At 44.1% G+C, this 144,179-nt stretch overlaps 2 protein-coding genes across 3 annotated transcripts in view; both read right to left on the reverse strand.

The window, feature by feature from the left end:
- Positions 1-3,965: 3,965 nt before the first annotated feature.
- Positions 3,966-75,753, reverse strand: LOC111151869 (acylglycerol kinase). Of its 2 annotated transcripts, none has more exons than XM_022510100.1 (16): positions 75,694-75,753; positions 72,906-73,023; positions 52,760-52,799; positions 49,846-49,925; positions 44,737-44,812; positions 39,700-39,792; positions 37,725-37,757; positions 36,316-36,410; positions 28,503-28,572; positions 21,853-21,932; positions 18,845-18,902; positions 14,810-14,957; positions 14,294-14,391; positions 7,777-7,847; positions 5,856-5,940; positions 3,966-4,968 (listed from the first exon to the last, which is right to left on the reverse strand). In XM_022510100.1, exons 2-16 carry the CDS (start codon positions 73,004-73,006, stop codon positions 4,831-4,833), a joined length of 1,266 nt encoding a protein of 421 aa, XP_022365808.1. In that variant the 5' UTR covers positions 73,007-73,023; positions 75,694-75,753; the 3' UTR covers positions 3,966-4,830. The 2 variants fall into 2 exon arrangements, with proteins under 2 accessions (XP_022365808.1, XP_022365809.1); XM_022510101.1 differs by lacking the exon at positions 75,694-75,753 and adding an exon at positions 73,720-75,451.
- Positions 75,754-140,221: 64,468 nt separating this feature from the next.
- Positions 140,222-144,179, reverse strand: part of LOC111151846 (transmembrane protein 178B) — a 332,186-nt gene continuing 328,228 nt past the window's right edge. The window contains exon 4 of the mRNA XM_022510060.1: positions 140,222-140,472. Coding sequence (XP_022365768.1) covers positions 140,222-140,472 — 251 coding nt within the window. The remainder of the gene's footprint in view (positions 140,473-144,179) is intronic.

Consider the following 144,179-nt stretch of genomic DNA (forward strand, 5'->3'; position numbering starts at 1 on the left):
CGTGAATTAAATTCTTAATGGTAGGACAGCAGCCGGCTCTCTGGGAAGAGGCAGGGACCTCAGGGACCTTTTTTTTTTTTCTTTTTCTTTTTCTTTTTTACTAAAACTGTATAACCCAAGCAATGGATTAAGATACTTTCTCCAAGTCCCTGGACAGATCAGACTTGTAGAAGTAAGGGCGCAGTAAGGTGCTGAATAAATGACAAGGCAATGGTCAGCCAGACTGTGAACTTGGCTTCGTTAGGATGTCCATTCTGAAATAGGCAAGAAAGTGAACATGGGGACCAACGTATCACGCGGGGGCTTTCACCGCCTTGTCCAGTTCCTTGCTAGCAGGCTCAGAATCCGTGAGGGCCAGCCCAAGGTCTTCCTACCGCACCTCTCGGTCCTACTTCCTGCCCTGCAGCAAGGCTCCCTGACCTGTCCCTTCTCATTTCAGGAAAACCGTTTTCTGATTCAGGTAGGGGAAGAGGAGGAGTCAAGGGCTCCTTATTCCTGAGTCGTGGATTTTTGGGATTCCATTGTAAGACTCATATACCTCTCTGTTCCCAGGAGCTGCTAGGGCACCGACTGTTGGGAGAAAGGCTAACTGTGAATTAAGTTCATGTTTTTCTTATAAGAAATGGGAGTTTATTTTTCTATCGCTATTACTATGTGATGAATGGAGCGTGCAGATGTTGAAGTGGAAGGAGATTTCCAAACTATAAGCCTTGAAAAAATGTGAAGTTTTGTAATTTGGAAGCAACTGAGACCCCATAAACATTTTAGTATTTGTTTTCGAGAGTGAGTAAGGAGATGGTACTGTGAAGTCTGAACCGCACTCTCTAGGAGATGAATGTGATGGTCTGGGGGAGCATGACACGGTCTCCGACCTTAGGGAAAATTCTTGTACAGTGTGTAAACGTGATAATGCTGATTAGGGAGCCTCTTACTAGAGTGGTGTGGTTTTATAACCTGGCACTTTAATTCTTTTCTGGAGCCGGAATACAGGGGCAGTTGGATGAAACTGCACATTTAGAAAGGAAGTGAAAATTTCCTAGTGCTTATAAATGAAGATGGGGAAATAAAGCCCTTTAGAGTTATTCTAGAAGCCCAGCAAAACATGGGCTTTTAGCGGTAACATAACCTCAGTTCAGAAAATTTATTTGCTTACCACGGGAGAAGGATAGGTGTGAATTACTTACGTTGGTTTTAGAATGCAGGTTTAGACTAACGATACATTTACTCTGCTTTTTTGAGGACAGGTAGGGAACACAGGGGTAGGTTAGGGCCTTAGAAATTAGCCAGGGATTATCCACAAAATAAAAAATCCACACAGTGGTCACTGAGTTGGCTGGTTGCAAATATACTTCGTTGCTGTTGGAGTGAAAACTTCCTTAGGCCAAATTGAGCGAAGAGAAAAGTAGACAAAAATTCTGAAGGTGGCATCAGGAAGAGTTTGTAGAGGATGCCCGCAAAGACCATCATTAGGAAGAGTATAGAGTCTGTGCTTTCGAACAGACTGGGCAGGAGACTTTAGAGGTATAGAGTAGAGGAAAGCAAAATTAACCGCCTATCTACCCGAGCTTATTGGCTAAAATTTTTTATTTGTTGTAGGTCTGGGATATAAACCTTTTCTGAAAAAGGAATACTTGTAGCCTTGGAAAAATGGTTTCCCTCTTTCTCCCCAGTTAGGATCAGCCTCCCTGTCGCCTTAAGTGTCAAACCCCTACTTGGATTAATACCCCAGCGTAAGACTTAGAGCAATAGGAGACACTGAATCTATTTTTGTTTAAATTCTTTACCTCATAGTATGAAATTAGTAAGACAGTTGATCATTTTACCCTGAATACTAGTGCATAGAAGTATGTTGTTCTGTTTCGAATGGTAAGAATTTTAAGGGCCTGAAGCTAGGAGTAAATGTTTAACTGATTTTGTTCTGTGGTACCAGTGACATCTGCGTGTACCCCATCTGTAGATATCTGAACCAGGCTGCGTGCAGAGAGGCTGATAGAACTATATTTACAGAATACAGTTTTTACAATTAAAATTCAGATTTTAACATGAACGTGTCTGCTGCAGTCCTTCTCCGGCCTGAGAGAGGGGTTTGTGGTAGGCAGGAGGGGTGGCCCGCTGGAGGAGCAGGACCCGAACGCGATGGCCCGGTGACGACAGCGCCCGCTGGCGAGTCTGGGGCCCTTTCTCCGAGAGGCCACGGTCCGTGTAAACCACCTCCAGGTAATGGGAACCAGAGCTGGGCCTGACCGCACCATACAGGAGGGAGCCCTGCACACACACACAGCCACACGCTCAAGGTTTATTTCATTTTTAACCTTTTGGGGGTTCTTTTAAGGCAATACAGGGTGGATTCCTAATGTCATTGGCGCTTGTGTTCAAAGCCAGGTTCCTCCTTTCCAAGGTCTGTGATCCCCCATCTGACGTCCCCTACTTGCTAGGGCTGGGGTGAGAACTGAGGGAAGTCCTTGCGTGTGTAAAGAAGGCACCGGCACGTTGTCACTATGGCTGTGTGTGCGGACCAGCCATGGGGCTCAGCCAGCGGCTTGTGTCCTGGAAGACATCTGCTGGGGTTTTAGCGGAAATCATCCTAGCTTCTGAGTAAAGCCTTAGCCAATGGTTTCTGCATACAGGAGGCGGTCAGGGCTCTCCTCCACGCCTGCCTTCAGGGCCGGGCTGCCAAGGCTCTCTCTGAGCTGTACTGCGCGTGTCCTTCCCATGGACGCCGTGCGCCACGACCAGGGCAAGAACAAGGCCGTAAGCGAGAAGGAAGAATGTTCTCACAGGAAATAGCCTGAAGCAAGACAGCAAAATTCCCACCAGGGATCACGGATTTCAAAAGGAATAAGAATATTAATCTCTTAAATATCCTTCCCTGATCTTATGTCCCGCGGTTTCACTGGACGGATCAGAACCACTAAGGACACACACGTGCTGGCCGCCTGCTGATCAAGGAAGAAGCCAGCCAGCTTGGGCGCCGGTCCTTTACGATCTGTCAGGAAACCGAGATGGTTCGGGACTCGCCTGGCTCCCGGACAAACTGTCCCCACAACCCTCTGTGGGCACCAGGGAGTGGGGGCTCCTTTTGCAGGTTGGGACCCGCCTGTTTTTGGGCAGCAAAGCACAGCTTTTAACACTTCTGAAGAACAGAGCTGAACAGATGAGCCTTGTTTTTAGTGATCTTTCTTCATATGCTCTTTGTAGCTGCTTTATAATCCTTTTAAGCATTGGTCTTCATTCTCCAGGGGGTTCATATGGTCCGAAAACTGATCTGTCTGGGGAATGAGCTTGTGGCCAAGGCCTGTGAGTTCTGCTTCCCCTTTCCCCCCTTCACTCCATGCTCCCTCTTTAGAAAAAGAAAGGCTCACAGCTCATTCTTTCCGGGCACTGCTCTCTGGAGTACGGAAACCTCAGGGGCAACCAAACAAAGGAAAATTCCTGATGGTGGTATTAAAAATGAATGATAAAGGGACTCACAAATCCTTACCAAATCAGGTACTTTCTAGTTCTCGTTCAACAAACAAAAGGAAGATCTAATCAAGCTATTAAGTTGAAAGGGCTGTATGACATGAGAATTCTTTCTCTCGTCTAACTTAGGTGCTTTGATCTATAAAAAATGAAACAAGGAATATAAATGATGTTGAGTCCTGTTTTAATCTTAGCTATAAATAATGTTCTTGGACTCATTAAGGTAAAGAGCATTCTAAAAGTGTTAGTTTTTAATTATCAAAAATTTGCAGTATTGTTTTCATCAGTACAGTTAATCCTGTACCAAGTTAACGCTAAACAATTATTTCCACTTATATTTTTGTTGGCAAGAAAATAGGATAAGTGATAAAATTTCAGGCCTGAAAATAGATTACATTATGATAGCATTCTTTGCTGAACACAGAATGGAAATACCAAAGAGCCTATTGGTTTATTTTTGTTAAAAGTATCAAATTGCTCTACATTTAAATTGCACCAAATATGTTTAAAAGAGTGATATGAGTTTTATTTTAAAATAATATTTACATGACAGCAGGAAACACAAACTTTGCCAACTCTTAAGTTGATATCTAGAAGGGGGTACATGATCTTTCAAAATGCTCTTGGGGGTGCATAAGCATAATAGTGGGGGGTTATGCTTTACAACGGTGAACAGGTGAGGTCGGGGGACCTCTTGGAGTAGAAGCATCTGGGGGAGGGTGCCTGCTTTTTACAAATGCAGATTCCTGGGCTCCACTCCCAGACTGAGTGACCAGGTTTGGGGTGAGCCCCAAGCCTGTCCGTTTTTAACATGCATCCCAGGTGGTTCTCATGCAAACCCATAGTTAAGCACTACTTTAAAAAATAATACAAACTGGCCTTTTACAGTTTCTAGTGAAGGCTGAAGACAAAACCCCTCCCAGGCCGCTGGGTTGAGTGTAGACCTGAAACAAGCTTAATTCGAATCTGAGCTCAGGAAGTAGCAGCACCCGTGGAGAAGCCTAGAAAAAGGACGGCAGTGGAGAGGGCAGGCACCCGCACCCCTCAAGTCCCAGGAGCGAGACCAGGGAGGCCTGGACTGTGGCTGCACGCATGGGGCCCAAGGAGGTTTAGCCCTGTCCCAGCCTGCGCAGGTGGGCCTCTCCGGACCCCCTGGGCCAAACCACGGGAGGAGGGAGCAGGGGCGCAGCGAAGGCTGAGCATGCGCTAGCGGGAAGCTCGGAGTAGGGGAAGCACTGCGAGGGCAGGGTACTTGCCATGGAGGTGCCCTGGGATCCTGGGACAACACTGCGGGGACAGGGGAGGCTTCTGGTCCCATCGGAGGCCTAAAGTGCAGCGTGGGGGCGGCCGGCTCCCCACCTTGGTGGCTCATGGGGCCGCGCTGGGCAGCATCTGTTCCCGCTTCCTGGGATCGCAGAAGAACCGCAGCTTCCTGGGGAGCAGCTTCACCTCCACAGGCATCGCCTCGTACTCCTCGCTGTCGATGCTGAAAGAGCCCCCCGTTCCCTGTGGAGAGGAGGAGACAGGGGTCGGCTTCTATCGCCTCCCAGAGTATTTGGGGACTTGAGAAACAAGGCCATGAGTTAAAAATATTTACTAAAATACAGGGGTCCTGCCGCACCTTCCAGGAATTCCTAAAATACAATGTTCTAGGACCTTCTCAGCCCTCAGCTTAGGAAAGCCGTGATGTCCGCTTGTTATTTTCATGGTTCTTTAGGACTTACTAGGCTTTATCCCTCAAGTACAGCAACATTAATGTTACAGATTCTGTAAAACCTTCCCTAATTCATGCATTTAGTTCAACAGTGGCTATGTTGAAACGACAGTGCCACCCACTGTGGGGAACAGCGTCTGTTTTACCTACAATCCATTCTGAATACCGTGGGATGACGGGCCCCGAGTGTGCAGACGCCATCTGTGGGAACTTCCTCCTGAGCTAGGACTTCTAGGATGACTACACAATTTAGACTACATTCCTAACATTTTCCCCACTTATATAAGGTATTCCAAGCTCGGCATTTTCTAATACAGGAGACCTCAGTGCCAACCCAAAAACTGTTTCCAGGTCCTTTATTTAAAAAAAAAAAAGTTAAGGTAGGCTCTGCTATGAGTATCTGCCAACTAGAGAATTCTGTGTGTCTTAAAGCACAGTAACTCCTGCATAATGGACATGCAGGAAAATAAAAGCCATGGGGTGTAAAGATCACCTTACAGAACTGTGCTGACCCATGCTGGAAGTCTTCCAGGAGTCCCCAGCTCAGCCCTGGACTCCAAAGGGCGTCCTCTCAAGTATCCCCTAACGTCACCCAGAGCCTGGCCAAGTGCTCAGCCCATACTAGGCAACCAGACATGAGGGTCTGTTTCTAGAAAGGAAGATGGGTGGCCCCGCTCACCTCGGGAAGCAGCAGAGTGCACTGGCTGGCCTGGAGACACTCGGTGCCGGCCACACGCAGCCCGGGGTCCCGCACCTTTCTGCTTCTGTCGATACAGGAGAAAGCATGTTCAGACACCAGGCTGGCGACCGCACGCGACCCCAAAAACGTAGCGAGCTCCTTTGTTGAGCTTAAACAGACGGACTCATGCTATGCTGAACCATGGGATTTTGTGAATAACTTTCCCACGATGATTCTTAGCTTAGGATAGGTATTCCCGAGTAAGGAGCTTAACCTGCTGTAGAGAATGCGTGTGAAGTTAAGACTAAGTGATTCTGTACCTAATTCTTGGGTCATTAAAAATCCTGAATTTAGAAATTAGACTGAAATGAAATTTTTTTTAGGTAAAGTACTAAACTTGTCTTAGCTAGTACTTGTGAGTTTATCATTACTTGAAGGAGGAAACATTTTTTAAAGTAGACATTTCATATATATGATTCTCTATAGTCATATTAACAGTCTGCTTAGCATACTACTATCTCTGCCTTATAGGAAACCTATCAGACCACACACACACACACACACCCTCTCTCTCTCTCCTCATGCACACATATCCTTGGGAGCCAGTCGTGGTCAACAGGAAGAGGAAAAGCTAATCCAAGTAAGCCAGTCCATTCTTTATCATTAAATGATAATAATTCTTTAGTATATGAAGCTTCAGAGTTTTCTAGAGTAACCTCACAATGTTCTAGTCCCATACCCAGAGGAAACAGTACTCAATCCCACTTCCTGTAGAGACCAAAGGAAGCCGTGTTCCTGCTGCCGAAGACGAGGACAGCGGTGGTGCAGAACATCTGACTTCACCTGCATTGAGCAATAGAATCGGTTTTCTATTTTGGGATGTCAGTTTTATGGAGGAGATTTGAGTACAGCAGGCCCTGTGGGCCAGACTCTCAATTAAGTCAGTGTGTGGCTTCTAGACACTCTCTAGGAGAAGAGAAAGGTTTCCCTTTCTTCCTTCTACTACAGATACAGTGAGGAAATCAAAGGCTGCAGAATCAGCTCTTCAGCATCTGAAGAATTCGTACCAAAGGCAAGAACACGACAAAGACATTCTGCCGCGGGTGCTGGTGCGGACAATGGAGTAGCCGTGGAGACCGGGCTAGGGCGGCAGCGATGTCTGCTCCTTCCGTGGGCACAAGAGGGAGCTCGGAGACAAAGCAGGACGCCGCCATCGCTGCGCAGATGCCCAAGGTGCCATGGCAACCTGTGGGCTCAGAAGCTGTGCTGAAGCAGCCGGCTGGGGGTTAGACTATTCTTAACCAATAACCTCCGCAGAGGTCGGGCTTCACAAATCAGACAGGACTGGAGGATATTTTTTTAGTGGAAAAGGGGAAAAGCTGGGAGATTGTGCAAAGTGCTCCATACCTCTGCAGGTTTTCTATTACTGCCCTGGAAGGAGGACAAGGTTAGGTGAGGTGCTTCCCTGGGAGAAAGACTTTCCCACACATCCTCTCATTTGAGACTCCGAAACAAGCCTGAGGTAGTTAGAGGTGATCACAGTATTCTGTTCCACAGAGGAAAGGAGCCAGAGAATTTACCGAACTGTCCCAGTCATGAGGCCAGGATGTTGCAGGATCGAGATTTGTAGCCAGCAACTCTGACCCTGAGCCAAGGTTTTGGACACTGGGCCGTGCTCCCGGGAATCTTTCATCTCCCTGGAAAGACAGCCTGCCCCTACACTCTTTTCCCAAAACAGGGAAGGCTGAAGTAGGAGAGGTATGTCCTACATGTCAACCCAAACACTTGAAGGAAAGAGGCTACACAGTCCCCAACCCACACAAGTCCTCCGATGGGTCTGCGACTTCATGGGGATCTGCATAGTAGGTGCCAGAATACGAACTACTCAGCGCACATTTCCTACAAACCACAGCCCACTTACCCTATGGTTATGAAGTCTCCTTTGCTGACCGTGTCGGGCTCAATGCAGATGTTCATGAAGTCTTCTTGGCTCTGCAAGGTCAAGGAGACGGACATTAACACTCCCCATTTTGGCTAATGCAGCCTGTTGTCCTCCTTCAGCCTCTGAGGTTCATATCTCAAAGCTATTTATATAGAGTACATACCATAAAACTCATCCCTACCCAGATAAGCTAAACAAAAACTCAGGTTTGTAAGAACTCAGAGTAGGAGGTTTGGGAAGTTCCAACACTAACCATCACAGCTGTTGTGGTCTCTGGGGTCCCCTCCCCGTGGGTCAAGTTCCAGCCCATCTACCCCAGCCGGCCTCCCTCTTCACTGTGCGTCAGCATCGCATCACACCCGCGGGATCAGCTTCTTGCTATGCAGAGTCCAAGTATGTGCGGGTTTTTTGTTTTTTAAAAGATCTATTTATTTGAAAAGAGAGTGTGTGCAAGTGAGGGGAGGGGCAGAGGGAAAGAATCTTCAAGCCGACTCCCCATTGAGCGCAGAGCCTGACGTGAGGCTAGATCCCGTGACCCAAGAGATCAAAACCTGAGCCGAAACCAAGAGTAAGATGCTTCAAGGAGTCACCCTGGTGCCCCCCAAGTGTGTGTTTTCAAATGTGCTATGTGCAGTTTTGATATGCAACCAGAGGCGAAGAGCAGCAGTCCCTTTCTGCCATGGTGATAGTTTAAAGACTTCTCATTACCACCCAGCAAAAGGTCTGGAAGAACTGAGCTCCAAGGCAGTGGCTATAAATCCAGACCTGGTTCTTGGGCCACTCCCCCTAGTTCTCTCCCAGTCAGTGGCTAGCAGTTCGAACCGGGCTCTAAATCAGAACCCACACTTCTGTGCCTGCTTCGAACACAGGTATTGTTTCTTCTTGGACAGGTTCAAAATCTGTTGCCCCAGGATAATCCATGAGCTGCTGGGAGCAGACAGCCTCTGCCTAAGATTAAAGAGCACCACCGAAGCACAGCTTTCTCTCTTGCCCGGGAATTACAGAACACCGAGGCGATGACTCGGCTCTCAGCTCACCTTTTGTGCAACAACTTAGTGTCGACTACCATAAATTCTTCTAGGTGCTTGGGTTACTCCAATGAACTGAAAAACCAAGTATTTCTGCTTACCAAGAATTTGTCTTCTACTGGGGAGTGGAGGGAATAAACCAAAAAATAAAATCTAACCATAAAGTAACGAGTTACAGGATATATTAGAAGCATGTTAGAAGCACAAAAACAGTAAATTATAAAGAGAAACAATTGGTAAATTATAAAGTATATTAGAACATAAGTGTATTAGAAGTATATGAGCATTTATTAGAAAAATGACAGGAAAAAAAACCACAAGAAACACCAGATGGTGTGGTGGTAGGAATGACATTTTTAAAGACAGTCTGGGTGAGCCTCATCGAGAAACAGCTCTGAGCAGACGTGAAGGAGGTGAGAGAATGAGCAAGGTGGGTACCCAGGACTGTGGTTCTCCAACGTGAGCAAGTATCACCTGGAGGGCCTGTTAAAACTCAGACCCCGGCCCCTGCTCAGAGTTGATGGTTCAGTAGATCTCGGGTGAGTGAGGCCCAAGAATGTCCATTTCTAACAGGTTCCCAAGGACTAAAACCACTGGCCCGGGGACGGGCAATCCACACAGAGGGAACTGCCAGGGCAGGGCTGTGCGGAGGAAGCGCGCCTGACACAGGAATGAACAGCAAGGAAGCCAGGGAGGCCAGAGCAGAGTGAGAGGAGGCGACGTTGGGAGACGAAGTCAGAGCAGAGGGGAGGCCCGAGCCCGAGGGTCTGTAGACCATTACAAGGCTGTGAGGCTGAGTGAAATGAGATGCCGGGAGAAGACTCCAAGCAGAGAAAATATGATCTGGCTCCATTTCAACAGGACCTTTCTGGCTGCTGTAGTTCGAGAACGGGGGCGGGGGCGCATTCAGGAATCCATGCCGTCACCCAGCTAAAAGACATCGGTGGCTTGGAACAGTTAGCAGGGGCGTTGTGTTAAGCTTGGGCAGTATTTAGAAGCCAAGATTAGACGTGAGGTGGGACAGGGCAGCTCCAAGAGGTCTGGCCTGAACAAATAAATGCATGCACAGAATCACAGCCACCAGCCAAGGGGCAGCCTGGATGGAGCTCGGCTGCCGACGGGTGGAAGGGAAGGCGGGCCGTTCAGGCTGGGGCACTCGGAGACTGAAAGGTGTATTAGCCACTGAGAGGAGAAGGTGAGCAGACAATTGTACACAGAAGTCTAGTGAATAGTCCAAGCGCAGAAATCAACATATACTGACCGATTTACATGACATGACTATCTCAAAAGATGCTAGAAAGAAACTTGATAAAATTAAATATCCATTCGTGATAAAACTCTTCATAGATTAGGAACAGAAGGAAACTTCCTTATTCTTATAAATGGTATCTGTAAAAAAATCCCACTAAACTCAAGACCATAGCAATGAAACCACACATATATATATACATATACATATATATTACATATATATAACATACATACATATATATTACATATATAACATACATACACATATACATTACATATATATATAACATACATATATATATATATGGTTTTATTTATTTGTCAGAGAGAGAGAGAGAGCAAGCGAGCACAAGCAGGGGGAGCAGCAGGCAGTGGGAGAAGCCGGCTCCCCGCTGAGCAAGGAGCCCAATGCGGGATCATGACCTGAGTCAAAGGCAGATGCTTAGCCCACTGAGCCACCTGGGGGCCCCACACTGAAACCAGCAGGAGTCCGTCAACAATGCTGCTATCGCTACTCCTACTGAACACTGGACTGAGGTCCTGGCCAAGGCAGTAAGGTGAGAGAAAAGATTAGAAGGCTAAGTATTTGAAAGGAAAAACAAAACTTGCACTATTTGCAGCTGATATGACTGAATCTATACAAAATCCAAAGGAATCCATAAATTAGTAAGAATTTAGTTATAAGGTTGTTGATTCAGTATCAGTATTAAAATCAATTATATGTCCATCTAAATCAAATATTTAAAAACAAAATTTTAAGGGATACCATCTATAATCCTATCAAAAATTAAAACAACCAGGAACATATCCAGCATATCCATAAAACCTCCCTGAAAGGCATTACCGGCCTAATGAAGAGCTATGTCACGTTCATACAACAGAAGAGTCAATATTAGAGAAGTGTCATTTTTCCTACAATTGATCTACACGTTCAGTGTAATCCTGTGATCAATATAACAGATTTTTTTAAAGATTTTATTTATTTGACAGAGAGAGATCACAAGTAGGCGGAGGAGTGGGGGGAAGCTGTTTCCCCGGTGAGCAGAGAGCCCGATGCAGGGCTCAATCCCAGGACCCTGAGATCATGACCTGAGTGGAAGGCAGACGCTTAAACCCACGGAGCCACCCAGGCGCCCCAAATAACAGATTTTTATATGGAGCTTCATAAAATAAACCTTCTAAGGGATTTATAGAGGCCAAAGAACCAAGAATAGCCAAAGAGACTCTTAAAGAAGAAAAACAGAGGGGACTCATTGTAAAACGAAGATAATCAAAAGTAGCACAGTACTAATACAGGTTTTGATAAACAGAGCAACTGAAGAGAGAACCTACAAACAAGCCCAAGGGACACCAGCTCTCACTGTAGAATAGGGGCTTACTTCAGTAAACGGTGCTTGGACAAGTGGCTTTCTCTGGGCTAAGATTATAAAATTGGAGCCTTACCTCCATCGTTCACAAAACACAATTATAGGTGCAAGTGTCTCTTTTTAAAGAAAAAGAGAATCATGTGATGCATATCATACCAGCCTGGGTCTTAACAATATATGGTGAGTATCTTTCCATGTCACTAAAGAGAGAACGTCTTAAATAAATGTACCAGAATGGATTTCATCAGTCCCCCGGTTCATTTGTTTTGCATATTTTGCTATTATAAATACAGTGAACAGAGCTGTACAAGAGATCCTAATTTTCACACATTCCACACCACTTAAAGCCTCTTTGACTCTGAATGTACTTTTACAAATGATAAACGAGTTTGGAGCTATCACATGGCAGCTTCATTGTCTTTGAATATTTTATTGCATTTGCTTTTATTTTTAAAGAGGTGTGGAAACAGAAAACAAATGTGCTGTTCCTTGTGATAAGCAGCACAGAATCTTACGCTCCCATAACTGGCACCAAGATTAAAAGCGCTCGTCACTCTGCATGTGGCTAATCTGAGGCCACAATCACAGCCTGGACCCAACTCCGTCCGTTCGTTGGTATTCCATCATCAGAGAAAAGAGCCACATTAAACAGCAAGAACAAAATACTAGAAATACCTATTATCAGAGACAAGGTATAAAAGCAATGTATAATTAGAAATTTTATCTTTTTTTTTGAAATTCCTCTAGCATAGAATCTGTTGTTTTCAACCTTAATACCTCCATTTTCACCAGTCTTTGCTGAATTCCATTATGTAAGAAATAAGGGAATGGCTACACTACGTATGTGTATGCATCTGATTATTCCTGTAGGACAAACTCCTAGAAATAGAAGCACACCCTTGGCCCTAGTAAGTCTTTTTTAGATGCTTTGGAGAGACCAGCAAGACACCGAGAAAGGGCATCGTGATTTACAGATTCAGCAGGACTGCATGAGCGCCCATTTCCCCATGCATGCCAACACGGCACAACCCAGCATGCTTAATTTAGGACATTTCGTTGTTCTTTTAAATTTGCATTTCTTCGATTTGAACACTTTTCCTGTTTCCTGACCTATTACACGCATATAAAAGTTATGTCTCCCTGGTAATGTAGTTATAAGAATTACAGGAGTTGACACGATGTAAAATTCTCAGGGCAGTGCCTGGCAGAAAGGACGTATTCAGCAAATAGAAGCTATTTTTCCAAGTTTACGTTCTTTGTGAATTTCTGTTTTTGCCCGTGCCTGTTACTTAAAGGAGTCCTTTGCCTACTTCTTAAGAGTTTGTTGGGGGGCTTGGCGGGCTCTGAGCCGGTATATCTTTTCCCAGATACCAAAGGCTTTGCTAAGAATAAAGGCCCGCTTACCATAAGGAAAGCTATTAACTCCTGCTCTAGCACATTCTTTTTCCCAATTTGTCATTAAAGTTTTTGTTTCTAGTTTCTTCCATTTTAAGTAGACAAATGCATCGATGTGATTTTCGCCTTAGACGCCATGCTTAGAGAGGCCTGGTCCTCCCCACGTTCATACTGATAATCACCTCCATTTCACTCTATGCTTCATGAATTTCCTAATTTAACTCTTCAGTCCAACTGGGAGGTGAAGGAAGCTGTGTTATCCACATGTTTTACCAAGGACATGTGTTACTTTCCTAATTAGAAAACGACTCGCTAAACGACTCCACTAAACATCAGGGTCAGACTCCTGGGCACATGCGCACGTTCGTCACCACGTTCAAGTCCACCTGCAGCTTCCAGACAGACCCGGTCAAGTGTGCGCGGCTACGTGGATCTGCACAAAACCCAACATCGTACCGCGTCCACAGGTCAGGGTGGCTTTCCTATTAGCATTCTCGCGAATACAAACTACTCGGGTTTCTTCTACAGCACAGGTCAGGAAACTCTGGACGGCCACGGAGTCGGAGGCAACGACCGACTCTGCCGTCAGGGCACGAAAGCAGCCCCAGACAGCGTGCAGGTGAGTGAATGTGGCTGTTCCAATAAGGCTTTTCTTATGGATACTGAAACCGGATTTCGAATTCTCTCTGCGTATCACAAAACACTCTCTTGATTTTCTCACAGCCATTTAAAAACGTAACGTCAATTCTTAGTTTGTGTGCCACCTAACAAAAATAGGGGGCAGACCAGTTTTGTCAACCTCTGCTGTATTTCAACCTTTTTTTAGCATCTGGTCAACAGGCGCACCATCCAGAACTTTCTGTACTGACGGCAACATTTTGTATCTGTGATGGCAACTGTTTTCAGTGCGGCAGCTGCTCGCCACATAGGGCTAATGGGCACCTGAAGTGAGTGCTAGATTTTATCTGACTCAAAGAGCCACGGGTCTAGCAGCCACCGTACTGCACCGTGTGTGTCAGCAGAGTGGACTCTGCGTATATGAGTGTATTTTTTTTTCTCCTGGGGACCTAAATCCATATATTTAATATAGTCACAAAAATAGTGGTATTCACTCAAGTAAAAGTTCCACAATTTTTTATTCCTGAGACAAAAGGGAGCAGGCTAACTTTCTGTTTCTAAAGGTCTTCTGCCCTCAAGTCTCAGAAAGCCTGACAGTTACGAAGCAGGGCCCAGGATACTGGCTCAGAGCCCGTCAAGCTTAAACCTCCCGCCTCACTCCACTGTTTCTTCCCACTGCTATTATTCCTTAAAACCACACCATGTACTCTTTCCCCTGATCCTTTCTTCTCTCCCCAAAAAGGCTAAAATAAAAATACCCAATTAGTGGAAGGGCAGGTGGCCTTTGCCACTTTTTCCAGATACCAAAGGCTTTGCTAATAAAAAAGGCCCACTCACCGTCAGGTCAAGGTGACTGTTCCGCGTCGTGATGGACAGTTCGATGGTGGACAGCTGCACTTCTTTCCAGACCTTGGGGCTCACCTCTTGGGAAAGGGCTGTGTGGGGGCATTAGATTCGGGTCAGTTTCTTCCGCTAACATTTCCCCACTCCCCCACCAACGGCGAGCTGCCGGCGCTCAGCCTGGCCACCCAAGCCCGCCTGCGGATTCTGCCTCAGTTTGATTTATCGCCTAGCTTCTCACACATAGGAGGAGGAGCCAGGCTCCCAGTTAAGTCTCTATACCCAAACATCCCTGCCAAAGCCAACATGATGACATAAAGGTCAATGCCAGCAAGAGGGAGCCATGATCTGTCACCAGTGACGCAGGCTGTTCCCATGCATCGGACAGTGCTGGTTTGGGTCCTGCTCTGTGGCACAGTGGCCCTTGAAAGGCCTCTCCTGCATGAGGCAAGTGGCTCACACGGATCTGGGGGCCCAAACCAACCAGGGCTCTGCACCCAGCACGCGACTCACCATCCTGCGGCTGCGCCCAGTAGGACGCGAGCCTGCGTAATATTCTCCTGTACAAAGAGGGCCGAGGAGGGTTCTCTTCTGCTGCACTGGGAGGTCTCTCTGTAGGTCCCGTGTACGAGATGGACGCTTGATGTGTCTGAGGCCACTCCTTTTAATGTGAAGAGAGAAAAACTTGTCATGCGCACCGAAGTCCAAACTCGGAGGAGCTCTGCAAAGGTCAGTCATCCCCCTATGCCTGCCTGCAAGCGAATTAATCATCTCATGGAATGGAATTAGCTCTACTCTGAAGCACGGACTCCTCAGTTTCTTTTCCTACTAAAGGCCGGTCTTGAAAACCAGGAACTGGGTGACGGCTGCCTTCACTGCTCTCACACACACACAGCAGAGAAGTCCAAGTAGACTAACCACTGTTTATACTTGTCAAAAAAAAAAAAAAAAAATCAGTATGAATGAAGAGAGAATCATCCCATAATAAATTTGTCTTTGGTTTATAGACGGTGACACAAAAATGAAATGCATCAAATACCTTCTTCCCTTCTGGAATCCTATTCCACTCGGAGCCCAGAATGGCTTAGGCTAGCCTCGTGATCGAGCCAAGGCTTCAAAGACCATCACTCTCAGACTCTAGATTGTCTGTCTTCTACTTCTTGATACCCCAATCCAGTCTCATCAGTATCCACAGGAATAATTAAAACACCCCCTAGTCACTCAGCCCCTGATGTGCTCTCTAACCCCCCGGCCACATCCTGGTCCTTCCTGTTACCCAGAACTATTCCATCCTGGAAATCTAAAAGCTTGATGCCCTACTCTCTAGCCACGTCCCATATTCTTCTGTTCTTCTGACTGATTCTTTTGTGTTCAGTATGTCTCTCAGGGTGACCCACTCCCCTGTTCTCAGGTTTCCATGTGGTGAATGACAAAGGAGTAACAATTCTGGCTCCTCTCTCTTTCCCCCAAAGTGGCTGTCCTGGGGACTCACTACTTCCTCATGCAGTTGGCTTCCTATGGCAGTGTCTGCCCTAAAGGAGACATTTTAAAGGGATGAATTCAATTCAGAGTATCTGGAAATCTGTGACCGCATTATCTAAGCTATGTCCTTTAGTCCTGCTGACATTGAGAAAGCTGGTATTTTGATCTCCATCTGCCTGGTTCCTGCATTTTTTTTCATAACTTGATTCAAACTCAGAAGAGTAAGAGAGGGGTGTTATATTTTGGTCCCTGAAGATCCAACCCCACACCAAATTTCCAATCCCACTGAGAATTTCAGTCCCTGACCACACCATTCTCCTTCAGTGCCTAATTAACAGCTGATTACCTTAAGTCACTCTTTTTCCCATCACTGTTGGTCCTCCTGTGTCTTTGGTGTTGCATCATGTGCCCTGAAAAGCCCCTATTCTGGATCAATCCTGTCACTAGCTATCTGTATCGCACATTGTGGCCCATGTTATTAGAGGGGCAACCAATATTCCGGGTCAGTACACCTGTGCCACGACAAATTCTTGGTCTCGGGTCTTCAGTACCACTCGATAATCCTTCCAAATCTCCCTATTTTCATCTCTCTTCAAATCCCCCACCACTACCACCCACCTCATTTTCAACAGATCACCTTGTTCCCCATGCTTCAGTGAGACCATCAGGACGTCAGGGAGAACTGCCTAACATTCTATAAATTTGTTTGCACCTGGACCTCTGTTCTAGTTTTCTCCTTTCTCAAGAAAAAAGGCGCCCTTCCTCTGTCCAAGGCTGACCCAGCACTGTGGGCCCCACACCCTCCCCACTGCGCCCGGGCTTTGCCAACTCAGTCTTGCTCTGCATCTCCTTGTCTCTCACCTCTTTCCTTCCTTCTTTGCTTTTGTTTCAGGGTAGAAAGACACAGCCCCCTCTCCAATAAAAAAAAACAACACTCGGCTGGCCCCATGTTTCTCACTAGCTTTTGCCTTTTCTATTTCCTTCCTTTCAAAGTGAGGCCTCCTGAAGGAGCGCCCCAGCCCTGCTGTCCGTGTGGCTTAACCTACCTTTATTCCCTAACTTCCGTGGAGGGGGCTCAGCGCCTCTACTTGGGAGGTGAGCAAACCTTCAGAGGCTGCTGAGTGCAGCGGGCACCTTCCCGCCCTGATTTAGACTCTGTGCTGCCGCTTCGTGACGCTCTGGCTCCCGCTGGCTAGCAGGTCTCTCTCTCGGGGACTCTCACGGGGACCGGCCCTTCCCCTCAGGCTTCACGGGCAGCTCTGTGGCTCTTCAAATGCTTCCACTCCTCTGGGCTATCCCTGGCCTGTCTGCACCATGTGCCAGACTGAAAAGTGCATCTTTCTTCACACGCGTGATCCTATTCCAATCTTGTCAGTGCTCATGAAAAACTCTAGACTGCAAACTAGTCCGGACCTCATCACCTCTCCCCTGGCTTACTTGAACAATCTTCTCTCTGGTGCTCTTGCCTTAAACACCCACAAGCAATCTCTTGTCTACACTGCTGACAAATAACTTTTCTGAAATGCAGATCCACTCATGTCTCTCCCCTGCTTAAAACTCAGTAATTCCCCAACACTGTCATGGTCAAAGTCAGCTGCCACAGCCCAACCTGCCACCACCTCCCGTCCCACCCCTCGAACCCCCCACTTCCTGCCTTTCTGTTGTCCTGGCCACGTGACATCACGGCCACTTCACACGTCCTGGCTCCTCCACCTGGAACGCCCTCTATGTAGTCCTGTGTAGATTCAAACTTGAGTAGAAGTGTTCCCTGCCCTGGGAAGGCTGCTGCCCCTGAGGCAATTACGAATGCCCCCCCACCAATGCAACTGCTCCCACCTTATCTTTCCATAGGCTCTCCCAGCACTTGCCACGACCCTGCTTTACTGGTCCCTCACACTCCCCAAACATGGATCCCCCTTGAGGGCAGGAACCTGCCTTACCTGACTTTGTATTCCAAGTAGATAGCAGGGCTGTCCACACTAGATATTTAATAACCGTTTGCTGAAGAAATGCTGGGAAGAGTTTACATTCTCCCTGACGTGACAGCTTACACACACAGCCACTCTGCTCTCCCAAACGGCACCCCCACTCCACCACTGAAATTATGCCCTTAAGCAAGAGTAACAATGCATTTTACTAAAACGGTGTGCCTTCAGTGTAGAAAGGCATTGCCCTCCAAGTTCATGCTCATAATCATGTAAATTGGCCACCCCTAGTACTTAGGGGTTTTGATTTTTACATTTCTTTAACACAACAAGAATTTATTTAGAAGGTAAAGGGAGCTATGTTTTCCAAATGTTTTGCAATGGACACGCATCACTTTCACAATTAGAAAAACGCTTGACGCTCTGAATATTAACATCAGAACCAATATTTTCACAACAAAGTTGATCTGCCAATTTTCAGACTGACTTGCCAACTTTTGAACATACTGCTTTGATTTGCATAAAAGCTGAACACAGGATGTCATCCACAGATAAGGATGACTTTGCTATTAGCATTTTCATTAATATACACCATTCAGCTTTTCTCTATGACAACATTTGTCAGTGGACAGGCTATAGTAGCAGTGCCCGATGGAATGTTCTCTGATGCTAGAAATACTCCCTATTTGTACTGTTCAAGACAGGAACCACTACCCATATTTTTGCTAGCACAGTTTGAAACCTACTCTATTATACACAAGCCTGTTCAATTACATACATTCGGATGCAAATCTCCAGTTCATTTCCAGATACTAATGCAGACACCCTTACAAATAATTGATGAGATATAGGCATTCTACTCCAGGTTTGTCTGGCAAGAGTGAGTGAATAAGCAAAAGGAAGTGGAATATCAAAGAGAAATTAACTATGGGTTTGGTAAGGGAAGGAACGAGCTGGTAGATGAGGGGTGATGGCTTATGTAACAGGAACGCTTCCTGCATTCATTTCTGAGTAAATATCCCCCATTTGGAACATGTCATATGTATCTGTAGCAGGGAATTTTTAAAAATCCAAACCGACACATCACAAAGTAACAACAAAATAACACAGGGCAACTTTCTACACTGGAAATTGCATTTACCTTAAGAGTGCTGAAGAAGTGAGCTGCTTTGGTTTTTAGAGGCCCAAGATACCAGTATCTGAGAACGATCAAGACAAAAACCTGGTTAGAACATTAAGAGAACTCTGAAAGGGCTAGACATCATTCAAGAAGAATAGTATGTTAAAAGTGCCCCTCCACTGCGGACACCGTGCAGTCACCTCCAGTGTGAGGGGTGGACTATGAATACACCACTCCCAGCTCTGGAGGCCTGGGGATTATGCTTTAGCAGAAAAAAAAGGACAGTTAAGTTTTTCATCTACATTTCAATGTCTTGTCAAGTAGTGCGTAATGAGTTACACAGTGGAGAGACCCTTGCAATTTACAAGAAATACATAATCAGCGTCTCCCTCTCTCAATTCACAGGTATCACTGTAATATATACTCTCAACCACAGAATACAGCAGAGTCTACATTCAAAAGGGCAGTGAGTGGAGGATGATGAAGCCACAACGAGACGCAGATGCTGGGTGGTCTGGTGTGTGACCCACATGCTAAAGTGACTGGATCCTATCTACCATGTTCTCTCACACACAGACACGCACACCACTTAAAATCTGTAAATCAGCCTAACTTCACATTACTCGTGTTATGCAGCTTCCAAATGGGAAATGTTAAATCTGGGAACAAAGAGTATCTACTGCATACTGCTAAATACATAAAAGCTAGTGTAGAGAGAAACATGCTTAACGGGAATTAGAAAAGTGACATAAAATAGATTCCTCTCTTAAAATTTATCTCTGTCTCCTACCAGCTCATCTTAAGGGCTCCCTATTTGATTCCACTCAATATGCATTTATTTAGCATTTACTATGTATATGAAGAAAAAAGAAGTAAAAGCATAAAACTCCTGCCTTTGAAGGCTTATAATTTGAGACAATAAAGCCCCCAAAAGTAACAGAAAACAATAAATGGCTGCATGTGTGTGTGTGTGTGTGTGTGTGTGTATCAGTGCCAACTGATATATAAATATATGGAAATATATATATGATATACAAATATATATATATATATATCGTGATTTATTGGTGAGGAGAGTCAAGGGACAAGAAATCACTGGACTGAAAATCATTGGGGCAACCAGGCTTGCATAAGAGCAAAGTAAGGGCATGGAATTTAGAAAGATAACTGGTTTAGATTTAGATCCACAAAAGAGGGAAAGAAGTCATTCTAGGCGAGAGGAATAGCAAAGGCACAGGAAACACTGAGAACAGTAGCCACAGCAAAGACTTAGAAGTGAAGATACGTAACTATGGAATTAGGGTTGATGACGGATCAAGTTGGGCCTTGAATGCCAGAATAAGGGGGTTAGATAGAATCCAATGAGCAATGTGGAGCCATCCTAAGTATTATTCAGGATCATACTGTGATGCTACTAATGAGGACCTTGATCATCTGATTTTTTTCTAAGCTTACGTAATAATTTCATTTCCCAGCTAGCCAGAGAGAAAGGCAGTTTATTCCTAACTATCCATAGTTCCACTCATCTCTACCAATGGCACTATGCCTGTACCTAACGGCCAGCTAGGAAATCATTTTTCACATGCCCACTGTTTCTCCTACGGCACACAGAGGGACTCCGTGGAAGGTCCCAGTCGAGGTGTTAGATAATCACCACCAAAATTTTAAAATTCACTGTTCAAAAATCAATCAAAAGAGGGGCAAGTGTGTGAGATCCTCCTAAAGGGGCCAACCTATGCTAGTGCTCAGTTGTTGATTAACACATTTCATGAAGCAATTTGTTCTCACCAGACATTTTCAGGGAAAACAAAGTAATTACTCTTGGCGAGTTGCTGGTATTCAAGATCACAGATAAAACATGAGGTGATTTGTTGGGTTGTGTGAGTGGCTCAGTTGGTTACGCATCTGCCTTTGGCTCAGGTCATGATCCCAGGGTCCTAGTATCAAGCCCTGCTGTGGGCTCCCAGTCTGCTGCTCCCTCTGCCCTTACCTCCTCTCCCCACTTCTGCACTCTCATTCACTCTTATCTCTCTCAAATGAATAAAATCTTTAATAAAATAAAATAACACCATATGGTGATTTGTGGAATCAAGGTAATCACGGCCAACTTACAAATAAAAACAATGTGAAATGCTCAACAGCGCAGCATGTAAAATAATACAGCACCGCCCCCTCTGGCATTCCACTCTCGGAGAACCTCATTAGCAGGAATAACAAAGTGAGACAAGTAAGAGAAATTTCCATAAAGAAAGTGGCAGGAAAGCTTATGAGGGACAAGAGGCATCTTCTTGATAAAAGCTGTGAGACTGATCATAGTTTATTTAAACCATACTAAAATCATAAGCCAACGTTAGAAAAAAAAAAGGTAAAGAGAAAGCACTACCTACCAGACACGGAGTCAGTGCCCCCTTGGGAAGCCTGCGCCTGCACCACCCTCCACTCGGAACAGAACACGCACAGCCGCTTTCCAAGCCAACATTTTCATTCGGCACAGTGAACTCTCCGAACAGAAGTCCACTCCCATGGAAGCCAGCCACAGCCCTCTCCTCACTGCCTCGGACAGGCCCATTTCTTCCAGCTCACAACACAGCCCGGCGTCTGCCTTTCTTTCCGTCTGCAGCCTGTGGTCTCTCGATCCACTAGGCTTTCAACAAGAACACCTCTCAGGGCCAGTCTCCCAGGGCTGGAAAAGCTCCATGAGGCTGGGCTGCCCACAGGCGGGCCCCACAGGCTGCAAGATTCCAGGCAACTCCAGGCCAGCGTGAGCCTGCCCTGTGCTCAGACACCATGGCCAGAGACACAGACGCCGTTGCGGCCGCTTCACTGCCAGCGAGTGTGGAGGAAACGGGAAGCTTTCCTAGCTTTTCTGTGTGTCAGATCTAAACCTCTGTCTCTCTTATTCATAAGTAATTCACCTCCAGGCCCATCGAACTTCGTCCTAGATGACCACTGTATATTGAAACAGCAAAGACGGGAGTAGAAAAATAGTTTAAAAAAAATCATCCCACATCAGTACAGTAATGCTTTACTTGCTAACTTTGACGCCAGCGTCTCTGAAGGATCCCCATCGAAGGCCAGTCACTGCGAACACGGGCTGTTCCTTTTCACCCTGGAAGTTAAGTACATTCATCTTCAGTTAAGGATTACAGTTATTTGGAATGCTCTACAGTAAGTACCCAACAAATGCTCAGGGCCTACTTTTCCTCAAACCAAATTCTAGAAAGGATGTTCAGAATCTCAGAAATTAACTGAGTAGTCAGTAAAAGGACATGAGTAACCACACTGTAAAATGAAATTAATTTTTCTGTAGTAGACCTCATGAATCTGCTGGCCAGGAACATGTTACCGTACTTCAGACTTAAATTACGAAGTGGCTGACTACACTGGCTCTTCGACCAGTCAGTCATTGAGTCGGCCAGAATTTCTCCTCTCTCAGAGACACGTCCAAGGCAAAGCTAATTTAAGCCTGCATTCCCTTTGGAGGTCCAAGAGCTCTCAAGTCAGAGGAAAATCCTGGTACTCTAGAATGTTTGACCTGAATATCTAAAACTAGAGTCAGGTCTCTGTCATAACAAGTCAGAATAAAAAGTGATTCAGATTTAGTCCAATGCTTTATGGTAAAATATCGCATATTACAATCAGTGAGTTACTAATAAATCTATGAGTTAAGAAATAGATAGAAAACATGCACAATTGAGCCACTGTCTTTAAGAGCTTGTACTTCATGATGGACCTTCCTTAAAGTATAAATATATGTGTGTGTATGTGTGTATATAGATACAGATATATAAGTCATAAAAGGTCCTTTTCCCATAGCTCAGAATTACAGCCAAGGCCCAAGACTCTGTCCATATTCTAAACACAGCTGTCACATGTGAGACACACGACTCCCCAGAACTTGCTAAATGGGGGAAGAAATCAGTTCGATTTCCATCAAGCCATTGTACAACCAGCATCAGTGGAAGATTAGGAACTGGAGGACCCTTGACACTGTCAAATGCTGGTCTAGAGAAAGGACGTGAAGTCTTCCCCTCCATCCCACTTCGATCCCACGACACCGAAACAAAGTGAAGGATTTGCAGGAGAATCATGCACTAACAGGCGCAGCTTATAAGGAAAGACACCAGCCTCTCGTCCTCAGTGTGTACCTGCTCAAGCAGCATATGTGCTTTTCTGTCCCTGCACCAGCTTAAGCAAGGAGGAGGGAACTCGGGCGAGAGACGGTGGCGCACAGAGGTGCTGGTGAGGCACCTCGGCCCAGCACAGCAAGGATATGCTAGTGTCCTGGGGCCAAGGGGATGTTGTGGAACACAGCAGGGCCTGGAACCATCCTGATGGTAGAAAGCTCACCAGTTTTTTCATGGAATTATCACTAATGAATACATATCCCATATTAGGGACTAGCAATACAAAAAGTATCTGCCCTCAAAGAGCTCCGGGTGCGGGGGGGTGTGCACACACACACGATGACAGCACAATGCAGCGGGTTCACATGATGCAGACAGGCGTCGAGGTTTATGAAAGCACAGAGCAGGTGTGACTGTATGCGGCTGGCGGGGAGAGGTCTGTACCATCCTGTACCGACGGCCAGGGAAATACAACATTTAAACAACATTTATAAACATATAAATTATTATAAACATTTAGTTTATAAACAATTTTTATAAAAAAATTTAATACTACCTTAAATTTTATAGAATAAAGTGCCTAGATTGAGGGAGGCTGAGAAGCATGGAGAGACAGAAAAGAGAGAAGAAAGGGTGGCCCAGCGTCAGGGAGAGAAGCAGCACCGTGTGAGTTCGCAGTATCTACAGGAAATACGGGACTATTTCCCCCACGTGTTCCAGAGGGACTAGAAGTGTCACGGCTAGTAACGACAGTAATGATGGTAGAGGATTCCATGATGAAAGGAGTTGAGAAATACCAGAACTCCTTGGTTTGAAACATGTTTACTGCAGTTCTTCTTAGGATCTTTAATATGTTAATGTACATTATAAACTTCCAAAAGGAGAAATACACAGTTTCCCTGAATTGTAACTACACCCCTTCTCTGGGAGGCATTCTGCATGACTAATATTCCTCGGGAAAGGCTGAGCTAAAGCGTGCACTGTCACACCACGTCCTGGTTTAGTACTCAAGCCTTCCCCACTGCTGCACTAAGAATATTTCTCTTCCTTCGGGGAGCAGGGGGGGTAGGAATATTCTGTTAAGATTAGCTGCAGAGCCTTGTAAGCTCAAGGTGTCATTGATTTGGGGTGCTACTCCTAGTTAGGGGTGGGACTCTGGACAATAGGAAATGAGTATAGAAAGATCTAGAGAAGCCCAGCTATCAGCCGGATGGGCAGAGTCCCAGGGTTCAGGAGAGGCCTGGGGGTCAGTAATGGAGAGACTGGTCCCTGTTGGGGTGCAGAAGAAAGATGAACAAGGGCAGGCAGACAGAGCAGAAGCCGACAGACAAAATACCACCAGATGTTAACCCAATGAAGGCCTGGGTGATAAGAGTATCAGAAGGTCAGTAAACAAAAGCAGACACAGAAGACAGGCACACAGCCAGATTTTAACAGCAAAGAAGATATGTTGTCCCAAGTCACTGACCTCCTGGAAAGAGAAAATGGCCTAATGGTTTGCTAAAACAAAACAAAACAACACAAAACAGAACAAAAAACTAACTCAGAATTCTAGTTGGAATAAAAGCTTAAGGGACAGTGAAAAGAAAGCCATTTTGGTCAACTAGGTAGGTAATTCTTAATTCCTAATCCAGGAATTTTAGGAATTCTAAATAAAGAGATAGAAACAAATAGAAAAAATTCAGAAGTCCTGAGGTTTTGTTCAGTCAGGGTTTTAACAGAAGAAAGCCAGGAATGACAGAAGAAAGGGAGAAATTCTAACTTCGACCAGCAACCTTATCCTCCTCTTTGGGTTCTGGGTTGACAGGTTCTAAGAATTCAACTGACGGAACAAAAAGAAAGAACTAGAAAGACTTCCATAAGTCTTTCCAGTAATTACTTTCAAGTCAAATACTAGGCTTTGTCGATGTCCATATGGGAAAATACCCTTCAGAAATCACAGGACCAGGTGCCACAAGTGATACCACCTGGACAAAACAGTCACGTCAAAAAGCAATGGACCGTAAGACAGAAAAATCTAGATTCTACTTCTGTCTAGCATGACTAGTCATTTTTTTCACTCTGTCAATTGAAGATACTAACAGACATCTTGTCTTCTTAAGCCGGAGGTCCAAGCGAGACACAAGCGCACACTGAACACTACAAGAAGCCAAACACAGAGCATCACGGTAACGTCCAAGGACTGGATCTTCGAGACGCTCCAGTTATTTATGTTTAATTGGCTTTGAGTTTGTTTTTTAAAAGAAGAAGAATCTGATATCAGGCCTTAACTATAATGCTTCCCTCCATATTCTGAAAACAATTTCCAGGAGGAAGGAAGACCGAGAAGACAAAGTCAGCGTCATGATGCCTCAGAAGCCGCAGTGGAGGCTGCTGTGCTGCGCTTCCGAGGAACTGACTTGAGCAGTTTTCTGCTTCCTGGGCTGTGTCATCAACATACAGAACCTGTGGCCAATTTGATACTGGTTTCATTAATTCACAAAATCAGTACATTTGGAAGAAAAGAAAAAGAGGAGATAAGACTTTGAAATATAAGCACAAGCCACAGTTTTCAATTAAATCCTAACTACCCTGGAGTGTACTACTTCTCACGCACTTACACGCAGCCATCAGTCACCTAGTTATTAGGAGATACACCCTGACTCACCTCCTCTGGTAAATAACATTTTAATATCTTCGTAGATGCCAATCTGTGCTGCTTTCCTAGACTAGAATTTCTTTCACACAGCCCTTCCATTTTGTGAGAATGACTTAGATTTACTATAGGCTAAAGAACCCAATGCAATTTAAATCACTTTTATCATGACCAGTGACGTCAGGGTGGGGAGTCCAGACATCACTACATGAAGAACAAAAGAAAACAAAAGGAAAACAGGCTGTAAGCGCATAGGTTCACCAATCGCAAATATGCGTCTGGCCAATGCTGTATAACTAACAGCAGTATTTCAGGACTGAAGTTCGGAATCGTGACACAGTGTGGAACCTTCTTTCAGAAATAGCAGGGAAACTTGAGTGAATATAAAATGTTCGGAGCCTCTGAAGGGCAACCTGAGTGTAGCCAGTACATTTTAGGACCAACTCTGAGTAAATGACAGGGCTCACTGTTCATAAATTAGTTTGGCGTTAAAGCTCAGCCTTTTCAGGCATCTGCCCTTTTGTGGTGGGCGGGGGGGGGGGGGGCAGTGATGGGGGGTGGTTGATGAAGGAGGAATAGCTACTTAACTACTACATAGTGAGGGTATCTTTGTTTCTAGGAATTAAATTCTTTTTAAAGAGAGGATTCCAATCAGGAATCCGGAATGGCTCCTGGGTCTCCTTCCTCCCAAAATTTTTCTTTTGGAAAAATGTCAAACCAAGAAATTCTTTAACATATAATGAACACTGTTTATCTCTCTCAACTACGTTCACCAGCCACCAACATTTTCCCCTATTGGCTTTATCTGGGTATGTACATTTTTTGTAGTTTTGTTAAATCATTTTCAAATAAATGGAAGACTTCATGGCCCTCACCCCTAAATATTTCAGCATGTGTCTCCCAAGAACAAGGAAAAACACATGTGTAACGCTGTTGTCATTCTCAAGAAATCTAGCGTTGACATATATCTAATATACATTCTGAACTAAATATCTGATTGTTCCAATAGTATCTTTTGTGGTCTTTACATTTTTCTAATCTAGGATTTTGTACTGGATTTAACTATATTGCTTTAGTTTCCCTAATCTTGAAAGACTCTATCCTCTCTTGGATTTCAGGACATTGACATTTTTGAAGAGGCCAGACCAACAGTTGTTTTTAGAATGTCCTACAATTTGGATTTGATAGATTTTTCTTCTCATCATTGTTTCAGTTAGATTCAGAGAAGTGGACATTTTAGGCAAGCAACTCCATAGGTGATGCTGTATCCTTCTCAACAGATCACACGAGAAGGCAGATATTTTCCATCTGTCCCATTACTGGTGATGCTAGTTTTGATCACTTGGTTACATGCTGTATGCTGGGCCTCTCTACCATACGTCTTCCCCTAGGTAATCATTTAGTAACCTGTGATGTTTTAAGACTATGTCGATATATGTTCCCCAATAACCTTCTAACAAATGGTTTTAGCATCCACTGATGATCTCTGAGTCATTTCATTAGTGATTGCAAAATAATAACTATCATTTCTTCTGCATTTACAAGCTGGAAATTCTCTAATATTAAACTGTAGGCCCACAGATTCTTCATTTTTATTTATTGCATTATAAGCCATTAGCATTATTATTCTTTTGGATGTTCAAACTGTCCCACAGTTGGCCAGGTGGATACCATCTGGCGAGCTCCTATGTATTTTCAGGTTATTTCCATTAGTTTTTGAGTAGCTCTTGGCTCTGTTCTCGCCTTGTCTCTGAAAGCCATCTCTTCACAGAGTCCTGATTTCTTTTACTAGGGAACAATATTTTGAGCCCAAAATCTAAGTGCCAGGTGTGTCCATTACTATGGGGTCTCATTGCTTTTAAGCCCTTTCAGTGGGCATAGCCAGCAAATATTTTTTTAAAACAATTCATGAGTTCATCTACAAATCAATAAAATGTTAGACAACACAATAGAAATATGGGAAGTTCTGCTCCCATCCAGGATGTAGGACACTACAAAGAACATTATCCCCAGCCAGGATGCCTGGGTGGCTCAGTGGGTTAAGCCTCTGCCTTAGGCTCAGGTCATGATCCCAGGGTCCTGGGACTGAGCCCCACATCTGTCTCTCTGCTCAGCAGGGAGCCTGCTTCCTCCTCTCTCTCTCTCTCTGCCTGCCTCTCTGCCTACTTGTGATCTCTGTCTGCCAAATAAATAAATAAAATCTTAAAAAAAAAAAAAAAAAAAGAACATTATCCCCACCCAAAAATGAGAAAAAGCCAGAAAACCTACAAAATCATAATTTTTCTTGACCCCACCAGAGAAGAGCTGAGACTGCAGGACAGCCAAGTAACCTGAATTCCAAAGACAAGCCCCTCCAAAGGATGGATGGGACATGAGAGCAAGAGGTGGCCACCATGCAAACAGGTTAAGGTGTAACCGTTACTGTCCCAGTCACTGCTTCGCATTGCTGGCTCTTTTACCATCCCAAACCACCACAGAAGACAGTGAAATTATGCAGTCCAAAGGTAATCATTGGAGGAACTAAAAGTAGTGACACTATTCTGAGAGGAGATCTATAGGAATTCTTAATTATAACAAAGAGGTCAAGATTTAGAATCTAAAACTGATAAATCAAAAAGCAATTTCATAGACTAAACACTAACGATCAACTATACACCTGAACATAGTTATGATGGTAACCTTTAGGTTTGGGGGGGGTGTTTAACAAAATTTTAAAAAGTAGCATCATAAGCATATTCTCTAGTGATAACAACTAGAATAAACAGGTAAAATTCTTCTTCTCTGAGAGTAATGCTTGGGATAGGAAAGGATATTATTTTCATTGTAACCCCATTTGAACTGCTACATCATATTTTCTTTAACATATATGTGTGCATTACTTTAGTAATTTTATCAAACTCTGAAAAAAAGACTCTACCTTGATCTGCAAGACATCAAGTGGAACAGTCTCTCCTTTCACAATGGCAAGGGTGGCATCTGTAATATGTCTAAAAAGACAAAGGAAGGAGATGATCATGTGTGGAAAATAAGAAACCCTTGCCCCACCACACACACAAACAGACACACACACACACACACACACACACTCCTGTCCAGAGAACTAACAAGTTGGGAAAAAGACCTATTCCTTCAAAATACTCCCGGACAGCACAACAAATGAATATAAAAGAATTACTAATACAAATATAAGGGAAGGCTTTGGCAAAGAGAAGTTTATACAAGGCACCAATCATTTGTTTACTTCACAACTTACTGAACCCCTACTATGTGTCTGACTCTTATCACTGGAAAATATGATACTTAATATTAACAGCATCTTTCATTCATTCCAAGAAATTTAAGCACTTGAAAAAATATTATTTGACTCTAATAACCTAACAGGTAACTAAGGGATAGGATCTGAGCTATCTCAGCAAAATATAATCTGGAACCCAAGACCTATTCCTCTGACTTCCCAGGATTACAAGGATGTAATTTTAATGGCTGATACTTTTGTTCATAGACACAAGACTATTCCTACCTACATTCTGATCGTCAGTTAAAAAGTCTATAGGTGGGACGCCTGGGTGGCTCAGTTGGTTAAGCAGCTGCCTTCGGCTCAGGTCATGATCCTAGCGTCCTGGGATCGAGTCCCACATCGGGCTCCTTGCTCGGCAGGGAGCCTGCTTCTCCCTCTGCCTCTGCCTGCCATTCTGTCTGCCTGTGCTCGCTCGCTCGCTCTCTCTCCCTCTCTGACAAATAATCTAAAAAAAAAAAAAAAAAAAGTCTATAGGTAAGAAAACCTGGTACCATTGACAATCATACTGGGCATGTGAAAAAACTATGCTAAGCTTAAAAGCAGTTCTAGGGTTCATACTCTAATTAGATCCCAGGTCAGACACACATTAAGTTACAACAGTCAGCCAAAGAAATATTAAATCAACAAGTGGCCAGACAATATTTGCTCTTGCAGCAGAAAGAACAAGTCAACCCACATCAAACACTTTCCCTGCCCAGCCTGTCCACCCCTCCGGTCACTTACGCACCATCTCTTTATTTGGCTGGCTAGTCTCATCCTTCAGATCTTCGCTGAAACATCACTGTTTACCCTAACCAGCCTACAGGCCCTTCCGTATAATTCTCTAGCACTATGGACTCTGAGATCAAACAAACTGAGGGTTTGGAGGGGAGGAGGGGACGGGGTTGGGTAAACCTGCTGGTGGGTATTATGGAGGGCACATATTGCATGGAGCACTGGGTGTGGTGCATAAACAATGAAGCCTGGAAACTGAAAAAATTAAATTAAATTAAAAAAAAGAAATGGGTTGTCTTACTATGTTGTTGAGGGTCTGGATTTTACTGATTGCATTCCCATGGTATTAACATGTGTCCCTATTCCTGCATTTCCTAAAAATCTCTATCTGATTCAGCTTGGTGTGTTTGGCAAAAATACTCCAAAGGTAGCGGTGTGTACTTCCATCAGAGGTGTGTACTTCTACCAGTAAGTAGATGCAATCTCTTTGCTTTTTTGTGTGTGTGATAGTAGCAACCACTGGTAATCAATAGCTACATTAGTTAACAGAGTTGCAAAATAGTGATCTTTCAATCCTATCATTCCTTCTCACTTATCATCTGGTCCATAAAGAGAAACCTTCCCTCATCAATGATTTAGGTACCATAAAATAGAGGTCATACGAGAAAATCAGGGTAAATGCTGGATTTCTTAACTTCACCAATTTTCAAAATAATAAACTGATATCCCAGGAGCCTCTAAAGAGGACCAATGAGTTTTTCACCTTTATTCCAAAGTATCACTACGTACTCATAAATAGTTTGAAATATGTTTGATATGTTTCAGTGCATTATAGTTATTAGCCTTACTGATACTCAAATTGTCCCAAATGAATGAGTTTCAAGGGTGGAGTACGAGGGTCAGTCGATAATCAGAAGGAATAACGAGAATGAGCGGCCAAGGAAGGTCCCTATCAATGTCAACCACGCCAAGGAACAACTAACAGCCCCCCCAGCCCCCCAGCCCGTATTCACATAAGTAGAATTATCTATGTTTGAAAGAATAAGTTTAATATAAATACAATTTATACATAGCTAATTCCATCCTTTTAGGCACACTGTTGTTCTACAGTTTGGGACAAATGCTTTCACTCCTGTAACCATCACCATGACCAAGATACAGAACATTTATGACATCTCGGAAAGTCCCTTCAAGGCCCCTTGTGGCCAGCGCACGTGCCCCACCACCAGCTCCTGGCCAACTACTGTTTCCTGTTTTCCAGAATGTCACATAAATTGAAACCAAACATATGAAGCCTTTGCAGTTTAGCTTTTTAGAACTGCTAGCGTGAGTATGAGATGCATTCATGCTGCTGAATGGATTTAAACACTGTTTCTTTTTATTGCATAGTCGTATTCCATTGTATGGACTTGCCACAGCTTATCCACTCACCAGGTGATGGATGCTGGCACCATTCCCAGTTTTTGGCAGTAACAAATGAAGTGACTATAAACATTCATGTATAGGTTTTCGTATGGACATACGACTTCATTTCTTTTGGGTAAATACCTAGCAGTGTGATTGCTGCTCATATGTTTAATTTTATTTATTATTATAAAGATTTTATTTATTTATTTGACAGACAAGAGATCACAAGTAGGCAGAGAGGCAGGCAGAGAGAGAGGAGGAAGCAGGCTCCCCGCTGAGCAGAGAGCCTGATGCGGGGCTCGATCCCAGGACCCTGAGACCATGACCTGAGCCGAAGGCAGAGGCTTTAACCCACTAAGCCATCCAGGTGCCCTTCAAATGTTTAATTTTAAAAGAAACTGCCAAACTCCTTTCCATAGTGGCTGTACCATTTTGCATTTCCACCAGGAATATGAGAGTTTCAATTGCTTTGTGTATTTGTCAGCACTTGACCTAAGGTTTCCATCTGGTTTGTTTAAGCCATTCTAACATACACAGCTAATAGTGGATTTGATTTGCACTTCCCTAATGACTAATGATGAACATTTTTTCATAGGCTTATATGCCATCTATGCCTTTGGTGAAGGGTCATTCAAATATTTTGCCCTTTTATTGGCTGTTTATTTTCTTATTATTGAGTTGAGGGAGTTATTTGTATACTCTGGATATTGGTCCTTTACCAGATATGTCCCTTGCAAATTTTTTTTCCCAGTCTGCAGCTTGTCTTTTCATTTCCTTAACAATGGTTTTCAGGGGCGCCTCGGTGGCTCAGTTGGTTAGGTGTCTGCCTTTGGCTCAGGTCATGATCCCAAGGTCCTGGGATTGAGCCCCCTGTCACTGGGAAATCTCTGCTCAGCAGGGAGCCTGCTTCTCCTCTCCCTCTGCCCCTCCACTCTGCTTGTGCTGTCTCTCATGCACATGTTCTCCCAAATGTAAATCTTAAACACACACACACACACACACACACACTTTTTTCAAAGAACAAACATTTTAAATTTTGCTAAAGCCAAAATTATTCTTTGTTGTTTTTTATGGTTTCTGTTTTTTGTATCCTAAGAAATCATTGCCTTGGGGCATCTGGGTGGCTCATTCAGTTAAGTGTCTGCCTTCAGCTCAGGTCATGATCTCAGAGTTTTGGGATGGAGCCCCGCATTAGGCTCCCTGCTCAGTAGGAAGCCTGCTTCTCCCTCCCACTCTGGTGTTCTGCTTGCTGTGTTTGCTCTCTCACTCACTCTCTGTCAAGTAAATGAATAAAATCTTAAAAAAAAACAAAAAACAAAAAAAAAAAGACAAAAAAAATCACCTAACTCAAAGTCACAAAGATTTTCCTCTAAAGTTTCAGGTTTTACATCTAAGTCTATGACTGATTTCGTGTTAATTTTTACACATATGGTTCATTTTCTTGCATGTGCTTAGCTAACTACTGTAGCACCAATTGTTGAAAAAACTGCCCTTTCTCCACTGAATTGCCCTGGCACCTTTGTCCAAAAAAAAAAAAAAAAAAAAAAATCAAGTGTCCAGATATGTGTGGGCTTAATTCTGGACATTTCCTTCTATTGATCTATTCATTTCTTCTTTTGTTAGCACCACAACGTCTTGATTACTGTACCTTTAGAAAATAAGTCTTGGAATCAGGGTAAGCCCTCAAACTTTGTTATTCTTCTTCAAAGTTATTCTGGGTAGTCTAGTTCCTTAATTTTTCCATATAAATTTTAGAATCTACATGTCAGTATCTATAAAAAGTCTTCTGAAATTCTTATTGAGATTGTGTTGAATTTAGAAATCAATTTGGAGATAACAGACATCTAAATATTGAGTCTTGAAACCCATGAACACAGATATCTATTTCACTGTTCTCTAGATTTCGCTCTTCAAAGTTTTGTAGTTTCAGCATATAAATCGTACACATATTTTGTTAGATTTATCCCTAAGTATTTCATGTTTTTGTAAAGCACTGTTTGTACTAGAGTGTCTTTATTGTTGTATTTTAGAAAATATAGTAATTACTAAGAAAGTAAAATATTTATTGTGTCTAGCACTTAAGTACAACTATAAGAAAGGAGTCACTTAGGGAAGCCTGGGTGGCTGAGTCGGTTAAGCATCTGCCTTCGGCACAGGTCATGGCCCCAGGTCCTAGGATAGAGCCCTGCATCCGGCTCCCTGCTTTGCCAGGAAGCCTGCTTTTCCCTCTCCCTCTGCCTGCTGCTCCCCTGCTTGTGTTCTGTCAAATAAATGGATAAAATCTTAAAAAAAGAAAATAAAAAAAATAAAAGGAGTCACTTAGAAATTACTATACTCTCCATTCAAAAAAGTATAGTTTCTCATCTAATATGGCTTCTCCTAATCTATTCTGCTCTGTACAGTTCTGGTTAATAATGTCAATTTGGTAGAAAAAGTCACCTTTCCATAGTACCTAACTGGAATATCTATAAAATGTCTTTTCCTTTAAAAGTGTTTTGCCTTAGGTGAAACAGCAAGAGAATAGAGTGTTCTCTTCAATTGGCTTATACCGTTTTAATTATAGAATTGGTCTCAGTAACTGAACAGCCACCCTATTTGTTATTTACTGTTTTCCATACTAAATTATCAATAAATAGGCATAAGGTCTTCAACGTATCCAGTAAGTTACCAAGCATAATTACCTGTTTACGTAACAAGTCCTTATTTTAACTTAACAATCTTCTGAAGTAAGTACTGTTGTTGGGCATTTGATAAAGACAGGTAAAGAAACTGGGGCTCAGAGAGATTCAGTAAAATTCTCAAGAAGACAGAGAAAGCCTGTGGCAAAACGAAATTCAGCTGCAGGTCTTGCTCCAAGGGTGTGCTCTCTCACCTGGCAAGGCAGTTGCGGTCGTACCAAAGGGCAACCCCACAGCAAACAGGCCTCCCCCTCAGGCATGACCAGGCTTACTTAACATGTAAACATCTAAGCCAGGAATTGCAGCCACTGGAATCAGCACTTCCGACAACGTTGGGTACAATTTAAGACCCTAAATATACACGTCAACTCAAACACTTGGATTACATTCCGGGCTCCGTAGTAAGCAAAACCAAGGTTAAGAAACAGCCTATTTTACTTTCCCATATTTCTCTATCAACACATCCTTACCCCATTTTTTCCCTCCAATACAGATGCTATCTGGGAAGTAAGCAGCAGTTTAGAAAATGAGATTCAATCTCGAAGAAAGCAAGAGGCATGATCACAAGTTGAGATTAATCTGATAGGAATACATTAATTCTGAAGGAAGCTATTAGAAAGGATCCAAGAGCTCCGCGCTGCCTCTGAGTGGTACTGAGCACCGTGAGGGCTTAGGAAGCACATTTGAGAGACTGACCTTAAAAACAACAACAACAACAACAAAAACGCTGCAACTGAAAAAGCCTTTTAATATTCATTTTTTTCCCAAAATTATATGGCAGCACACAGCTACAATACAACCACAAATTTATCATTTCCCAGCAGTAATTGAAAGTTGTAGCCAAAGCAGCACTGCAGCACCAACCAGCTATTTGTTAGAATTATTTACCTGCAACATTCAAAATGCAAGATTCCTTTTTCTCCTGTAGTAATTATGGTACAACAAATCTTGACAGCAGTGCAAAAAGCAAAGCCTTGTACTTTTAAATGGCCTTAGGCATCTGCCATGTTGAGAGGTCTACAAAATTCTGAACCCAGGGCAGATTTACCTAATTACCTCAGAGCCCCGGGGCATGCTTATAAATTAAGTTTTATAAATCTTTAAATTTTAAATAGAAGCAGCAACAACATTAGCTTACCCCAGGGAAAATCAGCTCCCCAAAAAAACAAAAGACCTTCCAGAAATTAAGACCTTGAGGGCAGCCACGCTGCGCCTACCTGGCTTTGGGATAGGCAAGGCGTTCTCCAAGGAACATGGTCTCCCTCTGGATCGCTGACATATTGGGAACATTGGGGAAGCAGTTCAAATCATCTACATTAACATAAAGCCAAAGACTAACTCTCTAAGGTAACCAAGACCCAAACCAGACAGAATTTATCTCACAAAAGCAAAAATGTTTGAATAATTCATTGTTTGTTATACCCATTGCCCCTCAGAAATTCTAAACTAAGAATAAAAAGCCTGGCAAACCGAAATGCCACGTGAGGCTTCAGGATGCCTGGTGAAGAGCGGACAGCCCCAATAGATGAAGGCTTGAAGCAGGAGCCGTTTTGACAAAGACTGATATGGTTAGGTCTATGGTTAGGCCTTGTGCCTGACATATGGACCAAGACTTTTATGATATATAGAGAGACAGAGAATTGTTAAAAGATATAAAATGACTCCTAAAATTCTAACAGCAAAAGTAAATCCACAAAAATCAACCTAATCGCTATCCCAAAACAGTAAAAAAAAAACAAAAACAAAAACAAAAAAAACCAACAGAAAATTACCTATTACCATTGTCATGATTTTAGAAGGTTATATAACCGAAAATGTTGTGCAAAGATTTTAATTAATACCTTCAACAAGTATTTCTTTATTGGCCTCCCCCAACTGCGTCACAAAGCTTGCATGAACGATCAGACGACTGACAGTGAGAGCCTGCGAATGATTATACTATTTACTTACCGCTGTCAAAGCCAGGGCTCAAGCTCAAGATTCCTATCTTCTTGAAGATACAGCTTTGTTTACATAACACTTTCAGGAGAAAAGAACGATAACAACAATCTGTGCGACTCCTGAAGACAGTCAGACTCAGCAATTTAATTTAGATGCCAGGGCTACGGTGCTTTCCCGGCTGCTTTATCCATACTGCCTTCCACTTTAGGCATTCCCTGAAGGATGGGACTATTAACTATTATTTCACTGTTCTAGCTACTTATGTTATCAAGATAATGAAGCCAAGGCTACCCGTTCAGTTTTCACAAGGGACTTGCTATTTGTCATCATATATTTTTAAAGAAAACAAATAATCAATGCAAATCTGACTTCACTAGAGAATCTTCCAAAATAAAGGCACAAAGATAGTTTGGATTGGGGATGCTATCTTCAAAACTGACAGAATGACATCAGTATTCATCTCTACACCTGACCTGGGCACTTGATATCAGAACACCGGAGTCCCAGAACCGGACAGGGAAACCCCCAATGAACTAAAAGGTTGTACTTTGATTTACGTCCTCCTCTTAATGATCTGTGGTTCCATGCTATCCAAACTAAAAACAAACAAAAAATTCATATCACCCACGCATGAGCTGTCCGTTCCAGGCTCACTCACTCACAAACGCTACTACCCCACATTGACAACCTACTGGACTCTGTTTCCGCTTTCAGCAAAGAGGGTAGGACTCAAACTACTGGTCTGTCCCAATGGGATAAATCCAATGGGAATTTTACTGAAGGAAGCCTAAGGGAAAAAAGAAGAGGAAAGTTTTTATGGTTATGGTCAGAGAATCAGACTGAACAGAGAGACACAGACGTGTCCATTATGACAAAGTAACTGACCCTCAGTGCACCACCCGTCTCTTCGGTCCCTAGACCCCAGCCAATCAGATAATACTAAGGCCAGAATGAGGCAGGCCTGGAAAACAATAGGACTCTCTGAATTTGGAAGAAGTATTTGGGTACTCATTAACAGCAACTGGTTGAAAGAAATTTGGTTACAAAAAGGAGGGTCTTAAAGCTTTTAGATAGGGGCCCCTGGGCGGCTCAGTCGTTAAGTGTCTGCCTTCCGCTCAGGTCATGGTCCCAGGGTTCTGGGATCAAGCCCTGTATTCGGCTCCCTGCTCAGTGGGAAGACTGTTTCTCCCTCTCCCTCTGCTTGTGTTCCCTCTCTCGCTGTGTCTCTCTCTGTCAAACAAATAAATAAAGTATTAAAAAAAATAAATTTTAAAAAAAGGATTTAGATAAATGTGCTATTGTGACAGAGACGTATTATGTTGTCACACTATTCAAAAAAGTTGAAGATAAAATTCAACTAGAAATACCTAACATTTGTACAGTAACTAATGACAGTGTTTTATAAACCATCTCAAGTGTAAAGAAGGCAAAGAGAAGGAGCAAGTTCAAGCAGCAGTCCTTCCTCCCTCCCCCTCTCCCTTCCTTAGCCGAAACCACTATCCTGCCAATGCTGTGATGCCTTTCCGGCCCCGTTATTATTCTTTGACGACGTATTTACACATTCATTAATAGTATGCAGTGCTGCTTTCTGAACTGCAAGACTCTACAGAAATGCGGTAACGTACTTTGGCAACCTGCCTTTTGTATTCAGTATTTTTTAGACTTAATCATTTTATAGATATAGATATATAGATATATATATCTATATATATATAGGTCTATAAATCTGTAAATATTTATAGATATTTATAGGTCTAATTCATTCATTCTTACTGCTACATGGCTTCCAGTACATGAATATATCATCATTTATTTATGAAGGAATTCTGTGAAGAGAATGTTCCATGGGAAAAATTTATATTTCAAACAACAGCTTTTCTGGTAAAAGCTCTCGGGTGCTCTGGAATACTGAAACAGAGGAGTCCGCCACGGACTGACCAAAGTGTTCTAGGACAAACGCAGCTGTACTTTATTTGCTAAAACCCAAAGAAGCACAATTTGTGCCCACCTTAAAATATGAAATGACAAGAAAAGGTAAAAGGATATAAAAAGCACGGAAACGTAAAAGCTAAAATGCAGTCACTCTTTCTTGAAAGCTCACCTCATCTGCTCTTCGAAGAACTCCAGTAATAACCTACAAACATTAAAAAAAAAATTATTATAAACAACGTGTAGTTCCCTCATCAAACAAGAATTGGATTCAATTTTCATGGATCACAATCTTGTGTCTGTTCTCTTCTTAGAAACTGTGTCAAAAGATGTCCTGGCTCTTAAAACATACAGTGTTCTGCAGAGGAATCAGAGCAAAATTAGATTGGATTCTTGACCTAAGATCAATAGCCCAAGAAAGGCTAAGATGAAATAATTACAAAACCTCCACATTATATTAGCAAGATTGTTCTGCGTTCTCTACACTGGATACAAATGTGAGGTACACAGCGATCATACAGAGCGGTCGCACTACACCCACACCCACACACACAGACACACACACACACACACACACACAGGAACAAAAGTCACGCTTTGCTACACACAGAGAAGTCTGTGCTCTATGAAGATTTCTCATCCAGGAATACGAAGACAAGGGGAACAACAGCCCTCTTTTAAAAGATATTTTTAATTTCAATTTGTACATGATGTTTTTTTATTTTTAAAATATAATATCCATGCTTTGCATTAGTGGTGAAAAAATACCTGAAGAAGGAAATGCTTTCTCATCATCCCACATGCCGGCTAACCACCATGAATCAGTTGCTTATGTTTTGGCATATTTCCCTCCAATCCTTTTTTCATTCAGTGCGTATTTGTATCTGACTGAGATCATACCAAATACACACCTATACCAAATATATAATTTGGTCTATTTCTTAAAACATTTTGTGAAGTAAGGATGGACGCCAATCTTCTCCCTTCACCTCCTGCCTCCGTGAATTTCCGCATCAAATTGGGCCGCCATGAGGTCTACTTCGTTCTGTGTTGGCATGCTATCAGTATTCTTCACACTTCATTAAAAAGCCATATAAACAATTACGGGATCATTAGCACAGCCTTTCTAAAAGCAGCTTACTAAGGCTCACATAATTACTAAGTCAAACATAGGACACTGCTCTGTCTGCTGTTAGCTCCGGATCCCTCGACACGGAGGAAACCATTAGATGGAGGCAGAAAGCCATCAGAAATGAGGCCCAGGGGCCCCTGGGTGGCTTGGTGGGTTAAAGCATCTGCTTCGGTTCAGGTCATGATCTCGGGGTTCTGGGATCGAGCCCCACGTCGGACTCTCTGCTCGGCGGGGAGCCTGCTTCCTCCTCTCTCTCTGCCTGCCTCTCTGCCTGCTTGTGATCTCTGTCAAATAAATAAATAAAATCTTTAAAAAAAAAAAAAAAAAAAGAAATGAGGCCCAGTCGTGAACGACGGCCCACAGGAGGGGAGGACGGAGCAGTAGGAGGGGCACCCGCACAGGGCTTTTCAGGGGTTTCCAATTAGCAGCCCTCGAAAGAGCACAGCTGAGGCAATGTACTTATTGTCCTTATTGGACCAGAATAAGCATTAAGGACGTGAAATTTTAAAACAAAGGCAGATACACACATCTGAACTTGTAGATCCCTGCCTCTAACCATACTATTATGAGAGAACATTTCACGCAATGGAAATGATGTGAGAATAGAAGCATTTTTTCAAAAGAAGGATCTAAGTTTATTTTATAAGAACCATCCCTCATGATTAAAACTGATTCCCTAACTCCCTAACATACAAGGCTACTCCATCAGTCCCCAAAATATTAAAAGCTTATCATACCCATCACCATATCTTTTCCTTATTTATTCAATTTTAACCAACTTAAATTTGATACAACAAAAATCCTCCTATATGTTGGGTATATGGTTTATACAAAACAAGAGAATAAAAGTGCATGACAGAAATGTAACGCTACACCTGTTTCAGAGAATAAGAATCCTAAAAAAATAAATTACAAAGAATTTCCTTAAATTAAAACCCCTTTATGCCAGTGCTCTAAGATCTAATTTCCATTTTCCTCACCTTCAAAATGATTTCGAGTAGAAAAACAGCCATACCTCCTGCAATGTCCCATCTCCTCCCGCAACGATGATTACATCTGTGTTTTCCATCAGTTCCAGGAGTTTCCTGGCTTGGCCCTCATAATCGGTCTGAAATACAAAAGAAGTCTTTGGTAAAGTTGCCAGCCTAGGGCCTTAAAATCAAAGATTTAAAAATATGGGATATTTTCTTTAGAGTCTGACACAGTCTTTCCTCAAATTCTACATAATTGATAGACACAAAAACTCAGTAGCTATCAAAGCAATCGTGTACACAGTTCTGTACTGTTTAGAATTGGAAGGGACCTGAGAAACCATCTTTAACCTTCCTTTAAAAATAAAACCCAAACCCAGTGATCTGTATCTACTTATACATCTAACTAGTCAAAGGACTCATTTCCAGGCCAGTGCAGATTCTATTACACCATTTACCCGGCACCCTTCATCTGAAAGCAGGAAGTCAAGTGTATATGCAAATAGAGAGACACAGATGTAATGAAAAGAGCACAGATTTGGGAGCCCAAGAGACCCAGACTAAACCCCAACTCTGCTACTTTTCAACTGAATGGCCTTAAACTTTCAGGACCTTAACTGCCTCACCACTGAAATTATGTGTGTTGGGGTTGGGGTAGTAACAGCTTCCCCATAGTACTGTTGTAAAGCAGTGTATGAAGCAACTCGCAAGGAAACCGTTCAGGACCGGTACTGTACTTCAACAAAAGGTTGGGTTTTGCTATGATTATACAATAAAGTACAGGTGTGACTCAGAGTAGTGACAAAATAGTACCTAAACCTCACTATTTTTATTAAGAGTATTTCCTCTCAGATACATATACAACCTTCAGTGAATCTAAGCTATTGCCTCTATAACCAAACAGTAGATTCTAGAACGCGTAATGCAGCTGACACTAACATAGGAAACATCCTCTCCTACTGACACTGTACGAGACACACTAATAGACAAAAATTGAAGATCTGAATTTCAGATGGGCTAAAGCACCTGAGCACAGTTAACGCAGAGGAAAAAGGAAGTCCCTAAACACACACCATGAATTTTACAAGGAATTATCTCACTTTTATTCTAAAAGTGAAAAGGCTGGCTTTATAGTTACACATTTGCAAATAGTAAATTTTTTAAGAATATATGTCAATCAGATTAAAAGGATGGTTTGTGAGTACCCCGAAATAAGTGATGGGTTTGGTATGGGTTTGCTAAGAAAGAGGCATTTCAGACTATCCTCAACTTCTTTGACATTACTAGATCAGTAGATACAGGAAACCAGATGGATATTGTATCTGCTCTTCAGCAAGGCACCTGGTAAACTATTTGATGACATCCATGGGGACAAAACGGAGAAACGTGGAAATAATGTGCTAGAATACAAGTAGATTAGTTAGTTACCAACTGAAGGTCTGTGCGCAAGTGAGAAGCTCAGGGCGGTGACATCAAATTGCAGGTAGATTCCACAGTGGAACCCAACTCCAGGCTTGAACCCACAACTCTGAGAGCAAGAGCTGAGCTGAAATCAAGCATCGGATGCTTAATGGACTGAGCCACCCAGGGGCCCCAAGCCTTTTTCTATACAGTGCTGTATCGACAACAGAGGTGAAAGGTGTATATGTAAATGACACTATTTTAAAAAACAGACACTGGCCTCCTTACTATTCCTCAAACATGCCAAGTACACTCCCGCTTCAGAGTCCTAAACGTGCAGCATCCTCAGATCCTTTCCCCCCAACATCTGCAGGACTCACTCATTTGCCTCAGGTCTCTGCTGAACAGCCATCTCCTCAGACCGGTCTCTCCTGACCTTCTGAACTAAAGTAACTCCCATTACTCCTGGTCCCCTTACTCGGCTTGACCTTTCTTCATGGCACTCATCACCATCTGACAAACCATGTTTATGTATCCATTTCTTTTATCTGCATCTCTCCCTTTCCCACTTTGAAGAGAAGCTCTTTGGGGACAGACATGAAAAGTTTATTTTGTTCAGACTGTATCCCCAATACCTAGAACAGGACTTAGCTCACAGCAGGCAGTCAATAAATACTAGCAAAAAAAATTAATAAATGTAAGTACACAAATGAAAGAATCAAAATTCAAAAATACTTTGACAGATTTAATAGGCCATAATTTAAGATTATAGGGATAACCTATTTGAGGCTCTGGTGTTAAGAAGAAAATTCCAGGTCACCTGGGTGCTCAGTGGGTTAAGCCTCTGCCTTCGGCTCAGGTCATGATCTTGGGGTCCTGGGATCAAGTCCCGAATCGGGCTCCCTGCTTGGCAGGGAGCCTGCTTCCTCCTCTCTCTCTCTGCCTGCCTCTCTGCCTACCTGTGATCTCTCTCTCTCTGTGTCAAATAAATAAATAAATAAATCAAAAAAAAAAAAAAAAAAGAAGAAGAAAATTCCAAATGCAGCAACAAAGGAAGCATTAAAAAAAATAGTAGCCTTATGATATTGAATAAAGAAAAGTGAATGAAGACAATAGGTAGCATAACATGACATTATAAAACTGTTACTTCTGCTGGATGTGATAATCATACTGAAGTTACATAGAAAAGTAGCCTTTTTTTTTTTTTTAAAGTGCACACTGAAGCACTGAGGGGTAAAATGACAGGATGTCTGTAATTTACTTTGGAGAACCCAGCCATCAAGTGAAGATGCCTGCTGGGGACCCCCATGAGCCAGACACCAGCAGCCTCGACCTATAGACGTGTGAGGCAGGCCAGCCCTCCTCAGCCGTGCCACTAAGGAGCCCAGGTGTGACCAGCACCAGGGCAGCTCTCAACAGACTGCAGACCAACAGAATCTGAGGCAGGGAAGGAGCTGTCAAGGCAGTTATGTAGCTGTAGATAACTCGTATAGAAATCAATACAGCCAATAATGACAATAAATATTAATGGATTCATGGGCCCAATAAAAAGACCAAAAAAAGACTGGATCGGTTAAATACACTGTTTTCATGCCTCACCAATAATGCATCTAAAATATAAAGATATTAAAAAGGCTGAGAGTAAAGGGATAAAAATATTACACCAAGCAAAACTCAGCCAAAGTAAGCTAGTAGAGTCACTAAGAACACTAGGTAGGATAGACTGTGGCCGAGGCAATACTGGTGCTAAAGAGAACCAGTCTAGAACAGGGTCAAAACTCGAGAAAAATAAAGCCATGTAAAACCTGAGAGCATCTACTAACATCATCTCAAAATATAAAAGGCAAAAATGAACTACAGAGAGAATTAGAAAAATCCCCAATGACAGTGGGAGATTTCTAAAAACCCCCTCTCAATATAGTTAAGGCAGAAGAAAAGATCACTAAGGACACAGAAGACTGGAACCACACAATGGACAGACTTGACTTATTGGACATGTGTAGAACATGGTACCGAATAATGAAAACAAAACACATGCTAGGCCATTAAAACAAGACTCAAGAAAGTTTCACAAGCAGGAATCGTAGAGACTGTATTTGTTGACCATAATGCAATTAAGTAAGAAATCATTAACAAAGAGATAACTAGGAAAACTTTGTATGAGGAAATTTAAAAACGGGTCTAAATAAATCATAGGTCAAACAAAAACCATGATGGGACTTAGAAAATATTTTTAAATGAATGATAATGAAAATATTACACATCAACACTTAGAAGGTGTAGCTGAAGCAGTATTAGGGAAATTTATAGCTTTCAATAAATAGGAGAAGGGTGAAAAATAAAAAAGCATCCCAGTTAAAATGTCAGAACAGAACAGCAGGAAAAAAATCCAAATTAAGTAGAATGAAGGAAACAGTAAAAACAGACTAGAAATTCATGAAACAAACATAAATGAGAGGATGAACAAGCCAAAAAATTATTCTTGGCAAGGATTAATTGACATACCTCTCTATGGAGGTATATAGAGGTACATATCTCTCTATAGAGGCTATAGAGAGAAAAAGAGAGGGCACAAATAAACAATATGAAGAATTAAAATGAGATACTACAAATGTAACAGAAACTTACAAGTTAAAAAGAGGAAATTATGAACTTGATACCAATTAATTTGAAACCTAGATGGAAGCAACAAATTCCTTGAAAATGTTGCCTTATGAAAATTAATTCAAGAATAGAACCTGACTACTTCTAGAACCATTAAGGACATTTAATATACAAAACAGTCTCCCCTCAAAGACAGCTCCAGGTTCAGATGGTTCAATCTGAGTTCACGAGAATGAACATTCAAGGAAGAACTCTTATGTAACCATCTTGGGATCGCTCACATGTGGAGTCTGTAACGTGTATTACAAGCACTCACATCAATGTTAGTTCTCTTCCCCTTTCTCCCATGCCTGGAGACAGACAACAGGAAGACCACATCACAGACCAGTTGGACAAGGGAGTTCAAGGTTTCATGGTAACTGGACTAAATTACCTTTTCATCTCTGATTTCATGAAAGAGTAATATTAAAAATAAACCACAGACTTAGAAACATGACGAGAGTGATTTTCACCAAATGCACACACCTGAGTATACACCACACTCATCACTTAAAAGTCAACAAAGTGGAGTCTTAGAGCATCTTCTATCTAGCACATTTCCTTCTAACTTATTTTTGTCCCCTTTTTTTCTTAGCTAAACATTGCAAATTCTAGAGCTTTACCATTGAAAATTCCTCCCCAGAGAGAAAATGTTTACTTGTCTGTGGAGCTACCAAGAAATTAAATTAACTACTCAAAGTGGAAATTTTTTTTTATTCAGGAAAAGAATTCCTACAGCCATAACTACTTTCATCTTCCAAGAGACAATAATTCCACACCCTAGCTTTCAGATGAAAGGAATCAAGTTCATGCCTCCATCTAATCTTCTTCTGAAAATGAAAAGCTGACAATGCTTTGAAAAAAAAAAAAACAAAAAAAAAAACGCTTTTATTAACTATCAGAACAAAGACACAACATTGATTTCTCTGTTCCCAGCTTCTTACGTTATAAGTGATTTCTGCTATAAAGTCAAGAGAAGAGAATAAGTTATAAGGAGTGGTAGCTCAGATACAATCAACACTGTGGAGTATTCTTACCTTAACAACAGTCACATCCATGCCAGATAAGTGTAAAATCGGGGCAGCATTTTTTTCAAATAGAGTCCTTGCTTTGCTGTAGACAAAGGAAAAAACACAAAAATTTTGACACAAGCTCTCAAGAGGAAGAAGAGAAAGCCCAACCATCTTCACTAGAGTTGAACAAGAAACAGCCTGAGAAACATGGGTTTCCTTCACTCCTGCAAGCACAGGAAGGTGAATAATGGGTCATTGGGTTCTACGGGGCGAAATGGAGACGCTACCACTCTGGGGCCTCCAGGAGTTTACCTTCTAATACAGTTGACTCTCACCCATCTGGGATGCTTGCAGTTCAGTCTAGTTCCTCTAGAGAAGAACGTGACAGTACATATGGCCCCACTCAGGACACAATGCTTGAGTCATTCAGCAAGTATTTATCGAGCACCTACTACGTGCTAGCCACAGGGGTGGGAGCTAGGGATACAACAAGACAAAGCAGACAGAAACACCTGCAACTAAAGTAGCATGTAATAAGTCCTCAGAGAACTTATATTCCAGTGGTAGAGGGAGGAGGGTGTATTTAACATTTTTCAGGTGGCCCAAGGGAATATATTGAACCCCACAGTATACGGATTAATTCTAACTCGTGGATACGAGGGAGAAACACATTTTTAACGATTTCATATACTAGAGGTATCTCCATTTCTTGAGTTTCAAACCTGTCGTGAAAGCCCTGGAGAAGGAGCAAAATTCTTTTCCATGAAGGCAGAATTTCTGCTACAAAAGGCAAAGTTTTAAAGTGTCTAATGCAATGTTAGGAAAATCAGCAGCTTGTCTGAAGCTCACAGGCAAAGTCGCATCCTTTTCTCTGTGGCCTCATCACTCTGTATACATCTTTGTTAGGAATTTCCACATGGCATGGCAATCAATGATTTGCAGGACAGTCTTTGGGATGAGACTGGAAGCCTTGCAAAAACAGACACCAAATCTTATAATCCTCGAGATTATGTCCGCACGCTGAGAAAAAACTTAATAAGTGATGAATTAATGCACTAATAATGCATGAATAAATGAACTTGCCCCAATGCAGACATGTAAATTCTGCAGGAAAGGAAAGGACAGGATTGTGAAGACTTGTGAGAACAGAAACAGTTAAAGAGCACTTTGAAGAGACAGAGAGAGCGAGAAAGAGAGAGAGTGTGTGTGTGTGTTAGAAGTATCGTACACATTGTTCTGACATTGACTCTTGTCTAAATCAGGTCAGGAGTCAGAAACACGGCCCAGGCATCAGGGGATGCAAAAGTTGGAAGAAGTCCCCAATGGCACGGTCTCGAAGTTGAACATACCAATCAGTGGGCCTGTTTTTCACCCAAATATTTTCAACGATCACATAAGAAAACAAAACAAAAAAATAGAACATTTGAAACCACAGCGAACGTGTAACTTTCACATCCACATTTACTCAGTCCTCTTTCAAAGATTTTTAAAACCAATGATGCAAGTTTAGCAGAAAGACATACTAAGGTAGCTAATGAGGAGCATGTATAGTCACACACAAACCAAAGTCAACATTCTTTAAAAAGAAACAATAACCAAAGGACAGACAGAAACACACAACATTTCTTCTTAGGAATTAAATAGAAATGGAGAAACTGCACAAACTGGACAAATTTTCACACAGACCGTTCAAAAAAAGTACCTCAAACCAAGGGTCTACCTGAGCATGTTGTAAGGAAATTATACAAATATCCCCTGCCCTTTCTCCTGACCTGAATTCTTACTAGAATGAACAGAAAAGGCTAAATGAAAATTCCCCCTTTCCAGCTCACCACAGGTGGGGCTTAACCCAACAAGAAAGAGCTGAGCTAATGATAGTACAAACATTTCTCCTTCCAGGGTTGTTTCCATTACTGGGTTGATAAGAAAAGATCCGTTGGAGGTAGATCCGTTCTGAGAAACAAAACTCTGGACAAGTCTCGATCGGCTATATTAATCATTTACAACACATCTGTAAGCTCCTCCAAGTTAAAGAAATAAGGATTTGAACATTTGGGCTTTTATTCACATCTTTATGTGATCCCACGCTATGGAAAACCTCTAAAATTCTACCATTCCATATAAAAGACTGAAAAGCAAGTGTTACCAATAAGAAATGCATTATTTATTATATAATTAAAGGTGAGATAGCACCAGAGCTAAATAAAAGCTTTATATACGTACCGCAATTTCTAGGTTCACGTACACACAGAAAAATAATTACTTCTTAATGTATTATTTATTAATGCTAAACACACAGTTATCTTATTTCTTAAGGCGCCTATGTAGTTTTAAACCAGTACTACATAATGAAATAGCTACATGATGAATTATATATTATGTTTCAGAGTGGAGCCGAGATGACAAAAATAGTGCAATTAAATAGTGAAAGCTTTAGGGAAAAAAAAAGATGCTGGAGAGCTTCAGAGTGGCTCATACCCAGAAGCATGGAGGAATTCACCTTGCTAAAGGGGACAGTAACTTTAGAAGACTTTCCCCGGCCTCACCTTTAAAGATAAAAATGTACTTTTAAACAGTAATCCACCTTTAAAAATGCCAAAACATTTACATGTAAAAATATAAACAGAACCTAAAACTGCTCTAAAAAATTGTTCTTTTAGTGTTATTATCCTTTGTAAGTAGGAACTTAAAGTAACAGAGTACAGCTTAAACAAACTGCCATAAATTTTTCTTTATCAGAATTAGCTGGTTCCTAACTAGGTCTGTAAAGGAATAGGACCTAGAACAGTTACATTAAAGTAGGCAGAGGGAGAGGCACAAGCACTTTTGGGAAGGGTGGGGAAGCAAAGTAGAGAATGTTCTGAACCTAGCTGACATGTCAGTAATAATCACAGTAGCTTATATTCCTTTCCTCCAGTGCTCACCATGAAATGGAAATGTAAACACATCGTAGGCATTATCTCACTTAATCGCAAAGGCACCTATTCTATACGGTAATTTTTTAAGGTAGGAGCCATCACTTTTCCCATTTTACAGATTAGGACACTGAGGATTTAAGTTAAGTAATTCCCATAATATCACAGAGCAGAAGAATATCCAAGGCCGGTCCTTCAAACCCTGGAGCCCACAGTTCTCTGATAGCTGCTGCCACAGGCCACCATTGTTTAGTTATCTTGGATATTTTGATTGTGTTGGGTTAGAACCTGTTCTTTTGTTGGTATTCCTTATTAAACAAGAATGATCAATAGGCATTAAGATTGGTTTTACGGGGTGGGGAGAGGTGGCTCTAACAAAGCCAGTCAATTAGGCAGAATCACAGAGCCAGTTCAGACAATCCGTAGGTAAATATCTTAAACTGCAGAATTTAAAGTAAGGTGTGGTGTGCTTGCGTGGCTCAGTCCATTAAGCTTCCAACTCTTGATTTCAGCTCAGGTCATTGTGAGATGGAGCCTGGTGCCGGCTCCATACTGGGTGTGGTGTCTGCTTAGGATTCTGTCTCTTTCCCTCCCTCTCCCCCTCCCTGCTCGTGCTCTCACTCTATCAAAAAAGAAAAAAAAAAAAAAAAAGACATGTTTTCTCTTTTTTTTCTGTAAAGCCATATTCACTATCTCAAATTATTGGAGAACTTCTTTCAGAATCCCTGTGTCTTACACAAGACCACCAGTTATAAGCTGGTCCCAACTAGTCTTTCTGCTGTGTTGTTCTTAATATCTTGATGTCTTTTGACGAAGGTCTTATAGAATCCAACCTAATACATATTTTTTGACTGAGAGAAAAAGAGAAAGAGAGCACAAGCAGGAGGAGCGACAGAGGTAGAGAGAAAGGCAGGCTCCCTGATGAACAGGGAGCCCAACATGGGGCTCGATCCCAGGTCCCTGAGATCATGACCTGAGCTCAAAGTAGACACGAAACAGGCTGAGCCACCCAGGCACCCAAGAATCCAAACTAATACACAGTTATTAATTTTCCAATCCTCAAAAAAGACAAAAAGAAAGGTTCTGGTTGCTAGGGATAATAAAAGATATCACTCCCCTCCCCACCTCAGACAACCTTTTCATTCTATTTTTAAAAAATACTTTTTAAGTTTTAAATGATTTCTTCTAAAAGCCTTCAAGGTCTTTTTTATTCACCTTTCCAACTGAAGGAGAACTGCAACAAACACTGAAACACATTTTTGTTTGCCTGTGGTACTTTAAAATTTATAGACTTTATTTTTTAGGGCAGTTTTAAGTTCAAAGCCAAAATGAACGGAATACACAGAATTTCCATGGGCCCTTAGCCCAGTTACACATACACACAGCCTCCCCCACTTTCAACATCCTGCACCAGGGTAGGACCTCTGTTATAATAAATGAACAGGATTACATGATTATCAACTGAAGTCCCAACTGTTCTTCACACCTGAATTCCCACAATTTCCTCACACAACTCTTCCAGGCCAGCTAGACCAGGCCGCAGACTGGCCTGCAACACAGCAAGGGAAATAACTAGTTACTCTGGTATTCATTCACACACACACACACACACACACACACACACACACACACACCCCAAGAGCTATTTTCTCAGTCAGGAAGATTGAATGTTCTTCCTCTGCTGACCTCCAAGACCTAGCTCAAGGTTGACTCCTTTTGGAAAGAATGTTTCTGACTTCACAAGCCCACAATGTTTTGGCCATCGTGGAACATCCTGGAGCAGAGAAGGCCCAATCATTTACACCACAACAGCAGGAGCTATCCCCAAGCAGGTAAGACTTACTTGAGAGTATTAATTCTGGGACTTTTTTTTTTTTTTTTAATTTACTTAGAGGGGAGCAACAGGGCTCAATCCCAGGACCCTGAGATCACAACCTGAGCCGAAACCAAGAGCTGGCCGCCCAACTGCCTGAGCCACCCAGGCACCCCTAATTCTGGGATTTTTATCAAACTTCAATTAGACAAGTTTGCCAAGCATCAATTAGCTTTACAGTTCTAGCTCACTAACCACTATTTCTCCATCACAAATTAATCTCATCGCTAGATGAGTACGGAACCTACTTCTTCCAACTCCACACAGTCCAACTAGCTTCCTAATATTCTGTGACGTTCCCCCCTCAGGAAAACTGAGCACGTGACAAATCACACACTGACCTACCCTCTGCAAGCTGCAGGATTGAGAAAAACCGTCGCCTTCTTCACTTGTGCGTTGGGAGGAATGAGCTGATTGCCAAACACCTAAAAAGGAAAAAAGGAAAGTTTTAAGCAAATATTCTTTTATTCAGTTAGCAATTATATATATTCTTTCATTCCAAAGGAATTTACTTCCAGGAGACACGGTACCTACTCTGGGGGGAAAAAATGTTCTTTCATGATTCATACTGATAAAAATACCATGAACCACCACCAAATCTACCATTATTTAATGACGATCAGCTAAATTTTGTAATAAAAAAAACTCTTGCTTCATCTACAAGAGGTAAGTAACTTTTCTTTCCTAAGATGTGGCTAAGTTTATTATAAACAGATAACCAGCAAGGCCACAGTACATCAGAAGGGAAGTTTAACCCACCTGCCCATAGCCTTCAGAGAATAATCTTTTTCTTCTTCAATTTATTCCTAAGGCTTATTCATAAAGAACTGTGATACCAATAAATCTTCATATTTTCATACATGTAAAAAATAATCCTAATAGTCTGCCACCTCCTCTTTGCGATTTGTATAACTTGCTAACTAAACAGCAGCAACTAGGGGATGAAGGAAGGCACTTGCGATGAGCACTAGGTGTTGCATGTAAGTGATGAATCACGACATTCTACTCCTGAAACCAATTTTTCCATATACGTTAACTAACAAGACTTTAAATAAAAACTTGAAATAAATAATAACAATAATAGTAATAATAATAATAATCCACAGCATCAACTGGCAAGGAAAAGAAATATTTACTTGGCACAGTATTTGCTGCTGTTCTACACATTATTCTGCACGCTCAGAAACTAGGAAGGTACTAAGTGTTCTCCTTTTAATAGTTGAGAAACCAAGATTCAATAAGATTAAGTCAAAGTCACACAGTTAATAAGTTACAAGCCTAGAACTTACACCTAACTCCCAAACCCCAACTTCTACTCTGTCCGCTCTGAAGAGCAGATAAAGGAGGCAGAGTTCAGAGGCACAGAAAACCAGCTGTGCAGACTCAAAACAGGAACTAACGTGAACTACTGCTATTCCCCCTGGAGAAGACCACCGACAAAAATAAGGAGGAAAACGCCAGAGTCCGAATGTTGAGTCTTTGACGGTGGGGAGCAGGTCTGGGCCAAGGAGGCAAAATTCGGGTATGGAAGCGCAAAGTAAAGACAGGGGGAGAATGAGTTAACCAAGATTTTTATTAAGTGACTCTTCTATTAAGTGACTACCACCCCTCCTGACAGTCCGCCAGTTCTCTCCATGATCTATTTCTTCCTTTAGAAAAAAAATACACTTTTTCTGAAAGCTTCAGAAAGAAATACTGTTTCATTAGTACAAAGTTTCCGGTACATTATAATTTCTACCCTGTCTTCACTTTTACTGAATTCGACCTTAATATTTTGCAGCCAAATCTCTAAACATTGTAATGTGTTCTTTTCCTACCCATAGTTTTTCTGGAATGTGGGCAAAAATTTTTCAGTCAGCCAGTTTCTCTGGCCTACCAGACTCCAGATCTACAGTTCCAGATTATTCTGTGTCTTGGTTTCTTACCTACTGGCAACTCCAGGTGCAGGTTTACGGTGCATTAAGGAGCTTATGTAAGACTACAGGGAGTTGAGATTATGTGAGATTTAAAAAATCATTCTTTCAGGAATTTAGACTGTAAACGGCAGCCATAAACAGGAAAAGTAACTGGAGTCGGCTCCGAGGATGAATTTGCTTCTGTTTGCCAGATGGAAGGAGCTCCACGGGTGCTGGGACGGAAAGAACTCCAGCATGGGAAGAGGTAAATATGGGAGAGTGAGCAGTGACCAGAGGAAGAGTCTCTGGGAAAGGACGAGAAGGCACTCAGCGCAGAGGGGAAGGCATTTTCCTTCAACAAGAAAGCAAGGACCCTGTGACCACTCTTCCTCTGGGAGACCAAAAAAAAGGTTCTCCTCCCAAGCTTTCCCAGGTGCTAATGGAAAATCAGCTCAGGGTGGGGATCGTTCATTTTCAAAACAGCAGAGCCATAGGAGATATAACGGAAAAGTAATCAAACTCTTAAAACACAGATTTAGAACAGTTAGATCACCACCCAAAAGAGCAATGTATTAGTAGTATCTATTGTCATTGTCACCCGTGAAAACATTTCGGTAACAAACATGAGGTCTGCCGCCCACCTCCTTCCACTAAATACATCATACCTTTGTCATTTTTTACTTCAAGTTTCTTTTTTGGTATTTCTGATATCATAAGCCTAAATGACATACAACAAAAAGGCAACTCAGTCACGGAAATTCACCTGCAAGGCACAACCTACAGATTTGGAGGGGAGGAAAGAACAAAAATGTGGTCTTGAACTCGAAAAGATTTATAATTCAACTATAAAACCGCCAGATACATGATTATTTCAGTGCAGTATCATGGGCCTGGGAGAACAATGCACACATGGTATGAATCAGCTGTGCTAAACAGACAGGCTTTAAAAATATGAATCAATGGCTTGAAAGAACATTTAACTTTAAGGGGTAACGCGTGTTCGAACAGAAATCCTCGGGGGTTACTTGGATCAGGGAAGATTCAGGGCTCAGCCCGATCTTTAAGGACAACCATAGACATGAACAAACTCCCAGGGCTCCAACCAGCCCAAGTATGTGTTCTTAGGGTTAATCCAGAAGTAAACAAGTCTAAAGGGGTGGGCGCTGGAACTGCTCTACACCAGATGGTTAACTTCCTCCCGCTCTGTTCAGAGCTGGCTCTCGGCCTGACTCATCCCCCCACAGTAGGGAAAAAATCCACACTGCACGGAGGCAAGGCACCGCGCTTGTCCCCCAGAATAGCCCGAGTTTGCTGCGCAACAGAGATAAAGCAGGTTTTGATTTTAGCACATTCAGTGGTATTACCTGAGCTTCTTGACAGGCGGCTCTCCTTAGCAGGTTGTCGCTATCAAAGCAAACAAAAGAATGAACATTAGCTTTAATAAGCAGGTTATAATCCAAACAAACAAAACTGCTTTTTTTTCTTTAAATATGCCCAACTCTTCCCTATAAAACACCCAAGTGAAAGTCTCTTCAAAACCTGTGACACATAACGAGCACATGTGAAAAGAACTTTCTCTGAATGAAATCCTATGTTGAGTGTTTCCACAGGATGGGGGGCACAAGATCCCCTCCCTCCAAGATGTCTACATCCTCATCCCCTGAACCTGAAAATATGTTATCTTAGGTGGCAAAGGGGATTTTACAGATGTGATTAAGTTTAGGATCTGGAGATAGGAAGATAGTCCTGGATTACGCAGGGGAGCCTAATCTCATCACAAGGGTCCTTAAAAGCACAAAAAATTTTCTAGGCTGGGATGAGCGGCAAATGTGACTATGGAAGAAGGGTCAGAAAGATGCAAGCTTGCTGTTGCTCAACACGGGAGGAGGCCACAGTCAAGGAATGAGGGTACCCTCTAGAAGCTGGAAAAACAAGGAAATGGCTTCTCCCCTAGAGCCTCCAGAAGGAATGCAGTCCTTGTCGACACCTTGACTTTGACCCTGTAAGACCTGTGTTGGACTTGTGACCCACAGAACTGTAAGATAATAGATGTGAGTTGTGTGAACTACAAAGTTTGTAGTAATTTGTTAGCACAGCTGGATGCATATATCCTGCATTTTTCTTATCTGGTGGAAATTATTCAGGTGATTTGCCAGAAGTAAGTTTGATGTTTAGTCACTTTTGCTACTATGTTATCTCTTATTTTTTCTATCACTGTCAGACACTCAATTGCAGCCCAAATGGGAAATTTTGGCATGAGGTGAAACTCTGGCTTGCAAAAATGAAAACATTCTATCAGAAGAATGTTCATCTATGTAACATAAAGGTTCCTAAAATGTGTTTATGCCATTTATACTGTAAGAACACTTTAAATGGCTGATTGCCCACCAGGCTCCAGAATCTTCTTGAAAGAGTCAACTCTAATGCATGTTGCTGGCATTGCTAAGATAGTAACTTCAACCTGGTTAACGACAGTTAAAAACAGCCAATAAACAATGTATATGAAAGAATTAAAAAGAAAAAGGGTTCTTTCACGTAAATTCTTTCTTTAAAAAAAAAAAAACTCTTCCTAGACCTTCCTTCTAACATTGAAGTCCTCGAATTTTGCATTTTTACAGTTATCCAAAACTAATTTTGATAGTTACGTCTAAACTAAAAGAGAATAAACAACCTTTCGCTTTTTGCCACAGCTGCTGTCCAAGGCTACGCAGTAATTTTTCTTCCAGAGCTAGGCTGAAGAACAAACCCTAGACATCAACAGCAGTCAGCTTTAACAAGAAAGCACCATGTGAGGGGAAGAAGCAATGATGCCTGTCTGTGGGTATTTAGAATACAAAAGAATATAAAAACACTTAATTCAAAGGAATATGTACACCCCTATGTTTATAGCATCATTTTCTACAAAAGCCAAATTATGGAAGCAGCCCAAGCATCCATCAACTAATGAATGTACAAAGATGTGGTGTGTTACTCAGCCGTAAAAAAGAATGAAATCTTGCCATTTGTAAGGACATGGATGGATCCAGAGAGTAAAATGCTAAATGAGATAAGTCAGTCAAAGACAAACACTGTAAGATTTCATTCATATGTGGAATTTAAGAAACAAAACAACCAAAGGAAAAGGAGAGAGAGAGAAATCAAGAAACAGTCTTAATTACAGAGAACAAATTTATGGTTATCAGAGGGGAGGTGGGTGGGGGGGTAAAATCGGTGATGGGGATGAAGGAGGGCACTTGCTGTGACGAGCAGGGGGTGATGTGTGGAAGTGCTGAATCACTATTTGGCACAGCTGAAACTAAGATAACACTGTGTTAACTATACTGGAATTCAAATTTAATTTAAAATATACTGCCCATCTGAAACCTAAGAACAATGTTCAATTAAAATGATAAAGCCATACCTCAAAAGTGCATTCTGTCCCGTAACAAACATCTTACGGGGACTAATCCCTTGTGAAGTCTAGTCCACAAGCACCTTAACTGCCAGGTTCAGTCCCACGTACTTGAGTGATACCGCCCCTCGACTCCCACGCAGAAGGGAGATGCATAGGCTTCTCTCCCTTCCCCCACTCAAGGTTCACGAATATTCATGTTTCACTCTTCTACTCAAATGCTCTCCAGCAACTCCTCTCGGTGAATCACCCCAACAGCAACAATTACATAGATCTTACACATATACAAGATGAAGTCAACTCAATGTACAGAGTAGTCAAATATTTAAAAATAATTAACATGTCAACAACCCTTTAGAGTTGACCCTGACACCTCCCATTCATGACCTCTACACAATGCTGAGGTAAAAATACTAAATCCTTAGTAACCACTAGATCACCAAATAAACCTGGGTTCCTTGTAGTAACCTGAGCAATGTCACTGGATCCCCCTGGTCTAGGCTAATCCTCAGTCCAGCTTCCATACTGGCCCTGGGGGTACCACTACCACCACACAGAACCACACACAACTGTGCTCCTCCAAACACTTTTTTCTTCCTATAGATAGAATAACCTGTACCTCCAGTCTCTTCTGTGATGGACATATCCTACAGGCTGTTCTGTATAAGCCCTCTCTACGGCTACAAAGGCTGCATACCTACCCGTACATCCCTGCCCATTTCCCCCAGCTGGCTCCTCCCCTCCCACTAGGGCCAGGCCTCTGAAGGTGCCAGGCTCCTTGGGGTCCTTCATAAGACGCCATCTTCCTTACTGCATTTCAGCCACATGGACTCCTGTGGACCTAGATGAAAAGAGAATGGCCCCAAATACAAGAATACAGCCCCTTGGTTCACTGTTTCCTAAATTCTTTTTTGCTAGAAGTAAAATTTTGAATGTTAACTTGTGATTAAGTATATGATTAAAGACCTCAGTTCTCTCGAGCTTGCTAATACTTCTTGATTTATCAGAGTGCTATTCAAAATCAAAAGATTTCTTTATAATTAATTCCCTGGATTTTAATGTGCCAGATGGAATATGCTGTCAATGCCACCTGTGAGAAAGCCAGACTATGTGCCAATTTAAATACTACAAAAGAAAACCTCATTATAATCATACTTAATTTTTTTAAATATCAAAAATGGCATTAACCATCTTGATTTTGCTCTCTGAACCAAGCTGTTTCTAAAAAATCAAACATATCCTCAAAGAGAAAAGATTTCTCCCATTGATCTATTCTGATCGTCTATAGCCAGCTCTGAAAACTATTTCAAAAAAGAAATTCCAAAAATGTTCCAGGAAAGGCATTTTTACTGGAATAAAGAGAAAATAACTTGAAATTCATAGAGCAACTCCCATGTGCCAGCTACCACAGCCATCATTTTCACAAACCTTTAGCCTTTGTAACAACCCTGCCAGACGGGCATTATATTCTCAATTTTATGTATGATGTCGTTAAGGCTCAGAGAAGTAATGGACTTCCCCAAGATCACCATGTGACTAAACAGCAGACTGGAATTCAAACCCAAAATAAATGCTTTAATGCTTTTTCTTAACCTCAGACAATACTGGATGCATAATACTCATCAGTATATAGACTTGATAGCACATTCATGAATCACACAGTAGTTCGAATCTCATCTGATTTTTAAAATTTACATTCATAATGTTTTTTCATAAGTTCAGGTGTGATAAAGCTCCCCAAAGCAGCAGGTGAAACTAACTCACTCAACACGAAGTGCTGGGTACCGTACGACCCAGATCCTGTCCTGACCTGAAGCAGCTTCCGAGCGTGTGGCAAAGGACAGCTCTTGGCAAATATCAGTGATAAAGGAAGAGACGTGTTTCTTGATAAAGGACGTGCCAGGCACTATGCTAGGTGTGGATGTACTGATGCATAAACCCAGCACTCCCCATCCTCACGAAGTTCACAGGATAGAAAGGAAGAGAGGCAGTTCAACAGTCATAACATGACATGACTCTTATGTGCTCTGCAACAGGGGCCCGTTTAGGAATATCTAACCTAGGCTTGGGGGAATTAGAAAAGGCTTTTTACAGGAAGTGACACTGCAGTGTAGATCTGGGGAGAAATAAAAAGTAGCAGGGCAAAAACAGGAAGGGGAACGCAGGCGAAGGCAAGAGCCTGTCAAAGCCTCAGAGTACCAGCCTGGCCAATCTCAGAAACAGAAAGTAGTTCTGGACAGCTGGAGGCAGCCCACCATGGGAGGAGCCCCAGAAGAGGAGGGCAGGCAGCACCCGGGCCCCAGCAGCCTTTTAAGCTATTTCAGGAATTGGGATTTGACCTTTAGGGCCATAAGAAGCCATGAGAGGGTTTCAGGAAGATAAGTGAGGTGACCAGATTTACACGTTAGAAGGATCATTCTGGTTGCAACGTGAAGTCCACATCAAGGCAAGTCTGGATCTAGGGACCAGGGTGGGTTGTCCAGAAACACTGGTCAGCGATGAGCACATGATGAGCCCTGGAACCAGAATTGAGGAGAGCACAGGGGTAGCTGATATTTAGGAAGCAAACTTAACGACTGGCCTGTGGGGATTGAGGGGGTCGAGGCAGTGTCCACATATTTTTACTGAGCCCGTGGCAGAAGGTGGTACCGCTCAGAGATGGAAGGCAGCAGTAGGTACTGGTTCGGGAGGCCGGAAGCTGGGGTTCATTCTGGATCTGCGGATCTGGGATAGCGGCCAGTGCAGGGGAGGGGTCCAGGGGACAGCTAGAAATACACATCTGAGACTGCAGACATTGATCTTGAGTAAAGACACAGGTGGTAATAGTGGGCGGAGAGTGGAGCAGATCGTCTACACAAGGAGGCGAGAAGCAGCAGGAAGAGAGGCCCTGAGCCCTGCGACAGAGGACAGAGAACGCCAGGTGAATCTCAACTACAGTGACACTGAGCCTCACTTGAAAACCAAAGGAAGAATGTACAGAGGGGTCCCTGGCTGGCTCAGTCAGTGCAGCACTCGACCCTTGATCCTGGGGCTGTGAATTCGAGCCTCACGCTGGGTGCAGAGGTTACTTTAAAACAATATTTTTTTAAAAAAATAAAGGAAAAGAAAAACGTGATGGACAACTGAGGCAAGAGGTTAAGAACCACTTCCTTATCCCCATCACGCCCTTGATGCTGCCTCCACTCTCAGCAAGCAAGTTTTCCTCCTCCTAGAGCACACAATGAGCTTTACCCCTGCAGGGATTTGATTGTTCTACCTCCTCTCCCTTTTAGAAACTAGACGGCCAAGCACAACACCACCCACCCCTTTGCCCCACCACAGACAGAACTGCTTGTCTTTTCCTTCATTACAACTGCCTTGAATTCATGGACAGTTCACCATTTTCTCTTCCACAGCACACAGCACAGACTCTTGCAGATAAACAGTGCTTAATAAATAACTGTTTAATAAGTAAGTGGCAAATGTTTGAACAGGAAAGACTGACTCATAGTGCTCACAGGCAGGCTTTGTCCTGTAGGGGAAAACTGAAGGTGATTCTTCATGGGAGTACTTGGCATTCTCAAGCCAACAGATCGCCTGGGGTAGTTGCTCACTGTGATCACCACCAAAGGGCAAGAGGAGAAATCGCTGTGGTGCAGCAGAGGATGAAGATGTAGAACAGTCATGGACACCTGACAGATCAAGACGCATGGCTGTGTGTGTGTGCGCGCGTGTGTTCAGGGGACAGGGTAATGGAACTAGAACCATCTAAAAGCTGAATGAGGAACTCCTTTTGGTACACCAGGAAGGCCCACAAGAATTGTCCCAGTAGCTGAGTCTGGTATCAGAGAAATTCTAGACTGCTAATGGGGCAAGAATCTGAAAGTGAACCTAAGACCCTTTTACCAAAAAAACACAAAAAAACAAAAAACAAAATCCAAACTACTGTATATAAATTCCAAGCCTATGCTCTTTCTACTACATCATGCTGCCTCCCAAGAGAATTGAAGTTTAACACAATTTAAAACAGTTACATCAAAAAAGGTCCCTGAAGATCTGCTTAGTACTAAAACGCAGGTTCTTTGATAGACAGAAACCAGAAGCTTCTGGATTAGAAAATAAAAAAATTTGCTGATGTCACTCTGCCTGAGGCTTTGGAAGAACATGAACGTGCCTGCTACCACAGGAAATGGGATGCTCACAATTTATTCTGAGCCATAAAGGTTTTATTTATTACTTTAGGACTGCAAAATAAGATAAGTTGTTATTTCAATAACAACTTGACATGGAAAGAAAAAAATATCATATTGATCCATCCTATTTCCCAAAAAAGATATTTCCTTCTATAGTCTAGAGGCAAATTGGACAGCAATTTCTACCACTGGCTTTTCCCTTGGTGCACGCAAACCCGGTTTCTGCTTTACGCAAAGCAGGTTTCAAGCTTAGATGTTTATAACAACTACTTCAACTTCTCTGAGCTTCCTAGAATAATTAATCATGATATTGCCAGTGGCACTGCCCAAGGATTGTCTGTGTAAGAGCCCGGATGGAGTGGAAACGGAAGCACAGACAGAAAAGAACCTTAGAGAAGAGATTCTCTTGGGTGCAGAGTGGGGGACCTTTGTCAAGTAAACATTGCCCCCTCCCACCCCACATCCTTGCTCCCCACCCAAACACATGAAGGCTGCCGCAGTGAGGAGCATCACACATGGGACGATACTGCTCATCTCTGCCCAAGACAAACACCTGTCACCAAGCAAGGAGACATGCAGCCTGCTTAAGAACATGCTGGATATTCTGGGCCTGAAGAATGCTCAGTCAAGACAAGTAAATTGTTAGAGTGCTAGGTCACAAACTCCAGGAGAACAATAAAGACGTTGATGACTTTGAAGAGGATTTTAGGGCCTTTTGGTCTGGTCTTTCCACTCAACCCGAGGATGACGTTCCTTCTTGTTCTCCAGGCCTCCACATGATGTGCTACCTGCTACTTCAGAAATTTGTATCTTCTTACCTCTCCCAACCACAATGAGATAAAGAAGTTCCATAATGTCAGGAAAGTATCAAGGGTCAAGAAGAAATCCTACTGATAACCATACATTAAGTGGTGCCTGTCTTCATTTCAATGGCCCTTAAAGTACATACAGGGAGAAAATGAGTCAGACAAGCAATCACTGGCATTAAAATTTGTCATCCCTGTTGCTGCTGGGGAAGTTTAGCAAAGGAAAAACAAAGTTAAGTCTACCAGCAAATGTAAAAGACAAACGTATGGCACCACTTCAGTCAGGGCTAGTGAAAAGTACAACACACTTACGTCAGGAATCTTGAGGTCAGTGTACCCCTGGATGGATTTCTTTACTTGGTGGTATATTCAACAATATACAAGGATCAACATTTTTTTCTTTCTTTTTTTTTTTTAACATTTTCAGTAACAATATAAAGCAAGCCAAGGGCATTCTCCAAAGAACTGTATTTACTAAAACAGGAAAAGAAGGAGGGAGGGAGGGCATCAGTCCCTCAAGTCCACAGTGAACGAGAACGGATAATTCACTGAAATTAAAAATCTAGAGAAAATAGCTACTCTTGTAAATTATACACAAGGTACTCTCCTCCACTTAGGCAGATAAAGGGAAGACAGAAAACAGATTGCACAGAGGTTACATCAGCTATTCGAGAAGAAAACACAAGGGGGAGTCCCTTCTTTCCCTCCAGGCCTACTGGCTGTTTTCTATAAACCACGGGCATAAAGGGGTATTTACTCTGGGCTCTAGGATACAGGGCAGACCTTTTTTTTTTTTTTTTTTTTTTTTAGGGCAGACCTTTTGACCTAGCAAATCATACACTAGCCAGGTGCTACAGTCAGTGTTTCTGCTGTTCCACGACACGCACTACCTGAGATGTCAGTGGACAGTTCTCTCAGCACAGCCTGGAGAAGCTAATACCAGTCACGGAAATAGCCCTGAAAAGTATGTGAAATCAACAAAATTTAGATATGCCTCCTGCCCTTCCAGCTCAGTCCTCCCTACCCCACCCTCCACAATAAACATATGGGAAAGAATACAGGTTCTTAAAAAAAAAAAGAAGAAGAAGAAAGAAATCCATTTTCTAAATAAAATGACAAAAGAGCTAAAAGGAAAGGGAATATAATTAAACTTCATTGCACCTTAAAAAAAAAAGTTCCCCATTCCCTATCAAATCTGAGCTGACAGGCATGTTATTTAATTGCCCATAAATGAGCTTCTTTAAATAGCACCTATTAATACCCCAAACTTTAGCATCAGCTTGTGCAGAGAGAGAAGAGAGGGAGAACCTTGAAATGGCTGAAAAGCAATACGAACTGTTTCTTTAAAACCACAACAGAATGTGAAATGAGGAAAAGCTGTGAGGGGAAAAACCCTCCCTACCTTCCCCCGGTGCTGAACCAGCCCTGCCTAGACCACCAACTGCAAAGTCAGAGGCTAATCCGAACTGATGTCAAGGTAAAACATCTGCTTTGTCAGAACCCCCAAGATACTGAAAGATGAAGCTCGAGACATTACTGAAACCATAATCTGTACCAAAAGAAATAATACGGGTCCAGTCAAGTGTGGCTCATGCATAATTTATTCCTGGAATCTAACACATTTCCCCCTGGATATGCTGTCAGGGTCTCAAACCCAATATAGCTAAAAGGGAATAGAATAATACCTCCTCAAACCAATTCTCCCAGGCGACTTGCCTCTTTCTGTATCACCAATTATCCTAGTCTTGAAACCAAGACTTCTCTTCCTCTCCTTCAACCAACCAGCCAGTCCACTATCTGATGCTAATAACAGCGAGCACTTATGGTGGGAAGCCAGGAGCTAGGCACGGGACCAGGCACTAGGACATGCATCAGCTCACTTCATCCTTACACCTCACCTGCTAAGCAGACCTCATCACTCCAGACCCCACTACCCCAGAATGAGACCAAAATGAAGAGATTAAGGACTTTAAGGGGCTTGATAAAGGTCGCATACCTACTAAGTAGTGAAATGCAAACCACACGTGTCTATCTGCCTACAGAACTCATGCCCGCATATCACTCACACGGTCAAGCCTCACTGCACCCGTTTAGTTTTCCATTCCCAATGCCACCACTCTGGTCTGGCCTCTCTCAGCTTCTATGTACACTATCAAAGTGCACACACACATACCTGCAGCCTTCCCATGCCCTCCGCTCCAGGGTCTCTTGCCCAGGGGGGCTGTACTACGCTTCCTGAGCCCAACTTTGCTCATGACATGCTCCTCTCCTTAAACATCGTCAGAGTCACCACTGCTCACCAAATAGTACAAACTGCCTACACAAAGACTTCCGGAATCGGGCTTTTCCTCCCATTCTACTTAAGAAAAAAAAAAAAAACAAACTAGAGACTGGAGTCTCTAGTGAAGTCAAACTCTTTGCCAATCTCCAAAAATACACTGTGCATTTCCATCTTCTGCCTCTGTATCAGCTAGCACACGGTCGCACTCACTGAAGGCCCAACTCAAAACATATCCTAGTTAGGATACTTTCTCCCACAAGGATGCAAAGCCAAAATAGAAAAGAAGGGCAACTTCTGATGGAGTGCTTTCTTTGTGGCTGGCCCTTTTCTAAGAAAAATCAGCACAACAACCTGAGGAGATGGGTTCTCCGATCATCTCCAGTTTACAGAGAACTGAAGCCCAGCCATGGTGCATTGCTGGCAGGTGTAAAGTCAACATTCTAACCCATATGGTCGCTCCTCCTCTTAACCGCGCGGCTCTAGTAACTCTCAGAAGCGAATGTCTTGACTTTGTAATGGGTGGGCCAAGCCGATCGCCTCTAAATGCATCAAAACAGAACAACTCAATGCTGTGCACTTTCTGACTTGATACCATAAGAAATCCACAACACACGGAGCACCTGGATGGTGCAGTTGGTTAAGCATCTGTGGATTTCGGCTCAAGTCATGGTCTCAGGGTCATATGATCGAGTCCCGCATTGGCCTCTGCACTGGGCACAGAGTCTCTTGAGATTCAATCTCTCCCTCTCCCTTTGCCCCTCCCCCAGCCCACTTGCAAGATCTCTCTCTAAATAAAATATTAAAAACAAAAAATCTATAACACATGTATGAGGCATTCTCGTACCAAGAAATTAAACCTGAATCCAATTATGCCTCTGGAGCAGGGCTCCTCCAACTTCAGTATACATACAAATCCCCTGCGGACCTGGTTAAGTACCCATTCTGACTCAGCAGGTGTGGGGTAGGGCCCGAGATGCTGCACTTCTGATCCATTCCCAGGAGTTAACTGTGTGCACACTTCAGATAGCAAAGCTCTAGCATCTGGGTCTGATCACCAGTTTCCAAGACACAGGAACAGATTAAACAACTCAGGGCCAGGCTACAGTGAGGAGAGGGATGCATCTGCCTCAGGTGCAAACTTTAGGCCAAAAAAACACAATGGGGACAAATATTTTAATACAATAATTTTAAAAATCATATGAACGCAAAGACCCACAATGAACAAAACATCACAGTTTTAACTGAAGAGAGAACCAGGAGCACTGATTTTTCTTCTCGCCTCGGGCTATAGGACTCTGCACAGCACTGACCAGTGTAAGTTATCCACCAAATCTTGAGTATGAGAAATTCTCCAGGGCAAATGCTATAAATACTATGGAAGAAGGAAGGGGTTAGAGTTTGTGAGGCTTAAGAAACAGGCACTAAATGCAATGTGTGAAAATTTGTTTTGATACTGATTTGAACAAAACCATAAAACAAAGAATCTAGGGATAATAGGTAAAAATATAAACGGGCTGTATATCAGAGGACATGAAAGACTTAATTTTGTTAGGTTCATCATAATGGCAAGATTTTTTTTAAGTCCTTACTTATTAAAGATAAAGTACTGAAGTATAAATGATATAAGCTAGAATTTCTGGCATCTATGTAAAATATTCCAGCAAAAAAAAAAGTAGAGAAATGAAATGAGATTAGTAAAATGCTGATATTTATTGAAGCTGGGTGATGACACATGAGGATTGATTATCCTCTTCTAATTTTTATATGATTAAAATTTCCATAATTAAAAAAAAACTTGACAGTAATCTTTTTTTTCCTTAGTCACCCCTAACATTCACTTTGTACCCTCACACAGGACGTAGCCCAGAGTGCCTCACACATCTGTAATAAAAATAACCGCTTTTTTGAATCTGTGCCAGGAGCTGTGAATGTATGTCCTAAGTGTCCCAGTAATGCTGCCGGATACCATATGCTCGAATAAAGTGGAGTTTAACAAACTCTGCCCAAAGTCGCACATCCAGCAAGTGACAAACAGAAAGCTCGGACCCAGACCGGCCTGGCTCAGAAGCCCAGATTTGAAGCATTACCTTCTAATACCTGCCTTATGCCCTATGGGGCCTATGGCAGAAGACAACCTCAGCTTACGGTTCTTCATTGTTCTCATGCTCCCTTAGACCCAGAAGCCATTGCAAGCGGTTAACACGAGGACCACCTGGTTTGGAATCGCTGCTCTAACACTTACTAGCTATGTGACCTTAGGGAAATCACTTAATCCTGCTGTCCCTCAGTTTCTTCATCTGTACAGGGCTATTAATCTCACACCGGTATGAGATTAATAACCATCTCAAAGCTGCTCGGAAGATAAAATGAGTTAATAAACATGAAGTGCTTAGAATTGTGTCTGGTATGTGACAAGCACTGATTAAGTGTTAATGATTATTATCGTTACTAAGTTCTCAATAAAACTGAATGACACTGAAAATACACAACCACCCCCCACCCCAGGCCAACTTACAACCACTTATTTTTACTTCTTCTAAGGAATTTTTGGCCACAGACCTTGAAAGGTGGGCTCCCACCCAACTTATGAAAGTCAATGTATAATAACCAAGATGAGTGTTTCTATATTCAGTGGGGGCGGGGGACACTCCAATATTAATAAAAATCTAGGGACACATGACCCAAGATCATCACTATAGTATCGTATTTGCTTTGCAAGTTTCACATGGAGGGATTCATAGTGGTTATGGGATTTTAAAATCTCCAAGGACCAAGAACTCTGGCCGGGAAGCTAGATGCCCCACAGAAATCCACAGGAGGGAGCTAGGGGTTACAGGCCAAGGTGGGGGGCAGACCCAGCACCAGAGCATGGAGCCAAAGGACTCAGCTGAATGCCAGGAGCCAGAACGGAGCAAGAGCAGGGCTACCGTTAACGGAGGCAAGAATCTTTGTTGAGATGCTGTGCCAAGGCTCACCCACCAAAATCACTAGGAGAGAAACCAGAGCCAGGATAAGCGAAGACAAGATCCCCAGTGAAAGGAACAATCTGAGCTTAAATTAGATGCAGAACGGCGCAGACCAAGCTAGCTGCAACTGCTTCGCCCTGCCTCTCTTGTGGTTACGTTCTGTCTTCAAACTGCACCCTCCAAGCTGTCTTGTCACACATGTAAGGTAAAATAAATAAGGCTGAGATGTTACTGGACCGTCTGGCAGATCTTCGCTTCCCTTCCTCACTCGCGGTCTCTTGAATCATTCGCTGCGCAGTTACCAGAAGTAATTCATTTTAACTCTCAAAGTACTGGACATATAGTACATCAAATTTACTCACAATTGCTAGCATTTATTGAGCCCTTAGGTCTATCAGGACTATGCTAAGAACTTTACCGTTACCCACCTGATCCTTCAATAACCAGTGCGGTGCAGTCGTCAGCCCTCTCTACAGGGCGGGGGAGCGCTAAGGCCCAGGCAGCGGCGGTTACGCCGCCAGGACCTATCAGTTCTGTCTGACTCCAGAGACAACTTTAGACTCCACTGCCTCCTGCCTCTTTTCTCCTGCGCTTTCTATTAGCAGATTCCTCGCCACTAAAAGGGTGAGAAACAAGGGAGGACAACCGCAGGTAACTGTTGGCATGGTGAACTGAAGAACCGGGAACGTAATCTCCCGCAGAGAGCCCAGAAAGCTTGAGAAGAGCAGTTGAAGAGGAACGAGCAATACTTAGATTCTCTTTACTTCAGCAAACAGGGTCATTTCCTCCTCTTCAATTGCCCTTACGGAGTCCTGAGAACAGTCCCTGCTGCTCCTGCCGATGCCTGCGACCAGCTGCAGGGAAAGGAGGCAGAGGGAAAAGCATCACAGGTTTTTTTTTTTCCCTTGAACGTGAAGGGAAGGGAGGGAAAAAAAAAAGGAAAGGAATTCCCAAGGGAGAAGAAAACTTACCTGGGTCAAAAGACAAATAATACCTGGGTCAAAAGACAAATTCAAGGCAGCAGCCAAAAATGGGGCGGATAAAAATAAATACGTGTAACCTCTTCCAATTCTGTGGCAGAAAAAAACTTTTCCTTAGACAAACCACGACCCTTATTAAAATCTTAAAATAAACGTGAAAATACAGGGAATTGTTATTATTCTCATGTGAATCCTACATCAGGAGATACTATTTTCCTTCCAAAGGGAAGAAAAAAGTCAAATGCACATAATAAAACAATTTGTTTTTGAAAATGTATAATGTAAGATATTATATTCACCCGTCTTAGAAATAAAAAACAAGTAACTTAAAATTCTCTAAGATATTAGCAATTATTATATGCTTATCATGTAGATACTGCTGAGCAACATAAAGGAATGAACTACGGATAAATCCAACACAGATGAATCTCAAAGCCACTGTGCAGAGAGGAAGAAGCCTTTCAAAAGAGAAGGCATGTGGGGCGCCTGGGTGGCTCGGTTGGTTAAGTGTCTGTCTTTGACTCAGGTCATGATCTCAGGGTTCTGAGACTGCACGCATGAAAATAACCAACCCAGACCCAGGTAAAGAGTAATTATTCAACACACTGTTGAATAGCTGTTGCTTTTCTTTCCTCTTCATCAAATAATGCCACCATTAGGACACATTTTTTGAGTTACCGGCCAGCTGAAGAAGAGTAGAAGTGTTTGGGAGGTGGGAAGAACACATGCAAAGGGAAAGAGAAGGATAACAGAGCAGGCCTTCTTTTAGAGACTTCTGGAACACAGGTCAAGCTGATAGGCAATGGAGGTGGGAGAGGAAGGGACCAGGAAAAGACTAGAGAGGAAGACCAGGGCCAAATCACAAAGGGCCTCTATGCCAGACTGAAGAATTGGGTCTTTGTCCTCTAGGCCCTGGAGAGTCATTTACAGGTCATCTGCAGAAGGAGGCTATGATCTGAGTTCTCTTTTGGAAAGAATATTTTGATGGCTGGTCACATGATATAACCCCAGGACCGCTATTTGCAGACAATGTCAAGAGAAGCAAGATAAGGACCTTTATGATACCCTTATGATACTATACTTGAAAATAGCAGTGTGGTTATGATCACCTCAGCCAGGTGTGGAAAGAGCATATCAGAACCTAGGAGAGTCCAATGTCAAAGGGATGAGCAGATTGAGAAATCACCTCCAGGTAGCTAAAAAACATAGAGTCAAGAAGAATCAATGTGACAGAAATGGATTGAAAAGTATCCACTGAACTTGACAACCAAGAAGCTATTAATGACCTTGACAACAGTAGGTTCAATCAAATGATGAAACAGAAATCAAATTTTACTAAGCTTATTCTTATGTGAAGGTAGAGACTGCAGAGGTGGCGTACGCTTTCAAGAATGGCAAAAATGGAAGAAGAGACACAGGGCAGTGAGTAAATGGAAATACAAAGTTGAGAGAGGACATGTTCAAGCCACAAGGAGTCTGACAAGTAGGAGGGAAAAGCAGGAAGGGTGAGATTAAAGATAAAGTGAGGGAGGGGCTAACCACTGAGAGAACAGGATTTAGATCAGCACTGGCGGGGCTGGCCTCCGGCAGGAGGATGGTGACCTTGCCCAATGAGACAGAAAGGAAGATTATACATGTGTGTGCAGGGCCTGGGGAAGAAAGAATGTCTGAGACCTGGAGGAAAGGTAGCTGGCTGGGGAAGAAGAGTTGGGGAGAGTGTTCCAGGAGGGTTCCATGTGTAAAGACCCTCCAAGGAACCCTGAAATAGAACTTCATGGAAAGAGACTTCTTCCAGAGTGTGACCTGATAATTCTACACACTAAAGTGTAGATGTGGCGAGACTGGGGACGTATACACTTGGGGCCAAGTCATGTAAAGTTGAGTCTAAAAGCAACAGCAGTCCTCACTTATTTTATTTTTTTATTTTTTTAAGCAGTCCTCACTCCTTAAAAGATGACTCTGGCAGGGTGGGGAAATTAGATAAGAAACAGACAAGAGTACCTGTGAGGAGAGAACAGTTAGGATACATTTAATACGAATCCAGGCCAGGGATGACATTTCGGTGGTGGTGACAGTACAGCAGCCAAAAAGAAAACTGAACACATTCGGAGATGTAGAAGAGGCAAAACTCACTTAGAACGCGTGGCCTGAATGTGGGAAAGGAGGAGCAAGGACAATCACGGGGTGACGTTCACGTTCTAGTTTGGGAAGCCAGAAAATGGTGAGTGGTACTGATCACTGAGAAGGGTGGGGGTGGCAAGAAAGTCCTGATTTCCAAGTCGCTGAGCTTAAGGCACTGGTGAAGCAGGCAAGTAGATAAGTAAGCGATGGAACACGGATGTAGGTCTGGAGCTCCGAAGAGGTCAAAATGGTCATGAACCTGGGATTTGCCTACTACAGCTGGAAACCGCAGGCACTGTGAGGAGAGATTACAGAGGGAGAGGACACAGTGCGAGAAGATGGCCAGTGGCAGAGTCCTCGAGAACCACTTCCCTCATGCATGAGTGGAAGGGAAGGGCACGCCAAGAGAGCAAGAGAGCGACAAACACCCACACATCAAGGAGGAAGAACAGGAGCCGGTGGAAAAGAAGTACTTCAAGGACAGTCAACTGTGTCTGGAGCTGGGCTATTAAAAAGAATGGGGAATAAAACTGGTGAGAATAATTCTAACAAAGACTGGATAGGAGAGAGAAGGAGTAGGAGGTTGGGAAACGGACAAAACCAATTCGAATGGCTTAACTGTAGAGAAGGAATGAGAGATCAAGAAGGCTGGGAGGATGTGTGAAACGTGCAGCTGAGAAGTGTGTGATGTGTTGGATCGAGAAATTAGGATCGGAAAAAAGTGAAGAAAGTAGAGAAGAGTGACAGATTAGCACGGAACTGGAGGAGGGCCCAAGGGACAGGAAGTCTTGGTGACACTGTAAAAGGGAACTAAGGTTAGGAAACGAATAATGGCAGACTGAAATGAGGGACTGGGACACCGAAGCTCCAGATTTCAGGAGCCGAACAGGGGCAAGTGACAATAAGGTCCTCAGCCCCCAAGGGCAGAGGAAGTGGCAAGTGTATGAAGTAGCAGTGAAAGTCCCAGGAGTGGATGAAGCCAGGGAAAGTGAAGGACAGGCTGCTACACAGGTCATCCGCAGGTACCCTCAGAGCACTCGGCAAGACAACAAGACAGAGGGAAAAGGAAGCTGGTAAACCAGGCACTGACGCCTAAAGTAGAGGAGATCCCAGGAAGCTGGGGGGGTTCACAGTCATATGACACAGCCAGACACGAGCCTCAGAGGAAAGGAGATGTTTATAAGAAGATGGAAGACTGATGGTTTGGAATAGCTACTGAGGAGCTAAAAGAATGCTAACCCCAGCTGACAACCCGCTTGACGGGGCAAGGCAGCTGGTATTCAAGAGAGCTGCAGGTTAAGATTCTTCTCAGGGAAGAAACTAGAATATAATAAAAGAAGAATGCGAAGACTATCATGTGGAAATGCTGGGAACATACAGATAAAGGAGAAAAGATTTAAAAAAAAAAAAAAAAAGTATCTGAACATAGCCAAAGGCCACATATGGAAAACCTATACTCAACGGTGAAAAACAAAGCTTCTAAAAGATCAGAACAAGGCAAAGATCTCGCCACTCCTGGTCAACCTGGTTTTGAAAGTCCTAGCCAGAGCAATTAGGCAAGACAAAGAAATCAAAGCATCTAAACTGGAAAAGAATAGAAATGATCTGTTTGCCGATGACCCTCTAAAGATTCCATACAACAAACCACTGGAACAAATTTAGCAAAGTTGCAGGATACAAAAATCAGCACATAAAAATCCATTATTTTTACACCCTCACAATGAACAATCCAAAAAAGGAAATTAGGAAAATAATCCCATTTACAATAGCACCAAAATATAAAATATTTTGGAATAAACTTAACCCAAGAATGTGAAGGACTTGTACACTAAAAACTATAAATCACTGCTGAAAAAATGTAGAGACACCAATAAATGCATATTTGTGGACTGGAAGACTTAATATCACAAAAATGTCCATACTACCCCAAATGAGCCACGGATTTAACACAATCCCTATCGAAATCTGTGGCATGTTTTGCAGAAATAGAAAAAAAAAAAATCCTAAATTCATATGGAACACAAGGGACCCCAATTAGCCAAAATAATCTTGAAAAGGAAACAAGGTGGAGGCCTCATACTTCCTAATATCCAAAACATATTACAAAGCTTAAAAGCTGGTGGTGTTGGCACAAACATACAGACCAAAAGAACAGAGAACAAGTGAGTAAATAAACAAATACATTTATGATCAACTGATGCTAGACAAGGACACCAAAACAACGTAATGGGGAAAGGGCCAAAATGGATTAAAGACCTAAATATAAGACCTAAAACTATAAAACCCCCAGAAGAAAACACAGGGGGAAAGCTTCGTAACATTGGATTTGGCAGTGATTTCTTAGGACACCAAAAATAAAGGCAACAAAAATAGAAATAAACAAATGGGATTACATCAAACTTAAAAGCGTCTGGGCATCAAAGGACCCCATCAACAGAGTGAAAAGGCAACCTATGGAACAGGAGAAAAATCTCTGCAAATCATGTATCTCATAATGGGCTAAAGAAGCCCTACAATTTAACAACAACAACAACAAAAAAAAACAGAGAACGTGATTTTTAAAGACAGGCAAAGGATCTGAACAGACATTTCTCCAAAGATAAACAAATGGTGTCTAAACCTTTGAAAAGATGCACAATATTACTAATCATTAGGGAAATGCAAATCAAAATCAGAAGATGCTGTACTGTGCCCATTAGGATGGCCACTATCAAAACAAAAACAAAGTAACAAGTGTTGGGAAGGATGTGGAGAAACTGGAAGCCTCCTGCTGTCGGTGGGACTGTAAAATGGTGCAGCCACTATGGAAAAGTGTAGGGCTTTCTCAAAAAATTAGAGCCACCCTGTAACCCAGCAATCCCACTTCAGACTATATACCCTAAAGAACTGACAACAAGATCTGGGAGACATAACTATACACCCAAATTCACTGTAGCAGCATTACTCACAATAGCCAAGAGATGGAAGCAACCCAAACGTTCATTAACAATGAATGGATAGAGAAAATGTGGTTATATCCATGCATAGAACAAAATAGGATCCAGTCTTAAAAAAGAAGGAAATCCTGCCATGTGCTGCAATGTTAATGAACCGTAAGAACATCATGCTAAGTAAAAGAAGCCTGTCACCGAACACAAACACTGTATGATACCACTTATCCGAGGTACCTGAGATAGTAAAACTGAAAGTAACAGAAAGTGGAATGGTGCTTGCCAGGGGCTGGGGGTGGGGAGAGGAAATGGGGAGTTGTGTTTAATAGGTAGAGAGTTTCAGTTTTGTAAGATGAAAACATTCTAGAGCTCTGTTGCACAATAATGGGCATCTACTTAACACTACTGACTGCACACTTAAAACCGGCTACGGTGACAAATCATGTGCTTTCTACTACAATTTTAAAACAAAAAGACCACATAGTACTACAGAATACAGGAGAAAAGTTTGAGAAAAGGAAAAGCAACAGAACAACAGGGCTTGCATCCTGAACACACCCTTGATTGTCAAAGGTGGAAACAGAGCAAAATGAGGCCTCCAGACTCCAACGGCATTTTGGTTCAAGTGGTTTCAGAGCTAACTAATTACTAGGGTACCTGCAAGACATCCTGGACAGGGTACATGGATACTGCCTCAAATCTTCACCCAGTAGCGGAAACGGCAGTGACCCGCAGGGATCATTTCCTGCTCGCATGAGCTATGGCACGGACTGGGGGCTTCTGCAAAGGGAATCCTATTTCCCATGAGGCAGGAGGTATAAGGACTCAAGGATGGTTAGAAAAGGGAGAAAAGGCACACATTATGTTTCATTTTCCATTTGTCGAAACATTTCCTCCACCTATTTTTTTAAAATGTATTACAAATTTTAAGCTTCTCAAGTCTGTCCTTTACATGCTAGCTAATGGAATTCAAGCACTGAGCCTTGAGAATACTTGGGGGGGGGGGGATCTATTCCCTTTAATCTACAGCTGCCAAAAAACTCGACACCATGGTGCATCCTAAGATTATCTCTGACCCATGCAAAGGTGAACTGAGACAGTTTACAGAAGTATCTCCCTTCCACTGTGGAGACTTCTTTACAAAAGCTGTTTTCTGTTTAACAAAGCAGTCATTTAAGACACCTAGATGGATTACAGAGTGTTGTTAAATACTTGAGATGTCACCTTTAATCCCCAAAAGACAAAAATTTAATTGGCTCTCATAATTATTTATATAATTTTACATAAAAACTTTCTTTAAATCTTATTACCATGTTAAACCAGAAGGGAGATCTGGCACTTTCTTCCCCCTTCATACTTAGAGGCTAATAAAACCCATGGCTGTTGAATTCCTTATTCAAACAAAAGGTGTGAAAGTCTTTGTCTCATTTCTATTAAGCCAGGCTAATGGGCTAAATGTTGGAAAAGCCACAGGGGCTGGAGCAAGCGGATTCACTCAGGGTCTAACAGCACCAGTGGTAACAGATCAAGAGACAGTAGTAAGAAACTGAAAGAATAAAATCAAAAGGAGACACAGGAGGTCAATCCCTGTCTACTAAGAGTCTGGGAGGGGACTTCCCTCTCAATTTCCTCAGCTTCCGATCTCACTACTATATATCTACTGTCACCCAGTGTTAAAGACACCGCACCGCTGTAGTTAGAGTTTTCCAGAACTATTTACAAGAAGCCCTTGTCTTTATGGCTTTGACACTTAATTTTCTTTTACACCACCATGTGCTACAGAGACAAGATTTTGACCGTAGGTCCTTTTGTTGGTGGGTGGTTTTGTTGTTGGAGGTGAAGGTGGGGTGGGCTGTTACTTACCAGTGTTTTCCATATAGCCAATGGCCTCCCCATGTCAGCAGGCAGATCCCAGCTGTTGTTTTCTTCCAATGATTTCTAAGTGTTTTAAAGAACACGGTCATCTTCTCCTAAGGATTTGCTATATTAACAGAGGCAGAAAAAGAAAAAGTAAGTACCCCAGCTCACTGTGTAGAGGCCCCCTAACTGCCTTCCATGCACCTTTCTTCCCTCCTACTTCTTCCCTACTCCTTCTTAGCCCTTCTCTGGTCTCTTCCCATCTGCTCCCTTCCAGTCTTCCATCAACTTCATCTTGTCATTGCCCATCTGTCTTTCTTCTTTCTTTCCTCACTTGTTTCCACCTAAACTCACTGCTTCCCTCTCTGCTCACCTGAACCTCACGTATTCAAAGCAAGCAGAGAAGTACAGAGAAGCGAATTCCAGGCTTCCCACTTTTTCTTTCTCCCTACAGTCACTATACCACTGTTAAAGAGTATTTGTCTATTACATATAAAGGACTCAACAAAAAGTACTATGAAGGGCTTATTCAAAATAAAGGAAAACACTAGCCCCTCAAAAGGAAAATAAGCAGAGAACATGCACAGAAAATTCACAGGGCAAATGCAAATGGCTGTGTGAAAATGTTCAACTTCTAGTTAATTGAAAACATGCAAATTACAAAGAATTAGTACCATTCACCTCTAAAACTAATAAATGTTTACATGGTCATATTTACTGATGACAAAATAAAAGGAGACAGACACACTCACGTACTCCTGTAAGCAAAGTAAATTCACACAACTTTACTAAAAAACCAAGTGACAATATAGATCCTTACTCTGTTTTGCTTTTTCACAGCACTTATCATTTGATGATCCTTATTTGCTAATTTGTTTATGACCTCATCGCACTGAAATGTCAACTCTGTAAGAGGAAGGACTTTGTTCTGGTCACTGCTATATCCCCAGTGCTTAAAATAAGATACAGCACATAATAGTCATTCAACAGCTTACTGGTGAATGTCATAGGGTTCAGGACATACTACCCCAAAATGTGGCAACTTAGCATATTGAATATTTTAAGCTAAGGGAGTCTGAGAAAATGACAGAAGCAGGAAGGTCATTCTGACCTCCTCACCTGACCCTTCTTCCCTGAAACCGGTCATAAAACCCTCATCTATGAAATACACTCCCTAAACCCAGAAGAAAGGAACACCATCTCTGAAGACAAAGGATGCCAAGAAGAATCCTAACAAACAGGCCTTCCTAAGTCTCCCGTTTACTTTGATTTCCTCATACTCAACCTAACATATTCCTTCACAACTGTCCACCCTTCAACAAACCTAACTTTCAATCCACCAACCATCAGCCTGCTCCTTGGCTATAAACCTCACTTGCCCACTTGTAGGAGGTGAGAGGAGAAACCAAGCCAGGGCTGTACTTGGGCGACTAATTGAATAAAGTTTTCAATCATTAGATTTGTAGTACACGTTTGTGTAGAAAGGTGGCGTGTGCTCTTGAGAGAGTGAGTTTGAGATGCCCGGAGGATATCCAAGTTGATATTCAAATGATCAGTGGAGGTCTGGATCTAGAAGTCTGAAGCTGGGAGAAACGAGGTAGAAGATACAGATTTGGGACTCGTCAGTGTGAAGGTGGTCAAGTTTGAGTGCAGATAAAAATCACTCAAGGCAAGGGTAGAAAGAGGAGAAAACACCAATACTATTAGAGAACAATCTGAGAGTTGATAAACGTCTGTTTTCATCCATGATTATCCACCCGTGATCCAGTGGAACTCCCTTTTGGTCACAAAATAGTGACCAAAAACATGGAAACATTCAGGCAATGTAGTGTAGTGAAACGAGCAGTGGTGCAAGGATCCTGAGGCCTGGATTCCAGAGTCACTTTATGACAGTGAGAGCCTGGGTAAGTCACTTAGCCTCTACCCGTCTTTCCCTGTTAGTCAAATGAGAACACAGCACCTGCTCTGATTAACTCAGCGGACTGTAAAAATCACCTCTGATGGGGCTGTGAATGCACATGACTCATTAGTAAAAAATGAGAATACTACACCTATCTGATTAAGTCATTTGGCTAAAAAGATCACGTATCAAAGAACGGTGAATGCACGTTGTAAATTTTTCTGGATTTAAGTTGTCACGGCAATTGTGCAATATATGAGCCAAGAATGCATATTCCTTCTAAAGCACCCAAGAGAATTCGTATTCCTCGATCTGAGTTAAAGTCTAAATTTTATATGTTCAAATTAACATCTCTCCTCTGTAAAGCAGGTTGGCCAGCTGGTTGGTTTTTCCCGTTGTTTGTTTGTTTGTAACAACGCCCAAATTCTAATTGCACTGGGGCCTCCTCACCAGGACGGTGGGGATTTTCTTACTAGACGGCGAACCCCTCCCGGGTAGGCGCGGTCTAGGCATCTCTAGCAAACACAACCTAGAAAAGCACCGGGAATGAATGAAGCCGTCAATCGATCAGAAACGATTCTCCCCGCTTTGCAAATGAGTAAGCCGAAGCCCAAAGGGGAAGAAGAGTGAGTAAGGGTCACACAGGGCAGCGACAGCTCTGGTACCAGAACCCAGACCAGCTGACCCGCGGAGTGACAGCCCGGACCCCACCATCCCTCGGGGCCCCGGCTCCCACCCTCTCCCCGCCGGCTCCCGCGGCCCGCACGCCGGGCCCCCGCCGCCGCCGCGCCCCGGGCAGGCTCCCGCAGCTCTGTCCCGCACCCTGGAACCCTCCGCCCTGCCCGGTGCTCGCTACCCGCTCTCCGCCCCCCGCCGCCGCCCCCAGCCACTCACCCGGGCCGCTCCCGCTCAACGCCCTGCCTTCCTGTGCGCTCCCTCAAGCTTCCGCCGCGCTTTTACGGGAAACCGCGCCGCGGCGCTGGGGTTCCGCTGCGCTTCCCGACGCGCGGGAACGGCGCTGCGTGCGGGGGCCGCCGTCCGGGGGCCGCCTGCATTTTTCCTCCGCGCCTTGATTCATCCGTGCATCCCTTCACCCGTCCGGGTGTCGCTCCGCAGTGTTTTATCGGGAGACACCACGGCAAACACTGCTTTAGGACCGGCTCTAACGCGGACCGTGAATGAACGGGGCAAATTTAGATCCTAAGTGCGAGACAAACACACGACGAACGGCGTGATCTGAAGGGAGTGGGTGGGAGAGAACTACTCTAAATCGGGCGGCCTGAGTTAGCCTTTCTGAGGGGGGGGGGCAACTGATGGGAAGGAGAGGGAGCAGGGCCAGCAAAGACCGGGGGAAAGGAGCGCCTGGGGGAGGGAACAGCCGGTGCAAAAGCTCTAAAGCCTGAGGCAGTTTGGCAGGTGGGAGCCAGGGTGGGCGAGGCCAAGGAGTCAGCCGGGCGAGGACGCTGGGGAGGTGGGCCGGGGGCCGCCGTCGCAAGGAGTTCGCCCGTTATACAGAAGGAGAGGGAAAGGAGTGAGGGGATTAAGCCAGGGGAATGATGTGATCTGGTTTACTTTACATTTCTCCGTGGCCACGTGTAGTGAGTAAATCCCGGAGGCAAGAGAGCTACAGAGAGGCCAGGGCTCACGCTGACCACCAGGCAGCAGCTCTAATTCCTCCTCCTCCCACCAGCGCCTGGCTCCTCCCCCACCCCTACATTAGTGTTGGGACTAAACCGGTCAATCCACGTTTCTTTCTTACTTTCTTCTTTCCGTCAACCAGCTTTGCCGAGTGTGGAGTACGGCCCTGGGGATGCGCTCATGGACCACACCCCGCATGGTTCCTGCCTCCGTAGAGCTTGAATTCTAAGTTCCCCGTTTGCTACATATAGACATGAGTCCTTTCTGTCTTCCACTCCATGTACGTGTTAGGAACCATGAGAACATCCAGCGAGGTTTTGGCGAAATAAATCATACTCTGCCAGCTTCTCATCCTCACTGGGCCACACTAGATCATGGGAATTTGCTATGCCCTCTCTTCCGAGGCTCTGTCAGTAAATTAGGGAAGTGAGAAGATCATCATGAAACCCATCTTGTAGCTATAAAATGTGATGTTGAAGGTATGGGAGATAGTTATTTTCGCTTCTCTTTTCACAACCTCTTAGAACATTTGCTTTAAAATGAGTTGCTGAACTGCTTCCCTGTAAGGCTAGAAAAATCTGGGACTAAGGCGGGATGGTCCAATGGGCAGACTGAGCTTTAGGGCTTCAACAAAACAGTGGTTTCCAAAAATGAGAAAAGTTCCGCTTGGAGGTACATACCATGATTTTCGAATCAGAAAATCTAGAACGAAGTTTTTTTGTTAAAACTTGGGAGAGGAAAACTAGATTTTGAGCTGGAACCATATACTGTTGGAAAGATCAGGCATCATGAGGCAGATGCCCAGAAAGCCTGTGAAGAAGGGTGGCCCGTGTCTGCCACCAGGGAGAAAACTACACCCCTGGAGAGAAGCAGCCCCTCCAAGGAGGCCAAACACAGATATGCATAGCATCAAAGGCCTCACTCAGGAACATCCCTAATTGAAAAGTGTTCCCAGGGCCACACGGGAATATTTGTTAGTTTACATTCTTTCTTTAATATGAAGCCTTCAATTCACTGTGGCCAGTACAGGGGTGAATGGGGATGGTGACGTCAGCCTGTTGTGTTCCCAGCAGAGAAATCTGGAAATAACTCCCAGGTTTCTTCATGGATAATGAAACTAGAAAAGATGAGACATCTCCATAGAGTAAAAACCTCAGAATTACCCATGCAAAAGAAGAGGGGAGCAGTGGTGAGGGACATGGTAGGTCTCTAAAAAAGAACTTATGTTCTCTCCTATATTGCATGTTTGTATAGATAGAAACAGGGGGAGCCTATGACTCAGATATGTCACCAGCAAATGGGAAATATCTGCATCAAAATAGGACTAAGTCATAAATTAGTCATAAATTCATCTTCCAGGAGTTAACTGTACCCATTACAGGACATGTATTTACTGACATTTTAATGCATTGTTGTAGTATCCTATTTAATTTTGAAGTTATATAACTCATGCTACTAATATTTTCCCTGTAGTAAGGCTACTATTGGCCCCTCAGTGAAGCTAACAATTGTCCCTCAAATCATTTACGGAGGGACATTGTCCCCTCACTCCCATCCTATAAGGGATTATAGTGAAAGCCACATCTTAAGCATGTGGTTTGTAAATGTATAAGGACAGGACACAAATGATGCTGAAACATGGAAATTTCTCAAATGCTCTTCTCAGGCATCATTACCAGCACTGAGTGTTGGACATGGAGATGTAACACCTGTTGTCCCAGCTGCTGGGGGTGGTTTGGACAGACAGCCTTCAGCTGTCGGCCCCTCCAGGGACAGCTTCCAATGTGGTGAACCATCTTCACCAATGTCACTCCCTTCTGGAGGTGGCCCACATCCAGTGACTGATCTAGGAGCAAATTCAAAAGCTTGGCCACTTGGCCCAAAGCCAAACATCTCTGAGAGCCCCACAGCTCCTCACGGGGTCAGCTGAGGCTGTCTCAGACACAACCCAGCTCAGCTTCTCCCTCTGCCCAAGTTTGTGTCCTTCAACAAAAGAGTTGATGCTGAACACTGAACACTGTAGTAGAGAGAATAATGACACCCCCCCCCCAAAGATGTCCTTAACCCCTGGAATCTACTAATACTTTGCAGGGGTAATTAAATTAAGGTTCTTGAGATGGGAAGATTATCCTGGATTATTCAGGTGGGTCCAATGTAATCACAAAGGTCCTTTTAAGAAGGAGACCTGAAATCAGAGTGGCGGGCAGTAAATGTGAAAATGACAAATAATTGATAGGTTTTTGGATAATATTTCAGAAATCTGGGTGAAGGGTATACTGCCAAGGAGTGGGATTACATCAGTTTAAGATATGCACAATTCCTCCTCCAGCGCCAGTGATTGGATTAAAAATTGAGCATGTAGCTCCGTTTAGACCAAAGGGTCTTAAGGACAAGTCTGCTGAGAGATCTCAGGAAAGGTTTCATTCTCCTTAAAAGGGGGGATTCAAGGAAGAGATGCTGATGAGCCTTATAAACATTATGGTCATTACGCTCAGTGAAATAAGGCAGTCACAAAAGACCACATACTATATGATTCTAAATCCACGAAACATCCAGAATTAGCAGATACGTAGAGCTGGAGAGTGGAGTAGAGGCTACCCAGGGCTGGGCTTGGGGGTGGTTGGGGAGAAATGGAAAATGATTGCTAATGGATATGAGATTTCTTTTTGGGATGCAATGTGCGACAGTTGGTTGTGGTGACAGCTGCAGGACTCTAGGAGTACAGTAAGGGGACAATCACATGGTATGGGATGACTTTTTTCCTCAGAGAAGAGATGGTCTTTCTTCCTCAGACAAGATCAGATGCGTGCATAATACCTAAAATTGCTGAGGTGGAGAAGCTGAAGGGACTCCATCTTAGAAAGGCTCTGTCTAGCGGCACCTGAGTAGTTCCATTGGTTAAGCATCCAACGCTTGATTTCAGCTCAGGTCACAATCTCAGAGTTGTGGGATTGAACCCAGCAGGGGGCTCCCTGCTAGGCGTGGAGCCTGCTTGAGATTGTCTCACTCCCTCTCCCTCTGCCCTTCCCCCAGCTGGCGCACTCTCTCTCCCTCGCTACAAAAACAAAAGAAGGACACCTGGGTGGCTCAGTCGTTAAGTGTCTGCCTTCCACTCAGGTCATGATCCCAGGGTCCTGGGATGGAGCCCCACATCGGGCTCCCTGCTCAGCGGGAAGCCTGCTTCTCCCTCCCCCGCTCCCCCAGTTTGTGTTCCCTCTGTGTCAAATAAATAAATAAATATCTAAAAAAAGAAAAGAAAGTCTCCATCTCTGCTGTTTTTCTGCTAAGAAAACTCATGTTCTATATTTGCTTCTGAGCAAGCCAAAGAAGTAGTGTTCCCACTTCAAGGAGGAAACAAGAAAGTTAAACATTCTCTAGTTCTGCTCTAGGCCCCAAACACCTGATAACACCTAAGAAGAGCCAGTTCCTGCCCATGTTCCAGGACATTAGCCTCAGACAAACCTCGCTGATGCTGGCATCAATACCCCTACCTTTGGTAATTTATAACATCTGTCATTCACCTGTCCCCTGCCTTTGATCAGACCCTACCCTGGATTCCTATGGGAATGTATACCCTAGACCCCTTTGCAGTATAAACCCCTAATCCCAAGCGATGACAAGACTCATTCTCCTTTGCTTTCTGAGTCTCCCAGTCACTCTGTCTATCCTTTACCTGTCACTCACACTCTTCAGTAAACTCAGTTTTCACTTTCTCCAGCTTGCGTTTGAATTCTACCCTGTGTGAAGCCTTGGCTGGTCCTGCAGGACTCTCCTTGGGGTGCTCAGACCCAGCCTGACCGCGTCACTGCCACAACCCGTGTTCAGCCATGACGGGAACCAGTTTGGGCCAATGCCAACACACAGAGGATGGGAGGGGAAAGAGAGAAAGAACCTGGGTCCTCAATGACATCATTGAGTCACATGGTTGTACTGTGCCTGGAGCTTGCTCAAACTCTGGACATCCTATTACAGGAAATAATTCCTTTATTATTATTATATTCCTTTATATAATATATATTATATTCCTTTATATAATATATAATTATATTCCTTTGTGTAGTATATATTATATTCCTTTATATAATATATAATATTATTTTATCCTTTATATAATATATCATAATAATATTATTATATTCCTTTAACTGTGCATAAGTCAGTTAAGAGTCAGGGTTTTCTGTTTCTTGATGCCAAGAGCACTGAACTGATCTACTGCAAGCCGCAGGCTATGGGTGGGTAGAAGACATAGTAGGGACAGTATTTTTAAAAAGATGTTACGTTTTTATGAGGAATACAGGTGAAAGTAAATGGCAGATACTACTGGTATCAATGGTATGTCTTACCTTTTATTGTTCCTGAAATCACTCTCCAGCCATTCCCCTGGACCTGTGCTGTGTTTGTTGTTGATAGATTCACTAACATGAAAAGAGTTAAAGATTCAGAAAAATTGATATAATGCTCGTCCCTACATATAATAGCCTTATACGTAGCATCTCAGAAGAAATCTGCCTGCGGGAATAGGTACTCCCCAGTCAGAACTTCTATCATAGAAAATTATGTATGAATTCTTTTAACATTCATTTCTGGTTTGTTTACTTATTTTATGCCTACAGACTCCTCTTCAGACTATTCTGTTTCCCCTAGGAAAAAGTACAAAATGCTGTTCTTGTGGTATTTATGCTTAAAATCTCTTCCTTGTTGTGACCTTTACTATCCACTGCATTTACTACAACCAGATTGGAGACATGTAAATGAGGCCTTTTGAGAAACCAGCAGGTTTCTAGGAGAGAGAATATCTTCCCAATGTAACACAGGGTTTTTTTTTATAAGACCTTCTGTAATGCTCATTCTTGCCCATATGGGCCCAGACTTTTTCTGAATGTGACTTCTCTTATTAACGTGTCTCCTTGTCATTCTTTGCCAACTACTCCTCCTGGCGACATCTGGCACTTTCTAGCTGCCTATTTGACATAGGAGTGAAAAGTGACAAAGGTGGGGTCCCCCTGATGGCATCAAACAAGGTCTCCAATTTTGTTTTGCAAATCCTGGTCTCCCAAAGTAACTCAGTGCTAAGCATTCCAGAACAAGAAGGGGGTAATTCCATCTCTAATGAATTTTGAGTCAATTTTTTAAGACTTTATTTTTTAGAGCAGTTATAAGTTTAAATTGGGAGGAAGGTAGAATAATTTTCTATCTATGCCTCTGCCCTTACACTTGCCCAGCTTCCTACAATATCAACACTTCTCACTAGCCTGATACATTTGTTAAAACTGTTGACCTATGTTGAACCTATGTTGACCCACCCTAATCACCGGAAATCACAGTTTAGTCTACAGTTCACTCTTGCTGCTATACATTTTATGAGTTTAAAGAAAGTATAGTGACATATTTCAATCATTATAATATTGTACAGAATCATTCCACTGCCCTAAAAATCCTCTGTGTTCTTCCCCTTTAGCTCTCCCCACTCCCACCCTGGCAACCACTGATTGTTCCGTATTCCTAGTTTTACCTTTTCCAAAATGTCATCTAATTGGAGTCATACATTATGTAGCCTTTTCAGATATGTTTCTTTCACTTTATAATATACATTTAATGTTCCTCCATGTCTTTTCATGGCTTGATAGCTCATTTCCTTTTAGCATCAAATAATACTCTGTTGTCTGGTTGTACCACAGTTTATTAATCTGTTCACTTAATAAAGGACTTCTTGTTTGCTTCCAAGTTTGGGCAATTACGAATAAATCTACTATAAACAGATGTGCAGGTTTTTGTGTGGACATAAGTCTTCAACCTCTCTGAGTCAATACAAGAAGCATGATTGCTGGCTCATATGGCAAGAATAGGTTTAGTTTTGTAAGAAACCACCAAACTGTCTTCCAAAGTGGATGTACTAGTTTGCATTCCTACTGGCAATGTATGAGAGTTCCTGTTGCTCCACATTTGGTGGTGCCCTGTGCTCCAGAGGGGGGCCATTTTAATAGATGTGTACTGGTATCTCGTTGTTTTAATTTGCATTTCCCTGATGACATGTGACATAGAGCATCTTTCATGTTTGTTTGCCCTCTGCATATTTTTTTGGTGAGGTGTCTGTAAAGGTTTTTGGCCTATTTTTAAAATCAGGTTGTTTTCTTATTGTTGAGTTTTAAGAGTTCATTGATTATTTTGAATAACTGTCCAATACCAGATGTGCCTTTTGCAAATATCTTCTCCCAGTTTGTGGCTTGCCTTCTAATTCTTTCGATACGGCCTCTTGCACAAAATAATTTTTTCATTTTAATAAGGGCCAGCTTATTAACTTTTTTCTTTCAGGGAGCATGTTCAGTGTTGTATCTGAAAAGGCATCACCACACCCACATCATCTAGGTGTTCTCCTGTGTTACCTTCTAGGAGTTTTATAGTTTCATACCTTATATTTAGGTCTATGATCCATTCTGAAGTAACCTCTGTGAAAAGTATAAGGACTGTGTCTAGATTCTTTTTTTTTTCTTTTGCACATGGATGTCCAGCTGGTCCAGCCGGTCCAGCCCCATTTTTTGAAAAGACAACTGCTCTTCACTGTACTGCTGTTTCCCCTTTTCAAAGCTCAGTCCATTATAGTTATGTGGCTCTATTTCTGAGCTATTTTGTTCCATTGATCTATTTTTTCCCCCAATACTACAGTGTCTTGATTACAGTAGTTACATAGTAAGTCTTGAGGTTAAGTAGCATCTGTCCTCTAACTCTGTTCTTTTCCCTCAATATTGCATTGGCTATTTTGGGGTTGTTTACCTCTCTACCTAAACTTTAGAATCAGTTTGTCAAACCGATTTGCTAGAATTTTTATTGGGATTGTAATGAATCTATGGATAAAACTGGGAGGAACCAACATCTTGACAATATTGAGTCTTTCTATCCATGAACATGGAACATCTCTCCATTTATTTAATTCTTCTTTTATTTCATTCATCAGAGACGCAAAATATAAAAGAGGGTTAACAGGCATGCAAGAGATCATGAGAAGGTCCCATAACCATCTAGTGGTATCTCCAGAAGGAGAGAATAGAGAATACGAAGAAGCAGTATTCAAAAATACTGGCAGATGGAGCAGACACACTATAGAACACTAAAGGGAAAATCCAAAAAATACCCAAAGGAAGAGGAAAGCGAAGAAAATTAAATGAAAATGTATAAACAGGGTGGAGGTTTCATCCTTGTTCTGACACTAGTCTCTAACCTGTAGCCGTGATTATAACCTGCCCCTCTGCTACCCGTTCCACATTTCCTCACCTTAGGCCAGGCTTCTGCTGGTTAAAATTTGAGGAGGGGAATCAAATATTCATTCCTGGGGAACTGAGTTCAAGGTCCTGCCTGGATAGAGATGCAGTTGTACCTCATTAACCTTTGCCCTTAGATGTGGCAACATAAAGAAGTGGTCAGGGATCTCCTGGGTTTCATGCATATAACTCACTACTCTCATTGTTTAGCAACAACTTTGCTTGCCCTTGAAAATTGGGCAAAAGTCCCTCACCAGGAGAGACAGTCTTTTACTTAAGGCCCCCAATACTCTTTTCCATCTCTAGTTTATGCAGGCTTGGCTACAAGCTGAGTCACTGGGACTCAGCAAGCTCAACGAGGAATGCAAGATCTGGCATCAGGTGTAGACCATGCTAGCTGAGCTCCAGATCCTAGTTGTTTCCCCAGTAAAGATGCTCCCTTTGTCACATAGTAGACCAGATGTTCCTGTTCCTTTCCCAATTTCCCTAAAATATGGAAAGTAGGAGGGACAGGATTTCGCTGCTGGAGGACTTCCCATGGTATGCCCAGCTGTGCCTAACCCAAGCACATCTCAATACAGAATAATGAGAGTTTGTGGGATCATATCACACACACACTCTTTTCCTTCTCCTTCTCTTCCCTTCTTTTGCTGCTGAAGTTTTTCTCCAAGACCTTCCTTTACACCTTCAATTATATTTGTATTTGCATGAGGCAGGGTGTGTTTGCCCATGTGTGCACATCTTAGTCTGGTTTCTATAAAACAGGCTGAGAGCTAATGTGTTGTTACCTTTCAAGACATGACTCCCATGGAGAAGGACAAGGAGAAACGGGGATGTGAGGCAGCAAAAGCTGGCCACTTTTAAGTGTGACCAATAGCTTCATCCAATAGGACTGTCCTCCAAAATCCACATCAACTAAGTCTCAGAACCATCCTGTGAAGGAGAAGTAGGGGAAGGATCTATCCACCTGCTCTTGCCTTCCACGGTCAAGCTGTTAGCTTCCTGCAGGGTGTGGGAATGCGTAGGAATGGGTGCAGAGCAGGCTCTCACAGCAATATCAACAAGGAAGCCAGGGATACCTCAACCTCTCAAGAGCCTGAGGCCCACATTCAAGATAGGTGCATTCTGGCTGCGCCTCTCCAAAGTCGGTCTGAGCACATGCAAAGCTGGTTGCAAAGTGGCAGCTGGAACAAGAGACAGGTGGGGTCATTAGGCATGAACTAATGGATAAGATATGTTGGATACACTGACTTAACGTATGACCCTGATCTTTCCCTGTTTACCCAGTGACCTCATTAGATACAACACCCAGTTGGTAGTCAAAGCTTCAAATCCAGTGAAAATATTATCCTCTTGGTACCAGCATTTCTATTTTGGATATTTTTTATACAATGGGGACACGAAGTAAACATTTTGGAAGGAGGTCACTGGGTATTTGTGAGATGAGCTACTCTCCATTCTACTACTTGATTCCCTGACTCATGTCTTCTGGCTAAAGGAAGAATTGCTTCATATATTGTGCTGATTCAAAGAGCACATCTCAATCTTGCAGGCAGCACTCCTTATTGAAAATGCTTACTTAATCAGCTGGGGGCACGAGTGAATTTCAATAGACCATTCCATGATTCCATAAGACCAGCTGCTTCTGGGTGTCAGGGACATGATAAGACCAGTGATTCTCATGCGCTAGAACCCATTATTTAACTTGGATTCCTTGGTTAGAAGCAATGTTGTGCAAGGCACCATGACCATTTTTAAGACCTCTGATATGTCCCCAGGCAGTGGTTCTGGCAAGGCATGACAGGCAGGGGAAAATAAAAGCAAATCTGTGAATCCTTCGCAGGGTCTTGTGCTGAGCTCCATTCAACATCCCGATCTGCCCCCAGTCCACTGGGGGCAGACCTAGCAGACACTAGATCTGCTAGGACTTAAGGGCTGAAGCATGTAGTCAATGGTGCTAGAGCAGCCAAGGAGGTTCTCATGCTCTGAACTCACTCAAACCTGATCGCTTTTCATTCACCTGTGAAGTGGGCCACTGGAGCACACACAAATCTCATAGTCGTTGCCTCAAAAATAGGTGCCTCCTTGTGGTGGAGGGCCCAGTGCCCACCCCCTTCCTTCACTGTGTTAGCGCTAAAGGAGTGTACCAGCCAATATGATGTCTTTGGGGTAGAGCTGCAGGGAAAATCTCTTATCCTCAGTGGTGGCACAGCATAGTTCTAGGTGTCCATAGATCACGATATTTTTAAAATCCTTTTTAATTAATGTATGATATTGCAACATTTGGATACATCACTGTTTAGCATCCCTTCATTGTTAAAAGATGGGGCTTTGCGGTTATAACTAAAAAACAAATGAAAGATCTTTGAAGTCATTTATGATTGCATTCCTAGGGTTACTTTTTACACTTGCAATCAGAAAAAATATATTGCATATTCCCAAACTATTTCATTAAAACCTTTTTTTTACTGGGGTGCCTGGGCAGCTCAGTTGGTTAAGTGTCTGACACATGATTGTGACTCTGGTCATGATCTCAGGGTTGTGAGATCAAGCCCTGTATCAGGCTCCACACTCAGTGGGAAGTTTGCTTGATTCTCTCTCTCCTTCTTCCTCTCCCTGCCCACACTCGCATTCTCCCTCTCTAAAATAAATAAATAAATAAAATCTTAAATAAAATAAAAACATAACCAATTTATATTCTCATTATTTGTTTGGGATGGCACCTTCACCATCATTAAGGTTTTCCCCCAATTTCTACTTATTTAATTGTTGGAGAAATAGCATTTTTTTTTCAATTTACATTTCATTGATTATGTGTAAAAAGTGCTTTTTAAGCCATCAGGCCATTTTTATTTTCTCTTCCATAAAATATTTGCTTGTCTTTTACTTATATTTTTATATTTTCCCAACATGCCTTCCATGTTTATTTTTATTTTTTAAAATTCTCTAACTTCATCTAAATAGTCAAAATATCACATTTTAGAAAGATATTGTAGTAACTGGATTCTAGTGAAATGCTAATTTTTCTCATCAACTTGATACATGCTCTTTATAGCTTTAGGACGGTAATCCTTTTGTTTGTTGCAAATATTTTCCTGGTTTATTTGCCTTTGTACTTGGTTAATGATATCTTTGATGTGAAAAACAAAACAAAATGTTGAATTTTATGTGGATGAATCTTAATCATAGAGAACCCTCTAATGATTAGAAATTCACATGCATACTCATTTTCTATGGTTTCATTTTATTATAAAATGAAAAAATTCACCCATAACTATGTTTCTGTATCAAGATGCACCAAAATCTTTCCAACTTTAAGATCTCTACTGCAGCCCCTCATCACCTTGCTCCCACTCATTCTCCTCCCCCAAGCCTAATGGTTACTCCACCAAACAGTCCTCCCTGCATCACTTTCCTAAATCAGGTTCCTCCTGCTATACTCACCCAAAGCTCCCATGTCCTTTATGAAATTCATAATAATCTGCAATTATATATTTAGTTGTATGGTTATTTATGGCCTGACCCCTCTTCCCACCATAGTGTTCTAATTTTATAAGGGCAGTGACGCTATTTCTTTTTCCTGAAGAATACCCACATCCATATATGTATATATAGTATCTGGCACAAAATTAATATTAAGGATTGAATGAATCATGAACTTTCTTCATTCTCTGCCCTCCTACATACTAAATTTCATACATATTTACTCAAACATTACCACACACCACCTTTCTCCACCATAAGCTCTGGGAGAGAATGTTCCTTCCTCCCACCCAAGGCTCATGCATCCACCCATACTTTGCACAGAACCCCTGCTTCCTCATCTGTAATGCCTCATCAGTAATCTTCTCTCTGCACTCTTTTCTCCCTCCCATCTCCACTGTCTTTCCCTTTTAGCATATACAGCTACCCAAAACCCATCCACTTCAACATAGAAATATACCAAAACCTACCCTTTCTGATCTTGCAAGTCTCTGCTACAGATAATTTACATATGACAAAATGCACTCCTTTTTAGTGTACAGATTGGTGACGTCTGATGACTGTACATATTCCTGTGATGGCCATGATGGAGATATAGAATATTTCCATCACTGCCCCAGTATCGTCTCATCCTTCCTAGCCAACTTCCTCATGCCCCCACTCTGCCCCAGCAGCAAGAAGCCATGACTCTGCTTTCTGTCAACATAAATTACATCTCTCTCTTTTAGAGTTTCATATAAATGGAATCACCCAGTAGTCCCCTTTTGTCCCTGATCTCTTTCTCTCAACATGGTGTCTTTAAGATTCATCCATATTATTGGGTATGTGAATAGTTTTCTCCCTTCCTGCCAGTGGTAGCCTACTTTCAGGATCTACTGTAATTTGTTTATCCACTCATCCATCGACAGATGTTTTAGATCATTTAAAAGTTTGGGCTATTATGAATAAAGCTGCATCTAACATTTGTATACAAGTCTTTGTGTAGATTATTATTTATGTTTCCATTTCTTAAGGGTAAATGCATAGAAATGGAATGGCTGAGTTGTACGATAAGTATATATTTAACTTTTTAAGAAAGTACCAAACTATTTTCCAAAGTGGTTGTACCATGTCACATTCCCACCAACAGTGTATGAGAGGTCCTGGGGCTCCATATCCTCACCAACACTTGGTATATCAGCTTTTAAATTGTAGACATCCTAACGGATCAAATTGTCTACCATATATCTTCTCCAGTGAAGCATCTATTTAAATATTTTGCTCATTTTGAAAAAAATTAAGTGAAAAAATTAGGTGAATTTTAAGAGTTCTTTGTATATTTTAGATATAACTCCTTTTTCAGGTATGTTTTGAAAATATTTTCTCCCAGTCTATGTTTTACCTTTTCATTTTTGTAACAGTGTCTTTTAAAATTATATAATTATAATTAATTTACATAATATATATTATATGTCTATAATATATATTATTATAATATTATAAATAAATAAATATATATATGTAAAAATAATACAACATATTATTTGTTTCAGGGGTACAGGTGTGTGATTCATCAGTCTTACACAATTCACAGCACTCACCATAGCACATACCCTCTGCAATGTCCATCACCAACCTCCTCATCTCTCCCCCCCCAACCCACTCCTCTCCAGCAACCTCATTTGTTTCCCGAGATTAAGAGTCTCTTATGGTTTGTCTCCCTCTCTGGTTTCATCTTGTTTCATTTTTCCCTCCTTTCCCCTATGATCCTCCATCTTGTTTCTCAAATTCCTCATATCAGAGAGATCATATGATAATTGTCTTTCTCTGATTGACTTATTTCACTCAGCATAATGCCTTCTAGTTCCATCCACATCATTGCAAATGGCAAGATTTACTTTCTTTTGATGGCTGCATAGTATTCCATTGCACATATATATATACCACATCTTCTTCATCCATTCATCTGTTGATGGACATCCAGGCTCTTTCCATAGTTTGGCTATTGTGGACATTGCTGCTATAAACATTCGGGTGCACGTGCCCCTTCAGATCACTACATTTGTATCTTTAGGGTAAATACCCAGCAGTGCAATTGCTGGGTCATAGGGTAGCTCTATTTCAACTTTTTGAGGAACCCCCATGCTGTTTTCCAGAGTGGCTGCACCAGCTTGCATTCCCACCAACAGTGTAGGAGGGTTTCCTTTTCTCTGCATCCTCGCCAACACCTGTCATTTCCTGGCTGGTTAATTTTAGCCATTCTGACTACTGTGAGGTGGTATCTCACTCTGGTTTTGATTTGTATTTCCCCGATGCTGAATGATATTGAGGACTTTTTCATGTGTCTGTTGGCCATTTGGATGTCTTCTTTGCAGGAATATCTGTTCATGTCTTCCGCCATTTCTTGATTGGATTATTTGTTCTTTGGGTGTTGAGTTTGATAAGTTCTTTATAGATTTTGGATACTAGCCCTTTATTTGATATGTCATTTGCAAATATCTTCTCATTCTGTTGGTTGTCTGTTGGTTTTGTTGACGTAACAGTGCCTTTTTGAAGAGCAAAAGATTTAGATTTTGGTGAAGTACAACTTTTGATTTTTTTTCTTTATGGTTCATTTTTATGTGGCCTATTTAAGAAATTTATTAAGATCTTTAACCCAAGATCATTAAGATTTTCTCCTATTTTCCTTTTAGAAGTTTTGTAGTTTCCACTTTTATATTTAGGTGTATGATCTACTTTAGGTTAATTTTTGTGAGTGTTTTAAGAGGTGAGGTTTCTTTTTTTCCATGTGATTATCCAGGTGTTTCAACATTATTTTTCAAGATACTATCTTTCTTCCCATTTGAAATACATTTGCAAATCATTTGACCATAGATACATAGGTCCATTTATGGATTCCTTATTCTGTTCTGTTGGTCTATGTGTCTATCCTTATGCCAGTACTATCTTGATTAATAAGGCTTTGTAGGAAGTCTTGAAATCAAGTAGTGTAAATCTTACAATTTTGTTCTTCTTTTCCAAAATACTTTGGCTATTCTAGGTTCTTTGAATTTCTATATGGTGTTTAAAGTCAGCTTGTCAATTTCTAAATAAAAGAGGCTACTGTGATTTTGATGAGGAGGAGACAAACTTTGTACAATATCGAATATTTTAATCCATGAGCACAGTATCTCTCTGCATTTATTTAGGTGTCTTTAATTTATCTCAGTAATGTTTCTTAAGCTTTAAGTATAAACATCATGCACATATTTTGTTCATTATATCCTTATGTTTTTCATGTTTTTAGTATTACTGTAAATGGTACAATTTAAATCTCAGTATCTAATGGTATGTTTCTAAAATGTGGAAATACAATTTAGATCCTGCAACTTTACTAAACTCCTTTGTAATTATGGGGTTTTGTTTTTTGGTAGAAGTCTAAGGATTTTCTATGTATACAATCATGTCAGCTATGATTAATGGCAGTGTTACTTCCTTTTTATCTGAATGTATTTTTATTTCTTTTTATTTCCTTATTTTACTACTCAATAAGGTAATATGAAATAGAATTGGTAAGCATGGGGATTTTTGTATAGTTTTTGATATAAGGAGAAAGCATTCAGAATTTCACCATTAAAAATGATCATAGGGTTGTCTGGATGGCTTAGTCCGTAGAGCATGTGACTCTTGATCTTGGGGCCATTAGGTTTGAGTCCCATGTTGCAGGTAGACCTTATTTAAAAAAAAAAAAAAGAATGATCATACCTACAAGTTGATCATAAATGTTCTTCACCAATTTAAGGGTATTCCCTAGTTTTATGAGAGTTTTCGTCATGATCAGTTGCTGTATTTTCTTCCCCCAATTTTTTTTTTTTTTGCATCTACTTATCTGTGTCTCCTGTCATAGATTTACGATTGGGATGAGAGTCCCAGTCTGGGCAGCACTGGGTCTACTGGCAAGCACTTAATGACATGGGAAAATAGGCAAGTTTGGGATTAGAGAGACAGACGATCTTTGATATTCTTTTCCCCAGATCTCTCCAAAGCTAATTGAAATTTTCCAGTTAGAGATTTATTTATTCCAATTGCAAATACTCCTGAAGCACTAAGGACTGATGAGATAATCCATGTGAATTTGATCAGATTTCCCCCCGCCCCCAACATTAAACTGACAAAATGCTGAGGAAATGAGAAGGCGTGACAGAGGTCACTTTGAAGCCTGGTACACAAGGAGATGGACAGGTTAAGAGAGGCCACTAGAGGTACAAGAAAAGGGGGGGGGGATAGATATCACAGATGCCGCAGAAAGGAACTGAAATGATACAATAGCATAGACACATTATATATTTTCATGGAGAACCGTGGAGATCATCACCACGCCACTAAACTCCTGTGTTCCTACATTAATTCTTTCTTGCACTAAGAAGGTCACAAACAGGAATTTTAAAATAAAATTATGCTTTAAACTGTTTTTGGCAAATAAACCCAGACCCTACCTCGAAAGACTGAAAATCCGCATTTGGTTGACAGCTACCTCCCAAGTCCACATCTCCCCAGGGAGACCCTCCAGCCAGTACTGCTCACGATGTGTTCATAGAGCACTATTTCAGAAGGAAGTAAAGAGTTACACACATGTACCAAACAACGACAACAGCAAAACAACGATGCCATGAGCTTGGGAATCACTAGGCTAACCACGTGTCTATATTAGAATTTAATAGAACCTCTGACATACAAATGTGCATGCAAATGTCTAAGGTTGATGTAGGAGATAGTGTTTTAGGTGTTATTTAAGGTGGGAATAGAACTTCCCGTCTTGGTCTCAGTTCTTCTGGAGTCAAGAGGTGTAGCAGAAACACTACTAGACTTCAAGGCAAGAAACTCAGGTACAATGTCCAACTCCTCTGTCTAGTTGTTATGTCATTGTGGGTGCTTATTTAAAATGCCTGAATCTCTGTTTCTTTGTCAATATAAAGATAATACTCTAACTTACCTATAGGGCTAGTCATGAAGATAAAATGGGTTATTGAATGTGCTATCACCAATTCAGTATCTAATGCCAAATACATGTGTGTTCTTTCAATTCCAAACCACAAGCTCTTAAAGAATATGCAGATTTAAATTTTTATTTTTTTTAAGATTTTTTATTTATTTGACAGACAGAGATCACAAGTAGGCAGAGAGGCAGGCAGAGAGAGAGGGGGAAGCAGGTTCCCCGCTGAGCAGAGAGCCCGACGCGGGGCTCGATCCCAGGACTCTGAGATCACGACCTGAGCCGAAGGCAGAGGCCCCAACCCACTGAGCCACCCAGGCGCCCCAAGAATATGCAGATTTAAAAATCCATTGTGAATCGCATTAATTAGATTTTAAATGTTACATACAATGATGAACCTAAAATGTTACAACCGATAAAAGGGATATGGATTGACATTATATATAAGATACTTAATGTATATAACAGATGTAATAATGCCTTCCACATTATAAGAAATGTCAAGAATTCTAGCTCCTGGGTGAGGGACAGAGTAACCCAAACCTTTAGGAGAACAGTTTATGAGTATAAAATAGAATAAAGACTGACCCGTTTGTAGGAGAATATCAGAGCATTTGTAGCAAAACAGGAATATATCAAAAGAAAGAGGGCACTCTGAAGCAGCATAGCAAAAGAAAAAGGACACTCCACCCAATCAGGGTTCTTACATCATTTATTGGATCGATGACCTTTGGCATTTAACGAAGCCTTTCTAAAACTTTAATTGTGAAATGACAATGACATATCTCCTGTCTGGAGTCGAGGGCTGGATCCGATTCTCTTTTCTACCTCCCAGTTCTGCACTTCCTTTGCACAGCTTTAACCTTTGATCTTGGCCTCATTGTCCCAAAATGCTCGGTCTCCAAAACTGCAAAATGATAAGTATAAATACAAAATCCTACTACTAATTGTGTATGTAATTGCAGAGATTAAGTTCTGTGACTTAAAATTCTCTGACATTAATTCTAAAGCTCTCCATTTACTCCTTATTCCCACACAGTCTCTTATCTTGAACCTTAAGAGGAAGCCTTTAATCCTACCAACTTTAAAGCAGGGCACGAAGCCCTGTTGGGTGCTTTGGCAGTGCGGTAAGCCTAAGGGAACACCACTGGGTGGCGCTAAAGATCCGGCTGTAGAAGGAGACTAGGGATAAACCCGCACAAGCGTAAATGTCCTCTGGGTATATTGGCTGGCACCAGGCTATTTCCTTTATTGCCAGGAATCTTGGGGATGTCTTGGCTGGAATCTAATGCAAACAGTCCCTCTGCAGTGCTCAGCCTTGGTAAAGGGGGGTCTTGGGCTTGGCAAGAGTATCTCCAGGGGTTTATTACCAAATCATTAATAACCAGATCTTTCTGCCTCCTCCCAGAACCTTCCCTCAGTTCCCAGATCTGGAGCCTATCCTGTTTCTTCAGCCACTCATTCATTCAAGCATTTATTGCATGCTCTTACATACCAGGCATACAGCCAGGAAGGATGTGGTTTGAGAGATCCAGTACATCAGCCTTTTTTTTTTTTTTTTTTTAAGTCTGCCATCAGCACCAACCCAGGTATCGGGCATCAGGGGTACGGCTCAGGTCCTGCACTGAGGGAACGACATTGCTGGCAGCTGAACTGTGGCTGAACTTCCAGGAGGGAGCGGAGGTGGAAATATTACAGTTTTTCTATTTACAACTGGTTCATAACACCTCCCTCCTCTAGCACACGCTATTGGCATGAAGGCAATGTAGCTTTTCTGCCCGCCTACCTCCATATCAAGCTGACCTTAGCACCTTCTTTTTCCCGTTATTTATTTTAGTTTAACCCTATTACAAGGTAGTCTTTCGCTGCTTTTCTAGGTAAAAAGTCTAGGGAAGTGAACATACTCTGTATGATAGATGAATGATAGAAATAGGTCATTATACATTTGTCCAAACCCATTGGATATACACCAAAAGTAAACCCTAGTGTAAACTACGGACATTGGGTGATTATAACGTATCAATATAGGTTTATCAATGGTATCAAATGCACCATTCCAGTGAGTGGCATTGATAAGGGGGAGGCTCTGCATGCATAGGAGCGGGAAATTTATTGGAAATATCTCAGTTTTGTTGCAAACCTAGTAAAACTGCTTTAAAATAGACAAGACTTTTTTTTTTTAAAGTCTCTCGGGAATTTATTCATAACGGAATAGTATTCAACAATAAAAAGAAGAGTTATCAATGAAAAAACATGGAAGAATTTTATATGCATATTACTAAGGGAAACAAGCCAATCTGGAAAGGCTACATACTATATGATTCCAACCCTATGACATTGGAAAAGACAAAGCTGTGGAGACAGTAAACAGATCAGTGGTCATCAGGGGTTGGAGGAGAGAGAGGAAGAGATGCACGGGTAGAGCAGAGGGGATTTTCAGGGCAGCAGAAATATTCTGTCTGATATTCTAACCGTAGATACAGGTCACAACACATTTGTCAAAATCCATATAACTATACAACCAAAGAATAAACCCAAAAGTAAACGATAGACTTTAGTTACTAGTAATACATCAGTATTGACATATCAATTGTAACTAATTGATTGAAGATGTTAGCAGTGGGGGAAACTGCAGAGGGACTCAGCCTATCTGGGAACTCCTCGTACTTTCTCTGAAATTTTGCTGTCAGCCTAAAAACTGCTCCCCAAAACACAGACTGTTAATCTTTTTAAGTCTGTTTGGAAAGAACTCATATTTACAGAGTGCTTTGCAATTTTCAGATCAATCCACTTGATTCTCACAAGAGCACTGTAAGAAGTAAAAGACTGGTATTGTCTCAAGTTTATAGATGTGAGCATGAAGGGCAAGGGAATCACGTGACTTCTCAAGTTCATGTAGCTAATTTAATATCAGGGCGAGGACTTGAACCCATGTCTCCTTGTTCCAGATCCAGAGTGCTTTTCTCTATATCCCAAGTACTTGCAAGCAAAGAATTGGTATCACGCCTCTGTACTCCCCAGTGATTATTTCTTCTTTCTCCCAAGATTTTGGAGTTCAATTCAACAGAGATACAACTAAATCACAGTTCAAGATCTCAGTCTATGGCTATTTGACACGATGTAATACAAGGATTTCATGTGTAAAACAGCATCTTTAACTTTTTTCCTACCAATTCTTTCCTTCAGAGTCTTTTGAAATCTTTGCTTCCTTTCAACTTTTAAGATAATCCATCAGAACAAGGATGAGCTAGAAGAAGATGGGGCCATTTTTATAGAATATAACACTGAGGACATGAGATTGCTCTCCTTAAAAAGCCACAGCAGCTTGAGATGGGGGGTTTAGCCTTATAGGAGACATCAAGGTCCCAGAGCAAATCAACATCAACAGGTAGACCACACAAAGCAAGTTTTTTCAACAGCGACACCTTGTGGCTATAATAATTAATAGCAGTAAAAAAACAAGAGCCCCTCATTTGCTCTCTTGGATATAGAGATTGTACTGACTCCTCTAGAGACCATGCAAACCTCCAGAATTCCTCAACATGGTGGAGGAGGGAAGTGAAAATTCCCAAGAGAGGCATCTGCTTTCAGCTAAGTAATCATCTAGACACTTAAATACTTTAGAAAAACAATACATTAGAAAATTACATTAGAAAAACATTAGAATACATTAGAAAAACAATACATTAGAAAAACAAAAGAGGAAAGACCATGCGGGGACAGAGGGAGAAGAGGGTCATCTACAAACCAAGGAGAGAGGCCTCAGAAGAAACCAAAGCTGCCAGCACCTTAATTTCTGACTCCCAGCCTCCAGAAATGTGGGAAGATCATTTCTGGTGTGGAAGCCCCCTAGTCTGTGATATTTTTTATGGCAGCTGTGACAATCTCACACAGGCATATCGTGGGCACTCAGGAAAGTGAAGGGAGGAATGAATTATGCAATTAAAAATTCACAATCATGGTAAGTACCAGGAAGGGCAAATAAAGGTTGCTGAGAACACACAGTAACATGACCTGACCTAGTCTGGGACAACTTGGAGGGCTGGTCTGAAGAAGTGATATTTAGGTTGAAGCCTGAAGGACTGGTGGCCACTGGCCAGGCAGAAGGGGTTAGGTAGTGGTAGAAAGCTTTCCACACTCAGAAGGAACAGCATGTGCAAAGGCCCTGAGGTGGTAAGGGGCACTGTGCGGTTTTGGATTTGAAAGGTGGCACACAGAGTAGAAAAGGGAGAGTAGTTCTAGAAGAGGCAGGTGAGGAGGACCAGAGCCTGACCAGTATGGCATTTCAGGCCATGTCGAGGAGTTTGAAAAAAGGGTAATCCATTTTAAGTGCAGGAATGACAGGAACATCTTTGCGTGACAACAAGATTTCTCCAGCTGCTGTGCAGAAATTGTAAGGTGGGATGGGGTGGAGTGAGGCAAAGATGGAGACCAGGGGTCCACAGGAGGCAAATTAAGACACTGTGGCTTGAACCAGGAGGATGAAAGCAGAGGTGAGTGGGCAATTCCAAAAGATACTTAAGAAGAGGGACAAAAAAGAAAACAACCAGATCTGCATACTCAAAAACCTTACTCTTACTAAGCATGGAAAAGCATGGGGAATGTAGGAGTGTTAGAAGGTAAGAACAGGAATAAATAGGAAGAGGAAGAAGAAGAACCCGGTCTAATAAAACCCTGAAAGTAGGTTTTAAAAGGGAATTCTGCGAGATCATCTAAGACTTGGTTGGAAGATGAAACTCAGGACTGCCCTGCTAACACCGCTGGTTTGATTATCTTACAAAATCCCCCTGTAAAGTGGAAGCAGCAACACATATTGGTTCACCACTGGAAATAATCATATTTTGCATTAATAGATTTGGCTCTTAGCTTATCTTCATGCACTTTCAGATCTGTGTTTTTTTTCTATTTGACAGATTGCACCCTTGGTTGCCTTTTAATTATTGAATTGCTGTTCTTTATCTGCAGCCTCTGACTAGTAACCTTATTATAACAATTGCCCAAGACTCAGAACTGAACAGTGTACAATAAAAATCCACAATAATGAAAATGCTTAAATTAAATAAAAATCTCCTAACAAGTAGCAGAGCACGCCGGAATAGATTGTATGAGTCACCGACTGTATGAATGATTTATTTTGGAAGCTATATCAGCTAAAGAAAAGCGTATTTTGATCCTAACAATCAATACCCAGCCCTAATACACTCATCACAGAGCCTGTGAGTGCAATAACTTCGTGCAGAGATTATTAACCTATAAATAACATCCTAATAGTCTGTTGGTATTATGACTACCGTTTTAAAAAATATTTGCTAGGGACTTTCATACTCGCTGCCTATTTCTTTCCGAGGTCCAATACCCTTACATGTTCGTAACTCTGTGTGTGTACGTGCATGTGTGTGTGTGCATGTATGTGTGTGTGCGTGTGCATGTGTGTGGGGAATTGCAAGTTCACTAAAACCACCCTACTGTGATACACAGGCTAGAAGCTGCTTCTTTTTCTCATTTTTTAAAAAAGGTTTTATTTATTTGAGAAAGAGAGAGAGACAGCATGAGCAGGGGGAGAGGCAGAGGGACAAGCAGACTCCCCACGGAGTGCAGAGGCTGATACAGGGCTCAATCCCAGGACCCTGAGATCATGACCTGAGCCGACATCAAGAGTCCAATGCTTGACGATGCTTACTTTTTATAAAAGAATAAAAAAGAAAAAACGACATCAAGAGTCCAATGCTTGACGATGCTTACTTTTTATAAAAGAATAAAAAAGAAAAAAGTCTCATAGTACATTAAAGAAAATCTCAACTGTGTGACTTAAGAACACAGAATGGTTTTATGAACAGAACAAGAGGGTTATGTTCTAAATTTCATTTCTCGTTTCCCACGACAGCAAAAAGGAATCACGTGGCTAGAGAGTGGATTGGGCACTTTACCTGCAGGAATGTGAAAAGGTAGATGTTTGCTCTTTTCAGTCACTATGTTTTCAGGATAATTGGTTACTCAGCCATAGGTCATCAATACAGGAACCATGCAGAAGGGCTCCCTGTGTGCAGAGATGTGGGGGAGGGGCCAGACTCGCGCAGTTCCTGAACCCTCGTGAAAGCCAGGGTCCTGCTGAGTAGAAAGTCAGCTCCCTGAAGGCAGTTCCTGGTCCCAGGCGGTTGAGGATACGTTTAGTGGACAATCCACATTTGTTGGTCAGAGAGCAACTATCACTGAGTCACGAAAGAAGAAAACAGTCACGGTGTGTCACACCAGCCCCATCTAGACATCCCATCACCAACACTGGTGGCAGAGATAAAGCTTCTGTTGGCTAAGATGCCTACACCATCCAGATAATGCATGCCCGCACATGGGTTCCTTTCCTGGGAGACCTCAAATGAGTTCTTCTTTTCCTACAATTATGTGTTTCCCTATTCAGCCCCGTGATGGTTCCCAAAGCCCTCCTTGGAGCAGTGGTCTTGAATGCCTCCCAAGCGAGGGACACGAGTGAGTTCTGGGAAGTCACACCTCCCCTCGCCTGCTCCAAGCCTGGCCCACTCAGTCAAGTAGCTGAGATCCGCCATTGGCTGCCATGGCCCCTCAGTCGCATCCCTAGAGGCCACCATGGAGGGGTGTGCAGCCTCCTGCAGGCCATCCTAATGGGTGGCTCCAAATAGAAACAAAATTAAAACTTAGAGGCATCTGCGTGACTCAGTTGTTAAGCGGCTGCCTTCGGCTCAGGTCATGGTCCCAGGGTCTTGGGATCGAGCCCCATGGTGGACTCTGATCAGTGGGGAGTCTGCTTCTCCCTCTCCCCTGTCCCTCTCCCCACCGCTCATGCTCTCTCTCTCAAATAAATAAATAAAATCGTTTTTAAAAAATTAAAACTTAATCAGTGTGTATTTCACAAATTACTTTGCTGTAAATGGTCTTTTTAAATATATTGCCCACCTTCTTTGGTGTAAAGCTCAGTTGCTCAGCTCTCCTCTATGCCCGGTTCTCTTACAGGATGGTGTGTGGGAAGGTAGACAGTATTCAGGGTCTATGGTAGCAGAGATGGGTGGGGGGTTGGGGGACCTAGAACCTTCACTGAATCATTTCACTCAGAAACTATTGATCAGTCAACACTATGTGCCCGGCAGTGCTCCCGGGGCTGGATATACAGCAACGAACAAAATAAAGTCCTTGCCCAGTGGCCTCTTTCAGCCCCATCCCCAGGCTTCTGTCTGCGCCATCCACCCACACCTCCCCCCGCCCCCAGCCCCACCCCAGCATTCTCCAAGTCCTCTCTTGGCCAGGTGAGAACTCTGCTCTCCCTGAGCTGGACCCTTCCTCCAGGTGCCTCCTCGGCCGATGCCTAGCAACATAGTCATCCCGCACAGGTGGGACTTCATGTGGGAACTGGCAGCTTCTAAGATGGGCCAAGAAGACCAGGGTGACCAAAGCCCCTCACTTCAACATTCTCAGCTTCCCCCATAACTACTTGTTTCTCGATGTTTCTCTCCCCGTCCTCCACCTCCACACACACACACACACACACACACACACACACGCACACGCACTCTCATATACACATCAGGGTCCTGTCCCTAGGCAGGGGCAACAAGAACCTATATGATCTCGGGTCCTTGCCCTTCATACCCTCCTTTCTAGCACCCACTGGGATAGGTCTTCTCTCTGACATGGACCTTATTCCAGAATCCATTCATCTACCAAGTGGGCATGGCTCTCCACACGCTGGAGGAGGAGTTTGGGAATTCAGAAATCCCTGTTCTCTTTCCACAATGGCCAGCTTTCCAGGCCCATCTCTTAAGAGAGATTTGATTCCCAAAGTTAGTTACCCCTCAGTTGAACCTACCTTCTCCCACTCTGGGGCAGTAAAATCCCTCAGACGTGGGGTTGGGGGTGGGGCTGAAAGAAATAAGACTCAAAGGAGAAATAAAAATCAGTCATTCTTAATATTTTCAAAATAGGATTCTATTCTCAACCACCTACAACTCAGATAATGATTTTTAAACATTTTTAACATGCAAGCCCTTTCCCTCCTCATCTGAACTTGCAATCAGGTTCAGAAGGAGGACCCGGGAGTTTAGCTGAACAGCCAGCAGGGGGGAAGCCACAGGGGGAGTCATTCCTGAGCCCAGGGAAGATTTAGCACATTGATTTCCCCCCCCCCTTTATTTTCTCGAGGCTCTGTGGTTTGTGATTGAGAGGGGAGGTTGGGGAGGACAGCCAAGGCTTTTAAAGGTGCCAATACTTTAGCAAGAAATAAGGAATAGTGGCTGTTAAAAGAGCCTAGATTCTCCGCTCTACCCTCCCATGTCTCATTTTTCTTTTCCTCTTTCTACTTTCTTAGATGACCCTGCCTGTCAGTGAGGTGATTCACAGCTTTGGTGAAGCAGGAAGAGGCAGGGATGAGGGGGAGGGCTCAGAGGGTCATCGGGAGGCTTAGGTCCTGCACTGGACTGCTGATCCCACCTGAGCACGCCGCTGCTCAGCTCCTGGGTGCCAACCCACCTTCATGTGCCCTATCATTCCTGTGTCCATCGAATCTTCATAGAGGCCCTACCGTGTGCCAGACACTTGGCATGACAAAGCGGATGTGGGCCTGCCCTCAGGGAGCTCAGGCTCTAAGAAGGCAATAACTAAGGAAATGGCAACGAGTAAGTATGATGTGACTACAGGTCATGAAAAGTGCCACAAAGGGAAACGGACGCATGCCATGAAGGAGAGTCACCTGGCAGGGGATTCTGACATTAAAGGGGAGTCAGGGAAGGTGACGTTTCAGTGGGGGCCTCAAGGGGGATCTAACGTGGAGGCAAGACCCACATCACACCCACAGGCACAGGGTGCTAAGGAAAACGAGACGAGGAGGAAGACAGCTCAGGTCGATCCCTCAGGCCCGAGAGAATGGGTTTGGGAGCACCTTGCACACTTTTTGTCAGGCTTTACTCATTAGCTTCCATCTGTTCAAGTCTGTTCATTCTTGAGAAAAAATTCTGAACTTTCTAAATTAAAAAAAATTTGTGAACGGTGCTATAATTAGGATCTAAAATACTTCTCATAAGAAAAGTCGGAATGCAGAGATCCTTGTGAAATTAACTCCCTTCATTTTCATAGGGGGAAAGACTCAAATTCTTTTATAGAACATAGAAAATAGGAAATTGTGGACGCCGTAAGATCTTTCTCATGGAGTGGTACGTTTCTCATCCTGTAGACTTCAAGCTTTTATGAACAAAGGTCATTAAAGCCACACAGCATGTCTGGGACTGGGGTCACAAACATTATTTTCTTCCTATTTTCTATCTCAATGCCCATTTGCTCAGCGAATATTCACTGAATCACCTACTTTGTGCCACACACCACTCTGGACTCTGCCAGGAACAGAACAGAACAGAACATACCAAGTCCCTCTTACAAAGCTTATCTTTTGCCTGGGTGAAACAGTAAACCAACACACAGTGGGTTTGTTGGCCTTAGATGATACATGAAGAAGAGAAATAAAGCAGAGAAGGGGACAGAGAACGATTCGTGGGGTTCACGTTTCCTACATAACACAGAGATGAAGATGCTATGTGGGCAGAGACCTGAAGGACAGGAGGGAAGAGTATTTCAGGCAGAGGGAACAGAAGATGCAAAGACTCTGAGGCGGTGCAGTGTTTGATGTGTTCTAGAAACAGGACAGTGGTGTTGCCGGGCTAGACCCAGAGGTACCTTAGCTTGTGAACTTCCTAAGACAAAAGTTTGGATGCAAGTGGAAGTGATCTTGCAAAGCACTGAGAGAGAATGGGGAAGTGAAAGAGGAAAGGAACGTAATTGAGTAAGTGGGACATTAATGAGTGGGTTACCATTGTGGGCTTCTGATGCTCAGCCTGCTGGGGAGCTCAGAGACCATCAGGAATGTGCCTCAGAACTGCCCCAGGGAGGAGTCAGGAAGCTGGGTGTGTATCCAGTTCCCCTTTCACTGATGATGGCTTTTGGAACCTGCTCCTGAGGCCACAGAATGCCTCCAGGCAGAAGCAGGCAGGCCACCAGAGCCTAAGGCAGTGTCCACAGTAACCTCTGGGAACCCTGGGGATTTGGGTGGCATTGACAGTTTCTGCGGGAGGGAAGGGCAGAGGTGAGATCAGAGAAGAGGTGGGGGCCCCAACAATGCCAGCTTGGTAGACCACCATAAGAACTTTTGATTTTCTTTTCAGCAAGCTGGTAAGCATTTGGAGAGTTCAAGCAGTATGATCTGATTTCCATTTTTAAATAAAAGCAGTCTGAATATTGTAGGAAGAACAGACAGGAGGAGAGCAAGGATGAATGCAAGGAGACCAGTTGGAAGGCCTTTGCAATAATGTATGTAAGTAAGACATGATGGCAGCCGGATATAGGATGGTAGCAGCCTGATGGTAAGAGGTAACTCATTTCTCCATGCATTTTTATTTTTTATTTTTAGAGGGGGGAGTGTCAGTAGCAGAAGGAGAGAGAGAATCTTAAATAGGCTCCAAGCCCATCACAAAGCCCAGTGTGGGGCTTGATCTCACAATCTTGAGAATGACCTATGCCAAAATCGAGATTCGGATGCCTAACTGACTGAGCCACCCAGGTGCCCCTCCGTGTATTTGGAAGGTAGAGCACAGAGAATAGCTAATGGATTAAATGTGGAGCATGAGAGAAAGAGAAGAGCTAGTAAAGACTATGGTTTCCAGTGGTCGGGGCACCTGGGAGGCTCAGTGGGTTAAGCTTCTGCCTTCGGCTTAGGCCATGATCCCAGGGTCCTGGGATCGAGCCCCGAATTGGGCTCCCTGCTCAGCAGGGAGCCTGCTTCTCCCTCTCCCACTCTCCCTGCTTGTGTTCCCTGTCTCACTGTGTCTCTCTCTGTCAAATAAATAAAATCTTAAAAAAAATAAATAAAGACTATGGTTCCTGGTCTGAGAAATGGAGAAACCAGAACAGACACTGACTGAGATGGGAGTGGGCTTCAGGAAGAACTTTGGACCTGCCATATTTGGAATGCCCCCAAGTGGAAGATATCCAAGTGGAGATGTGGATTAGGCAGTGGGACATGTGGGCTATGTTACGTTACGTAACATATGACTCCGTGACCCACGGTGTTGGCCAATCTCTCGCCTAGCCCAGAGTCTTCTCTATCTTGGCATGAAACTGTATGATGTCCTTAAATCTGGATACTCCCATCCTCTCCCCGACCTCCTGAGCTGGTACCTTTTTTTTTCCTTGGTCCTCATTCTTCTCTCCCTATTCCTATCAAAAGATGAACAGGTGACTAGGAAGTAGCCTATGCTACATGACCATTTGAATGCCTTCATCAACCTTACTTCCATCAGTTCCTTTCCAGTGTCTCCTGAGCTAAGGCAGAAATGCACCTCAGCTTAAATAAACACCTCTCAGGGCTCTGGTCCACTTCTGGCTAACCCAGAAAGCCTCTCCCATACAGGTTTCCATATCAGCACCTTGTATGGAAAGAGAGTGTTTAGAACAGTGGAAACAAGTTATTTTTCCCTAGATACCCTGATGCTATCATATAAAATAAACAATCTTTAAAGCTCAGTGTCTTCATATAGTAAAAGTTTGCTTGTCCATATCACAGTCCACGGGGGTCAGACATCTCTCCTGGTAGTTCTCTTCCATATGGTGACTCAAAGATCCAAGAGCCTTCCATTGTGTCTCCTGTTGAAGAACCTTTCACTTCCAGCACCTGGGGCATTTATGGCCGGGTCTGGAAGTGGCATATATATCATTTCTGCCCACATTCTGTTGACTGAAACTCAATCAGGCGGTTCCACCTATGGGCAAGCTAGGCTGAGCGGATGTATCTTCCCTAAGCGCCCAGGGAGAAGTTGCAGGATTGACAAGCATCCAGCCCATCCCTGACACCAAAGGCTTATCCCTGCCAGTAAACTCATACATTGTCCTTATCCTCTTGTGAGCGGCACAGTGTGAATCTACTTTGCAATGAATAGTGAACCAAAAAGACAAGTTTCTGAATCTGCAAAGTGGAGGACCAAACCATGCTGACCCTTGCCAAAGGGCAGTCAACCCGGGGAGGGTTCCTCCAACCACATCTCCGGATCTGCCCACCTGAGACATCAGTGAAATTTACTAATTTCTAGCATCTCACCCGAATTCCCCAGTTCAGCTAGGTTTCGCTGCTGTCACAGGCGGCCCCTGGCTAGGGAGGTAGCTGAGGTGGGATTCAAGAAAGAACAAGGAAAGTAAAGAGAAGGAAAGGCTAGCAGAGAAGAGAAAAGCCCGTGAATGAGAGGAAAGAAGAGGAGCTCAAGGTGAAAGTCACACAGGAGAGAAAGGGGTGGAGGAGCCAAACGCGGAGCGCAGCCACAAAGGTGGAGTGGGGGAGGAGAGACGGCTGAGCAGAAAGGGGGCGGGTGCCTTTAAGAGCGGGGGGGTGGGGCGGGGAGGGGGCGGCGACAGCCTGGGAAAGGGAGCCTAGCTGTTACTACGCCGGCTCGCGAAGCTCATTGGGCGCCGGAGCCGGAGCGCCCCCCATTGGGGGAGCAGGACCGCCCCCCGCGCTGTCTCCCCGCCCCCCCGCACTCCCCACCCCAGCAGAGCAGGGAGAGCCGAGGAGGGAAGGGGAACTGGAGGGGCAGGAGGAAGGAGGGGAAAGCGGAGACTCACACAGGAGGGCTGCGCCAACTGCCAGTGCAGGAAGGAATGAGCCAGCCCCTTTGTGCTTGGCACGCGAGGTTTTGACCCCCTGAAGCCGTCCCAAGCTCTCGCTTTTCAGCCTCCGTTTGGAATAAACACACTCGCCCACGGAGAGACGACGGGAGCGAGGCTGGTCCTCCTTCTCGTGAGCTGCTCCGCTCCCTCGCCCCGCAGGCTGGGTGCCCCGAGCACACCTGGGCTTACCTGGTCGCACCTGCTGCTGGTCTCGGCCCCGCAGGCTGCGCCGCCCCCCCTTCCCCCGCCCGGGACTCTGTCCCGCTGTGCCAGAAAATCCCGGCGCTGGGAGCCGGTGGCCACGAAGTGCGGGGAAGGGGGTTTCGCAGGACGCAGGAGCTGTCACTCGGCCGCTCGGGAAAGGGCTGCCTGGGAGCAGCAGTGGCCCAGGAACCGGCCACAAAAGCTCAACCCCGCTTTCTGGTTTTCTCCTAGGCATGCCAGGCAACATTTTCCAGCTTGCTGGCTATTAGCAGACAGAGCATGTACACGACACCGGGCCGCTTAGGCAAGCGCTGGGGCGGGAAATCAAGTCCAGGGACAGGTGAGGCCCGGCCCTGCTGAGGGTCACTCCGTTCAGGGCAACTGCCCCTCTCCCCATCCTAGGCCTCCGACCCCAAGGACGAGTTCACTCTTCCATCAGGTCCCCTCGGTTTTGTTTTGTCTCTCGTCCGTTGGTTGGCTCTTTGCGTTTCTTCTCCCTTGTTTGTCTTCTGTCGGGGCCACAGCTGAGACTTCTCTGGAAGTTACCGCGTCTGCAGGGCGTTTATGACTAGGATACCTCCAAGGCCATCCAAGTTGAAGGCCTTTTTCTTCAGGAACCTTGCGGAACTTTCTTCTACTACCATCAAGCCTCTTCACCGCCAAACTCCACCCAAGCTTGTCAGTTAAAATGCACAATATACCTTTCAGCTGTTTAAAGAAACGGAAAGGAGCAGCGGACATACACAGAGTAGTTTTAAAGTAATGAGTTGGATGGGACCAGCCACACAGAGAAAACACATCATCCCATTAGCTACATCTGAACAGCGGTGGTAATGTTGTGCGCATGTCCCACAAATATCTCCATGGGTCGAAGGCCCTTTCCAGGTACCTTGAGTTACTACTCCATTTTGGGTCCCTTTGGCCAGGTTCCCAGGATGGAGGGTGGGGGAGGGCAATGAGTGGTTGCCATCGCCCCTGCTGACTCCTGTCTGCCTCTCCAAGGCTTCCACCCCACGCCCTGAAGTTCTCTGAGTTGTGCAGGTCTACCCAGCACCTTCCCGACTCGTTCTTAGAGATCTGTTCTTCCTTTTAGTTTGTGCTGTATGTTCCCTTGTCCTTGCTCCCAGGGTTTTCTGGCGCTCCCTTCATAGGGATTCAGCTTATTTTAGTGGTTCTCTAGCCCGCTTTCTGGAATAACTACACTAGAAAGTGCCTTTAGCTTGCCACAGCTCCAGCCCTTGGCCCTGGCAATACTGGCCAATGCTGGTTGCCCTTGTTACCTTGACCAGTACTGCTCAGTAGGCTCCTGATGATGGCAAGTCCCAGCGGGGTTCTGCCTTATAAATAAATGTTCTTAAGAAATGAAGTCTTTCTGCTTTCCAGGAGACACTGCCTCATTTCTGAGCTCAATCTCAGACGGCACTCAGGATAGAGCCACTGTGGAAGAAGGTTTTGGAGTTAGGTCCCATAACTGGGATGTCTTTGCATCATAAAGTGCCTCTTAGACTCTCAGAGGTGGATTGGACCTTTGAGATCACCTAGTCCTGTGGTTTCCAAAAGTGATGGGGAGGACTGACAGAACTGCATCACACTAGTGATAGGAAACAGTGTACCCAAGCATCTGTCATGTACCGGGCAGGTCGCTTAAGAGAATGGCTCCAAGCCAGGCTGATCGCCAGGACCACAGGGAAGCTGGACCAGAACGGTTCTGCTGGGCTACTGGGCCTTTCTAAAGCGTTCATTTAATTTCTTGAAATTCTTTGTCCATTTGTTCCTGTGAAATTTTCCATCCCCTCTACCACTCCAGTGGTTTTCTCTTCCCTATTTCTTGGCTTTTCTACCCACCAGTTTGAGTCCCACACAAATACCGGAGAATAGCATGGACATTTTCATCACTTTACATTTACTGCATGCCTTTCTATCCATTCTCATTCATGCCATTTCCTCAAGAAAACATCATGATCGGGACGCCTGGGTGGCTCAGTTGGTTAAGCAGCTGCCTTCGGCTCAGGTCATGGTCCCAGCGTCCTGGGATTGAGTCCCGCGTCGGGCTCCTTGCCCATCAGGGAGCCTGCTTCTTCCTCTGCCTCTGCCTGCCATTCTGTCTGCCTGTGCTTGCTCTCTCTCCCTCTCTCTCTCTGACAAATAAATAAATGAAATCTTTAAAAAAAAAAGAAAAGAAAAGAAAACATCATGATCCTTTTTTCAGCTACCCTGGGCCCAGTCGGCACCCATGCACACGTTCTGCTAATACACACGTAACAAAATGTTTAATCCTGCCCTTCCTGAGGTCTGCTTGTTTGCACTGACTCCCCAAAGGTAGACAGCAGTATGATACATGTCCTGCCCCCCACATCCTAGTAGCTATTAGACCACAGGCGGGACCCCTTATGAGATTAAACCAGCATCGCCAGTGTTAGTCCACCCTCCGTCCTATGAAAGAGAAGGCCTTGGAGAACCAAGGAGGACACTGTTCCCTAGCAGAGAATTGTGATGCTTTGCCCTCCTCTCAAGATGCTTTGCTAGGGATTGCCTGGCAGCCTGGCCTCTTTCTGGGGGCATATTGGGAACTAGTACATGATACATGCCTGAAAAACATAAAGGCAAAAGGTTGGATTGGCAGGAGAGAGAGAGGGGGAGAGAGAGAGAGAAAGAGAGGGGACTTCCCTGGAAACAACGTACACTTGCACAAATAATAGGGCAATGATGTTTCCTGGTGGAATATATGTGCGACATGCTAGAAGGAGATGACCTGGAGCCATCTTCCAAGGGACCTGGCCAGGGAGCGCTCCCTGGGAGGACTGACAGACCCAGCAGAAGGGCGGACCCCTGATGTTGAAAGCCTGAGTGCTGAAGGTTTAAGGGGCCATTGGGAAGAGCCATCGCCTGGGTCATTGGAAGGGCATTGGAAGGTTCTAGTGGGGAATCTCAGAGAAAGCAGGGTAGAAAACCTCAGAGTGAGGAGTCAGCTCTGAAATTCTACCAAGGCCGGAGACCGCCACCATGACGGCCCCAGAAACAGTACCTTCTCCCTCATCCCTTCCCCCACCCTCACCAGGGCCAGAAACAGCTGCTGGCTAGTGGGGCAGAGCCCGTGGAGAAAAGACAGGAGCAGCCACCCTGTCCCAGTCCTGTCCGGGAGGCAAAGGAGCTGGAAGAGGAGCAGAGCTCGAAGGAGAGTCCCTTATTACACGGGACTGGACATATTAACTATGAAAAGAAATCAGTTCTTGTGATTGCAAGCACCAGGCAAATCTTAAGATCTGCCCAGGATTTTCCCCAAGGCAAAAACTAGGCCACAGAGCAAAGAGACGCAGGAGAAAGGAGGCCCTCTCATCCAATATAATGAGCACACATATTGGCCCGCACACAATGAGGACAGCTAAGCAGATAAGGATGTATCAAACATGAATCGACCTGCAGTAAAAATAATTGGGAAGGACGTGCACTTTGTATTTTGATTTGGTCATTCCTACTGTGAATGTTTCTTAGGACTTGAGGCTGTGCTCACACACCCAGCTGCCGTGAATCCTTTCTCTTCTGGGTACACATTTTCTGTTCCGTACTCTGCCATCCGGTGAAGCAGGGGGGCGGACAGGTGACTTGGTCATGGGTTTAGAATCCAAGCCGCTAGGCTTTCTATAGAGCATTGAATAGCATGGTTTTTTTCTGCTCAATTATACTTTTTGTATGAAAACAGGAATCTTGAATAAAACTAGAGCGGCATAAGCTAGTGTTAGCAGAACATAAATTATTGCCTAAAATGGTGAGTTCTCTATTTCTATAAAGAAGTGGGAAGGGGCACCTGGGTGGCTCAGTGGGTTATAGTGTCTGCCTTTGGCTCAGGTCATGATCCTAGGGTCCTGGGATCGAGCCTCACATCGGGCTCTCTGCTCAGCAGGAAGCCTGTTTCCCCCTCTCTCTCTGTCCTCTGCCTGCCTCTCTGCCTACATGTTATCTCTGTCTGTCAAATAAGTAAATAAAATCTTAAAAAAAAAAAAAAAAAGTGGGAATATTTAGAGGTATTTTCTTTCTATTCCAGGGGCTCACATAACGGTCTTAGGACCTTGCTAATAAGCAAGTTCCCAGGCCATGTCCTCAGAGACTATGGTTTAGGAGGCAAGACCAGACTCTGATGCCTAGCTCAACTTAAGAAAGACTGATTTTTGTATTTTATTTTTTTTAAGATTTTATTTATTTATTTGACAGAGAGAGATCACAAGTAGGCAGAGAGGCAGGCAGAGAGAGAGAAAGAGAGGAGGAAGCAGGCTCCCTGCTAAGCAGAGAGCCCGACGAGGGGCTTGATCCCAGGACCCTGGGACCATGACCTGAGCCAAAGGCAGAGGCTTTAACCCACTGAGCCACCCAGGCGCCCCGATTTTGTATTTTAATTCTTAGTGATCACATTGCCACTCACTCCGTCTGTCCCTTTGTTTCCCATGAAATGCAGTGGGAATAGTTTACTCTGAGTCTTTCAAAGCTAGAACATTTTGGAGGGGCTGAGATTTTAGCAATTTAGCCAGATATCAAACCTCTTAATGCTTCTCTCGTGGAAAACTAGTACATTGGTCCGAATTACCTGCCTTCTAGTTTACTAGAAGAGTATGTATTTGCCCTTTGTGTGGCCCTTTTCCTTCGGGTGACTGGAACAAACAGAATGACCAGCGCACCTGTAGATCCAGCCCCTCCCCCACCCCGTCAGGACCATGGTTCTAATCAATACCAAACAGTGCTGAACTTGACTCACTAAACACTTTCCAAAGCACAGATCACACACTAGGGATTATATACCAGTCAGCTTCAGAGACATCTGCTTTAAAAGCTTGGGGTTTAAAAATCTAAGCCGGCCCAGTGCACTTAATTGGAGTTTAACAAGATTTTAAAACAGATACAGTAATTTCTTCACATGCCTGGAGATAATCAGATAGAAACAGGTGTGACTAGAATAGTAAAATTCGGGAGGCAGGGAATCCATCTAGTCAAGGATTTAATCGGAAGCTTCAGCCAATGACCTCTCGGGTCCTTTTCCTTGAAGAATCTGCCATTTGTTTTTCTCTATTAGATTTCTTCTCTGCGTTGGCCCCATCCTTCCAGCCTGTTAAGAACAGTCTCGGTTTAGTCTTGGATCTGATTAACTGTTTCCCCCCAACTTGGTTTCATCCTCCAGTCTGATTCTCATACCTGTGAGAGGTTTTAAACCGGCGAGAAAAGCCAATAACCTCGCTCTGGTGCCATCAGCCTCGTTGCACAGGCAACGCATGTGCGCCCCAGCCTGCATGTGGAACCCCAATCTACACCTACAATTGCTCCACAAAAAGAAGGCAGGAAGACAGTAAGTGCATACCCTAAAGATGGGCGAGTTAGGGTCAGCATGGGAGGTGGGCAGTAGGAAAGTGATAGGGTGGGATTGTAAGGGGTCTGTGAAGGCCCAGAGGACACTCATCACAACCGTGAACGAGAACGGCATTAAGGTCAGTCACGGAGCTAGCACTGCGCATGCGTTGTCTCATCCAATCCCCGCAACACTTTATAGGAAAGAACTAGCGGCTGCCAGCACGGGCTCTGGGGCTAACGGCTTGGGTCTGAGTCCTGACACCATTACTTACCGTCGTGGCCACGGGAGAGCTTTCTGCTTGAAGATCCTCATTTGGAAATGATGATAGGAATAGCACTGCTCATGGGCTTGTGCAATTTCATAGGGGACCCCAGCTGCTATAACAGATAACCCTTCAAATCTGAATGGCTTAACATCTAAAGGTTCGCCTCACACGTGAAACGGTCCAAGTAGGTATTGGATGGGCGGCCTTCCACGTGGACAAGTAAGGGCCTGTGTTCCTTCTGTTTTGTGATTCTGCTAACTGCAAGTCCAGAGAGATGACTTGGGGGTGGGCTATGCGGGAGAAGCGATGCTATGTCCCACAGTTCCCAGAACCTAGTCACGTGGCTCCTCCAACTGCAAGTCAGGCTGGGACGTGGGGTCTGTGTGTCCAGGAAGAAATAGAAATGGATTTGGTGTCTCCCGGGGTTGTGAGGATTAGATGTAAATTCCTGGCACCTAGTTAATGCTCAGTAAGTGGTGGGCGATGATTATCCCTTCTCTTGCCCTAGCTCTGCCTCTATTCCTCCAGTATCTTTCTGATGCCTATGTCCCAATTAGCTTCCTCTTTCACTTCAGAGTTCCCTCCGATTTAGCCCAACATTTGTGATGCTGTGGGGGTTCTTCTCCCTGAAAATCTTGGCAACCTTCGGGCGTTAAGGCAGGCTCTGTTCTGTGGACCCCAATCCCAGCATCTTCACTGGAACCCTGGGTCCCTGTACTGCCAGGGGAATGCGAGGGAGAGGCCAGCTGGGTCTGGACCGCCTCCTGCAGCCCCCTGCAGGCTTGCATGGTAGAGCTGCTCCTACATTCCCAGGATGCTCCTCCTGAAGGCTAAGGAGACCACTGCAAAAACTTCTGCATGAAAGCCCATGCTTCAAAGTTTGTCTCTGTGCAATCATATAATTACTAATTAAGCAAGCAACTTCATCTCCCCACCTGCTACCCTCAAAAAGCCCACAGACATGGTCTGAATGAAATGTTTGGGGATGAGGGGGTGGGGTACAGAGCCTTCGGATAGAGAAGTGTAGATATTTATCTTCTACCTTGATAAAATATTTGTAATTCTCATGGCACGGAACAAGTGTGACTGTGACTCTTGTTTTGCAGTTTACGTAGCAAAGAGCAGAATCTCTGAAAAAATCTATCAAGCTCTTGTTGGCATGGCACTGTGGTAAGGGTCAAACAGATCTGCCTTTGAATTCCAGCCTCCCCGTCTTTCTAGCCTCACGACTGTGGGAAAGTTCATTGCTCTAAGCCTTAGCATCTCCATCTGATAAATGACAGCAATAGGACTGTCACAGTGTGGTTTGCCCAGTACCTGGCAATAGTAAATTTGGTAAGTGGCAGTTAGTTTTGTTATCATAATGATCACACCAAACCCCCATATTTCTTACTCTGTACCATTGAGGCACATATGCTCCTCCCCGCCAAAACCACGTGTACCCTCCCTGGAGTTTCAAAAAGTATTATTTGAAAGTTATGTGTGGCATTGTAGCTCCACATTTTTCCTTCCTGGAGGCACAAATCTATCCACCTTATCTTCTTTGCACATATAAGATGGAAGCACCCCCAAGAAGGTTATTACCTAAGCCGTTTGCCTCTGTAGAAGCCAAGGGCTTCAGGAGGTGTGCATTTGTGGGAGAAGGGGTACTGAGGGTAGAGAGGCTCCCAGGGAAAGACTGGTTGAAGCTGAAGAAGAGAACCTCAAAAGCTATCCAGTCTTACTCGATCTACTTACTAATCTTCATGATGGTTCTCTAGTTTGGCGAGAAGGGGTACCCCTCTTAGCCTTAAAGAGCCCTCTGAGGAGCTGACAACAGTCGTGGGCTCATGTCCTAGAAAAAAAAATGCATTTATAGCCATATGCACAAAGGTTTACGATGAATCTCGGTGGGTTCAGTCACCCCCATGGCTCATTTGTGGACCTTCGGTTAAGACATGGTCCTCAAACGGCCCATTTGTATGGGCCTGAAAATGGCAGCCTGAGGCTAGGGAGGGGATGGTACCATCAGACTCCAAGGCCTCGTGGATGGGCATGACATGGGAGGCAGGGAGGTCAGTTAGACCCTTCCAAGAGATGAGGCGTCTGAGAGCAGGTGGAGAGGACGGAAAGGAAGGAGCCACTCAGGTCAAGTAAAAGAGGATTCTACCACTCACCCCGCAGCTGGCTGTTAGGGGGGTGAGGGAGGTCCTAAGGGCGACTCCCAGTTTTCCTGCTTAGATGACAAGCTGGTGCCATTCTTTGGGGGTAGTACATATGGGATGGAAAGGATGATGATGGCTTTAGCTTAGAAAATGCTGAAAGTGGTCAGCCTGTGAGTTATCTAGTGAGGCTATCCCATGGTGGTTAAATCTGTATTAACAGCTCAGGAGAGAGCTAAAGAGAACGACACTAGAGTCAACTTTATATCAAATCAATGGGACCAGATGAGAAATAGCAAATGTGTTGGGTGAGAGATGAGGGCCAAATTCAGAATCCTGAGAAACACCAGCAGGCAAGCCAGAGTTTCCCAGATCTGGGCCGTTTGTCTCACCTGGACTACTGTTTTTCTTAGGCTTTTTCTCAGTTCACCTTGACTTTGATTAATTTTTATGAGACTATTTGAAAGGAAATGTATTATCAATATAATAAATGAGAAAATACTATCCCTTCCCACCTACAGATAGTTCTCCTAAAAAATAACCACAAAGGGAAATAAAGAAAACCCTGTTTCTACATTCCAGGTGGTGACAACTGCCCAGAGAGGGCTCCAAGACTGCTCTCCTATTTTACTTTAGAAAGGGAAGATCAGCAAGCATTACAAAAATTTCAAAGCCACACTAACTGCAAATGGAGACTTTTCTTCGTTCCAATCAGAAGAAGTGAAAGAGAATTAAGAGAGAATTTCTCTTCTCACTATGCCACTCCCATTTTTTCCTTCATCAAGGCAGGGCTGAAAAGCAGAGAGGATTTTACACGGTATACCCAGCCCTGGTTGTGCTCTTACAGCATCTAAAATTACCCCTTCTGTCATCAGTGGTTTGAATCCTTCACTTTGGGAGTGCCAGGAGGAATGAAGTCATGGCATCTGGGGGTTGGGAGGCCCAGGAAAGGCAGTGGCCAGTGTCAGAAGCTGAAGAAGGGCCAAAGTCAGGACCAAAAAGCTCCCCCCTGAACTTGGCAGCCAGGGACCACCGTGTCTTTGGTGGTGTGGATTTCATGGCACAGTGAGGGGCGGAAGGAAGACAGCTGGAGAGTGAGTGGGAGGAAGCACTTGGCTGCGAAGGCAAGGAGAGAGAAGAGGTGTCATTTGAGGTTCAGGGAGATATTGTTTTGCCTCCTTTTATAAAACAGTGGAGACAGATGAACACACTTTTAGGTTCTGGGGAAGGAGATGGATATGAGTCTCTATGTATCAGAGAGAGGGGATGATAGATGGAGCCAGGTCCTGGTTTGAGGGGAGAAGTGAAGTGTTCGTTCAGATCAAGGGCACAGGGAGAGGGACCAACCCTAAAGAGGAGAAAGGTCATCTTTTCTTAGTTTGAAGGTAACAGGTGTGGGCATGTACATGCCCAGATAACATCTTGAAAGTGAGGAAGTTCATGTCTGGAGGCAGATTTTCCGGTCAAGTAGGGGCTGACATTATTTCTGGGGTCTCGAGAAAAACTGAGCAGGGGCTTAAACTATGGGTTCTCTACTTGAAAGAGTGGATGACGGTAGAGAGCCAGAATGGATAAGATGTGTGTGTCTCTATCCTATTGAGAGAGAAATAGAACTGGCAAGTGAGAAAGAGAGAGACAGGGATAGAGAGATAATAAGGAGTTCACTCATATGATTGTGGAGCTTAGCAAGTCCAAAACCCACAGGGTAGGCCTGCAGGCTGGCCATCCAGGGAATGCTGATGTTGTAGCTCAACTCCAAGGCAGTCTAAGGTAGAATTCCGTGTTCCATCTGAGATCTTCACTCTGTTTTCTATCTAGGCCTTCAACTGATTGGATGAGGCCCACCCACATTATGGGGGGTAATTGGCTTTACTCAAAGTCCACTGCTTTAATGTTCATCCCACCTAAAAAAACACCTTCACAGCAACATCCAGACTGGATGTTTGACCAAATATCTAGGTACTGTGGCCCACCAAGCTGACCCATAAAATTAACCGTTGTAAGGAGTGTTAATGATCTCATTTGTATCAATAGCAAAAACATGAGATGATGTAGATAAAGCGACGTCTATAGGATGTGGAGAGAATCTTCTGGGTTCCAGAAGGTTCCAACTGGAATTAAGTGCTCTTTGGACCACAAGGATTCTCATGGAGCCAGAGCTAATGAAGACAATAGGGAAGAGCTGGGGCGGGGTCGGGGGGGGAACCCCCCCATGGGAGCCCACCCTACCTTCAAGGAGAGTCATCATCTCAGCATAGAAAGACAGAGCTAATGAAAAAGAAGCTTCTGGATGCAAATTCTGACTGTGAAGCCCTAGTCTATAACTTCTGGGGACCCTCCAGCTGAGCAAACAGCAGGGTACAGGTGCTTTCAAGGTAACAAACTGTAGAATTTATCTTTTGATTCTTTCTCCTTCCTTTATTTTCAACAGGGTCAAAGGCATATGCACTTATCTCATTGAGGTCAGTATGATTATTTACTTTATTGTCAAGCCTGCCTTTTCTCACTGTCATGGAATTTCCAGTCCAGCTCATTTTCCCTTTACTCACAAGCCTGAGGCCCTTTCACATCCATCCTGTCCTTGGCAAGAGTCCTTGGAGAGTGGCCTGGGACACACCTAGTCGGGAGCCACCTGCTCTGGTTTGAGGGTGGATCTATTCTGGTCATAGGCTTTGTGATCTGGACAAAGGAATTGAGTGTGTGCCTGTCAAATTGTCACGCAATACTAAATTTGGCGGGCCAGCTGAATTCTACCAGAAAATCATGCAAAATACGGTTGAGCAATTGGGAAAAAAAAATTGGCCTGCAGGAAAAGACAATTGGATGAAATTCAGGAGGACTCCATGGCCATGGAATTCTAAGACTGCAACTAGTTGTGTGACCTGGTCGCACACGGACCAGTCCACAGATAGAAGAGGGAGCTGTGACATGCTGAAGAGTTTTGGACCCAAACAACCACTGAGAAGTCATCCTCCTGTTTTATAAACATCAGAAAAAGGGAAAAAAAAAAAAAGCATGTTTCTTCTAACTTCAAAAGGTTATGGTTCTCAAAGTTCACTTCCTCTGAGCTTTCACGATCCTCTTCCTGGTCCTTTTCACCAGAATTCTTCGCACCTGCCCCTCTGATGCTCACCACTCGGTAGCTATTCCTTCCTCTGCCTCATGCTGTTTACCTCTGATGCCCGTCTAGACTATCAGCACCTTGACAGTAGGACCATGCTGTGTGTCTATGAGCATTTTCGAGGACTCTTACCATGCCTGGCACATACTTAATGATCAATACATTTTGGTTAAATAGTGATAAAAAGAAATCCCATTTTTTTTTCATTTTGGTTGAATAGTGATAAAAAGAAACCCATTTTTTTCATGTATTATGGTTATTCTCACCCTAGACACTCTCCTCTATGCACAGCCTAGTTCAGCGACTCCCTTGAAATTGTGAAGGTCAACAATTACACATAGTTCACCAGATCTTTGACCAGCATAATATATTGGGCGAAAAAAATACTTTGTGCCTGGACAGTTTACTTCTGGTAAGAGAAACTAAAGACTGTACTGGCTTCGTTTTAAAGCTGCATCCCATTAAGCTTGTGGTCAACTGAAATACTAGATGTTTTCTTTTCTTCTTAAGTTTTTTAAGTAATTTCTACACCTAGCATGGGGCTTGAATTCATGATCCTGAGATCAAGAGTCGCATGCTCCTCTGACTGAGCCAGCCCCATACCCTGAAATACCCAAGATGTTTTCAGATGGGCCTCTGCCAAGCTGCATCTTCCCCATTCTGTATGTGTACAACTGATCTTGAACGTGAAACATAGGACTTTATATCTTTTGTTTCAGCTCAAGGTTAAATCCAATCAAAATCACCTGGCATCTGATGCCGTCAGTGACTACATTAACAATGCTTCCTGGCTCCAGGTCACTGCCAAATTTGACATGCTTATCTGTTCCATTCTTCTCCTAGTTTTTGACAACGATGTTGGAAGCATTGAGACTGAGAGAGAAGCTCTCATAGTAACCACCCACTTCCGTGTTGACCCAGAACCATTCATAAAACTTAGGGTAATCAACCATAAGCTGAAAATGCAGTCCAAAATACTTATTCCTTATTTCTCCATCTTATCCACAAAGCTCTTATAGATGACATTTTAAAAATTTTTCTACAGTATACACACACTTCCATCTACAGTAGCCCCTAAAATTTGCCAGCCAAATAATTCATTAAAATATTTAAAAACACAGCTTGTATGGTACAACTTCCCAGCAGGCACTTGCCAGCCCTAGGGCCCCTGTGGCCTTCTAGACCTCATGGTCCCCTGCCTCTTTAAAGAAATCTTGGTTTATTGCCTGGCATTGACATTGAGCTGATTTTCCATGGTTGGAATCCCATCTGATGGTTTAATCCAATTTTATTTATCTCTTTCATGATTCCTCAAAAATTACCCACCATGACTGTGAGATCATAGGACCACTTCTCGACACACCCCAGGACAAAGTTATTAAGACATCAAACAAGCTTTGTGGAAGGTGTTCTTCAGAAGCACCAGGGAGCCATTGTGGACTCTTAAGTGGCAAAGGTCTGCAGTCAAAGAGGTCAATTATTGTTTCTTCTGATTCTTGCTGAACTCTTTAGGATGAAACAATGGAACAGGACTTTGTCACACTGAACATCTTTCAACACAGCCACTTGGTGAGAAGCTTCTCAACCATCTCAGAATGGCTCTTCTCTGGATTCTAAATCTTTTCCCAAGTTGATATAAAGAATTATACAAGCTGGGATTCTTCTGATCTTTGGATACTGAAGATATGAAGGCCCTGCATGATACCTATAGTAAGTACCAAGAGGCCAAGCCAATTGTCACAAGATGCCATGAACTGAGAAGACCTTCCAGTCAGCCATGGTAGGATTCGAGATGAAGGCCACAGGGCAACTTCACTTTTCCCTGATACTACCCCAAGTCACTCTCATGAGTAGAAAGTGCTAGAACCAAGAGATAATGAAGATGTCCCAATGGGAGAAGTTTTCTTCTCACTCTTATTACCTTTTTCCAGAACGTAAGCTTTGGAAGTAGGTGGAATACCTCCACACTTTTGTTTCCATAATGTGTCCTACATAACGAGATCAACAGAACATTCTAAGGTCTAGAGCATGAAGCCAGGCTTTGTCTTTTCCACCTAACTCTGGAACTCCAAAAAGCCATATGTTTTCAAAAAGGGACCAAGTAACAAGCTCATTCAGTGGTAGAGTACTGAAGTTTGAGTCTTTAAGAGGTAGCTTAGAGATGAAAGAGTCAAAGTGTGCCCTTTTAGAGGTAGGGAAACAAGTTCAAAGAGGTTCAATGACTTGTCCAAAGTCACATGGTTACCGAAAAGTGGAGCTGGCCTCTGACCCCAGGGCTCTGTCACGTGGGTCCCCTTCCCTGGAACGTGTGCTGCCCGTTTGTACATGGTGTTTTTTTTCTCCACCACCCTGCACTTACTTAATACTCTTCCCAATTTGAGGATGTTTTTTCTTTCTAGACAATAGTGAAAGAGAACAGTTTGAGTAGTTCTGTCTCCTGCTAATCTCATGCCATATTGTCTAAGGGTGGAATCTGAAAGATGGTAAATTTAGAGACAGAGAAACCAGTGATGGACAGGTGGGGTTGGGGAGGACAGATTAGGCACAGGTGCAATGCAAAGAGACTAGAGAGGTCTCGGTTGACCACAGAGGAAAGGATGCAGCAAGGGAGGGCTATTGCTGAAAGGCCAAAATGATCCCGGGCTGTATTTATAGAAGGATGACATGCAAAGCCCAGGAAGCAATCATGAGTCTATAATCTCCATTAGTCAGCTCTCTGTCGAGAATGATGCCCCCTTCGTCACACTTTGAAATGCAAGAGCCCACAGCAGGGAACAAAGTGACAGAAAATCATTACTTAGAGTAAAAGTTAAGGCATCTGGATAGCTGAAGGCAAGCTTTTCACTGATTCCACACCCACTGTCTGATTGCTTGAGCAGCTAGGAGGAAAGAGGGGGCAAACAGGGAGGGAATTCCAGCTAGAAATTTCCCTTTACCTTCTTGTTCTCTCAGCACAGAATTTTAGAAGCCCCATCTCTGTCCTCTCCTTCCAGTCAAGCTTAAGATCCCCTGCTTGTGGTCTCTTTCTGCAAAGACTTGAAAGCCCAGAATAATCAATTCTTTTTTTTTTTTTTTGCATAATCAATTCTTCTTGATTAAGGATGGCTTCTCTACCTGTGCTGGGCTCTTGCTGAGTAGGTTGCCACCTCCAGGTTACAGGGGCTTCAAGAGCGAAGCAGCTGAGCAGACTGGCTCATGGCTGGACCCCCACCCTGACCACAGCAGCTTGGTGGGCTCCTCCTGATTCCTGAACTTGTTTTCAGCCTGTAGGTGAAAGATTTTCTCCCTCGGTCTTCAGCAGATCCCTGAGGGAGTCCGAACCACTCCTCCCTTACCTCCCTACTTGAACAGCTTACGTAACAACGTTGAGTATGGTAGTAGAGAGAGTTCAACTTCAGAGTCTCCATGCTGACTTCCAGAAGTTAAAAACATAGGATTCTCCTGATATTAGACAAATCTGATGCAATAATTTTGTATTTTGGAGAAAGGCAGTGATGACTTTACAACAATTCTTCTCTGGCATGTCTTCTTTGACCTTCTACAGAGGTCTTAAGCTTCATTTAATCTCTCCTGAAAAAAAAGAAGAAAAGAAAAGCAGAAAGACATACAAAGGAGAAAGAGCCTCAGGTCTCACATACTAGGTTCTTGTAGAGCAAGGAATGGAGGTGGAAGAGTCCTAGTGTAGCCTTTTCCCATCTTGCCGCAAAAGAAATCCCTGGAAAAAAATATAGTAAGAGGACACTGCATCCCACCTGCAGTGGGAGAACTCAGGAAGCCAATCCCCAGTGGCTGACAGTGGCCAGATGGTCCTTGCTTCTCCAGAGGAGCATGAACTCTGCTTGCTCTTTCTGGTCCTGGAATTTAGGGGCTCCTTTACCAAGCACACTGGGAAACACAAGACCAACAAAGTGGGGAACCAAGCAGAGAGCAGCCAATTCCTCAAGCACATGCCTCCAGAATTTCAGAAGGCCACCTGTGTCAACCTAAAGAGCCCATCAAAAGTTGGAGGAACACACTTTGTGATTAGACAGACCCAGAACTGAGTATCTTCTCTGTCCATTCTCCTCCCTCAGCCCAGGTTGAGCCTTAACTGTATCCAAGGATAATCCCCCATACCTTCCAGAAATGACTGGTCTCCTATAGGACCAGACCACATGCCTAGTGCTTTCCCATCACGCGCTGTCTTGTACATCTCCCTGTCTCACACACTGAGATGGACCTTGATTGTTCTAATGGCTGTGTGGGATTCTACCATACGGTCATATTCACCTTTCCCATTCCCCAAGAATGAATGTGAACCTGTTTATGGTGTCTGCGATAGCAAACAATGCTGCAGTGTATATCCTTGTGTAAGTGTCTGCATGTGAATATAGGTGTAGGAAAATCACAAGAAATTGTTGAAAATGCCTTCAAAATTTTGATTCTGTTAAATTGTCCTCTAAAGAGCCTCTACCAACTTAACATCCCACCAACTTACCATCCCACCAACTTACCATCCAGCCAATGGCGCCCAAGAAGGCTTCCTTCAGAGAAGGCTCTATGAAGGAAGGCCAACAGGCGTGGGGGGAAGGAACTAAAAACGTCTTTTGTTATTCTTTGGCTCTTCAACAAAGCCTTGTTGGTGCTATTTGGGGGTCCTTGGTGCTGACTCCACAGACCAAGAGAGCACAGTTGTGCTTTTCTCAGAGGGGACATCTGTCAGAAGCTGTGTTTATTTTTGGCAACTCAGTGACATGCTCCCTGCATTTCCAGGGGATTCTTGGCTTCCCTCAACAATGACCCATTTGTGGCTGAATATTTAGCTGCTCTCTCAATCCTGATGTCTGTTCTGCCAACTATTTTGAGATTTGATGGGTTGGTTCCCAGCAGAAACTGGATACAAACCCCCCATTTGGAATCTTACATGCTATTACTCATCTGGGAAGGTAGTACCTAGGCAAAACACACATTTAATTTTTATTACTTAATTTAAAATTTTTGTTATGGGAAATTGCAGACATCTGTAAAAGTAACAAAAACATAACAACAACAGTGTGATGAATCCCTATATACCCAGCACCTAGCTTCAGTGATCAACTCATGACCCATCTTGTTTATCTGTACACCGGCCAATTCCCCACCTCCTATATTATTTTGGAGCAAATTCCAGACTTCTTATCATTTCAGCCGCAACTATTTCAGGGTCTACCTACAAAGTATAAGGTCTTTTTAGGAAGACATCCTCATATTACCATTAACACACCGAAAATAGGTAGCAGCGATTTTTTAATATATACAAATGATCAATCAGTGTTCAAATTTGTTCAGATTGTCTCCTAAAAGGATTTACATGTGATTTTTAAATGTTAGAAGAGCAGGATCCAGGGCCAGGCGAACCGAGTTCAAGTCTCAGGTTTATGCCTCTCTTCCTGGTGACTTTCATTAATTTCTGAGTCACTTTTGCCTCTGTTTAAGAAACAGAAATTTGGGGGTTGGGAAAAAAAACCCCCATGAATCTAAATATTGCCAGATAAGGTTAATAAAGAAAGGAAAAGAGCAGGGGGGGGGACCCCACTGCAATAACTGAACCTAGTTCATTTCTATATAACAGTGACCGGATCAATAAATGCCTACTAAATTCAATAAAAGTTACAAAATCTGTCTCTCCTTATCCCTGTGAAAGAGAGACATTAGGGTAAGGGGGTCCTCATCTTCTCTTGGCAGATAAATGCTTCTCAAAATGAAGTAGCTATAGTTCGTAGTAGATATACAATAAGCTGCTTTCATTTTAAAGCACAAAATCTTAGTGTAGTATTTGTTTAAAACCCACAGCTCCTCTTTTAGCATATCCTCATGTTATGAGACTGGAAATAGGGCTGGGGGAAAGGAAGAGAAAAGAAAGATTTGTCAATGATTCTGGAAGTCAGGCAATGGCACTGGTTGCTCTGTTACCAGGAGAGAATGTATGCATATATAAATTATAAAGCACCATAAAATCGTTATTAGAAAAATGAGGATCCCCAGGTGGTCCTAAGTCATGCCTAGCGTTTTCCCCATTGAATTTCTATCAGCAGCAATCAGATTTCTCTTTGCAAGAAGAAAACGTATTCCTTATAAAATCTAGGAAGACAGGAGAAGGAAGGGGGAAATAGTCAAAGACATATTGGCAGGAAATGGAAAATACTGCCAACAACTCTTGAAAGTTTTTTTTTTTTTTTTTTTTAAGACCACTGCAAATACCTTCCCCTTGCTCTGTGTGTAGGTGGGAGCAGGGGAGGTGATGAGCTAGCTGTGTAAAGGGAGGGAGGGGAAAATGAACAGAAGAAGAATCTTCGTTTCCCATGGTCATTTGGTGAACACAGAATGGAGAACACCTCCCCGGAAAAGGTGGGGTTACAGCTGCCAGGCAAGGCGTGCATCTCTGCGTTTGAAACGAATGGGATCTTTAGCAGAAAGGCAGCTAGGGAAGGATGAGGGGCAGACAGCTTTTCTCTCTTTCGAAGACAACGGTGCTTCGGATTTGAAGAGACCGGATGTCTGCTGTTTGAACGTCTGCAGGTCACCATCCCTGACCTTTATCAGATTACAAGTGCTCACAAATGTAGATGTAATACATTCCCCACTCCTGCACCTCCCACCGTCCCCCCAAACATACAGGAGACCGTAACAAGCTGCCCTTCTGTTTGAAGAGCAAAGGTGACGGTGTGCCGCTTCACGACAGGTGACAGGTCGGGGAGGGAGGGAGATGGCACAGAGGGAGCCGGGCTAGGGGTCTTCAGAGATCTGACCTGGAGAACCCAGCTGGCTCCTGTGCGGAGGCGCAGAACTCCTGTCCTCCCCGGCCAGGACTGGTCAGAACCGTGAGATGAAGATTCACAATTACCTTGGCAACCAGATAGCAGGCAAAACTGTTACTTGGCAATTTCCATAGACTCTCTGTCCCTTCCCCCCACACCCACCATCTCCCACGGCAGCACATACAACACTTTCCCCCTTTAACGCATCTCTAAGATCACAAGACAGTGTGTGAGGAAATGAGGGGAAAGGGGGGAACAGATCCAAGACATGGGGAAAGAGAGAGCCTTTCCTAAGCCCACATGGGAGGTCTTTGAATGTCGTGCTTTGACCTCCTCCCACTGGTGACAGGAGACAGACAATTGGGGGACAGAGTGAAGGGAAAGAGGGGGTGTTTAGCAGCCAAGCTGGGATAGCAGGCGGTTCATTTGCTCATTGTTTCCAGAAACCATGAAAATGGAACAAAAGCAGAGGGGATGAACAGAATGTATTGGCTCCCATGTCCCTTTCTGTCCCTCCCTCCCTCCCTTCTTTCCGGAGATCCTATTATGGAAACCTGCCTTCAGGGGCCTTGCCCACCTGGTTCCTACCCGCTGGCCTGCTGTCCTTTTGCTCACCCACCCTGACGGGCTCCGTGCTGGGCTCTGCGGCCGCGCGGCTCAGACAGACCAGCCTCTGCTCCCCCCGCGGCAGCAGCGGGAGGCCGAAAACAAAGTGGGGAGATGCACAAAGTAAGTGGACACCAGAACGTGAGTGCGGGGGGTGCCAACAAGGATGGGCACGAAGCGAGGACCCGAGCCCAGTTCTATCAGGAAAGGATTTATTGTTTGTTTACTTGCCTTTGTTTTTTTCAGTTCTCCATTGTGGAATGTTTTGAGGCAGGAGAGTTGAATTCTTCCCTCCACTTCACCGGGCGTCCCCTGGTGTCCTCCACAGCGTTCCTGAAGGACAACTGAGGACGGGCGGTGCACACTTCACTCACCATTTGATGGGCTTGGACACAGGCAAACACCTGTGAGACAATTACAAGCGGTAACACATCCAGCTTCTTCCAGGGTTTCCGTGTGTGTGTGTGTGTTAAGAACACTTAACACGAGAGCTACCCTCTTAGCACACGGATTCTGAAGGGTACAATCCCATACTGTTAACTCGAGCCACTTCATCGGACAGCAGGCTGGGAGAATTTATCCATCTTGCAGAACTGCAACTTCACGCCCAAAGAGAGCACGGCCCCGTTTCCTCCCCTGCCCCAGCCCCTGCCACCGCCATCATATTCTCTGCTCCCCTCCCGTGAGTCTGATCCTTCAGGAAGCCCACATCAGTGGGATCGTGCGGCCCCTGTCCAGTGCCTGGCTTATTTCACTCAGCGTGACGTCCTCTGGATTCATCCACATCGTGGCGAATCCTTCAAAAGGATTTCCTTCTTTTATTTTTTACTTTATTATTTTTTTAAGATTTTATTTATTTGACAGAGATCACAAGTAGGCAGAGAGGCAGGCAGAGAGAGAGAGAGAGAGAGGAAGGGAAGCAGGCTCCCCGCTGAGCAGAGAGCCGGATGTGGGGCTTGATCCCAGGACCCTGGAATCATGACCTGAGCCGAAGGCAGAGGCTTTAACCCATTGAGCCACCCAGGCGCCCAGGATTTCCTTCTTTTAAAGACTGAATAATATTCCTTTGATGTGTAGCCCACATTCACCCATGGATGGACACTTGGGTTGTTTCCACATCTTGGCTATTATGAACAGTGCTGCGGTGAATATGGGGGTGTAGATGCAACAAATTAGTGGTCACAGAGAAGCAGTACTGTGAAGGACTCTCTTTCGATTAGGTGCTCAGGAGAGAAGGCCTTTCTGTTATTTAGGCTAAGATCTGAAGCCTTGGTATTGCATCAATGGGTCACCATACATGTTGTCCAGGTTGTACACTGCACAAATCTGGAGGATGCTATTTGCATTTTAGTCATTTTGTACAAAAATATGCAGAAACTCTGAATGCACATCCAACCCTCTATGCCCTAGTTGTTCTTCTCAACTGCTTTTCCCCATCTCCTAGCTATGTATTCGGGCTTACTTCTGGTCTGATCTACTCATGGGACTCAGTGGTGTGTATGCATGCAGAGAGAGAGAAATCGGGGGAGGGAGAGGAGGAGAGAGCGAGAGGTACTGAAGGAGGAAGGGAAGAGAAATCAGGGACGTAACAGGCCAAGAGAGAATATTCTGTATATAATCCAAAGGCTATCAGCAGGAAAAGCAACACTTTAAGTTCTGGTAGTTCTAATAAGACAATCCGTTAAATTATGGAGGAGAAGCCAACTAGCAGTGTAGCAATTGGCAAAACAACTGTGCTAATTATCAAGGGATAAAAAGGAGCAAAATTAAAAGCAGAGCTTCCCTGTCCTGCACTTGAAGGAAATGTGAAGGCCTGAAAACTGAGATAGTTTCCAGATCGAGTCTGGGACTGGTGCTTGGAGTCTGGCCTCATTTCAAGCCAAAGCATTTTGATGTTGCAGGAAGAAGATATGATGAAAGATTGAAGGTCACAGCTTTAGTGCGAGGAAGAACGCGCTTTTGATTTTTATAAGCTGGTATATTGTTTGTGCTGCATAACCAGCATGATTACTAGGGTTTAAAAAATAACAGCTAGAAGGAAAATATGTCAAAATGTTATTGGCGATTATCTTCTTTGGGTGGTGGAATGCAGTGCCCCCCCTCCTACTTCTGGTCTCCTCCTCCTTCTTGTGTGCATCTTACTTTCTCCAATGGAAAAAAATTTTTTGGGGTAAGAATCCTTTGGTTCCTCTAATTGAAGTTTTAGTGTGGCTACGATGGCATATCAAATTTTTCCCTCTAACATGGCAAAAAGCCATTGTGCCTATTGGTTTCAGAATACTCTTCGGTATCAGAGGAATTGCGTTATTCTAGAAGAAAATGCATATGCCAGGATATGCAATATTCAACAAGATGAATCCACACTCGGCCTTCAAAATAGCTAAGGATAGATTTTATTTTTGCTTAGTTCTAATTTTAGTGTAGATGGAGCTCAATCCTTCAGCATTTAAAAGTTATATTAAAAGGCAGACCTCTGGGGGCCAGAAACCAAATTCTTAAGCTTGGATAGCTAGAGTACTTTCTGAAGGCCATTTTGTTTTTATGACCATTTGGTTCAGAATTAATGAGAACTACTTTGCATAGACATGATTTCATATTCCAAAGCAGTACCTTCTGGGGATTCTTCCATTCACCTTGTAGATACAGATTATCAAAGTTGATTTTTTTTTGTTCCCAACACATTCGTGTTCTAGTCTATGAACCTCAGAGATAATTATCTTTTCAGGCCTACAATTTTAGAACATTTATCAGGTTATTAAAACCACCAATTATGGTGGTAAACACCTAAGGAATTTGGAGACCGTTGGAAAGATTAAGAAAACCAACTTCAGAGATTCCTTTGGAGGGAAGGGGTACACAGAACAGAAAAAGCTTTGTGTACTCATTGAACGCTGATATTCTGACGTCTCTTGAAACGTTTCTTTTTTCTTCTCAGAGAGGATCCTCCTTGTGAATGAGATCCTGAGAAGGTCACTGATGACTACATATAAAATCTGAGACTGGTCGTGATGTCCCCAAGTGTTTTAAACTACTAAGCTGCTCTGTGATCTCTGAGTTCATAGCACTGGAATCACACCGCCTGCGGGGGAGAGGCCTGTGGCCTGGGACAGATGGTGAGAACATTTGCTGGCCCAGGATCCTCAGGAACAGATATGCTAACCCCATTCAAAAATATCTTTGAATGCCTGTCCATCTCGGTGGTTTATTCTCAGGACTGCACGGAACGAAAGGAATCTCCAGTTTACTTGGTTGGTCCAACACCTAAGAAGTTGGGCAATGGGGGAGACGAAGTATGAGAAGTGGCTTGTCAATATCACAGCCTGTGGAAGATCCTGTTATGATAATCGTCAATATGGTGAGTTATCTGGGGAAACATCGGGGAAGGGCAATGGACATGCCGGAGATGCGGTCAGCTGTCCATGGAGGCAGGCCCTCCCATCCCCTTACACACCCACTGTCCCCCTCAACTGCACGGGGACATGCTGCAGAAATCCCCTGCCACTGCCACTCTTTCCCATAGCTCTGTCCTCACAGGGAGCCCCACGGTCACACCTTCTTCTCAGGTCTCATTAACCAGTGGGACTTCACCTAAGCCATTTAAAATCTGAAATGATGTGATAATAAATCCATAGATAGTACCTACTATATGTCAAGCATTGTTTAAAACACACGGCTAATGTTAAGCCATTTTAACCTCACAACAACCGTACAAGGTAGGTATCACTACTATCCTCATTTGTTGAGGGAAAGATCGAGGCACGAAGTGGCTAAGGGTCTTGCCAGAGGTTATACCATCAGTAGGTGGTTCCAAACTTGAACGCCAGTAGTCCGGCTCCTGTAAATTACACTATCATGAACTAAGTTTTTGCTGTCTAGCTCACAAAGAACACAAAAGAAGGGATATCAGGAGGATGGGCTTCTTATCCCTATTCGATAGGCTTCTAATCCTCTTTCTTCAGATCTTCTTGGTCTTAAGGTCCGGCTTTCTTGGGAGGAGGGAAGAGCATAAGCCTCCCCCTCGGGCTACCCCAAGCCTGCGTTCCCACGGTGGCTGAAAACCTTGCGGGCTTACGCATACCTGCTCTGCCCCAGCTGTTATGGCGTTCGTGTTACCTGACACCTGCCCACTGGGAGAACAAAACCGAATTTTGTGGCCTTGCTCCCCAGGTGCTTACCCTAAAAACCAGGATTAAAGCCAGCAGCGAGGATCTTTCTTGGGGCATTAGTTTAAAACAATACCTGTTCTAATGCGGCTTGAAACCTCAGACTGGGACAAATATTTTTCATTGTCTTTTGGAATCCTCCTGCGATCTCTAGCCTAGATAAAAGATATTACAGAAGTGTTGAAAACAACCTTCACATCTTGTAGCTAGGTAAGCGAATGTTCCAGAGCCAGGCATCCAAATCGCCTGGAGAGCATGTTAAAATGCAGATTCTGATTCAGTGGGTCTGGGGTTAAATGGCAGATTCTGCATTTCTAGCAAGATCCCAGGTGATGCTGATGGGAGTGGCAAAGTTCTAGAGCATTCCTCCCACTCCTAGGAAGGGAAGTCCTCCGCAAAGGGAAAGAGTATTTTCGATCCCAGATTTTGCTCCTCTCCTGAGTTAAAAATATTTCAAGGGATGATTTTATTGCACAAAACTGTCTTCCTGTGTAGGGGGCCATACTGAATAAATGGTGGTTGAATGCATTTGCACTAAGCCACCAGTGTTTTCCCTGCCCTCTGGCTTTTGGTGTGGTGGCTGAGTGGGTTATGTGTGGGCCTGTAACACTGCACAAATCTCAGTTCAGAAAGCCTTCCTTAGGGGGTAGGATGTGGAGCCTGAACAGCGGGGGGCAGGGCAGCTGACAGGCACAGAGTTAACGGCTCTGGGCCAGGCATCTCCTACAGTTCTCTCTTTCACTTTCTGAAGCGGTCTGGGAGATAGGTGTTGGAGTGCCCACCAGCCTCGTCCATACCAACACACCAGCTGAGGCCATGTGACACACCTTATATGTAGAGAGATTTGAATCCAGATCCGCTCAGAGACTCAAGCACCTATGCTCCCTCCCCCAACCACCCCACCCCCCATCCCAGCACCCAGTGAGGGGGGCAAGGAGCTGTTTGAGGAGCTGGAATGGGAAAGAGACCATCGACAAAGAGCTTCAGCAGGTGACCTGCGAAGGGCAGGGTCGGGCTTGTCTGTAGAGGGTCAAGGGGATGAAGAAGGAACCTAGAACACCCGGAGAGGATCTCTACTAACACGGAGAGGAACCGTGTCTTGAGGGATTTAGCTTATCACAGACCTTAGTGTGTGTGCAATGAAGGGTTGACGCTGCGGGTCTGGGTGGCCCAAACCCTGGGCATTCCAAAGAAGGTGGGGCCTTTGACTGGCTTCTGGGAGATCACCTCCAGGCCCACCAACATTCTGCTTTGTAAGTGTGCCTTGGCTTACCTGGTTTACTTTGGGCCATGCTAGATAATTTACGCTGACACTGTGATTTACAGTGAAGGCCTTGTCCCCAGGGCGTCAGTTTGACTTTCAGGAGGGGCTGGAAGCTGAGCAGCTAAGGTTAGCTGTATGAGCACTCGACACCGACACAGCTGACCTCCCCCAAGACCCTGGACACGAGGCTTGGGTGAGCTTCCCTGGTCAGCGATATTCCTTTCGTCACACAGCAGTGCTGGGAGAATGAAGTGGCGTCTGTATAAATCCACTGGGAGGGGACGACTGGAAGCTTGCGTCCAGTCTCTCTTGAGCTCGGCCCTATGTACCTTTTCCCTTTGCTGATTTCAATCAGTGTCCTTTCAGTGCTGTAGACCGTCACCCTGAGTGTAGCAGGTTTTCTGAGTTCGGTGAGCCCTTCCAGCAAATCACTAAATCTGACGGTGGACTTGAGGAACCTGCTGACACTTAGAGAAGAAATTGACACCAGTGTTGAGGGCCAACTTGGGTGTGTGGTTGGGGAAGACTTACAGTTTGGTCCAGATCTGTATTTACTGAGCACTTACTACCCACCAGGCGATGAAGATGAGTTAAGTCAGAATCCCTGCTCTTCAAGAAAACCCAGGTCCTGAGGAGATCCCAAGGAAAACAATTTCATCTGGAAGTGCCAAGTGCCATGACAGGGACATAGCATGGTGCCATGGGGTTCCAGGGGTGGGGACCCAGCAGGATGGACATTCAGGAAAGGAAGGCTTTCTGGAGGACAGCATCCCTCCGTGGACCACCCTGGAGATTTGGTGGACTTGGTCGCAGTTCCTGGAGCTGCCTTTCTCCAATTACATAGCAGCTCTCCCTGGGGGGACTTTTGAGCCTGGAGGCACAGGTGCTGGGGTAGGAGGGAGTAGGTGTGTTTCCCACAAACCCAAGGGACCGCATAATTCATCAGACACAGAAATCAAAGTTGTGCTTCATTGGAAAAAGGAGAACCAGACAGTTCATGTGTCTGTGGCTCACCCCGGGCTATCTCTGGGACATCCGGAAACTGCACCTCACGAAGCCATTGGCATCTCCACTGACCCCTCAGGTCGGAATGCTACAGCACAAATTCATAGTCACCGATGGGAGCATCATCCCAATCTCCACCCCCCGGGCTGGAGCAGTAGCTAGTAAAGTCCCCACTTTACAACGGCTGAAAGACATGGCTCATTTCTTAACACGAGCGGGGTTTCCATTCTCTCTCTCTTTCAAGGACCACGACTACCGAGGAGGCGAGGGGGCCCTTAGGATTCTAGCCTCCCATTTCCTCAAGTTTTTCTCTACTTGTAATCTTCCCCCTGCCCCATTCTGTAAGGCACTTACCTTTTTTAAAAAAATTTTTTTTCAGTGTTCCAAGATTCATCGATTATGCACCACACCCAGTGCTCCTCCTGCCGGTGCTATGGGCTTCCAGCTACCTGTGCTTTTCAGTAAATGACTTTTCCCCTTGCACCAGATGGAGTCAGTTTCTTTTGCTTAAAACTAGCAATGTCGACTGACACGTAGTGCCCTTTAACATGCACGTGCCTCCCACTGTCTTCTTCATGAGCTGTCCTACGCCGGCAGGAGCCAGCACATGGGCACATGGGCAGATGGGAACTGTGATTCTAAGTGAGGGACAGGACTGAGAGAGAGAAATTTCTCTCCTCGCTGATAGCTGGGAAAGAGGCTTAGGGGTTAGAATGGAACCAGTAATTCCAGCATCTTACAAAGTTTTTTCCAAAAAGTTAGTAAAGCCAACAATAGGAGAAAAAGAACAAGAGTTTCTTTCTCTTCTGAACTGCTCTCCATTACCCGCCATCACCCAACTCTGAAAGCACGTACCTTTGGCTTACACATGCATGAAATGTTTACGGTCTATTTCCTCTAGGATTCGTCTTCAATCTGTTATCTATATAAGAGCTGTTCTATTTTTTTTTTTTTTTTCTACACAAAACCTGAGGGGAAAATATGGCTCTCTACCAAACATGGCAGCCTCTCCCCCTCCCCCGCAAGCAGACGCAATTACTTAAAACACACAACATGATCTTCTTTATTTAATTGTTTAATCAGTTTACATTCCACAACTGACAGATTATTTATTTTTATTTTTTCCATGAACAAGTCATTTAATTATTACCAGACACTTTTTTTTTCTTCAACCGATGGAAAGACAATATTTCTGCCAATTTGAAAAAGAAAATTGCAAGATGCGGTCGGTGTCAGTTAAGTCCCCAAGTGCTGTCTGCTTCCTCAGTCCTTGGAAAACCACAGGAACCTGGCAATTTCCCTTTTCATCCCTCCCCCCCCCACTTCCCTGTTAAATTCACCTCTCTGAATAGCACAAATAGTTTCAAGATCTGGTTTGGATCACCTTTCCTGTAATTAATTAATTATGAGAAGGAACAGACAGTACAATAGATCTGATAAGATGTAGCATTCTTGTTAAGATTAAACAACACATTTATTCACATCGTATCAGAACGAGTTAACATAATATTTAATCTTATTTTAGCACCAATAACCACAGGAATTGCTACCTCCCAGGGCAGAGGCGGTGTTGGAATCCTGCAATACACACTACTCCTTGTCTAACCAATCAGAAAGCACTATGCAAATTAAAGGTAAATTCATATAAATTTATATTAACCAAGCAATAATCTGGTGGACCATAAACACTCCAGGTGTTCGAGAGTTTTGTCAGCTACGGTCCCTGTCTAATGACCACATGTATAAAACATACTCACCGAATCGGCTCATTTTCTTTCGCTTGGTCACATAGGGCTCAGAATGTTCTATTTTAAGTGAGTTAAATCTTGTCATACCGGCTCTTTGAAATGTTTTGAGAATGCCCAGGGGTTGCTTGCTTGCATTTTATTCTGTTCTCTGTGCTAAGATCTTGCAACCTATCTTCTTCCCCATCCACCCCCACCCCAAAGAAAAGAGGTTTCTTCACATCTAAGGAAGGTCTCTAGTCAGCGAGGACAGATAGGCAATGGTGGGCTGAGTCCCAGTGCAAGGGACAGAACCTGTCACCACGACCTCCCAGAAAACCCAGCCTCGCCTGTGGTCACTGCTCTCTCCAGCACATCTCCTTTTAGCACTTGACTTTAAGATACAAATGTAAGGAAATCAAGGGATTGAAAAAAATGCCTCCCAATATTGGTGAGATGTTATTAGCAGGTGACTGGGACTAGATGACAAAATGCGATCATTATTCTTGACATGAACAAGGAGGCCTGACTGGCCTCCCTCTCCACTGTCAGATACAGGACTTGGGCATAAGGGATAAATTGATACTCCCATAGCTGAAGAAATTGACCTGCTCTGGCCTCTCAAACTTTGATGAGTCACCTGCACCACGCCCAGGGGCAGTGCTGTCACCCTGTGGGACAGACGTGACATGTATTTGACAATCATGGTCCTCTTCTCCAACTAAGCAGGTGAGGAGCAATTTCAGGGGCCAGGATGGCACCTGGCTGCCCCCTCTGTGCTTTCTACTCTCAGCTAAGACCAACCTCTGGCCACTGTCAGCTGGGAGATCTGAGTGACGTATGGGGGAGGGGGTCCGACTCAGCCTCTTAAACAAAGAGTCTAAATCTTTGTTGTCCAATATGGTAGCCGGCTGCCATGTGTGGTTGTTGAGGACTGGAGATGTGGCTGGTCCAAACTGCAACATTTTCTAAGAATAAAACTCATATTGGATTTCAAAGACGTCATGAAAAGGCAATGGATGAGAAACATTTCGGTGATTTTTTTTAATATTGATTCCATGTTAAAATAGTATTTTTGATATGTTGGGTTGAAACAGGTGCCAAAATTAATTTCACCTGTTTTATCTAGACCTTTAAAAGGGGGGCTACTAGGATATTAAAAATTGCATATGTGGTTTACATTATGTCTCTGTTGGACAGCACTGGTCTAAATTGTCTTCCTGAAGCTAGTCCCAGAGTGAGTGGTGATCACTATGGACTGTCAGAAAGGAGGAAGATTTGGATGGAAGGCGCCATGGATGGGGGGGTTAGGTGAAGCTTGGTGTGAACCCCTCGCCCCGCCCCCCCAAGGGTCTCTCATCTTCTCAGTCGTAGGGGAGACAGCTCCTTGTGCTATGGGATTACCCATTCACTTACTTCAGGGTACCCTGCCTTTCGGGGATCTGTCTCCGCTGCCGGGCTGAGGATGCTCTGGTGCCTCTGCCATTTCCCCTTCCAAGAGTTTTCTCGATCTTACCTCACAGGCAACTCACACCCGCTGCCCACTGACCTTACCCCACCACCCACCGGTGCTTGCTTCATTCTGATCTGGAGGCATCCCCTAGCCAGTCTCCCCGTTTCTGACCTCCGCAAGCCATGTCTGTAGAGAGAGTCATAGATAAAAAGGTAATGCACAGGCACTGTCTCCCTCGAGACTCTTCTCCTACCCCAGCTGGCAAAATTGTCAGTAAGGACAGTAAAATGAGAATGGCAAAGTGGGTGGGAAAAGGCATCTGAGAACAAAAAAGTAGATCGAAGGCTTTGGACTGGAGCACAAACTGGCTGGTAGCTTGAGGTTACTTTCTGAGGCATGAGAGGGGCAAGAGGACCAGGGAGTACAACTCTCCAAATGGGTCTTCAGGTGGGAAGTGCACCCCCGCATGGGCTTAAGCCTCTAAGAATAGCAGCAGAATGGCCAAGGAGATGTGGTGTCCCCAGGAGCCCCGGGAGCCCCCTGCTCCCTGTTTGGCTGAGAGGATGCAGAGAGACAGTGAGGTAACGAGACTCGCCTGAGGCTCCGAGTGAGCCAGTGACAAAGCTATGAACAGGAACCCAGGATCAGGTCTTTGTGTTGACCTTCACGATGACCTTTACCCTTCAGACTTTGATGACTTGCTTTTACTTTCTGGAAAATATATTTTTACTTTAAAGGCAAAAAGCTTTAGAACAGAGGGTCCCAGGCAGACACTAGTGACTGTCAGAGAAACAACCAGAAAAAAATAAAACAAAAAAACCTGACACACACACAACAAACTCCTGTGCCAATAGCTTCCCTCCCTTCAAATCCCACCCGGAGTCAGGATTTTAGGGCAGTCTGCGTAAGTCCTCCAAAAACTGAGGGCTACATCAATGCATTTGTTCAGCCTCAATTCCCTCCCCGCTTATTTTCATTTTCCACTTTTATTTGTACATTTTTTACACATAGTCTTGGATCTACAACAGTCACACCATGGGTGGAAGTGGGAAAGGAGTCTGAGAATAGTGAGAGCTCCTTATGGGAAAGGCACCATTACATCCACAAAGACACAGACACACTGACACATTCAGGTTCAACAGGGTCTCCAGGTGACCAAGGAAGGGAAAGGTTTGGCCAGAGGGAATCATGGGAGATGGGAGAGAGGGACACAGAGAGCTCCCCAAGGAGCAATGCCCCATCCTTGGAGATGAAGAATGGGATTGTGATTGCTAAAGTCAGCATCTGTCAAAGTGAGGCCAGGTCTGAGCTACTGCTGTGCACCCCACAGGCGTTCAGCCCGTTTTCAATAGTCAACAACACCTCATATGTTGGGTAGTCGCCCCATTCCTGGTTGGGCTCTATCCCTACAGTGAGCGAGGACTTGGACTTCCCTCAGAGAAGGTCTCATCGACACATTGAAACGGGATCCTCGGCAAAGCAGAAAGCATGCAGACCCTTTTAGAAATATGTTCTTGTCTAGAACCTAGGGTTCAGTTTCCCCCCAACAGGATTACCCCCAGAACATCTCCTAGTGAATGCACCACCCAAAGGACTTCCTATGAGAACCCATATGCTTTTGATGAAGCGACCTGCTTCACCAACTGACAAGAGATAGAAGATACCAGTTCTTTGAAACTTGTTCCCATCTTAAACTTAAAAGACCATTAAAATGTTTCAGAGCCTGATCTGCTCCCACTAGGAGGGCACGTACAGCTACAAATCGGTGTTTGTGGGAAAGAAAAAAAAAAGGCATTGACCCTTGTTTAATAGTTAACTGTTTTAGATCATATATGCTATTTGCTTCAGATTGTGTACTCATGCCATGACCTCTGGGAATAATCCAGAAGGATTAAGAGTGCCCTTTGCAAAATTGGCTTTGGACCAAAGGATGGAAGCCTGAGATGGGTAAATTAAGGAGCCAACCTCTGTGAGGGACCCGAGTGATAGAATAGAATCCCACATGCTGAAGCTGGATAGGGACAGTCCTGTTTGGCGGCCAAGGTGACTGCTCACTCTCACTTGTCCTTTCAGCGGTGAGGCCCAGACACCCCATGGAAGATTCCACATGGCCAGGGCCTCTGCTGCTGCAGGATCATTTGACTGGTGCAGAATTCACGTGACACATCATGTTTGCAAATCACTTTGCAATTTCTTTGTCACCCTTAACATATCATGAGGTAAAGTGTTATCACTATCCTCATTTTGTAGATGAGGAAGTTCAAGTATGGAGAAGACCCAGCACCCAGAGTCACCAGTCATTTTAGTGCAGAGCTGACATGGACTTTACAGTAGCTGTGCTATAGAGCATAGCTTAGTTAGTGAGTTACTCTGGCTTCTGTGCTCTTACACCTATAATTAGATTGAGATAACACTCAAAAAAAAAAAAAAAAAGGAGAAAATGAAAAAAAAAATCCCAAGGAATCTCTTCATTCCGTTCTGCCCATCCCTATGCTCTGACACTGGACTTTTTCAAAAAGTCTCTTTGTGGTCTTTGGGGGCTCAGAGCCCTGTGATCCTTCTGCTATGAACACAGGGTCATGGTCAAGTCCATGCAGACCAGTGTGGTTCTGCGGTCTGGGACTCCACTCCTAGCCCTGACTTCCAGCCCAAGACAACCACAGACTGTGGAAGTTGCTGGGGTTGTTGACCATCAGGATGCCCCTGAGTGATGGAATTATAAACAATCCTTTAGTCTTTTTTGGTTTTTTTTGTACTTTATTTTTCTAATTTTCTAGAGTTTTCTATTATTCAGAAAAAGTAATCCGATAGCCAATAATAATGTCATGTAGGGACTAACAATAATGTTTAAGAAACATTTTGCACCATGGAGGCATCAATGGGAAGAGTGCAGATACAGCCCACCAAGCTGATTGCTTTGAGAGACACCAGAAGATTTTGTGTCTATCAACTCCCATGGGCTTGTTTAAAAGCCTGTCCCCTTACTCCATCAGATACCACCTAGAAGACAGCAGAGCAGGCAACCCGGCTGGGATGCACCAGTAATTTCTAACTATGGGGAAATCACCTGTCCCTATGACTCATCATAGTTCCCTTCAAAGGGCTTGATTTGTCCCCTGGGATGGTTGACCCCTGAGCAGGAGGAACATTTTCAGGAAAGGCAGCTTCCCTTTAGCCGCGAGAATCAACCAAGCGACCCGCACAAACCACACCAAAGATGACCAGAGTGTATATCTTCCCACTCTTTCCCCTCAGACACTTGAAAATCAGTTAATTAACGCTCCCAGAATAAGCCAGAGTCAATGCCTCCAGGTACCTGATTTCGTTATGCGGAGTCTGACTGAGGTGGGCAATTTTAGGGATCTAATCTCATCCCCCATTCAATCAGAGCAACTATGCTGGTTCACTGTAGACCTCTTCTCTTGACTGTGGATGACTGTTACGAGGTAGGGCCCGTACTCAAGAGTTCCAGGATAATGTGTCTTGCCTCATCAAAAGAGAGGCAAGCACTGTTAGGTGGAACCACTCGCCCCCCAACAAGAGAAGATACCAGAATGGGCTCAGGGTGCTGCGTATGGACAGGTGATCAAGGAAGGTTCTGTCTTGATTTGGTGGAGATGGTGAGTCTTCCTGACTTTGTGATCCCTGAAGCTGAAAGGATGTAGTTATTCAAAGGCTGAGGCTTTCAGGAGGATTGAAGCTGGAATAGGCACATTTAAATTTTTTATTTGTAATATTTCCATGCTTGGAAGCTACTGATTTCCTTTTGGAGCCTACAGCCATAACAGATGAGGAAGGGGGGCTGCCTGGAGAGAGAGGATGAGCCCCTCTGAACTCTTTTAACTGATCAGCTATTTTAAGTTAATGCAGAAGGAAGGTGTAAATGAGTGGAGGGAGAGGAAAAGGAAATGTGGAGGAAACAAAGCTCCCACAATGGGGAGAAAGAAATAGGACCTCCTTCCAAGCGGACATTCCACTTTCCTAAATCCCCAATCTCATAGGGTAAGGAAGGAAATGAAAGCTGAAATGAGCCCCATGCTTAAGGCAGACTCGCATGGAGCTCAAAATACATCCAAGATCAGGGACCTTGCATGCACACCTGTAAGGAATTTGAACTTGACCCGGGGTCAGGGCTGGGGCTTTAATGAGGCTGCTAACCCTAAATCCTATCCAAGGGTTGGTTCTACTTTGAGGTGAAGTTGGCAGAGGCTCCCTCTTCCTTCTCCCTCCCCGCTCCCTTCCTTCTTCCTCAGCCAGGCCACTGCTTCAGGTTGGGGGGAGGCGGGGGTAAGGTCTTAACCTGGATCCCTGTGTTGGAGGGATCGAGTTCACCCGGGCAAGGACTTGCCCTCTCTGTACGGGGCTTCCATCCTGACCACTGGCTCAGGCCTTTCACTGGCCCCAAGCAGAATTGGACCTCAGAGGGGATCTGTTCCTGTCCGGCCTCACTATCAAAGCCGTAGCTCAACACTCCTGCTCTCCTGATGGTGAGGTAAGCCAAGTGGTTGACTTCTTTCTTAGGCATCTCTTAATATTTCAGGAAGGTTTTGAAGGGGCACAATAAGCAGTATTAAGGGTCGATCATAAAGATGAGGAGCTGGAAAGAGCGGCTGACCCATCTATGGCAAGCATGGGATTAAAAAAAGAAGGTATAGTCACAGGGCAGTGAGGCAGTATCTTCAAACAGGGCTACTTAAGAAAAGTTTGAATGATAGCAAGTTGCTCCCTTTAGAAATTCTTTCCCCGTTTTCCTGCTGGGAAACAGCTAGAGTTTGGGTCTGGTTACAGACAAGCCCTCTGTCCCCAAACAGATGCTGGTGGACACCTGTCTCTCCCTGCTGGGCAGAGCCCACTCAAGACACTTGGAAGGAAGATACGAGGCCTCTCAGTGTGGGATGCTTCTCACTGTTTCTCAAGCCCTTGTATGCCTCAAAGGGGGAAATCTAACCTTTCAAGAAAAAAGTGTTTTAAAATTTCGTATACAATAGAAAAATTGGCTTTTCCTGAAAATGGTTTCTCTTCTCATAGAATAAATCCCTTATTTTAAAAATCCTTAGAAGCCCAATCAGAAGGTAATAGCATTTTCTGCTTCATATCCCACCCTCATCTCTCAGCACACCCATACAAGGGGCACACACACAGGACACCTTCTGAAGAAGCTGACCAGCACCTCTGGGAAGGAAGCCTTGAGTAGTAAACCCACACCCACGTCCAGGTTATATTGATACAAACACACAGAAAATGCACCGGAGAGCTACACATATATAGAGACCCACATTCAGGCCATTCATGCACATGGGATGTCCTATCTGGATGTGAATTACACACACATACACACATACATACACGCACACACGCACACACAGCAGATGAGGAGATAGGTAGGACTCATAGCCTGGTGGATAGAAGAGGGAGAGGTGGTTAGCAGGTGAGGAAAGGTGGGACTGATAGGAAGATAGATCAGAAGACAGGTAGATGAAACAGGTGCTTGCATGGGAAGGAAAGGAAGGCTGTTGAGTTGTTGTTGGCAAAGTGCCTGAAGCACACTTAGTTCTGAAGCAACTGATTTCTCAGCTACATGGCTGACCCGTGACTGTGCAGCTCAGGGATTCACTCTTTGCCTCCCCAGGGCTGCACAGCCCCCGTGGGGTCTCCAAGGGGACTGTCAGCTGTTCCTGCCCATTCTTCCCAGCGGACGCTCGTCCCTACAGCTTCCATGACTCTGGCTGGCTTCGTGGCTCGCCAACACCTGAAGGGCCAGTTTGCTCAAATGAGCCTGAGACACTGGGTGGGACTTCTGCCACCCCTGTCTGGGGGCTAGCCACTAAGAAGGCTATTTGGGGATGCATGGCCTTGAATATCAAGAGGAAAAGGAAGAAGATGGGAAGAGTCGAGAGTTCTCCATTAATTTACACAATATCATACAAACTCGAGCCCATGGGACATGGAGATGCTCTCTCTGCACGTGACCCATTTCCTTTCATCTGTACAGAGGTCGCCCCTAGGAGAGGGGTAGATGTCCAGTGACAAAGGACAGCTTCCACGATGGGGAGTGAAGGTCTGGTTTGGTTTGGTATACATACTTGTATACGACAGCCACAGAGGAAACGTTCCTTCTCCCGCCTGAACCGTGCTCCCTCTCTTCTCTCATGGCTTTTGTGCCCAGCTTTGTCTTGAACTTCCAGATTTAGAGGACTAAATCCTGCAGCATCCCAGAACTGTGACGTGAAGGGCCACAGGGCCCTCTGAGACGCAGTGGGTTGGTTCTCGGTTCTGCCCTCGGGGAATTTCAGCTGCACACAACAAATAATAGAAAAATGCAACACAAACGCTAAAACCCCACACTCAGAGAACATCCACCACACGCACACACTCCAGGGACCTGAAACTACGGAACGGGCACCCGCGTTGGCTTGCCCCTTCATTATTCTCCCTCGGTCTCGGGCCTCCGCCCCAGGCCGCGAAACCACCACAAAGGATGGAGACAATAGTCATGATGCAGTATTTCCATTTTAAAAGGTGCAAAGGAGAAAAGGAAACCACCAGAAGTCATCACACACACACACACACACACACACACACACACACACACACGCACACACGCACACATCACAGCGTTACTCCAAGGCTCCAGTCTGCCCGTGCAGGACGGAAAGTGGGGTCGGGGGCAGGGGCAGGGCGGCCTCTTGTTTGACTGGTGTAAGGCAGCTGGGGGTAAGACTGGGTTTTCTGAGCATCCATGGAAGTGTCCTTTTATTGACGAGGGCCTTGCCTCTCAGCATATGCTGCTCTCGCCCCCTTCCCACCTCTAGAACTTGGTCCGAAAGTTTGGCAGCAAAGAGAAAATGTCCTTCTCGGTCTGTTTTCTCTTGCACTTCTTGTGTGTCGCTGGTGGGCCAGGAAGGGAATCCGAACAGGAAGATCTGGAGAAGTGGTTTTGCACATGGCCTCGAAGATCTGGTTACCTTCTATGAACTACGGGCTTTGTTTCTCTGCGATACGGTCAGTGCTGGGGTGGTGCCTCCCTGCCGGCCCGATGGACGGCATCTCCTTCTCTACATCCGGGCTGCTTCGGACCCCTGACGACATGTCCCTTCCCGGCCCACCACCCCATCCTTGTAGGGGGACGGGACTCGGGACGCTACCACGGGGGGTGATGTTCGTTCTGTTTTCAAGAAACCATGGAGCCAAGAGTCAAGAAAGGATGGAAGAGCCACGTGATGGGAATGCTTTCCCCATCCCGGTGATGAGGTGACACAAAGTTCAGCGAGATGTGGGTGCCTGATGGCATCCTCTTGAGTTAGTTTTGTTTTATATATGTATATTATATATATATTTATATATATATATATATAGGTATGGGTTTGTTTTTTAGCACACTGTCCCGTTCTCGGGTCTGGATTTAGGGCAGTTGGTCCTCGGGACAGGTTGGACAGAAGGGGCCAAGGTACAGAAGAACCCCGAGATGAGTGTGAGGCCCAGGCCCCCCCACGCACAGAACATGGACCATCCGTAGCCGTGGCTGATGTCATCAGGGAGTCCATACAGGTAGCGCGGGTAGCGTGACAGCTCGAAGTTGATTCCAGCCACACAGGTGCACAGTGAAATGATGCAGAAGGTTCCTGGAGGGCGAGCGAGGGAACACAGGTTGGGGTGAGGGAGAGGAAGAGCGGGGAGGAGAGGGAGGGAGAGAGAGAAAAAGACAGAGAGAAGTGAGGTTGACAGCATTTTCAATTCTCTTGAGTAGGAAAGATGAGAAGACCCAGGTACGAGCCACCTGCAGACGAGACTGATATCTGGCAATATTCAGAGAGAGGAGAATAGCGTGAGGAGATCACGGCTTCCTTGCTCTCCAATACGTTTTGCTTTTAAAAAATGGAGACATTTCTTCCCATCCAAAGCTGCTCTATCCTCCTGATTAAATCCAGTGACTTGTTCTGGGGGTGAAGGTTGACCTCCAGAACTTTTGATCTTCCCAAGTTGCCCCTAGCTGCAAAAGCTCGCTCTCTACTACTTTAATGGTGTGCTCTGCAAGTAGAGGGGACAGGACAGAAAAGATGGGGTTGATTAATTGAGAGTAAAAGAGATGAGGTCCGTGTGGACCTAATTACCAACGGGAAATGGCCCAGCTTGTTGATAGCATCCGTCTTGTTGTGTTATGTTAATAGGATTAATTGGGGATCTTCCTGCCTTAACATCCTGACAGTTGTCCGTGACTTTGGAACCTTGTAAAATTTCTGTTTGTTGGCTCTTGTCAATATTCCCCCTCGATGGGGAAAAACTGGGGCTCTCTGGAAAGCTGGCCCTTTGAGCCAGTCATCTAAGCTCCCTGTTTGGAGGTTGTGTGTGACTAAGGGGGAAGAGTTGGGCCACGTGCTGTTAGTTTCCACATGACGCTGCTGTTTTCTGTTAGGATAGAGGACCGATCCATTTACATACTTCCACACTTATCAATTCAAACTTGAAAATGTGTATTAATAATTAGAAATAAAATAGGCAGGGGTGCCTGGGTGGCTCAGTTGGTGCAGTGGCCCTTGATTTTGGCTCAGGTCGTGATCTTGGGGTTTTAGGATCGAGCCCCATGTTGGGTTCCACGCTCAGCATGGAGTCTGCTTGGGATTCTCTCTCTCCTGCTGCCTCTGCCCCTCCCCCTGCTCATGTTCACTGTCCCTCTTTTAAATAAATCTTAAAAAAAAAAAAACCAAAAACGAGACACACACACAGATCTATGCAGGCACATGGTGGATCCCCGAGAAATGGACTGACAGACACGTGTTACCACTGTTCTCCGGCTGTACCCTCTGACAACCCGCCTCCCAGCGGATTTTGCTGAGAGTCCCAGAGAACAGAGATGATGGGCGCCAAAGGTGGGTGAGGACCCCACCTCACGGAGTTTGCTCAGGTGAGGAACTCAACTCTCAGGCCTGTAAGCTGGTGACTAACTGGGGTGTGTGGGGTACAGAACGCCCCCCACCCGTTGCCGCCACCACAGCTCTCTGGGCCTCTCTGGGAGGGAGCTAACAAAGATGCCGGGAGCCTCTGTGGAAACCGTGTCGCAGCGGAAGGACAGTGGCCTCCTCTCATTCGCCCAGACTACAGTGTGAGGTCCTCCGCTCCCGGACAGTAGCAGGCTGCAGCCTCTGCGGCCAGTTCAGGATCCGTTATGTCATTCTCCACGAGCACTTGCTGAGACCTACGTGAGGGTCCAAGGAACAATGCATAGTCACCGCTTCTTAGTAACTCCCCCCATGGCTTGGGCTTTGGGCCTAATTCCAATCAGACTCCAAGACTAACCGCTGTCAGAGTCTAGCAGTTAAGGGAAAAGAGCTCTGCCCAAGCCCTCCCCAACCTCCCCTCCCGAAGCAAGGCTCTGCTGTGAGCTGCAGACCTGGCTGTGAGAGGGGGCAGGTGTAACCCAGGCCAGGGAGGCAGGGATAGTCCCTGTATGGCCGTCCCGCCGAAGTGACGTCAGGTCTGGTGTGGGGAGGAGAGGGGGGGAAATCCCTGTGACACAGAACAGTGGCTCCACGACACAAAACAGTTCATCAGCCAGTATTTCTGGGACTTCTGGGTTTACACTAGATGCTAGGAAGATAAAAAGGAGAGTAAGATATGATCCCCACTCTTAAAAATCTTGAAATAAATCTAAAATTAAAATATTTTTCTAAGAATGTATTTTTTATCTTATTTATTCATAAGAGACACACAGAGAGAGGCAGAGATAGAGGGAGAAGCAGGCTCCCTAAGGAGCAGGGAGCCCGATGTGAGGCTCGATCCCAGGACCCCAGGATCATGACCTGAGCCGAAGGCAGATGCTTAACCATCTGAGCCACCCAGGCGCCCTGAGATAAAAAGATTTTTTTTTTTTTTTTTTAAAGCTTACCATCTTGTTAGGGCTATGAGACATACATACATAAATGAAGAGTTGAGGGTAAAGTGAAAGGAGCACCAAACTGGGGACGGAGCAGGGGGCGGGGAGGGCCCTCCCACAACCAGCAGTCATAGGGAAAGGAGGAAGGCTAGCCCATAGTACATGCTAAGTGTCATCCCTCTGACGAGACAATCAGGCTGGGCCCGGGCAGGTTTCCCAAGGGAAAGATGGTTCTGAAGGGGTCCTCCCAGGGTCTGGGGAGCAGCCCTCCTTCACCCTCAGCGCCCACCCCCGATCCCAGGTCTCTATGCAGAGATGAGAAGGCATACCCATGCACTACCGTCCCTGTGCCTCTAGGTACCCAGATGCTCACTGTCCCAGCCTAGTCCAGCGTCCCACGTGAGCTGCTGCAACAAGTCCCTGCTAACCTGCCTTCTGTTCTTGTCCCCATAGAGTAGCCAGCGATATTTAAAAAATTTAATCAGATCAGAATTCTCTCCCCTGCTTACAACCCTCCCATCACACTCAGTACGAGACCCACACTCCTTACCTGAGTGGACCCTGCCTCCCTATCTGGCCTCATTCTCACCTTGACTCCTCAAATGTCATCTTCCCAGAGAGCCTCCCCAGCCTCCTCCTAATATATGCCTCCCCAGTGGCTTTCCAGCTGTTGTCTCAGAAGCTATCCCTGGTGGAGGAAGAAGAGGCTCCAGTCCTCTCTCCTCTCTTTGGCCAGAAGAGCCCTGCTTTGAACTGTGTCCGTGTGAAATTTCATTTGAAGAAAGGAGCCCAGTGATTTCAACAGTTTTGAAAAGCACTGGGCTTGTCCGTTCGCAAGGGGACCTCAAGGTACGCCATTACAGGGCCTAAGCTTTGGAAGGCAAAGTCTGACGGCTGCTCCCCTGGTTCCAAGTCTATGCCTTTGGCAGGAAACGCTTATCAGTCTCAGCTCTCAGTGCCGCTGGTCCTGGAAGGGGCGTCAGACTTCGGCTCAGCCCCGGCCTCCAGGCAGCCAGCCCCGCCAGCCAGCTGGCTTGGAGGACGAGTGAAATCTAACGGCCCCTCTCCACGCCAGGACCCTCCATCGCAGGGACTTGGAGCCCAGCAAGTCCAGCGAGGAGAGACGGCACCACTCCATGTAGCCGCAGAAGACAGCCTGTGCGGTGAGATCCTCCAGCTCCAAAAGAACAGTGGCCTCCAGGCCCCTCTAGTGTCCCTGTTTGTGAGCCCCACCCGGCGGGGGAAGGATGGCCCACGTGGAGGGAACTAAGCAAACATAATGCTTCCTTCTGGGCGTTCAGACACGCCACCTGCCTCCTTTGATGGCGCTCCTACCCGAAGCTCTTCGGGACTCACGACCATGCGGTCACCCTGCAACCCACAGCCCCGCCCTGGTCACACCCGTCTGTGCCCCTGGCTGGAAGAGGCCAGGGCCTACAGGGCCCCCGGGCTGCTGCC

Source organism: Enhydra lutris, unplaced genomic scaffold (genome assembly GCF_002288905.1).
Source record: "Enhydra lutris kenyoni isolate GAN:26980312 unplaced genomic scaffold, ASM228890v2 scaffoldscaffold27, whole genome shotgun sequence".
In the NCBI taxonomy this organism is placed as follows: domain Eukaryota; kingdom Metazoa; phylum Chordata; class Mammalia; order Carnivora; family Mustelidae; genus Enhydra; species Enhydra lutris.

Excerpts from the sequence above, each read along its gene's own strand:
- LOC111151869 (XM_022510100.1), bottom strand. The coding sequence starts at position 73,006 with ATGACCGTGTTCTTTAAAACACTTAGAAATCATTGGAAGAAAACAACA. Across the intron at positions 37,758-39,699 it reads GAGATGGGACATTGCAGGAG|GTTATTACTGGAGTTCTTCG; the intron begins GTATGGCTGTTT and ends TAATGTTTGTAG. Across the intron at positions 21,933-28,502 it reads TTGATGTCTTGCAGATCAAG|GGTGAAAAGGAACAGCCCGT; the intron begins GTAGAGTCTTTT and ends CTTAACTTCCAG.